The sequence below is a fragment of the Camellia sinensis genome, chromosome 13 (assembly GCF_055761805.1).
Source record: "Camellia sinensis isolate YWXY chromosome 13, ASM5576180v1, whole genome shotgun sequence".
In the NCBI taxonomy this organism is placed as follows: domain Eukaryota; kingdom Viridiplantae; phylum Streptophyta; class Magnoliopsida; order Ericales; family Theaceae; genus Camellia; species Camellia sinensis.
Genome location: NC_138973.1, coordinates 22184663 through 22328841, shown reverse-complemented (window position 1 = coordinate 22328841; position 144179 = coordinate 22184663). Strand labels below are relative to the sequence as shown.

The window sequence follows — 144179 nt, the reverse complement described above, 5'->3', positions numbered from 1 at the left end:
CCTACTCCTACTATGGGGGGATCCCACTATTTTGTTGTTTTTATTGATGATTTTTCCCGGTTTACTTGGCTTTTTCTCATGACAAATAGGTCTGAACTTAAACACATTTATTATCGATTTGCACAAATGGTCCACACCCAATTCTCCAAAGCCATCAAAATTTTTCGCTCTGACAATGCTATGGAATATCGGGATTCAGATTTCCTTTCCTTTCTTCAGCATCATGGTACACTGCCTCATCGTTCTTGTGCTGGCACGTCCCAGCAAAATGGCCGCGCTGAACGGAAACATAGGTATATTCATGACACTACTCGCGCTCTCCTTCTCTCTTCTTCCTGCCCTGAAAACTTTTGGGGGGAAGCTGCCCTCACTGCTGTTTACACTATCAACTGTGCTCCTACCCCTGTCATCCATAATCAAACTCCCTTTGAACGTCTGCATGGCACTCCCCCTCCTTATGCCAATCTCTGGGTTTTTGGCTCTGCCTGCTTTGTTCTACTTCAATCCCATGAACACACCAAGCTTGAACCTCGTTCTCGTCTTTGTTGCTTTCTTGGGTATGGAATTGAACATAAAGGCTTTCGCTATTGGGATCCTCTCTCTAAACGTCTTCGTATCTCCCGCCATGTCGTTTTCTGAGAGCACCAAATGTTTTCCTCGCTATCCTCCTTTCACTTACCCGCACTTTCCACTACTGTATTGTTTACTAATTCTTCCATAGATCTTTTCTCTACTGATTTTGATACAGGTTCCTCCTTCATTGAGACACCCTTGCTCACTCCTGATCCTGTCCAGCCTACTCTCCCTGACGGTCTACCTCTTATTGCCACATGTCCTTCTCCACCGGTTCTTCCTCCCACCAATCCTCCTACGGGTCGACCACGCCGGGTAACTCAACCTCCTATCCATCTTCGTGATTATATTGTTGGATCTGCTGCCTTCTCTACTTATGAACCTACCTCCTATCGTGAGGCTTGTACTAATCCTCTTTGGCAGCAAGCTATGACTGATGAACTCCAAGCCTTGGACAAAGCTCATACTTGGGATCTTGTTAATCTTCCTCCTAGCAAGACTGTGATTGGCTGCAAATGGATTTACAAAATCAAAACACATTCTGATGGCTCTATTGAACGCTACAAAGCTCGTCTTGTTGCCAAGGGTTTCAACCAGGAATATGGTATTGATTATGAGGAGACATTCTCTCTTGTTGCTCGGCTTACCTCTATTCGCAGTTTATTTGTTGTTGCTGCTGCTCACCACTGGGGGCTCTTTCAGATGGATGTCAAAAATGCTTTCCTCAATGGTCATCTTCTTGAGGAGGTCTACATGCAACCTCCACCTGGGTCCACTTTTCCACCTCATCAGGTTTGCAAACTACAACGTGCTCTCTATGGCCTCAAGCAAGCGCCTCGTGCTTGGTTTGCTGCGTTCAGTTCTACCATTCATGACTTCGGGTTCACCTCTAGCTCCTATGACTCTGCACTTTTTATACGGACTACTTCTCATGGTACCACTCTTCTTCTTCTGTATGTGGATGCTATGATTATCACTGGTAATGATGAAGCTGGTATTCTCCACCTCAAACAGTTTCTCCACCGACAGTTTGAGATGAAGGACCTTGGTACTCTTAACTACTTCATAGGCCTTGAAGTCTCTCATGATTCTACTGGTTCCTATTTGTCCCAGGCCAAATATGCATCCGATCTTCTGGCTCGTGCTGGTCTTACTGATTGCAAAACTACCTCTACTCCAGTTGATCCTCAGCTTCGTCTCACTCCTCTCGATGGGACTCTTCTCTCTGATGCTACTCTTTATCGCCAGCTCGTCGACAGTCTTTTCTATCTCATCGTAACTCGTCCTGACATTGCCTATGCTGTTCACATTGTCAGTCAGTACATGTCGGCTCCTCGCACTCCCCATTATACTGCTCTACTCCGCATCCTTCGCTACCTCAAAGGCACTCTGTTCCATGGCCTTCACTTCTCTGCTTTCTCCTCTCTTGAACTGCGTGCCTTTTTCGATGCTGATTGGGCTGGGGATCCTACAGATCGACGTTCCACCACAGGCTTCTGCTTCTTCTTAGGGGATTCTCTTCTTGCTTGGCATAGCAAAAAACAATCCCTCACTGCCCGCTCTAGCACCGAAGCTGAATACCGAGCTCTTGCTGATACTACTCAGGAACTTCTCTGGCTTCGCTGGCTCTTTGCTGATATGGGTGTTTCTTCTTCTGATCCTACCCCTCTCTATTGTGACAATCAGAGTGCCATTCAGATTACTCACAATGATGTTTTTCATGATCGCACCAAACATATTGAGATTGATTGTAATTTCATTCGCCAGCATGTTATCTGTGGGACTGTTCATCATCTTCCTATTGCTTCAGTCGATCAACCCGCTGATATCTTCACTAAGGCTCATCCTCCTGGCCGCTTCAATGATCTTGTTTCCAAACTCAACTTGGTCGATGCTTTCCCTCCTTGAGTTTGCGGGGGGATGTTAGTGTATAATTGTTAATGGTGTTAGATGTTAGTGTATAATTGTTAATAGCTTTCATTATTAATACTTTAGCACTTTATTCTTTATGCTTTCGGTGGGCATCCAATGCCTCACATTCTCTCTATAAAGAGAGTGCCTTCTCTTTGTAATACATACATACATTTACAGACAAACAATTCATTGTGTCTCTCTCTCTCTCTATCCTCTCTCACTTTCTCAAAATATTATTTCAATAACAAAGCAGTGATCTATTTGTGTGTCTCAAAGGACGACCCTCCTTGGGATTGTGCTCCTATCATCGAAGACATTTAGAGCATGGCTTTTCAGTGTAATTTTTCCTTGATATGGACTCCACGTGAGGCTAATTAGGGATGTTCGCGGTTCGGATTTGGACGATTTGCGGATTAGTTTGGACCCACCCACATTTATGCAGTTTGGGAAAAAGACAACCCGCAACCGCCTATAGTGCGATTTGCAGTTTGTGCGGATAGGGTTCGCGGATGTGCAGGCGGTTTGCGGATTAGACTTTTTTCTTCAAAAATTTATTTTTGAGCCTTATTTTTTTCCCATTTTGTAAATATTTATTTTGGGCCATTTTCTAAATGCTCCAACATTAATAATTAATACATTAAAACTTATAAAATTAAAAATACAACAAAATCAATTCGTAACACAAATAAATTATTCAAAATCTTAAATCAAATCATAAATTAACACAAGCACATATTTCAAAATCCTAAACTAGAACTCCATATTCATTAAGGAATTTAAAATTCCAAATCACACTTCATTCAGGACAAGTTCAGTTATGTAATAATAATAATATGATCAGTATTTATTCAGTTTCAGTTGATATAATACTATTAGCAAATGTAATGCTAGAGTAAGTTCAAAGAATAAAAGATGTTTTGTTTTGGGCAAAAATATCTAGGTAAGACATAGGAATGAAATCAACGGTTAAGATAAAAATAAATAAATAAATAAATAAAAATGTGAGCGGGTTTTGCGGGTGCAGGTTAAAGCCACAACTCGCCTGCATTGTATTTGCGAAACCGCCCATTTGTATGCGAGTTGGATTGTTTTTGCAGATCGGATAAACCATTACCCAACCCTAAGGCTAATAGTGCAGCCTATTGGGCAACGAGGGCCTTTCTTAATGGAGTTCTACCACCCAATTGGGTTTGTAATCCCCCTGTTGGTTTGTGTAAGGCTTTATCCTTGATCTAGCAATACAATTTCCGCCATTCAAAAAAATAATAATAATACATAAAAGGGGTTTGGGTGTACCATGAGAACAAATTTATTTTATTTTAAGGTTTAACGTGTATTGTCCTTATTATTAAATTTACATTAGAATATAATAGGAATTAAAATTTTAAAATTTTAATTGGTATACTAAATTATTATTTGGGTTTAAATAGAATTACCTGCAATTTGTTCATACTCCACTTGAGGCTAATTTGATATTTTTTAAGAGTTGAACAACAAATTTTTGAATTTAATTTGGAGAAATTCAGAAATCGAATTAAATTATTATAATTCAGTTATTATATTGTTGTCATTGGAATCCAACATAATAGTGAAATTACACTTGAATGATTACTCCTTGTTTTAAGATTGAAAGCTCACTTGTATTTTTTTTTTTTTTTTTTTAAAGCATAAAAGAGAACTTCATTTCATGTAGAATATATATTATGAAGTTAACTAAAAGTTTTTCCCAAACCAACCGTTAATTAAAGTGAGAAAAAAGATAAAAGAACTAAAAGGCAAAAGAACGACCATTTTCCATTAGTAAAAATATTATGATATCAGAGAAAATATTATGGTAAAATCATATTATAATCATATTTCTCATTAATGATAAAGGATCATATTATGGTAAAATCGCACAAAGAAAAAACATAATTACATAAAGTTTATTTGGGCAATTGGAAAGTGAAAGGAGACTTGAAAGTCATAAAGAGTCACCCAATTTTATTTTATTTTAAACGAAAAGGCAAAATATATATATATATATATATATATATGGTTTATTTGCATACTTGCATAATCAATGAATGGAACACTGATCCAAGACATGTTGATGTAGTAAATATGTTTTCTGCCTTGGGGAATTTTGATCACCCAAATTTTGTTGGTCAATAAAGCAAGAGCTCCATTCTCTTGTTGGGACAGGCAAAAACAAATCAGAAGAGAAATGGGAATTATTGATATAGAATGTGAGGTTCACTAATGCTATATTTGGTTGGGAGATTTGAAAAAGGAAAGAGAAAATGTGTGTAAAATTAGGTGAAATGCAGGTATGTTTTATATATTCACATTTTTTACCTAACTTTTTCATTTCTCTTTCTAAATCCATTCTCAAATCCTCCAACCAAATACAGTATAAGTAAATCTACACTAATAATATATTTGATAGTGTTCAAAATTTTGACCATAACATTAATATTTAGCAAAACAAGAAACAGGGAAAAGAGAAGAAATATGTGGTGGGCTGCTAGGAGAAGAAATACGTGCATTAGTGTAAAATAAAGAACAGATCATAATAGAAATCAGTGATATTTCCATTTCAACATTTGTAATATATTTAGACAAAAATATTAGAGATCAAAACAAATTATAAAAATTTTACACATTGTAAATTTTTTAGAATTTTTTGTAATTTTTTTTTTTTTGGTTGAGATTCCTAACATTGTTCGCATTTAAATAGCCAGTAGATTAGCAGATGGAAAATCTTCTAAGTTGTATTTGGAATTTTAGATTTAAAATGAAGAGATCACTTCATGGAGTATGTTAGGTCCTTGTAGCCTGACTTTCTGCGCTTCTTTCGGCAGGCGAATAGCCCTACAGTTCGGACTCCACTTGTGGTTCTGAATCTGATTTCACAAGTGCAATATGAAATAGTGAAAACAAGAGTCCAAATCCGGCAATTCTTTTGGAAAATCAATGTTTGAATCAAATGTCAAAAATGGACTGCTTTGTCAGATTACAAAGTCGTCACTTAAATATTTTTGAGAAATTTAGGAAACCCGAGACTTATGCCAAAAGCCATTAGTCCGTTATCACCAAAATGTCTCAGCTCGGGAACTTAGGTACGAGAGGGAAAGGTCATGAATTGAGCACCCTACTAGCCCGATCAAAGATCGGCCTCTACTAATCATGATGTGTTCTTTATTTACATTATATGCTCTTGTTCCAGTTTTATTAGACTAACATTACTATTACATGCACATAAATATAGACTAATTTGCAAGAATTTGAACACTTGATCTCATGTTTTGCTTCGAAATTGTTTTGTGAATTTGCCACTTGAAAAAGCAGGCCAAAAAAACGGACATTAATCAAGCCATCCCAGTTCAAGCAACTAGCCTTCATCCACAGGCATTCAAATAATTATATCATTTAAACAATTAGCCTCATGGTATTCATGTTTTGACATTGCAACACAAACATTCAATGTAAGATGCTAAGACATAAAAGCTCACCTAGTACTCCGAGCCAAAACAGGTGAAAGAATTAGAAAAATATGCATGTTCCTAACTTATGCAATATGACTAATACAACGCACACATTATGTATTTTATAGGCTCAGTTATGAGCATGGCATATGATTGCTTTCAAGACATGTGAAAGAGCACATATTCAAGTAATGAGTTTGAACATTTGATATGGGATTAGCATGATGAGCCAAGCTTTGGATGCATGTAAGACAATGGATGCAAAGCATAATAATACTATTGAAACGTGATGTCCTATACTAACCATCATAAGCAAGTAAGTAAAAAGAAGGAAGATGTGGGGTTGGAAGACATACAATGTAATACCCCTGTTCCGTAATATGTTAATTGGTCCTTAATATGAGTATGATTATGTGTTTAATATGATTTTGTGTGCCATTATGTGGTTTTGGATTTCTATCTGTTCACCGTAGGAATATCTGTTTGATTTATCTGCTTTGGAAATTTAATTGGAGGTCTTATCGGCCACAGAACCCGAAATTGATTACGCCATTGGGATTGGCATAATTTTTGGAACCTATGGTGAAATTTAATTAAAAATTGATTCGGGTCAGATTAAATCGATTAAATCGGTGAATTAGAGCCCAATTATCTTATTAATATTATATTGGCCTTAGTGGGTTTTGTTGTGAAGTCACTACAGTCTCTATTCTCTCTTTTTCACTTTATTTTGGCTGAATTTGGGACTCAAAATAGAGAGAACCGGCTGTAGAGAGAGAGAATGAGAGAATTGTGTGATTTTTGGCTCAAGCTTGGGAATTTGAAGATTAAGCTCAAGATTTGGCTAGAACTTGAGTGTTTAAGGCTCCTAGGTGAGTAATTAACCCTTGAATCATGGGTTTTTGTTTGCTATTTGTAAATTTAGAGCTGAATAAGAATAAAGAACATGAATTTAATTGAGTATGATGAAATTGAATTGGTTTTGTTGAATTGAAGGCTAAATTGTGCATGCATGTAAGAAATTGTCTTAAATTTGCATGTTTGAGCTTGAAATACATGATTCATGCTGAGTTTTGGTTAAAGCTCATGATGTAATCACCAATTTTATTATCTAAGTTGAGAATCATCACATGCATGTACAAATTATAAGGTTGAATGCATGACATTGTTATGTTGGTAATGAGTTTGGTGGAAAATGAGTCATGCAAGTGTTTGATTCATGAGATTAAGCTCCATGTTGACGTATTCTAGTGTTAGTACAAATATATGTGAGATTGGAGCCATTGTATGCAAGAAAAATTGGTTAAAAGTCAATTTGGAGCTCAAGAACTCATTCTGAAAAACCCAGAATTTTGGTGTCCGCTCGAGCGAGGGGGGAACTACCGCTCGAGCGAGAAATACGTGCTCCCAGCACTTTTTGCAGACATGGTGTCCGCTCGAGCGGGAAAGTTGGTGCTCGAGCGGGGAGCTATGTAGACAGGCCTTCCGCTCGAGCGGCCGAGTTCACGCTCGAGCAGGGATTTGATGTAACCAGTACTTTTGCAGGCCCTAAGGGTCCGCTCGAGCAGGGAAGTCCACGCTCGAGCGAGGACCCTATTTTTTGAAATTCTGAAAATGCATTCTGTGTTCTGTTTTCCGTTCCCTTTCATTTCTAAGCACTATTAGGCATACTTTGAGCATTGTAGTTGAATTAAAGAGATAAGAATGAAGCCTAAAGAGGAATGTGTGAATTAAAGAACGGATTGAGTTATTTGTGACCCATATATGTTATGTGATGTGTAGGGTCAAGCTCCAGGGCAAATCCACAAGCCAATCACTGTGAGTAATATCTTAACAAAAGATGTTTGAATATGTTGTTGTCCTATTGCTTACCTCTATGTAAATCTGTAAGTTCATTAATTTGAATGGTGGACAATGTCTGATGTGAAAGTTTGCAATGGGCCAGAGGCCGTTTTGACAAGAAATAATGAATGGGCCAGAGGCCGTTTTGACAAACATGAATGAATGGGCTAGAGGCCGTTTCGATATGAATGATTGGGCCAAAGGCCAGTTTGACACGAAAGTGTGAATGGGCCAAAGGCCGTTTTGACATAAACGAATAGACCGAAAGTCGTTTTGACATGAACGAATGAATGGACCGAAGGTCGCTTTGAGATAAATGAATGGACCGAAGGTCGTTTTGACATGAACGAATGGACCGAAAGTTGTTTTTAGATAAATGAATGGACCGAAGATCGTTTTGAGATAAATGAATGGACCGAAGGTCGCTTTGAGATAAATGAATGGACCGAAGGTCGTTTTGACATAAACGAAAGGACCGAAGGTCGTTTTGACATGAATGAATGGGCTAGAGGCCGTTTTGACACGAATGGATGGGCCAGAGGCCGTTCTGACATAAATGAAAGTATAAATGGGCCGAAGGCCAGCCTGATACGAACCACGGTCACTTGACTTAAATTGTGTATATATATATATGTTAAATAGAAGTATGAATTGGGCCCAAGGCCGTTTGGAGTATGTTGTTCTACATATCGTTTGTATGATGTAGACACCCCATTTTTTGACCGACCTTAAGACTCAAACGTCACCGATTGAGCGCTCGGTGATGTTGCATAATGTGCTCGTTCAGAAGTTTCAGAGTCGCGGCCGTGAGCCCTGCCTCCGGACTTCCGAACCCTTTTCTGTGCCTTGTCTCGGTTTGCGAACCAGACTCGGTTTTCTCTGTTTCTTTTCCTGAGGGGAGGGAGAGGTCCCATAGACCATCTCTCAATGTCCGTAGGCTACATTTGGTGGCCGTAGGCCATTTTTCCCATTTCGGAGTCCGGTTCCCGGTTTTCAGGACCGTAGGCCGTGTGCCTCGGTTCGGGACCGCTTAACCATCTCCTATTGCTCTAATTTTTGGCATACTTCCTATTTGCTCCCTTTTGAGGGACACTGGGGCCTGAGAAACCCACTTCGTGGCCAAACGCCACTTTCGGTGCTTAGCAGCCCATTTTCGGGACCCCGAACTGCGCGTTTTGGTCCCCGAGCATTCGTTTTGCAACGGTTTTCGTTCATTTTTGGCAGGTACCTCTGTTTTATCACCGGGGAGGTCACTGAAGGGTGGGAGGCCAGCAATTGTTGCAACAACCAGTTATACATCCTCCGACGCCCTCCGACGCCCGTTTTTCGCACTTCCAGGCTAATGTTGAATACCTTGGGCCCATTTTCTCGAACTTTGAACCACATATTCGTGATGTACACACATGAGAGGCCCCTAAAAGTTCATGGCCGGCCATTAATTCAACTTGACCCTTTTGACCCCCTCCTTCCGGGCTAATGTTGAACCCCTTGGACCTTTTTTCTCGAACTTTGAACCACATATCTGTGATGTACACACATGAGAGGCCCCTAAAAGTTCATGGCCGGCCAGTAATTCAAATTGACCCTTTTGAACCCCTCTTTCCGAGCTAATGTTGAACCCCTTGGACACACTTTCTTGGACTTTTAACCACATGGTTGTGTTGTACATACATAGGGGGACCTCACCAACTGGTGGCCGGCCAGAAAATGTGATTGAACCTTTTGACCCCTAGCCGGCCGGCTAGGGGGTGTGGCCAGCCGGCCACCTGCAACAAAAGTACCAGGCCGGCCTGCTTCCTTGCACTGTGCACTTTACAGTTGTGGGGCAATATCCCCCAGACAAGATCTTTATCCGGGGGATATTTTGTGGGGGAATTTTGCTATCCTTTTCCCCCACCTTTACACCCCCTTGTTGGCCTATATAGCAAGCAAGCCTTGTAGTATTTTGGGGTTAGAAAAATTCTCCTTCAAGCTTCCATAGCCAACTCCATTTCCATAGCTCTCAATTCTTTGAAAAATCCTAAGTCCCTAACCATCATTCCTTCTACACCACCAAGCTCTACCACCACCACCTCATTTCCAGCAACAAGGAAGGTTTCTCAAAGGCCAAAGAAGTTGCAAATTCATCCTTGAAGCAACAAAAGTTTGAGTCTTCAAGGGTGAGTAACACTTTTACCCTTTTGACCCTTTTTCTTGATCTATTTGTAAGTCTTCTATGCTTTTTGTTTCAAGCTCCGGCCCTAACTGAAAAGGGGCCTCTTTTGAGCTCATCTTCACTTTTCATTAAGGGCTCAACCCTGTTTGAGCCCTCCATGATACACTTGCTTCATTGATCCTCTTGTATGTCATAGTTTTGCATGCTATTTTTGGCCCATGAGCAATCTGTTTTCGAGCATGTTGTAAACTGATATTAGGCTTATTTTGAGCCCCTCTTCAACATTGAAGAAGGGCTCAACACCATTTGGGACTTCCATGTTATACCTCCCTTTATACTCCTCTTTTCTTCCCCATTCTTGCATGCAATGGCAGCCTACCATGCTTTTGTTTTTGGACATTTTACAGTTCTGAAAAAGTCCTTATTTTGGTCCATACTTCATGTTTCATTTAGGTCCTTTCATGGTTTGGGGCCTCCATAGGTCACTTCATGTTTTATCTCTCTTTTATTCCCCATTCTTGCATGTTTAGTTAGCCTACCATGCTTTTGTTTTTGGCCATTTTACAGTTCTGGAAAAGTGCTTATTTTGGCCCATTCTACATGTTTTATCAAGGGTCTTTGGCTATTTGGTGATTATTTTGCATACCTCATGTTATAGCCATTTTTGAGCCTCATTTTGCATCACATTTCTACCATGTTTGTATACTGATTTTGGGGCTGCCATATACTGTAAATGTTCATATTTTTGGTCCCTCTTCAGTGTTGTAGAAGGAATTTTTTCAGTTTGGGTTTTGCTTATATCACTTGCTTCATTACCCCTCTTTTGGCCCCTATTCTTGCATGCTATTTTTGCCATACCTATGCTTGCTGTTTGGCCATGTTTATAACTGTGAAAGTGCCTTTCTTGGGACTGTCTAGCTTCTGTCTTTGCATTGCATGTCCATGATGTGCATGTTTAGCATAGCTATAGGCCATTTCGGGTACCTAAATTCGCATTTCGGGACAATTTCATGCATTTCATGTCATTTCGCCTCATTTCGGGACTATTTTACCCCATATTTTGTTGCTGAAATTCTGTTAGAATGATTGCCATCCATTCCATGTCATTACATCGCATTTTGCCATTGCCTCGGTTTGCGTGCCCGTGTGCACGTATTTCGAGGCACTTCATTTTTATCCGACGGCATCCTATGTGAGTGTGGCTGAGGCTCACTCATGTTGGTATAAGTCCATATCATGTTTTCATGTCATTTCATCACATTCCGTCATCGCCTCGGTTTGCGTGCCCGTGTGCACGTATTTCGAGGCACCTCATTTTCATCCACCGGCATCCTATGTGAGTGTGGCTGAGGCTCACTCATGTTGGTATAAGTCCATATCATGTTTTCATATCATTTCATATCATTCTGTCATCGCCTCGGTTTGCGTGCCTGTGTGCACGCATTTCGAGGCACCTCATTTTCATCCACCGGCATCCTATGTGAGTGTGGCTGAGGCTCACTCATGTTGGTATAAGTCCATATCATGTTTTCATATCATTTCATCACATTCCGTCATCGCCTCGGTTTGCGTGCCTGTGTGCACGCATTTCGAGGCAACTCATTTTCATCCACCGGCATCCTATGTGAGTGTGGCTGAGGCTCACTCATGTTGGTATAAGTCCATATCATGTTTTCATGTCATTTCATCACATTCCGTCATCGCCTCGGTTTGCGTGCCCGTGTGTACGCATTTCGAGGCACTTCATTTTTATCCGCCGGCATCCTATGTGAGTGTGGCTGAGGCTCACTCATGTTGGTATAAGTCCATATCATGTTTTCATGTCATTTCATCACATTCCGTCATCGCCTCGGTTTGCATGCCCGTGTGTACGCATTTCGAGGCACTTCATTTTTATCCGCCGGCATCCTATGTGAGTGTGGCTGAGGCTCACTCATGTTGGTATAAGTCCATATCATGTTTTCATGTCATTTCATCACATTCCGTCATCGCCTCGGTTTGCGTGCCCGTGTGCACGCATTTCGAGGCACTTCATTTTCATCAACCGGCTTCTTAGGTGAGTGTGGCTGAGGCTCTCTCATGTTAGTATAAGTCCATGTTACCTTTTTTATGCCATTTTTAGCTATATTGCATTGCATATACCATCGCCTCGGTTTGCGCGCCTGAGTGCACGCATTTCGAGGCAGATCATTTTCATAGCATAGTGCATGCTAGGTTGTATCTTAGATTGCATTCTGTCATTTTCTCGGTTTGCGTGCCCGTGCGCACGCATTTCGAGGCATCTCATTTCGTAGCATTGTGCATGCTAAACTGTATCTTAGTTGCATTTCATGCATACCATGCATATTGCATCGTGTCCGGAATAGGAGTTAGCCCAGGCACGGGAAACGAGGTACATTTCGTACTCCGAGTGACGGAATGTGTCTCAATTCCCAGTCACCGACACTCCGGATTATCCATGATGGAGTTAGGTTTTAGCTGTAGTTTCATGCGCATTCATCCTATATTGAGTTGTGCATTTCGACTCCTCGGCCATCATGCCTCGGTATGCGTGATTGGTGGCACGAGGATCGAGACATGCATATATCTGTGCAAATACATTGCTATGCCCCTTTTCTGCTCTCTGTTGCAGCAAAACGAGGAATCAGCAACTTTTTGGAACTTGGCACGCATTTCAAGAACAGGTGTAAACAGAGGCTAATTGGGGCATTCCGGTGGATTTCCGCGCAAGACGACCCGGACATGCATCATCCATCAGAAGCAAGGCGGTCCCTGGCTTGCACGCCAGTTTTATTTACTTTCGTAGTTAATTTGTTAATTAATTAGAATTTTGTAATATTTCGGACTGTAATATTCTTTTATTCGGGACTGTAATATTTGGACTGTATATTTATTCGGACCCTCTGCGCGAGGGCATAACTGTAATAAGTGTGGGTGAGTGTGATGTATGTCTTCCAACCCCACGTCTTTCTTCCCTTTTATTTATCCGCTTATGATGGTTAGATTAGGGCATATTTAAATTAGCATACAGTATGACAACATGTTTGCATCATTCATCTGTATTGCATGCACCGGGCTCGACGCATCATACTAACTGCATTTGTATTTCAATTCCAAGTTGAATACATGATAGTTGTAGCATTTCATATGCCATCTTAGAATAGCCGAGCCTGCTATAGTTGCATTTTGCATGTGTTGCATTAAGCATTTCTGTATACTTAGGATTCATGCATGTTTTCTAATGAAGTTTCTATTTTGGCTTGGAGTACTCGGTGAGTTTTATGCTTTAGCATCCTTGCATGCGTGTGAGCGCTGCCATGAATAGCATGCTTACCATGAGGCTATGTGCTTATCTGATATAATTGCCTGAATGCCTGTGGGTGAAGGCTGGGTTGCTTAAATTGGAATAAATCATCAAATGTTTTAAAGCCTACCTGCGGGTAGCAAAACCTCTTTCAAAAAAAGGCAAACATGAGATATTTTGTTCCAATTCGAGCGACCCGGTCTATACTTATATGCTGTGAGCATCACATAGTAACCTAGGCTAATAAACCGGAATAAGAACTCGCAATGTTTTCAAAAATCGATAGCATGGTTAGTAGAGGCCGGTCTATGACCGGGCGAGCGGGGGTGCTCACGAAGTGACCTTCCCCAATCGTACCCAAGTTCCCGAGCCGAGGCAACTTTGGTGATGACGGACACATGGCCTTTCGGCACTGAGTCAGGGTTTCCTAAATTTCCCAAAATAAAATATTTAGGTGGCGACTCTGTATCTGGCAAAGCAGTCCATGTTTGGCACTACTTTTTCAAAAATCAGTTTCTCAAAACGATTTGCCGGATTTGGACTCTTTGGTTCAGATTAGGAACCGTGACATTTTAAGAGTCCGAGCTGTAGTGACCCCAAATGAACGGAACGGGAGCTAAACCCTCCCGGGGCGTTCGGGGGACGTCCACATATGACTTCTTTATTTGATATTATTCACTGGGCTATCGCTCACGCTCATTCATGTGTTTGTAGATGAGCCAAGAGAGGTCCAAACCCAGCCTCAGTGATGTTTGTGTGGAACAATCAAGGTTTTGAAGAGTCAGCCCTCGCGTCTCACGAACGAGACACGTCTTCGCCCTTTTGCTATCTTGTATCATTTTGTCATGTTGGCGAGGACTTTGGTTTACGTCTGTATATAGTTTTGCTTGGCTAACTTAGATTCGAATGATCCTGTATGTACAGAGGTTGTGTTAGTACATATTTTGATGTGAGTTATTAATATGTATCTGTATGATTGTTATGATGTGCCATGTAAGCACAGCTCTGTGGACAAAATTTTAAATTGCTTCCGTTTGGCCCCCATTAACTCTGTTAAAATACGTTTGGTTTGGTTTGAGGCCGTAGGTAATCTCATGATTACTGGCCGGTTACGTCCTTAACCCATGGGGGCGGGTTCGGGTCGTAACAGAGTGGTATTAGAGCACGAGTTAATAACTCACACACTTGTCCAAATGAGCAATAAGCGTCTAGAAAAGATCTAGGATGCATTCATATGATAAATGTGAACTTAGAAGCATCAAGAATATGCTTAATTGTTTTGATATGAACAGTTATGTGTTATAAATTCGTGAATTGCTTGCATTGTAAACCATTAGAATATGTATGCACTCTAGTATATGCATACTTGTGAATCTTTTGTATAAAGTATAATGCAAGTTTAATCAAATGGTGAACTTTAATTATTTTCTAATGATATGAAATGACAAGTTCCCTGAAATGCTATGTTTTGCATGAGTGAATGACTGTCTAAATTTTCTTCGAATGTAATTGTGGTATCCTTAGCAGAAGCTCTCGCCCGGGGGAAACAATACCGTGGCTTATGAATGAGATATGTTACCCGATACCGAAGGTTCCATTATGGAACTTGTTATGCTTGACCAACATGATATGTTACGCTAAAGGAAATACCACACATGATTTGAATATGAGATATGAATTGTTACACTACTGTGTACAATAAAATTTGTTTTGTTATAGTGCACATACATGAACATATGAACCATGAAAAGTTGCTTATGTGCATTCGATTCTGCCAATGGGTGCCTATGTGAAACATGAACATGATTTGAGTATATAATTACTTAGTAAATGTTCAGCATGCGATATTTGATAAGTATGCAATTATCTGTTACGTATGTGATTTATTGCGTACGATATGTGAAATGAGAATATAACAATGTGCCTATGTGCGAATGTACCCATGTGTATCTGTGTTTATTTTTGTATTGGACATCCTAGTAATTGGCAAGGTTTAATGAGAGCTTGTGTAGAGGGTGGTTAAATTAAGGGCATACGAACTGGAAAGCTCTTCCACAGCCCGACTTGATAGACTGGGAAGAATAGTACAAGAAATGACAGAGATCTTAAGACAACAACGTCAGTTGCTGCTATGGCAAGAACTTTTGCCACCACCAGTGTAAGAAACGCCGAGGGGTCGTTGTCGAATTTCGGGGGCTTGTTATAGGTGTGGTAAAATGGACCATATGGTAAGGGATTGTTCCCGAACTGAGCAATGTGAATAAATGTTTTGGCTCAGCTAAATTTGTACCAGTGGTAGCAATTGCTACTCAGGATAGAGTAATTACACTCATCCCAGAAAGCACTCAGAATACTGTGATTGTTATCCCAGGTATCTATATTGTTTACAAACGAATGCTTATGTGTTAATTGATTTTGAATTAGTACATGTGTACATCTTTACTTGGGATATTATTTGATTCGAATCGGCATATCCTTTCGTATCTGCTGCATGTGTATTTAGATTGGTTGGACCCACAAGATTGAGACCGTATTCATTGTATGTTCCACTCACAATACCACTTTCATCATCGAGTGTATCGGACAAAGCGCTCGAGCCTTGCGAGAGGTCAAAAATGGAGTGTCCACAATTGTCCCTCTTTGACAGAGTTCGAAATCATAAAGTGACGTGAGTGAATGTCAAAGCCCAGAGACGACCCATTTGACAAGGCCACAAGGCTCGGGCAAGAAATCAAGACATAAATGCAAAAATTGAACTCGAGGGCAAAATGCAACAACGAAATACAGCAAATAACTTATGATCATGCAATGAAGCAATGCAATGAAACATAATGTAAATGAAGTAATGAAACAATGCTACAATCTAGACCAGAATGCAACGTTTGAAGGAAAATGCAAATCAAAGCAAACTAAACCTCGTCGTGTTTCACACAGAAAGAAATGAATAAACAGTCACGCCTCGTGTGAAAAACACAAAGAAAGGACTAACCAACCTACGTCTCACGTAGAAAGGATGTAAGAAAACGCAAATCTAACTACACCTCGCGTAGAAAAGGGAAAGGAAGACGTAACCATCGAGCGTACCCGAGGTCTCAACCGAGATCCTAACGCGTCTCATGCGGTAGGAGGAAGGGCGGTGTGAACAAACAGGCACACCTGATGTTTTTAACCAAGTTAAACAATCCTCACGCGTCACATGCGAGAGGAGGAAAGATAGTGTGAACAAACAGGCGCACATGCTGTTTTTAACCGGGGGTACAATCCTAACGCGTCACACACGAGAGGAGGAAATGTGGTGTGAACAAATAGGCGCACCTGCTATTTTTAACCGGGAGTACAATCCTAACGCGTCACACGCGAGAGGAGGCAAGGTGGTGTGAACACCGGGCGCACCCAATGTTTTTAACCGAAGGTACAATCCTAACGCGTTGCATACGAGAGGAGGCAAGGTGGTGTGAACACCAGGCGCACCCGTTGTTTTTAACCGAAGGTACAATCCTAACGCATCACACGCGAGAAGAGGCAAGGTAGTGTGAACACCGAGCGCACCCAATGTTTTTAACCGAAGGTACAATCCTAATGCGTTGAGCGCGAGAGGAGGAAAGATGGATGAACAAATCGCATAAGTAAATTCAAAACAATCAAAGCGGTGTAGTAAAGTGGAAGCCAATTTACCCACGTGTTAAAACAATGAACACAGCGCACCGTGTTTCAATTTGGTTATAAAATGGACGATGATTTTACTGTGGCACAAATGATTTTATCTGGAACTCCTCTGAATGAACCATACATACAATATTGTTTAGTTACGATAGAACATAATAACAAAATGAACTATGATTCAGACCAGGCAAATTATAAACTACTCGGAATAGTTTAAACAAATTAAAAGTTTTAAACAAATGAGTTTAAACAAGCAAGCTTAAATAAAACAAATGTGCTCACACAACAATAAAAAAAGAAAATGACAAAAAACCTTTCTTTTCTTTTCCACTCTCTTTATATTTTCTTTATTTTTATTTTTGGTTTTCTCCTTTCTTTTTTAACTCTCTTATTTTTTGGTTTTTCTTCTTTCTTCCTTTTTTTTTTACTATCCCCTTTTTTTAACTCTCTTTTTTTCAACTCCATAATACAAGAAACAAAATAAAGCAAAGAAAAAAAAAACTGGACTGGGTTTACACTGAGAGCCGATAGGGCCTCAATGAAGCACGACCGGACATAGAGACAATCAGCTGGGCTTTGATAGCGGCAAGGGCAGTTTCAACCTTTCCTCATGATTTGTTTGTTTAAAACAAACCCAAACCCTATTTCCTCACACCCTTTCATCCGAAATCCCTTCCTCTCTCTCTCTCTAGCTTTCCTCTCTCTAGATTTCATCTTTTCCTTGGGATACCCAACGAACCTTGCCATTTTTTCTTCAAAACCTTTCCCCCCTCTACATTTTGAACCGATTGGATTTTGATTTAGTTAATTTTTTGGGTTTTGCATTGTTTTTGCCTTGTTTCTCACGGCGTTTTCTTGGTTTATGGGAACTCACTCTCGTGTTTTCTCTTTTCCCTCTCGTTTTCTCTCTCTTGGGGTTTAGCCCCTTACATTTTTCTTGATTTCTCTTCATTTCCTCCACTCTTCTCCATGGCTAGTGATAAAGTTCCCATCCTGGACCCCGCAGACATAGAGGCCGAGGACCCTCCCGCATGGCCTCCCCTTCTTGATAGGCTATTTGATGCGGCCACATACCGACCACACACACATACTCCACCCCCAGGTGGCATTTTGAGATTCGAGGGCCTCATCCCCGGGATAGACGAGGATATCTTGCTACAAGAGCCCATGGAGCACTTGTCCACTGATGCCTCTATGATAAGCAACTTCCTTTGTTTTGATGTATTGTTAAATCTCACAAGTAGACTACTAGTTAAATGCCATATATTTCCCATTTGCAGGTGATAACCAAGAGGCTAGGCAGCTACGGATCCATATATGGCCCCCGGCGATGGTATGAGAGACTGCCCACGGAGGTCCACGCATTAGCTGATACAGTCGGCTTTGGGCCCTTCTGCTAAGGGCTTATACAGATGAGAGCCGAGTCACTGTTGTACAAGGCCCTGGTCGAGAGATGGTGGGACACCACAGACACATTCCACTTCTCGTCGATCGAGGAGATGACTTTGACCCCGTACGACTTTTCGATGCTTACCGGCCTGCATGTTGGAGTTGGCAGCCCGATCCCATACGATCCCGACATGATGCAGTGGAAAGCCACACAGCTTCAGTTTCTTGGAGAAATCCCGGACATCACCAGTCACGGAATGGTGAGGTGCAGCTGGTTCTACGGTCATTTCTCCGAGTCCCAGCCCGTTACTCCAGGTGAGGTTGCCCAGTACACCCACGGCGTCCTCATGTATCACCTCGGTACTACCCTGTTTACAAACAGGGAAAATATCGTGGGGTTACATCTTTTAGGGCCACTGGTGCACCTCCTCCAGGTGGTAGAGTATGATTGGGGTGGCGCCGGCCTAGTGACCTTATATTGCTAGATGAGCTCCATCTCCCGCCACAAGGCGGATTCACTCGGCGGCTACTGGAGGGTTTGGGAGGTATACCTTACACTCATCTTTTCTCCGCATTCTGTTCATTTTGCCTTTTCTGTTCATTTGCATTTCATTTTCTGCTCATTTACTTCATCCATCTTTTGCTGTTTGCGGCTCTAGGTTTATACATACATCACCTCTCTAGCTCTGATCCCGGTGAGGTCGATAGAGTTGTCAGTACCTCGCTCACGATACTACAACTCCCGATTTGAGCATCGTCGCAGCGTAAACCAAGATTTCCCCTACTTTCGTCGCTTCTTTGACATGATCATTACAGACCAGGTAACAAAATACCAACCTTTAACTGTTACATACTGTAAGCAAACTACACTGTTTCCCACACTACACGGTCATTCTCATACTGTTGCTTCTATACCATACTGTCATTCTCATACTGCACTGATTTCTTACACTGCATTGATTTCTCACACTGCACTAATTTCTCACACTGCACTGATTTCTCACACTGCACTGATTTCTGACATTGCACTGATTTCTTACACTGCACAGATTTCTCATAGCTGACACTTTTATAGGTTGACTGGCATCCCTGGACGGGCATTCCCCAAGTGTCGAGGACGACCTATGTCGCTACATGGCATGTCTCCACCATACGGATTTTATTCGAGGGCCCCTTTGGCCGAGCTTACTACCTGGGGGAGAGGTTCGTCCACCAGACACGAGGCGTCGCTACTCCCGACATTCCACATCCTCCTCCGCCAGTTATGAGGGTAGTTGATGAGCAGCAGGACGGTCCTCAGATCGACCTCCTGATGTTGGGTAAGGACAGCGATCATCATTATGAGCCTGGTGACTTCACTACCTTTTTACGCACCCAGGTGATGGCGCCTCTTACCCCGAGCGCGGCTCGAGCTGTGCCAGAGGTTGCTGCTATTGCTGCTGCGGCTGGTGATGTCCCTGCTGGAGGTGCCCTTGTCATTGCTTCCATTCCTGGGTTTCCTGTGATCCCTACTGAGATCATGTACATGCATCCAGATGGAGTGATTGAGCAGATACCGCTTGAGCACATTGAGGAAAGGGACCGCAGGCTAGTGTTCGCTCCTCGCATCGAGTATGTATACATTTCTTTATGCTTCTCCTCACTGCACTTTGTCTTATTTTGTTTTTTTACCATTTCTATTCACTGTTCTCTATTACTTCTGTCTACCTTTCTCAAATTTTATTCCTTTTGCAGGTACCCTGAATATATGCTGATGACCTCCTTCGTACAATCAGTCGACTACTCTTTATGGTACAGAGGAGGTAGACCGCCTTAGTCACTCATGGGATTGAGGTACATTTTGTTTATAGTTCACTGTTGACATACTATTTATACTCATGTTAGTCCATATTGATACATGTCCTCTTTTCAGCTTGAGCCAGCACCAGCAGTGCATGTAGGACCTCTTGTAGCCAGTAGAAAGGAATAGAGCCCAGTGAGGGGCTAAAAGGGAGCAGATCGAGGGAGAGGCTGAGCAAGGTAGCGCTCACCTTCTGAGGAATCTTTTTATGGGGTCTACGACCCTTGAGGACGAGGGAGAAGAGGTTGACTTGCAGTCCAGTAGCCCTAGCGACGATAGTGATGCACCTCTTCCACAGCCGAAAAGGAAGAAGGCGAGGATGGGCATTGATGAGGACAACGATTTCGTTTTTGTTTTCGTTGTTTTTGTTTTGTACTTAAAGACTAGCTCCAGATAGACCCTTTTGTTTGGTTTAAAAGATTTTCTTTTGTTTTATTGCTCTATAAAACGATGATTGGGATTGGACCTGCCAGTTATAAAAGATAAGTTTTTTTCTGAATGATTTCCTTGCACAATGTGATGAATGGCATAACCTTTGCATGGTAACTTCGCATAAGACTTGAAACAGCGAATATCTGCTCTTACATTCATTCTTGAATCAGATAACTACCCACAACCGGACAAAATGTGAAATACAACTCGATAACAAGAAAACAAAACAAAAAAAACAACTCAAAAAAACCAAAAAAAAAAAAACACTTGGTACAAACAAAACAAGACTCAAAATACAACTGTGGTATGTCAAGGCAAAGGTTACCATTTCCTGCAATTGCACTGATTCTGAAACATCATTTAGACCCAGCCGGGCCTAAATATGCACGGTCGGGCTTCACTAAGGAACGACAGAGCCTCAATGTGAGGTCGGTCTGTGCGGCCCAGTTGTCATGCACTGCTCCTTCTCATCCTCTATAAATAATACTCCTTTTCTGGTAGAATAGCAAGTCTTTGATGTTTTGCTCTCAAAATGGAGACATTGTGCAGCAATAGGCTCTAAGACTTGATAGCCACTTTAGACGGCTCGAAAAAGGTGAATTTTTGTGGTTTTGGCTTAAATGCCCTTTTTCCTCTGAGTTGCACTTCTCTTTGCTTTCCATTCCTTCATGCTATTGTTCGATGTTGGAATCCGATCACACATGTGTTTCAATTCGGAGCACAAGAGGTGTGTCCGACACTCGAGGAATTTCAAGTTTTGATAGAGTCCTGACGCGACAAAGAAATCATATCGTCACCCCATTTTGGCCATGCCCAAGCTTTGGGACAGATATGTGGGTTAACATTACATAAGGCTCGGTCTTTGGCACATAATGGGGAGCTAGACATCCCCGGTTTAGTTCATCAATTTTCCATTATTAGAGACAGGAGTGACCTTCTTTAGCGAAGCTGTCGGCAACTTGCTCTCTGTTTATGCCTTCTGGCACAATTCTTCCTTGCCCTTGGTTTCAGCGGAGCTAGCATCCGGTTGATCGAAGTAGCTCAATGTCTGAAAGAGGACAAGAGTTGCATGAGTTTGGTATTGGCCGAAACCTTGATGGGTTTAGATACTTTCCACCGAGAAGAGACCACCCGGTTGGCATGGTGTCCGCTACTCCTCCAGGGATTATTTTCTACCCTTCTAATTTATGATTCTTACATCACCCAACACTTATTCTCTGTTTTTTCTCTTAAATCCCCTTTTCCTTACTTTTCTTTTATTGTACACCTCTCTATTCTTTAATCTCTCTTATTTTTCATCCTTCACCAGGTATGGCTCATGAATAAACTACAAGTAGGGGACCCTTGCCCCAAGTACTCGGCCTGAGCTTACTTCTTTCGTCAACGGCTAGTGGATTTCCTCTCAGAAGGATTGTGGTGTGATTGGATGTGTAGCCGGTCCATATCTAACATAACTTGGCGTTGCTCCTAGCTTAATTTAGCTGGGATAAGCTACAACATGTCCTGACAGTTGGGTGTAGAGTTGATTGGCCTCACACATTGCATATTCTATTTTCCTCTCCGATTCAGACGCCAGTTCAGGCATGATCAGATACGACCAGATGAGGGAGTGGAATACACTGTTTCATTTCTGGTTCACGCCTCGCACTTGCCTTGGTATCTTGTGGCCTAGAGGACGAGAGAGATTCTGACCCCTGCCATTAGTTTCAGTTACACCTTGTCTGAGGAGTGTTTGGCTTGGCTTGAAGAGGAGGCAGAGGTTGGGCCATCTTTGGCATAGAGCCACTTGACTTAGTTGTGCCCCTAGTTTTACTGCTTTGATCTTTCTTTTCAAGTTTAAGATGTAAAAAGCAACTTTGATCTAAATCAAAAAGGGAGAATATATTTGTATTGAAATCAATAAAATTAAAGTTGTGAGTACTGAAAATATTTCTTTCGGTCCCAAAAATGGTCCAAGTTGTAAAAGGGTAAAATTTTGAATAAAATCAATTTTTATTAAATCTTTTCAAAACAATTTTCGGAAACGATCACCACTTGACATGCACAGAATCGATTCTCAAGATGTACAGTCCCAAATCAAAAGAAATCATAACTGCCCTTGGTTGCATATCATTGTCATTCTACACTGTAATCAGCTTTTCTTCCCAAGATAAAGAACGCAACTGAACTAATAGATGATGAACGAAGATGACCTGATCAAGAAAACAGATAGGACAATTGAATTGAATATAGTTATGGCTGAACTTCATAATGAAGTTGCCTACGTATCCCAAAAATGGAAATCAGGCCTTACGTAGTTCGGTTCAGGTCCACTTGAGTATTAGCTCTCTCCTTTTACGCTCTAACTTTTGCCTAGGTCTAATTTTTCATACTCTAACTTTTGCCTAGGTCTCCCTTTTGGGTTTTCGGCCTAGCGAGCCTCTCAAGGGTAATATTTCTTCAACTTGTCCATGTTGATTGGCGTGATAACCCTCACCACTGTTTATTGATAATACCACTGATTACTGCTAAACTGTGACTGAACATGATAGTAATTGATTGATTGAAATTTTGACTGATTAATTGAGTGTATTAGTTTAAATGCATTTCTATCTGTTTGTCATTGATTTACCTGTTCATGTTTTAAGTTTCGAACTGTAAATTGAAGGCCTTATCACCGGCCGAATCTGAAATTGATTAGTGTTTTGTGTTAATTAGAATTAATGTGATTTTATGGTAAATTTAGTTGAAATTTGATTTGGTATGATTAAATTAGATTAAATGAAGTTAAAATGTATCAACTTGAGTTATTTACCAAAATGCCACTTAGTGGACTTTCATGAGCCTTTTATTTGATTTATACATGTTAGCTTTATCATCAAATTTCCTCAGCCATTTGAGAGCCTAACCGACTAGAGAGAGAGAGATAGGAGATAGTTTGAATTTATCAAGAATTGCTTGGAAATTTTGAGGAATTGAAGTGTAGATTGCACATTTGAGCTTCCATCCTTGAACTTGGAGACTTAAGGTAGAGCTTTTACCTTCTTGTTTATGAATTGAGTTGGTTCTTGCATGGTTTAGAAGAATGTTGAAGTCTAGAGCCAAGTTATGGCTTAAAATGTGGAATAATAAGCTTGAATCATGCATGCATGTTTACATTCTTGTATTTTGAGGTTGTTTTCTTAGAATCCTCACATGCATGTCCATATTTGAGTTATAGTCCATGAATTCAGCATGTTTTGGAGTGAATTGACTCATTTGATCATGTATTGGAAGCTTTGATTTCATTTAAACACATGCATATTGCATGTTCATCATGTTCTTGAAGTTTTGTTTGAAAATGGGTTCAATTGAACTACCTTTGGGCTTTGATTTTGCAAATTGATCGTTGAAACATGTCATATTATGAGTTTTAAAGTGTTTTTCAGAAAATTAGCCCAAAATGATCGAATTTGATGCTTTAAATGTTGATTTTGAGCTTAGAGGTTCAATCTGGAAATTCCAGAATTTGGACCCACGCTCGAGCGAGGAACTCCACGCTCGAGCGTAGACTTTGAGTTCATGCAGTCCACTCGAGTGAGTAAAGTGACGCTCGAGCGTGAAATGTGTGTATCCAGTACTTTGCATGTGTTTACAGTCCGCTCGAGCAAGGGAATGCACGCTCGAGCGAGGACTTGTGGCTCACGCTCGAGCGGGGGTCGAGCGCCCGTCGAGCGTGAATTTCATACATCCAGTACTTTTGCAGTCCGCTCGAGCGAGGAAAGTCGCGCTCAAGCGGAGATCCTTTTTCTGCATGTGCGCTCGAGCGTAGAAAGCCACGCTCGAGCGAGACCCCTGTTTTCTGAAAATTCTGAAAAGTGTTTTAAAGTGCATCTTTGCATCCTCATTCCATCCTAGGCATTCCTAGGCCTAGTTTAAGGCATCTTAATGAGGATAATGCTATAGAACCACACCAAGTCAAGATAGGGACTAAGTTATTGTTTCCCAAACATGCAACTTAGTGTGTGTTCATTCTATAACTGTGTAGGGTTGGCATCCGATGACGCTCACTAGCCTATCTGTAACCCAGAACTCTGTGAGTAACAATGTTGTAAAGATATATTCAATCATGAATATTTTTTGAATGACCAACTATACTGCTTTCTAAAATGATATTTCTTACTGAATGAATGCTTGTCCTATTTGCGAACTGTATTCGTGGCATCCATAGCAATTTACTATTACTGTATTGTACTGCTACTGTCACAGAGATCTCTATTGGTTCCCATGTTTGGAACCCCTACTGTTTACTGATATGATGGCCATCAACTGACTGTTCAGTCTGTTAAGACCTACTGTACTGTTTGTTATTGGATGTACCACTTATGACTGCTATGATCGAATAACTGTTAAACTGTTCAAATGACTGTTTTAAATACTGAAAGGACATTCATTCCTAACCTCTTTACACAACTATTATTCACTGGGCTTTAGCTTACTGTTTATATATATATGTAGGTGTCCAGGCACCGGATCGGAGCTAGGAGCGTGGGGTTTAAGCTCCCTTTTTGTCAAGCCAACCAACGTGCCTCACTGTGAGGTTCCAAGTACTGCCAAGCTAAGGCTGCTTGGGGGTGTTTTAGATTTTCCCCTTTCTGTTTCTGTTTTGTATAGACTGTATGAGACTTATACTGTACTGTTATGGTAGGGATTTGGTCCCTAACCTGAATGCCTGTATATAATGTATGTATATACCGTTATGGTTTTGAATGTGAATACGTTATGAAAAATCTTTTTGCATACAGACTGTCATAGCTCATTGAACATCTTTTATTTATTGTTTTGGCTTCCGCCAGCCCCTGTACTCTGTATTACTGTTATTACTGTTAAGCAGGCCTTCGGTAATCATGGATTACTGGCCGGTTACGGTGCTAAACCCATAGGGGTGGGTTTGGGTCGTGACAATTGGTTACGAGAACTCCAGGCATCCAAGTCCATAAAAATAACCGCCCCTCCTGACCAGATTTACTTGATAATGTAAGGACCAGTCCAGTTAGGTTTGAACTTGCTCCTAAGGTCATGGATGGGAACTCGGTTGTCTGTCAACACCATGTCCCCTTCTTGAAGATTTCTAGACTTTACTTTCTTGTTAAAAGCCTTGATAATTCGACGTTGGTAGCCCTGGACATGATACGATGCTCTTAGTCTTCTCTCATCAAACAACATCAACTCCTCGAACCTACTTTGCTTCCAATCTGCCTCTCTTATTTGACACTCGGCCATAACTCGTAGCGAGGGCACTTCAATTTTGATCGGCAAAACAACCTCCATCCCATAGACAAGAAAATAGGGGGTTGCCCTTGTAAATGTTCGAATTGAAGTTCTGTAGCCCTAGAGCGCAAATGGCAATTTATCTGGCCAGCCCCTGTAGGTTTCCACCATCTTCTGCAGAATTCTCTTGATATTTTTGTTCGCAGCTTCGACAGCTCCATTGGTTTGTGGCCTGTAGGTCGATTACTTATGGAAAGCCACATTACATTTCTCAAGCAAGTCTATCACCTCTTTCTTGAAGTGCGTCCCATTATCGGAGATAATCTCATTGGGCACTCCATACCTACAGATAATGTTGTTTTTGATGAACTTAGCCACATGCTATGCTTTCAACACGGAGTAGGACTGGGCCTCTACCCATTTTGTGAAGTAGTCAATTGCTACCAGGATGAATTCATGCCCGTTTGACCTTTTTGGCGTAACTGCACCAATAACATCTATTCCCCAAACAGAGAATAGCCATGGTGAAGTCATGTTGTAGAGTTTCGACGACGGAATGTTCATGCAATTGGCATGAATCTGGCATTTGTAGCAGCGCTGAACAAAGCCAATACAATCCTCTTCCATGATTAACCAGCAGTAGCCTTGTTCAAGGATTTTTCAGGCGAGCATCACACCATTCATGTGAGCCCCACACTCTCCTCCGTAGATGGCCTCCATAAGGTGCTTTGATTCCTCTTCCTCAACACATAGCTTGTGCATTCCCAGATGGCCTATTTGTACAACTTGCCTCCGCAGATGATAAATTGAACGGTCAGACGCCGTATTCCCCTTTTATCCTTGGCATTTGTTCCTGGTGGATATGCCTCCTTTTCCAGGAAATTTTAGATATCATAGTACCAAGGGTTCTTGTCTGAAGCCTCATCTATCGTGCCAATGATTTCATAGGTCGGCGTGTACTTCTGTTCAATAATGATCGGACGTATCCTAAGTCCTAATGGAATGTCTACCATACAAGATAGAGTTACTAGTGCATCAGCAAACCGGTTGTTCTCCCTTAGCAGATGGGTGAACGTTAACTTTTCAAACCTCGGAATTAGCATATCCAAGACCTGATGGTAAACCTTCATTTTCTCTTCTTTAACCCACCAGTCTCCGTTGGCTTGAGACACAACCAAGTTTGAATCCCCGATGGCGTCCAACCTTTTTGCCCCTAGTTCCAGGGCAACTTTTGAACCAGCAATACACGCCTCATATTCTGCTTTGTTGTTGGATACTTTGAACCGGAGTTTGAAGGCTAAAGGTATATGGGAGTCATCAGGTGCTATCAGCAATACACTGATCCCATAATTGTACTGAATGGCTGCTCCATCAAAGTACATCATCCACGTTTTCTCCTCTATTTGTAGATTATTTTCATCTGGGAAAAGGTACTCCACCGCTTCATCCCCCTCTACTGGGTGATCTGCCAAGAATTCCACTACAGCTCTCCCTTTAACAGACTTGTGTATAACATATATAAGATCAAATTCGGAGAGAAGAAACAACCAACAGGCTAGCCTATCCATAAGCATTGGTTTCTTAAAGAGATATTTGATGGGATCTAATCTCCAAACCAAGATTACAGAGTGAGCTAATAGGTAGTGCCTCAACTTCCGAGTAGCCCATTGTAGACACTCAATTTTTGACCGTCCTCAAGACTTGGACGTCATCGTTTGAACACTCGATGATCAGCCATGCTCGTGTTTGTTTTGAGTTCCTGAAGGTCTCGGCTGTGCGCCTTGCCTTGGAGCCTCTCAACTTGTCTGTTTTGTGCTTGGTTGTGGACCAAAAGCTTGTGGCTTTGTTTCTGAGGGAAGAAGGTGGCCTGCTGGCCAGCCCTACAACCCGTCGGCCAAGCCCCGTGCCCATCGGCCATCAATGGTGGTTGGTCGGCCCCTTTAATGGCCGGTCGGCCATAATTTTGGCTGAGGCCCTTTTTTTTTCTTTTGCAGATATTTTTAGTGCCAACTGTGCCAACTGTTGGGCACAGAAGGCATCCTCCATACACGTGTATGAAGGGATTGTAACAAGTTTCTAGTTTGTCAAACAAGCTTGAGGCTTGTGATTCTATATAAGGGGAGGCTGCTCTCCCTTTCTAGAGGTTCAGAAAATTTAGGAGCTGAAAATATCTCTCTCTCTCTCTAGGATTCTCACTTTCTCTCTATATTTATGCTATATTGAGCCTTAAAGTGTGTTTTCTCTTCACTTTTGCACTACAACACCTAGTAAAGCACCATCACTTTGTTGCTGAGGTACTTGAGGGTCTTGTTTGGACTCAAAAGGCTGGTTTGGCTCAGAGGAAGGCCTGTTTTGCTTCTATTCTTCAAGGGTGAGTGTATTCCCCTTTTAAGCTTATCTTTGTATGCCATTTTAGCCACCTTTGCATGCTGTTTTAGGCTTGGCTTTCAACTACAAAAAGCTTTATTTTTAAGTGTTTAAAATGATTGTTTGAGGCCTTGTGGGAGTTGGGGGTGTTTCACCCCCTTGTATGCCTTATTTGTTAAGCTTTGGAGCCATTCCTTGAAGCTTTTGTAGTGACCTTTGCATGGACTTTCTACCACTGAAACTCTGAGGAATTTTAGTGGTGGAAAGGTGTTTTTCAAGTCCAAAATGAGAGGGGGTGGTCCTCTCTCCTCTTGTCTTGCTTACTTGCCTTGTTGGCTTCATACTTGAGTATGCTTTTCTACTTCTTTTAAACTGAGTCCAAGCATGTTTTTGTGACTTTTTGGACCTTCCATAACTCCATTTTTGGTTAATTTGGTCATTGGTTGCTTGCTTTTAATACTTGTAGTGCAATCATGCTCTTTGGCCTAACATGCTTCATGCTTTAGTTCATCATTCTAGCATGTGTTAGCTTTGCTCCAGCACATTTTTGCCACTGATTTAACATGCTTTAGGTCTAATTTAAGTGGTCTTGATCATATATGCCTTGCCTTGCATAGTTGTAGTGTAAAAGCCCTTCACTAGCTTTATGTTTCGAGCTTCTTGACATGCTTTGCTTGGGCTATTTGCATGATATATCATCATTTGAAATATGATTTCAAAGCATATAACCTTGTCATACTCTCATGTTTATCACTCTTTAATTGTGTTTAAGAGTTGTGCCTTTATGCCTTGCTTGTGAGCCATGAGTTAAGTATGCATTCCTTGCTTTTTGTGCGTAAGTTTTGTTGAGTTTTGGGCCACTATTTTGAAGTATCTTAGGTCTATCCATGTATGGTTTGACCATTCAAGATTGATAGTGCATGCCTCATGTGTAATATACTTCACTAGCTTTGATGCCTCAGCTCCTTAACATGTCTTGCATGCATTACTTACATGATAGAGCCCTGTGTATGCCACTTTAGCATTGATAGATAAACATGTTGTTTGCATGTGTGTTGCATTGCATGTGTTTGGATCGGACGTTAATCCAAACACGAGGAACGATGGACGTTTCATACTCAAAGTGATGAAGCGTGCCTCATTCCTTAGGTCACCGACACCTTTGATCATGCATGATAAGGTAGAGGTTCATCGAGTCTTGTTTATGCATTAATCAACATTGTGCAAGCTTTACTCTTTAGCTATCATGCATTGAGATGCGTGATTGGTGGCTTGAGAGCCGAGCACTACATTTCTTTGAGAATGAGACATGATAAAGAGTGTGGTTGCACACACATTCCCTTGCAAATATACTGCCATGCCTCTGTTAGTGCTCTGTTGCAGCAAAAGGAGAAATTGCAGAAAGAAGTGGTCGACCAGCCACCAGAGCAGCCGACCGGCCATCATTACTGGCCAATGGCCACCATCTCTAGCCGATCATCCCTCAGCATGTTCCTGAGATCAGTCAGAAGCAATTTGAAAGTTGGCACAATTTTTAGAGGTCTAAAGGTGTGCAAACAAAGGCATCTTGAGGCAAGGCAGTAGATTTCCGAGAAGACGCGACTGAGCATGCATGCCTCCCTCGCCCGCGAGGCCATTTTACCGCTTTACTAGCTAGTTATAGTTAATTACATGTGTTGTAATTAATTAGTTTACTCTGTGTTATAATATTTAATTAGCTTAAATTAGCTGGTTATTCAATTCAATTTGGTTTGTAATAATTAATTACCTAAGTTAGTTAATTAGTTAGTTTGATTAGCTTAGCTTAATTATTCGGACCCTCTTGCGAGAGGGCGTATTGTTGTAATAAGAGTGCGTGCATGTGTGCATGTCTTCCAACCCCCATTTCTTTCTCCCTTTTATTTACCCGCCTTCAGTGGTTAGATTAGGGCATGTTTCAATCAGCATACTTATGCTCTGCATGCATGCATCATTCATTTGTCTTGCATGCACCGGGCTCGGCGCATCATTCAAACTGCATTGTATTTCAATACCAACTTGAATACGTGTTTCAAAGCATGTTATCGAGTGTTGCATTCATATGCCATCTTAGATAGCTGAGCCTATTTAGTTGCATTTTGCATGTGTTGCATCATGCATCGATTACTAACTAGCTTCTGTTTTGGCTTGGAGTACACTTTGAGTATTTATGCTTTAGCATCCTTGCAAGTGTGTAAGTGACTGCCATGATAGCATGCTTGCCATGAGGCTATTTGCTTAACTACTATAACTGCATGAATGCCTGTGGATGAAGGCTTCATTACTTGGATTGGAACAATTCATCGAAATGTGAGTTTTAAACCCACTTGAGGTGGCAAAATCATGTTTTAAGCCCACTTGAGGGTGGCAAATCCGCGCTTTAGCCTACTTGCAAGTAGCACTTTCAAACCATTTTCACAAACAAACATGAGATGTTTTGTTCCAAATCTAGTGATTTAGTCTATACTTGCGTGATTTGCATATCACATAGTAAGTTAGCTAAATAACCGGAATAAGAACACATGTGTTTATAAAAACAACATCTCATGTTAGTAGAGGCCAATCTTTGATTAGGCGAGCGAGGGTGCTCATTTCAAGACCTTCCACTCTTGTACCCAAGTTCCCGAGCCGAGGCAACTTTGGTGATGACGGGCACCTAGCCTTAGGCACGAGTCAGGGTTTCCTAAATTTTTCAAAATAAAATATTTAGGTGGCGACTCTGAAATCTGGCAAAGCAGTCCATGTTTGGCGCTTTTTGATTAAAATCGATTTTCCAAAACGATTTGTCGGATTTGGACTCTTTGGTGATTTATCAATCTCACATTGCACTTTGTGAGATTAGATTCAGAATCGTGATAGGAGTCTGAACTATAGTAGCTATGAACCCAATTCGCGCCTTGCACGCGGAAGGAGTTCGGGGCGGTCTACACCCATACCAAGGCTAGACAAGATTTTTCAAGAGGAGTGTAACGGGTCTCGTAATCCAGCATTTTCTTGCTCAAGTAGTAAACGACTTTCTTCACCTTGGCCTCCAACTCTTAAGCTAACATACACCCCATGGTTGAGTTTGTCATTGACATGTACAAGATCAGCGGTTTTCCCGGTTCTGGTGGTGATAACACAAGCGGATTCTGTAGGTATTGCTTGACCTGTTCAAAAGCGAACTGACAGCAATCGTCCCATTGAAACTTCTTTCCTTTCTTCAGGAGACCAAATAGGGGTTCACAAGTCAAGGTTAGTTTTGAAATAAATCGCCTTATGAATTGCACTTTACCTAGAAAGTCGCGCACCTCCTTTTCAGTCCTTGGTGGTGGCATTTCTAAGATGGCCTTGATTTTGGAAGAATCTACCTTAATTCCTCTCTGTGTGATTAAGAATCCCAGTATTTTTCTTGTTGTTACAGTAAAAGTGCATTTTTGCGGGTTTAATCTTAATCTATACTCTCTGATCCGCTAAAAGAATTTCTCCAAGGCGGTGTAGTGGCCCTCTAGATCTTTGGACTTGACAAGCATATCGTCCACATACACCTCAACCTCTTTACAGATCATGTCATGTAGAATGGTAGTTGCAGCCCTTTGATAAGTTGCCCTGGCATTCTTCAACCCAAACAGCATGACTCGATAGCAATAGGCGCCCCACAGAGTAGTGAAAGTTGTCTTCTCTCTATCCTCGAGTGCCATCAGAATCTAGTTGTACTCGGAAAATCCGTCCATAAACGAGAGCAATGCATAGCCCACGGTAAAGTCTACCAGCTCATCAATATGCAGCAATGGAAAATCATCCTTTGGACTAGCCTTATTCAGATCCCTGAAGTCAACACAGACTCTGATTCTGCCATCCTTCTCTGGGACTAGAACAATATTGGCCAACCACACCGGGTACTCAGATACAAGCAAGAGCCCCGCCTCAATCTGTTTGGTAACTTCTTCATTGATCTTCAAAGCCCAATCTGGGTGAACTCTACGCAATTTTTGCTTAACTGGTCGAGCCTCAAGATCGAGAGAGATTCCGTACTGTACAATCTCAAGGTCGATTCCAGGCATGTCTTCGTAAAACCATGCGAAAACATCTTTGAAATTTTTTAATAAAGTGATTAAATGCTCGCATTCCTCTGAAGATAGTGTGGAACCGATCTGGATCGAGCGAGGATCTTCCTCAGTACCCACGTTAATTGATACAATTTCATCTATACAAGGCTTAACACGCCTCTCCTCCTCATGATCAACCAAATTTTTCAAAACCCAAGGAATTTCTTCCTCATCGTTTATGTCAAAATTTTGAAAATTAAGATCAGTACAACAAACCAAAGGCACAGAGAAAAAGGCAACATTCATAGCATTCCCATTCAAAAAGTATGGATCTTCGGTTACAGTGGACTCAAAACAAAAGCTAAAAGACGACCTGGATAGGACTTTGGTATTCGAGACTCAGAAGGACTCAAATCTGACTTTGACTCCACAAACTCAGTGGAATCATATCCGAACTCACTATCCGATTCAAAACTGTTGATGACACCTTGCTCGAACTTCCAGACTAGGTGTGGAGCCTCAGACATATCCATGATAAGATTGGAGAAATCCGCCGCTAGAGTACCCCCGATCATTGAGATAGTAAAACTATCCCTCAAGTTGGTGGTCTTAGCTCCAACAGTAGAACTCATCAGTAAATCAGCTAGTGTCTTTCCCAACAGCTCCTCTTCTTTGATGTCCAGGTTTATAGTCTTTCCCTGATCCGTACCAATTCTTAGATCTGCTTGTTCATCTTCCTCTTCTGTTAATTGGTGCCCGAAAAAGATTTCGAACCCTGGATACCTTGTTTTTGTTTCCCAATCATACCAGGGCTCTAGGAATCCATGAAAGGGAAACTTTTCCCCTTGGTGGACAAAGCGTCCGTTCAAGGTTCTCTGTATTAGTTAGTGGACTAACTCATACTGCTTTCCCAGTCCTTTTTACTTTCGGCCTTTCTCTCAGCTCTTACCCTTTCCTTTGCCAATCTACAGCGGTTGGTTTGTATGCCAGCCCTAAGGCGGGGAGATTATGACCCATCTTCTTAGCAGTAGTACCTCCCTGCCTGCCACTTCAGCCTAGTCCAGACCCGGGCATATGCCTCTGTTTGTTTATCATATATATGAATTGCGCACTCACATAATCTCCATCGCCCTCTGCCATGATGGTTTGGACCAACCAGACTTCTACTAAGGAGAAGCCAGAAAAGAACACGTCTTCTTCCCCATGTATGATTCCAATAATGGTGCGGGGGTTCCCTGGGGAGGATGGATCATAGAGTTTCTGTACACAGTGGCAATCCCGTCTTTGAAAGGGTATTTCACTAACTGATAGACTGTTGATGATACAACCTTCATCTGATGTAGCCAGGGCCTTCCCAGTAGTAAGTTGAATGTGGCCGGAACATCCATGACATGGAATTCCACCTCATGTTCGAACGGGCCGATTAGGATATGGCTCTTAAACATTCCCATGATATCCCAGCTTGTATTGTCGTAAGCCCGGACAGCTTGAGTCGTGGGTGTAAAGTCAATCAGCCTCAAATCAATGGCTTAGGCAGTTCTCACTGGACACACATTGATCGCCGATCCGGTATCTACTAACACCACCGGAATCCACTTTTTTCGACTTTCCAAGGTTACATATAATGGACGGTTGTGGTTGGCACCCTCATGTGGTAATTCTTTATCTGTAAAAGATATCACCAGCGTAACGTCCCCAGATATTACCAACGATACCAATTGGTCAGTAGTGGTATCAATAGGCAGTTTAGTCTGGTTCATTGCCTCTAACAGTGCTTGCCTATGCTCCCGAGACGCCATTATCAGTCCCTAAATGGATATGTCTACCTGGATCTTCTTGAGCTATTTTAAGACCATGTTTTCCTCGGTATCCTTTTTTTTTTGCTCTCTCAGCCTCCTTGTTAGAGGTCTCTTGCTGGTCTACCGTTGTGGGTTTGAAGTACCGACCGCTCCGGGTCATATGATTAATCTAATCGGTATGCCGAGTCTTATCCGAGTTATCAGCTTTCCAACCTTCGTCAGTGTATGCATGACTTAGGTCGCTGTCTTCCCACCACTCTCCCGAAGTCATGACTGGACTGGCATTGAGTTCTATCCGGAGCATATTAACATCACGCGCCCCCATCATCATACCATTCTTCTTCCACCATAGCTCGGGTTTCAATATCCCGGTACTTTATGAGTTTCCTTAACATCCTCTTTCGGTCATTGGGATCCCATTCAAATTTTCTGGTTATCTAGGCATCACCTGCCATTGCTTTGGGTTCTTCTTTCCCTTTCCTTTGCTTTGTTCTAGAGTTATTTTCACTTGGATCTCCTCTATCCTTTCCTTTTCAAATTGTTTTAGTGCCTATTCCTTGTTAGTAGGAGGTGCAGTCTCAGTCTTACCCTTAACAGCAATTTTCTCTTCTGTCCTAGCCTCTCCTGTTTGTTCCTCCACATCTGAATCTTCCTCACTCAACCATCCATTACTTTGTTTCTGGCTAGCTTGGATCCCATCATCCCATCTGTACACAGCTTGTATCTTTTTCCTCGAAGAAGTAAAAATCCTCCAGATCTTCTTCCAATTCCTCCAGATCCTCCTCTAGGTTTGCTAAGTCATTCAGACCTTGCTCGGGCCACTCATTCTGATTCTACATCATTTGGTCTTTCCCTATAGCATTGATGTTGAGAAAGTCCGGCAGTATGACTACTGCTTTGACTGATCAATGACAACAATGTATAGACTAGAATCGTACTCCTCTGCAAGCGAGACCTCCTTCTTTATGACATAGGGTATCAGACGACCCTGTCTTCAGTGCATTCTTCTCTTTCTCTGTTTCTACTGCCACGGGCCTGGGTTGGATTTGTGGTGTTAGATCCATCATGCACATGTCTGTGCCTTCTGGAATGACCACCTCCGATTTTGGTAGGTGGGATGAGGTAATGTATGTGCTAGGGTTGAAGGTGGGCGGTAGTGTATGGATGTGGTTAATATTTCTAGGGGAGCTTGGTTATGTGCAGAAAGTGGGTTGGTTATTACATTTGGTTTGGAAGATGGGGTGATGACTTTGTTGTCAATGAGATCTTGGATCTCATGATGCAGACGGTAGCACATGTCCGTGGGATGATCATGTTGTTAGTGGAAGATACAATACTGGGTAGGGTCATGTTTGGGTGGCAATGGGTCTGGAAGTGGACGAGGATCGAGAGACTTGATATGCCCCTTTTGCATTAACAGCTTGAGGGCGTGGGTTGGTCGCATATGGAGGGGAGTAAAAACTCTTTGATTTTGGGGTGGACCGGTATTTTGTGAAGGTTATGAGGTTGTGGCAGTAGCAAAAGGATTAGTCATCTTGGTCGTCGAAACAACAGTACTGACATCCGCAGGCCGTGGAATAGTGCTACTGCTAACATTGGTATTATGAGAGAACGTCATTTTTGCAGGTTCACTTGTTCTATGGATGATACCCTTTTTTAATACACTCTCAATCTGGGTCCCCAGCTCATGTAAAGAAGCAAACGTGGACAACGGTGCCACTATCATTCTCTGCAGCATGTCCGGCTCAAGCTTCTGGACCACTAGTCGAACTTGTTCTCTTTCGGCAGGCCTATTTGTCATTCGGGCTGCCTTGGCTCTCCACTGGACGACAAAATCAATGAATGATTCTTTGGGGTTCTGGGTAGTAGCCTCCAGCTCACTAATGGTTACCTCTATATGGGTGTTATATGAGTACTGATTGACGAACGCCTCAGATAGCTCCTCCCAATTCCATTTTGTAGAGTCCTCCAACTTAGCGTACCATATGGCCGCCACATTAGACAGGGTTCTCCCAAACAATGAAAGCTTTTGTGCCCGAGACAAACCCATAGGCCTCAATACATCCGAAAACAACCGGACATGCACAATTAGATCCCCACTCTCATCAAATCTGTCGATGTGGGGCATCTTAAATTTCTCCGGTAATCTGACTGAAGCCTCAGTGTACCCACCTTCGATATCTGGAATGGAGTTAAAGCCCTGGGATTTCTTCAATGCTTTCTCCAATCTAGCAACCTTGACCAAGGCCAGATCAATTTCATTGATATCGAAAGGAAAAATCCCTAGAGGAGGTTGAACCAGAGGCCGATAAGCTAGAGCCGGGGGAAACATGTCCTGAGGATCTGGGACTGGTAGATTTTCTACTGGTGGGGGTAGATCCGGTTTTGGCTGAGCAGTAGGGATCGGGTGCACGATTGATGCTGATGTCCCAGATGTACACCATACATCAACAATGAATTCATCTTGTGCAGCCATCCTCTAGTTTACAGTGTCTATAGTCCTTTCGAAGGCAGTCATCATGGCCGCGAATTCCTCTGCATTCTGTGTTGTGTTCTGTGCCATTGCTAATCTAGGTGAACTAGATGCTGGTGAATTGATTGATTGAGAACAGGTAGTTGTTTGTGGAAAGCTTTGTACTGATGCTACTGATCGTCTATTTCTTCTCCGTCGAGTGACTGGAGGAAGCGAGACTAACACAGGCTGACCACAAACAAGGTCTTGAGCTTTACATAACCCACCGAAACAAGTCCACGAAACTTGGGAAATATCGGGTCTTTCTGAAGCTATGATGGTAAACTGCCTAGCAAAAAGAAAAAAACAAAAACAAAATCAAGATCGGACAGCACTTCGGCCCCAATTCACAACAGTCATAACAAATAGCTGAACTGGTAATCCCTATTGAACTCTGTTTTCAAACTTTATACTGATATGAACCATCATGTACAGTCTCACTGTAAAAGCACATATCAAGTAAAAAGAACCAAAACACCCTATGAGGGGGTAGGGTTACCCTGTCCTAGATTTTTAGCATGATCTAGGCTGTACTAATTCAAACAATGAGTTTCACAACATCCTGCAAATGGGTGGCATCCTGTCCTAAGTTGGAATAGTCACTATAGCTTCACTATATATAACTACGTCGAATGGTCAAAAAGGTACCTCAGTAAGAATACCTAATATACCTCTCGCACTTAACACCGAGAAGTGAAAGGTGGATCAAGCGGTACAGTGATAATCCAGATCTAAAGGTTGTGTTTCCAACATGGCAGAGCCCATGACCAGTCAGCCTTTTGGGCGAGCCTCTGGCAAACCGTCAAGGAATAGCAGATGGAAAACAAAGTGACTTAAAGTAACCATGCAAATGCAATGCAAAGAACATATAAGTGTAGATAAAAATTCACATCATGAGTTTCAAGTCAAGTTCTCTAAGTCCCCAGCGGAGTTGCCAGAAACTGTAGCCCGACTTTCCACACTCCTTTCGAAAGGCGAATAGCCCTACAGTTTGGACTCCACTTGTGGTTCTGAATCTGATTTCACAAGTGCAATGTGAAATAGTGAAAACACAAAAAGAGTCCAAATACGGCAATTCTTTTTGGAAAATCAATGTATGAATCAAATGCCAAAAATAGACTGCTTTGCCAAATTACAAAGTCACCACCTAAATATTTTTAGAAAATTTAAGAAACCTGAGACTCGTGCCAAAGGCCATTAGTCCGTCATCACCAAAGTGTCTCGGCTCGGGAACTTAGGTACGAAAGGGGAAGGTCATGAATTGAGCACCCCAGTCGCTCGATCAAAGATCGGCCTCTGCTAATTATGATGTGTTTTTTATTTACATTATATGCTCTTGTTCCGATTTTATTAGACTAACATTACTATGTGACGCACATAAGTATAGACTAATTTGCAAAAATTGGAACACTTGATCTCATGTTTTGCTTCGAAATCGTTTTGTGAATTTGCCATTTGAAAAAGCGGGCTAAAAAAATGGACACTAATCAAGCCATCTCAATTCAAGCAACTAGCCTTTATCCATAGGCATTCATACAATTATATCATTTAAGCAATTAGCCTCATGGTATTCATGTTTTAACATGGCAACACAAACATTCGATGCAAGATGCTAAGATATAAAAGCTTACCTAGTATTCCGAGCCAAAATAGATGAAAGAATTAGAAAAATATGCATCTTCCTAACTTATGCAATATGACTAATGCAACGCACACATTATGTATTTTATAGGCTCGGCTATGAGCATGGCATATGATTGCTTTCAAGACATACGAGAGAGAACATATTCAAGTAATGAGTTTGAACATTTGATATTGAATTAGCATGATGAGCCGAGCCTTGGATGCATGCAAGACAATGGATGCAACGCATAAGAATGCTAATGAAATGTGATGTCCTATACTGCCCATCATAAGCAAGTAAGTAAAAAGGAGAAAGACGTGGGGTTCGAAGCCATACAACTTATTACATAATTGCCCACGTGTAAGATTATGCGAATCAAAGTCCGAAAGTCCGAAAGTCCGAATTAAACTAATTATTACAAAACCGGATGAATAAATAAGCGATGCTAATTAACTAGCTAACCATGCTATTACAACAAGAATAACCACGATAAATAAACTCGCTATTTAAACTAATTAACTACAATAATTACATAAGGACAATAATAATAATAATTACAACATTAATAATTAATAAGACTAATTATAATAAACAATCTTGAATAAATTAATTACAATGATGATCATGATGTAAGCGATGATGCGCAAGGATTGCATGCATGCACAAGCACAATGTTCAAGAACAGCTCTGTCTGCCCCCCAGGCTTGCTCTGTTTCACCTTAGCCACTGCCCTCTGTTTTCTACAAAAATACACTGCTGACCAAACATTAAGGATCGTCCGGCCCTCAATAAAGCCCGGCCGAGCCTAAAGAAGGTCGGTCGTGCCTTTATTTTGTGCAAAACTCTATTTTGTGTATTTAAATGAAAATAGTGCAGACAGAGTAATCTGGACTCTGTTTGTCCCTCTCACACTTCTCTGTCATGGGAAAGCCTCGAGAGAAGGTTGGAATTGTTTCCAAAACCATCAATGAGCAAATTGATTGCTTGATGATTTCGATGTACAATTTGGACAAAAAATCAATAAATAGAATGAATAACAACCACCCCTCCCTCTTGTCATAGACTGAACTCAAAGAGGGAGGTGGAGACGCTTCAAGATCCATCAAAACATCATGAATCGATGTAAGACAACTCTTGACACAACGAATTCGGCATAACATCCGGCCGAACCCCAAGCAATAAAACTCATTTTCTTTATGTGAGTTGGTTCATTTTAAGTCAAATTAATTAGTCTTTGTCATCCTTTAATCCGTTAAGTCCAGGGTGATTGTTACGTCCACTAAAGGTTACGTCCACATATAGAGAAATATGTCAAACGGGAGGTAATTCTCAACATGAAAAAGAGACTACACCGTTGGCAATGAACCTCTGTAGAGATTAAGCCATTAAACGTAAGTCGCTAGTTCACATTTTGAACAACCATCAACTGACTGAAACAACTCTCAAATGAAAAAGATGAATGGTAAGTTGATTATTAAAATGAGTTTCTTAAACATGGAAATGAATTGAAGAAAAGCTTAGAACAATGGACAACAAGCTATGTATGTAAACTTATGAGACAACAACCAAGCTAATCAATGCATGACTATTAAAACAACTTAGAACAGCCCTAAAATAGCCTTAAATAGATAAAAATTAGTGGCTAAAAATGCATGAAAACAGCCTAAAAAAACTAAACAACGAAGAGAGGAAACAAGGCTAATAAACAAGAACAAGGAGAGGTGGCTAACTCCTTGTAGACACCCCATTTTTTACCGTCCTCAAGACTTGGGCGTCACTGATAGCTTACTTGGTGGTGAAAGTTGTGCAGTGCCAAAGGGTCGATTTCTTCAGTAAGGAGAGTGTCAAATCCCAATCTCACACCCCATTTTTGGACCAAAAGATTTTAGATCTTGAAATCCTCTCTTTCAAAACACTTTTGAAAAAGTTCCTACGATGTTCCGACGCTTGCATTTTGTTAAATGTTGCGCTTTTCAGTAAACCGAGCAAGGACAAAGTGGAAATGAATGAAAGAGAGATGAAATCTTTGAAAAACCTTTCAAAACACCTTGTTTAGGGGTTTGGTGTTGACGAAAAGAGGAGATAAGAGAAGAAACCCAGTTGGGGAGAGGAGTTGGGCATGAATTGTTAAGAAAGAGTCGAGCAGCCCTCGCTAAATCAGGCCTATCCTTTTGTATGCTTGGATTTAAGCATTAGGCCACCACTGTTGGAAAGAAGACTTCTGGGGCTTCATTTTACACTCAAGAATCTCCTAAATCCGAGTTCGGATGGGGGAGATATGGTTGGTTGAAGTTAGGCATCAATCCGATTGAGCAGAAAATGAGTAGTCTTCACTAAAAGAAGGATATCTCTTAGCACACTTGGAATTTTGAGGTGAGGCTTCCACCATTGGAAAGCTTACTTCTGAGGCTTCATTTTAGACAGAAGAATGACCTGCAAAGGAGTCTATATGAAGGAGTTATGCCCATTTGAAGTCGGACCTACAGAGCAGAATTTGTAGCCGGCCACTAAAAGTGGCCGATCGGCCAACAAAGTAGCAGATCGGCCAAAAAGATGGCCGGTCGGCTAGAAATGCCCAGAAAACTCAGAATTTGCAGATCTTTTCCCTCCAGCTATTCCATACAAGCTCCAGCTGTCCCAATTCAGATATTTTCGACCCAAGCACTTGTTTTTGCTATATATAGAAGCCATATCTCTTGTTTTGAAGGGTTAGAACATGTTGAAGAGTTAGAAAATTTGGGAGCTTCTCACTCTAGAATCCTCTCTCTCTAGAAGATTTGTGAGCAAATTCTCCTCTCTCTCTAGAATTCTCTCTTTCTCCTCTTGTTTTAGGCTTAGAAGTGAGAATTTCCTACACTTTTGCAAAGAGACCCTTAACCAAAGTTGATCATCTTTGGGTTGAGGTAGCTTGGGACTTTGTTTAAGCTCCAAAAGGCTAATTTTGACTCTGATTTTGGCTGGTTTTGCTGCTGTTCTTCAAGGTGCTTCAAGGGTAAGCATTTCTCCCTTTCAAGCTTGTTTTTGCACATTTGTTTTACCATCCTTTTTCCATTGTTTTGGACTATTTTGAGGCTGGTTTTGAACTATAAAAAACTCTGATTTTGAGGTTCTAGAATGATGGTTTAAGCCTTGTTTGGCTAGGGGGTGTTTCCTCACTTTTGCTCCTTGGCTTGTAAGGCCTTTTGATCTATCTTCCAAGCTTTTCAAACAATCTTTTTTTGGCCTTAAAACCACTAAATTCCAAAGGAATTTTAGTGGTGGAAAACTTGTTTTGAGGTCCCAAATAGGAGGGGGTGGCCTCCCTTCCTTGTCTCTCTATGCCATGCCTTGTTAGCACTATAAAGTAGCATCTTTTTGTGGCTTATGTTAGCTCTTTTCAAGTATGTTTTTGTGACTTTTAGGACCTTATATAACTCTTTTTGGGCTGGTTTGGTCACCTCTTGCATGCTTCATGTGCTTGTAGTGCAATCTCACTCATTAGCCTAGTGTACTTGGTGTTTTGGCCTTTCATTCTAGCTTGTCTTGGCTATACTCCATGCATGTTTTTGGCATTATTTTGACATGATTTAGGATTGTTTGAGTGTTCTTGGCCTTTTGGGGCTTGCTTTGTATAGCTATAGTGTAAATGGCTTCATTAGTCTTGAGTTTTGAGACCACTAGCATGCTATATTTGTGATGTGTGCATGATATGGCATCACTTGGCATGTAATTTCAGAGCATATGTCATTTCCACACTCTCACATTTTCCACTCCTTCAATGTGTTTGAGAGTTGTGTCTTCATGCCTTGTTTGCGAGCCATCAAATGTGCATATTTTCCTTGTGTTATATGCCTTGATCTTAGTATATTTCAGCCACTGTTTTGGCATATTTAACCTCTGTCCAGGGTTGGTTTGGTCATTTAGGCTTAGTATTGTATGCCTATAGTGCTATGCTTTTTGCTAGTTTCAATACTTTCGACTCCAAGTATGCCTTGCATGCATCATTTTCGTGTTTTAATGTCATTTAGCATACTATTTCAGTGTTGGAATATATGTCATTGCATCCCATTCTTCATTTGTTATGTCACTTTGAAAGAGGTTTTAAGCCCTTTGTTGGTTTGAGCACAAAATTGAGGCGTTCATGCCTAATGGTTTTAGCCTTCTCTTGAGGGTTTCTACTAACCAACGGCATGATGCTTCTTTCATGCTCAAGATGCTTGTGGCTTAGTCCGTCTTTCCATTTGGAGGACTTCTCACTTTTGGACTTAACCGGTTAAAGGATTAATTGGTAATCTAAAATGAGTAAACAAATTGAATTGAACTAAGACATGCCAAAATAACATGTTTGTGTTGCATTGAATGTGTTTGGATCGGACGTTAATCCAAATACAAGAAACGAGGGACGTTTCATACTCAAAACAATGAAACGTGCCTCATTTCTTAGTCACTGACACCCTTGATCGTGCATGATAGGGTGGAGGCTCATCGAGTCTATTTGTGCATTCATTGACTTGTAAAAACTTGGCTTCTCGGCCATCGTGCATTGCGATGCTCGGTTGATGGCCTAAGAGTCGAGTACCATACTCCTTTGAGCTTGAGGCATGATAAGGAGTGTGGTGGCACACACATTCCCTTACAAATACACTGCCATGCCTCTATTTGTACTCTGTTACAGCAAAAGGAGGAAATTCAGGGAAGCAGTGGCCGACCGGCCACATCTCCCAGCCGACCGGCCACCAAATCCAGCCGACCGACCATCATTACTGGCCGATGGCCACCATCTCTAACCGATGAGCTCTCAGAGTGTTCTTGAGATCAGATAAAAGCATTCTGGAAGTTGGCATAATGTTCAAAAGTCCAAAATAGTGCAAAGAGAGGCATTTAGAGACAGGGTAGTGGATTTCCGTGAGGACGCGACCGAGCATGCATATCTCCCTCGCCCGCGAGGCCATTTATCGCTTTGTTAGCTGGATGTAGTTAATTACCTGTGTTGTAATTAATTAGTTTAAAATGTTGTAATATTCTAAATTAGCTTAGCATAGCTAGTTTTTAATTCGGTTTGTAATTAATTAGCTAGAATAGTTAATTAGTTGGTTTGTAATAAGTAGCTTAGCTTAGCCTAATTATTCGGACCCTCCGTCGAGAGGCAAATGTTGTAATAAGGGTGCGTGCGTGTGTGAATGTTTTCCAACCCCATTTCTTTCTCCCTTTTATTTACCCACTTTCGATGGTTAGATTAGGGCATATTTCGATTAGCATTCCTTATGCTTTGCATGCGTGCATCATTCATTTGTCTTGCATGCATCGGGCTCAGCGCATCATTCAAATTACATTATATTTCAGTACATCTACTTGAATACGTGTTTCAAAGCATGTTACCAAGTGTTACATTCATATGCCATCTTAGAATAGCCGAGCCTATTTAGCTGCATTTTGTATGTGTTGCATTAGGCATCTTAACATAGCTAGGATCATGCATTGATTACTAACTAGCTTCTGTTTTGGCTCAAAGTACACTGTAAGTGTTTATGCTTTAGCATCCTTGTATGAGTGTGAGTGTTGCCATGACAGCATGCTTACCATGAGGCTATATGCTTATTTGTTATAACTGCATAAATGCCTGTGGATGAAGGCTTAATTGCTTGAATTGGAACAATTCATCAAAATGTGAGTTTTAAGCCCACTTGAAGTGGCAAATCATCATGTTTTAAGCCCACTTGAGGGTGGCAAATCCGTACTTTAGCCTACTTGAGGGTAGCAACTTCAAACCATTTAAAAAAAAAAAACAAACATGAGATGTTTTGTTCCAAATTGAGCGATTGAGTCTATACTTGTATGCTACGCGCATCACATAGTAAATTAGATTAATAATCAGAATAAGAACACATGTGTTTTCAAAAACAACATATCATGTTAGTAGAGGCCGACCTTTGATCGGGCGAGCGGGGGTGCTCATTTCAGGACCTTCCCCTCTTGTACCCAAGTTCCTGAGCCGAGACAGCTTTGGTGATGACGGACACGTGGCCTTAGGCACGAGTCAGGGTTTCCTAAATTTTCCCAAAATAAAAGATTTAGGTGCCGACTCTGAAATCTAGCAAAGCAGTCCATGTTTGGCACTTTTTGATTAAAATTGATTTTCCAAAACGATTTGTCGGATTTGGACTCTTTGGTGATTTATCAGTCTTACATCGCACTTTGTGAGATTAGATTTAGAACCATAACAGGAGTCCAAACTATAGTAGCTAGAACACAATTCGCGCCCCCTTCGAAAGAGGGGCGCACGGAGCGAGTTCGGGCAGTCTACACCTCTCCACTTTTTAAACCTCAAAGCATGGTTTTTAGCCTTTTTTAAACTCTGAAAATCAGTGTAGATATCAAAGAAAAAGAGTGTAAGAGTAAAGGTTTGAGCTATAGGTAAGAGTGTAGAAAGAGCAAACTCTCTCTACTCTTTTGGTAGCTTTTCAAACCCAAACTTAAACACTTAAAATAGGATCAAAACAACACAAACTAGGTAACAAATGAAAGAAATGAAAGCAATAGAGAAGATAGCAAGCTTATACCTCTCAAGGGCGTAAGTTTTTTGTTTGTGATCAAACTAAGCTCCAACACACTCTCAAGCTTGAATTATGATGTTCAAAGCTCAACCAAGGTTACTAGACTAAGGTATGAAGGTGTGTATGATGCATGGATATGAGTTCAAAGTGGTATGTTAACTCAAAGTGTTGCTTGTACAAGAAGAATGAGAAAAATGAGCTCTCAAGGTAATAAAATAGCTTTCTTGAAATTCTTCAACCTTCAAAACAGAGGTATATGGTCATTTTTATAGAATTTGAGCCAGAAATATCAAAAATTTCTTCAAAAATGGACAGTTGGCGACCTCCTGCCCAGAATAGTGTTTCTCGCCACCGAGGTTCGGTCAGCCCTCAATAGCCATGGCCGGCCCTCAATGAATTTCCCTATTTTTCTGTTTCAGTCTTAGCAAAGGGTGGCACAAGGTGTACAAATGAATTTCTTGGGTATAATCAATGGGACTATGGGAGGTTTGGGGTTGTTTCGAAGCTTAAACAAGGCCCCTTCGTTGAGACCTAGAACCACGCACAATACCACTTTCATCATCGAGTGTACTGGACAAAGCGTTTGAGCCTTGCAGGCGGTCAAAAATGGGGTGTCCACAGTCCCTTAGTTTTGTTAATCCCACGAACAAACATTGTTTATCAAGTTGTAAGTTTCCATATTGTTTTGCCTTGCTTGCTCGAGTGAAGAAGTACTGGCTCTAGCGAAGATGTTGTGCTCCTAGAAGTTTTCTCTATCTGCAAAAATACTGGGAAGAAAGTTTGTGCACTCAAGCGAAGGAAGCTTGGCTCGAGCGAAGACACTTAAGCAATACACGCGTAGTTGGTTCATCGCTTAAGCGAGAGATCCTTCGCTTGAGCGACCTTCGCGGCCCTATTTTCTATAAATATGTGTTTTAGTCTATTTTTAGGGCACGGCTTCCAGATCTTCTTTGAGGGTTCTAGGGTTTTCTTCTTGGGCTATTTTTCTAGTTTTCTTTGATGTTTAATTGAGTGTTATACTCATGGTTTGATGAGTATACATCAAAGAGTTGTTTGATTATTAGACTTCAAGAGTGTTCTTTTTTAGTAGAATCCGGAGATTCAAGCGTGGAGTGTTCGAAGGAGTTTGATGTTGTGCGCAATCGTTGATTCGACAATGGATGTTGTGGATTCAACATCAATCTGATCAATTCCGAGACAAAGGTTGCGGTGAAAAAGATACAGATTGTTGAAGACAAATTGACAGCGTTTGGATAATTTGTTTGGTATATTTGTACTCTGTCTTCCTTTTATAGTGTATTGATTTGTGGCATTTTGCCTATAGGTTTTTAATCACAATTGGAGGTGCTCCAATTGTAGTTTTTTCACGTAAAAATTATTTGTGTCAATTTATTATTGTTGAAGCGACAATCTAAATCACTTTTGTATGTACTAGATGATTTAGGTTGTTAGTTTTAATCGTTTGGGAATTGGTAAAATTAAATCTTGATCTAATCACGAATCACTTTTTTTCAATTGGTATCAGAGCAGGTCACTCTTTGTTTTTATCAAAACTATAAGAGTGTGATTTTGTGTGATTGGTGATATGGATTCAATTCGCGAAGGTAACTCGACCCATAGATCTCCGTTACTTGATGGTACAAACTATTCTTATTGGAAAGCTCATATGAGAGTGTTTTTAAAATCTATCGATGAGAAAGTTTGGCACTATGTGATCTATGGGTGGAGTGAATCTGTTGTCACCATTGATAGTGTTGATATCCCCAAACCTCTTGATAAATGAGACGCATTTGACTATCAAAACTTAAGTTGGAACAATATGGCTCTCAATTCCCTTTTTTGCTCCATCACACCTAAAGAGTTTCATTGTATTTGCACGTGTGAGGTAGCAAAAGAGGCTTGGGACATTCTCGAAACTATTCACAAGGGTACTACTTCTGTTAAAAAGTCAAAACTTCAACGTCTCACCTCCTCTTTTGAAACTCTTTTTATGCGTGATGATGAGACGTTTAATAATTTTTATGCTAAACTTAGTGACATCGTGAATTCTTGTTTCACACTCGGTGAAAAATTCCCTGAAGCTAAGGTTGTTGGAAAAATTTTGAGGTCTTTAAGGTTCCAATCAAAAGTTATAACTATTGAGGAGGCTCAGGATGTTGATACCCTCAAGCTTGGTTAGTTGGTTGGAAACTTGCAAACTTATGAAGCCCACCAAATTTCTAAGAAAAAAACAAAAAGATAATGTGGCTTTTACTAGTACTCATGAGACTGTTAAGACCCCTGAGATTGAGTTTGATCTAGAGTCTAAAATGACGGCTATGTTTACCAAACAGTTCAAAAAAAAATTTAAAAAAAAAAAGCCTAATTTCAAGGACCCTAGTTCAAATGATAAGGGTAATGAAAAACCCAAAACTTTTCCATCAAAAGTTGCTTCAAAAACTGAAAAGAAGACTGTGAAGGGGGAAAATGTCAAGTGTTATGAATGTCAAGGGTTTGGTCATATTGCTCTTAAATGTCCATCGAAAAAGAACCGGAATAAAGTCTATACAGTGACTTGGGATGATGAAAGTGGGTCAGAGCAAGAATCCGAAGAAACCGAATCTGGTGAAGATGGAGATAGTACCTACAGGACATTCTGGTCTACCATTACTCAACCTTCTCCAAAGCCAGTTGAGTTTGCTCGTGATCAGAATCTGCACCGTGCTCCTACCTTTGATGAGAGTAACTACTTATTTTGGAAGATCCGAATGAAGATGTTTCTTAGAGCTCATGACCCTGAAAGTTGGCAAGCCATTGAAGAGGATGTTGAAAGTGCTGATAATCCAATCAATCAAAGAGTTCTAACTGTCATCCGTGGAGCAATTTCTGAAGAAGAACAACAACGGATTGCTCATTCCACAAAGGCCAAAGATGCATGGGACATTCTGAGTCAATTCCATGAAAGAGGCGAGTCATCATCACCACCATCCACCAACTTTCATACCTTGGTTGCTCGATTGGATGAGGTCAAGGAGAAAGAGAAGCAAAAACAAGATGAAGATGATGAAACCTCGAAAGACAATGATGAGATCGATGGTGATGATCTACAACAAGCTTATGAAAAGCTTTACAATGAATCTCTAAACTTGTCCAAGATCAATAACAAATTGACTTTCAAGCTCAAAGCATGTGAAAGCGAGAATGTCAAGCTAAATGGAGAAATTACAATAGCAAAGCAAGATGTCATCAAGATCTCTAATGACAGGCAAGACCTATGTAAAAAACTTTTATCTTGTGAGACCGAAAAGAATGAACTTCTGAAAATATATGCCACATATGAAGAAAAAAATTAAAATTTTTGAGATGTCACAAGCTGCATTGGAAGAGATGGTCGGTCAGAAAGAAGAAGAACTCTAAGATGCTAGAGCCACGATTGATATATGAAACAAAAGGTCAAAGACACTGGAAGACATCCTCGAGTCTCAACATATGAGTTATGACAAAAGTGGGCTATGCTATGGTAATACATCAGTTCAAAAGGGAGAGCCCTCCACATCACATAACATCAAGACTCAAATAAAGGGAAAGTTGAAGGTTCAACAGGGTAATCCCTCTCTTTATCAACCTAACAGGGGTAAGATCAACAAAAGGGAGGTAAAACCTGTTTTTGTTTGTCATCATTGTGGTAGATATGGCCACATTCGTCCGTATTGTTTTGAGTTGTTTGGTAAGGTGTCTCAAAATGGTAGAAATTCTAATACTTTTTGGGTTAGGAGACAACCTTACATGTCTAGGCGGAACACTAAGATTAAGCGTGTTCACAATGCTACGACTTTTACCAAGACTGCCAGTCCTGTTTCTGCTAAAACCACAAAGATATGGGTGAAAAGGAGTGACTTAACTTGTTTTGTTGTTCACACTGCACTAAAAGCACGTGACTCATACATGTGGTATCTTGATAGTGGGTGCCCTCAGCACATGTCCGGTGACAAATCCTACTTCACATTTCTTGAAAAATATGAAGGATGAATTATTACCTTTGGAGATGGTGGCACTTCTAAAGTCATTGGTAAGGGCTCTATAAGTGTGGCTGGTCTTCCTAAGCTCGAAAATGCCCTTCTTGTTGATGGCCTTAAAGAAAATATTTTAAGCATTAGTCAAATGTGTGATTCCCATCATGAAGTATTGTTTTCAAAAATTAAATGTGAAATTTTGGATAAAAAGGGAAATACTGTCATGCATGGGGTTCGCACATCTGATAATTGCTATGGGATTGTTACCATTAATGATCTTAATTGTCACTCGATCGTCATAAGTAATCTTGACTTGTGGCATCAAAGATTAGGTCACATTAAGTTCAAGGACCTAACCAAGATAGCCAACAAAGAGCTTGTGAGAGGAGTACCCAAAATGGGTAAGAATGTGAACCATGTGTGTGGACCATGTCAACTTGGGAAGCAAACTCGTACCCCTCATAAAAAGATGAACAGCTTCACAACGAAACGTCCTCTTGAACTGGTACATATAGATCTTATGGGACCTACTCGCACTAAAAGCATTGGAGGTAAAAGATACATTTTTTTAACTGTGGATGATTACACTCGTTTTTCATGGGTTAATTTTTTAAGAGAAAAATCTGATACGTTTGATGCTTTCTTAGTCCTTAAAATCCAAAATGAACAAGGTGTCTCTATTGGGCATATCATAAGAATCTGAACTGATCATGGTCGTGAATTTGAAAATAGTTCATTTTCGGATTTCTGTGATATGCATGGTATTAAGCATGAGTTTTCTGCACCTATTACTCCACGGCAAAATGGAGTTGTTGAGAGGAAAAACAAGATTATTCAAGAGATGGCTAGGGTTATACTCCTTAGCAAGAAAGTTCCTCCAAAGTTTTGGGTTAAAGCCTTAAATACCGTTGTTTATGTGGTGAATCGTGTGTATTTAAGGCCCGACACTTTACAAACTCCATATGAATTGTGAAAAGGTTTGAAACCTAATGTAAAATACTTCAAAACTTTTCAGAGTAAATGTTATATTTTCAAAGATAGAGAGCCCTTAGGAAAATTTGACTCCCGAAGTAATAAAGGTATTTTTCTAGGGTATTCAACCACTAGTAGAGCTTTTTGTGTCCATAACCTGCGTACTTTATCTCTAATGAAATCAATCAATGTGGTTATAGATGACATAGGTTCTCCTACTCTGGCGATACACGAGGAAGAAAATGGTGAGTCTTCAATCTTGGATACTGAACCACAAAGTCAAGGAGTAGTACCCTCAAGAAGGTGAGCCAACACCAACTTCAAGGGCAAGTCCGAGTCCAAAGAGTGCACAAAGAGACATCACCACTGATGCTTCCGTCACTACCAGTCCAAAGTTAAAACCATCAGCAAGGGTAAAACTGAACCATCCGATTCAACAGGTAATTGGCAGTGTTTTGAACCGAATGAAAACTCAAAAACAAGTTCGGGAAAGGGTAACTCACATGTGCTATGTTTCGTTAATTGAACCTAAGAATGTAAAAAAGGCATTACTAGATGATAGTTGGGTTAATGCAACGCATGATGAATTAGGTCAATTTGAACGTAACAAAGTTTGGACTCTTGTTCCCAGACCTAGAGACATGAATGTGATAGGTACCAAGTGGATCTTTAAAAATAAATCTGATGAGAATGGTACTATGGTTAGAAATAAAGCTAGGTTGATTGCTCAAGGCTATACACAAGTAGAGAGTGTTGACTATGATGAGACGTTTGCCCCAGTTACTCGTATTTTACTTGGTGTTGTATGCTTTCTTGGGTTCAAACTGTTTCAAATGGATGTGAAAAGTGCCTTTCTGATTGGGTACTTGAAAGAAGAGGCTTATGTTGAGCAACCAAAAGGGTTTGAGGACCCAAAATGTCCACACCATGTCTACAAGTTAGACAAGGCATTATATGGGTTGAAACAAGCCCCTCGAGCTTGGTATGATAGACTTCTTACCTTTCTGCTTGATAATGATTTTCAAATGAGTAGTGTGGACAAGACCTTATTTGTGAAACATACTAAGTCTCATATACTTGTTGCTCAAATTTATGTTGATAATATTGTGTTTGGATCCACTACTGATTTTCTTGTGAAATATTTCTCAAATTGCATGACACATGAATTTGAAATGAGCATGATGGGGGAGTTGTCTTACTTCTTGGGTCTTCAAATTAAACAGTCTCCTTCGGGTATGTTTGTTTCTCAAACCAAGTATGCCAAAAACCTTGTGTCTAAGTTCGATCTAAAGTCAACCAAACATTCTCGCACTCCTATGAGCACTAGCCTTCACCTTTTTAAAGATTCCTCTGGTACTGATGTTGATCCTACCCTTTATAGGAGTATGATAAGGAGTCTCTTGTACCTCACAGCCAGTTGTCCTGACATTGCATTTAGTGTAGGTGGTTGTGCCCGTTACCAAGCCTGTCCTAAAGAGACTCATCTACTTGCAGTTAAACGCATCATTAAGTATGTAAATGGGACATTGGGGTATGGAATTTAGTTCACGACCGACACTACCGCCGAAATCACTGGTTTTTCTGATGCCGACTAGGCAGGGTGTGCTGATGATCGTAAGAGCACATCTGGAGGGTGTTTTTATCTTGGGAATAATTTGGTTACTTGGCATAACAAAAAGCAAAATACCATATCTCTTTCGACTGTTGAGGCTAAGTACATTGTAGCAGGGAGTTGTTGTGCACAAATGTTATAGATGAAGCAAGTGCTTCATGACTATGGTATAGACCAGAAAACTCTCACCCTTTTCTGTGATAACACAAGTGCCATTAACATTTTTAAAAATCATGTCCAACATTCTCGTACCAAACACATTGACATTCGTCATCATTTCATTCAAGAGTTAGTGAAAGAGGGCCTTGTTGTTCTTGAATATGTACCCACTGAGCATCAAAATGCTGATATTTTTACAAAATCCCTTGATCTTCTTAGGTTTGAGTTCCTTAGAAAGACCTTGGGTGTAAAGGTGTGACCTGTTACTTGACTGGGTGAGAGTGATTGGCTTTATGTGTACTTGGATGCTATAATCTCATTGTCATTGATTCCTGTCATCTCTGCATTTAGACTCATATGAACACTTCTCATGCTACTTGCAAGATTTCATGTTTCTTTGTTCATAGCTCATTCTGAATGCTCATCCCCATTGACTTCATGATCTCATTCTATACACATCCTTGAGATAAACTGTTGTAGGGGTTTCCGCACAAGTGATCAAAGTTCTCTATGGACTTCTAATAGTGTCTCATATACATTTTTAGAGGAATTGACCTATACTAGCAGATTATGGGTGATGTTGAGTCTCTTAACCATCTACCATCATTTTTCACTTTCACGGTTCCTCCCTGAGTTCATTGACATCCGGGCATTAGGAAAATTCTACCTTAAAGGCACCAACCAGACCATCCTTATTGTTTTCATGCTTCTCTAGTTTGATCTCCATACTCTTGAGCATGCATGCCACCCGTGAGTACCCATAAGTGAGAAAAATCAAAACTCTAATAAATAAATAAATAAAAAAAGGACTCATTGATTGAGGGGGAGCTTCTACTTTTACTCAACAAACACCTCTTGATTTCTAGTGGTTTGACTTTTCTCAGTTATGTTTAGTTTCTCTTGTCGGAGGTCCAGCCATCCGATCACTACGAGGATTAACTCTAGCTCTATGGCCTCTTAAGGATTGCACACACACACATTCATTATGTGAGCTCTCATTTTGTCTTTGAGTTGTGCATTCCCATGTAACTTATGCTCATTGATCATTCTTTATCTAATTTTTTTTTGGGTAAATATTCTTTATCTGATTTGTTCATGATACTGTGGTTCATACTGTCAAAACTGCGAGTTAACTAGGCTTATGGTTGTAGAATATCTCATCTTAGTGTCACATGCTGGCTATTGTACTAAACCCCTCTTGTTTCAAGTCTCTCTTGACAGTGTAAGTGTTTTTATTCTGCTTAGAAGGGTTATTTAAGGGTGTTTTGGTTCTTCTACTTCACTCGAGCGAGAGAGTTTGCACTCGAACGAACTTTTTCTCAATCCAGTATTTTTGTAGTTGGTTGTGTGGTTTTTGGCTTAAGGGACAGTGAGCGACCTCTTGCACATAAGTGTCTTAGCTCAAGCGACAAAATTTCTCGCTCGAGCAATCTGTCTTGGTTTAAATTCTGCTACTCCGTCCCTTCAATCCACTTTTTTCCTATTTTCTTTCAATTGTTCTCTCTCCTAGGGCGATTTCGTCTCGTGCAAGCTCGTCTCTTGGTTTTCACCAGTTTTGGGTGTTTCTCTCTTCCCTTAGCCTCTCCATCTTTGGTTTGTGGAAAGTTTCTCTCTCTCTTACCATTTGTGTGCGACTTCATCTATCCTCTTCTAAGGTTTGTTTATTTTTTTATTTCGTTTCATTTTATTTTTGTTTTTTCTCTTATTTCTTTATCAATTGCTCTGTCGTGCATTCTATCTAGGGTTTTTGTATCCTTTCCGACCTATGTGATTGTTAGGGTTTTAATTTTAGGGTTTTAATTTTGAATTATCCTTGTTTTCCTATGAGTTCTCTTGTTAAATTGCTGCTTTATGATGGTCTTTGACTGGATTTTTGTTGGGTTTGCTCAACCTAATATTGTTGCCCTTATGTCTCTCATACTACTACATTTATTTTGTTTTGGAAGTGACTTTTACACTTGACCTAGAACTGCATCTCCATTTTCCCTGCTATTCCAGTAATTGATATAATGCTGATGTTCTATTTTGTGAATTTTGGCTGCTCTAACCCTATTGCTCTAATGGTTTGTGCTTTGTTCTTATATTTGCTTTTGGGGGTTGTTATTGGGCATTGGGTGTTCCTTGGTTCTATCTTGTTGGGTTGTTTTTAGGGTTATATGGGGGTGCACTTTTGTCTTGGTGGTTTGGGGTTTGTTTTGTGGTGGTCTCTCCTTTGTGTCTGTCAGTCATGGCTGAGTCCTCAAAACACCGTAAAACCACTATGTCTCGCCAACCTTCAATAAAGACAAATTCCAATCTCGGGAAAAATCTAACCTTTATCGGGGTTTCTATGTTTCTCGGACTGTTCACTTAAAACGACATGTCCATCCCAGTGCTTTCGAGCCTATCCCTATCCGATCTTTGTTTGATGCTTTAGGGGGTGACCAGGTTCTCCGTTTCTCCGGTCCACAAAACCTCAGTTGTGTCCGGGAGTTTTACTACAATATGCACTCCATTTGCAAAGGGATAGCCCCGTCTTTTCGTACTTGGGTTCGCAATAAACCCCTGGTCATTGATGCCGAGGTCATTAGGAGGTTTCTTAGTCTTCCAGAAGTTCAAAATTGTCACTACCCGTTTCTTGCTACCCGTAACATTGCGGATTTTGACCCAGTCACCACTAAATTATGTGGCACTCCTTGGACTTAGATCCACGAAGCGCTCATTCAGCAAAATGAGCTTCTTCCTCAGTTCTGCCTCCTAAATCTCATCATCTGTGCGAACATCCATGTTAACACACATTCCTCTCACATTACCCAAGATCAGGGTTATGTGTTGTATTGCATTGACCATCGTCTTCCCATCGACCTGTCTGAAATGATCGTGTCCAAAATGATTAGTGTATTTGAGGGTCGCAAGTCTTTGGGTCTCCCTTATGGATGTTTACTAAATCGGTTTCTTACATCTCTTGATGTCCCCACCTTTGATGATGACGAGTTTGCATCTCCCATTAAACCTGTCACCAAACTAACCGTCTCACAAAGTCAAGCCCATGTCAAGGAGGATTCGTCAGGAGTCAGGGTTTCTGTTGCAGGTGATAATCCACTTGCTAAGGAGGCCGAGTTTGATGCAGCCACTGCCGATGCACCCAAGATGCGTCCTTGTTCGTTTCGTGGACAGCTACAGCAATTCGAGCAATCTGTCACCCATCGTCTTGATCAGCTGGATGCTCGCTTAGATATGTTTGATGGCCGCCTCGATCAGTAGACCGCGATGCTTGCTCAGATCCTTTCTCTGCTCCAGATGCTGCAGCAGCCTCCGCCATCCTCACAGTGATGTTTTCTCTTCTTTTTGGATTGTTTTTTGTTTTTTGGGCAGTTTTTGTTGCTAGTATCTTTTCTATTGGTACTGTTTTTGTTTCCTCTTCCCTTTGTCTCTCCCCGATCAGAAAATGGGAGTAGAGTTTCACAATTTTGGGTTAACAAATGTGGCTATTAGGATGTTGTTTTTTTATATGTATTGGGTTCACAGTTTTGGGTTAACAGATGTGGATATTGGGATGTTGGTTTTTGCATATATATTGGGATCTCTTTTTGATAGTAGACTATCTGTTTCTCTTGATTAAGTCTTGATATCTCTTATTTGTTTTGAGAATAATTACTTTCTCTTTTCCCAGTGGTTTGGTTTTTATTTTATTTTTTTGCAGGATATTTCGTCAAGGCTGTTGTTTTAGATTAGTTGGCTTCGATTCGTTTAGTTTAGTGCGTGTGTTTGCTAGGAAACTATGTTAGAATATTTTTTCCAGGAATTGACAAAGGGGGAGATTGTTAGGTCCCTTAGTTTTGTCAATCCCACGAACAAACATCGTTTATCGAGTTGTAAGCTTCCTTGTTGTTTTGCCTTGCTCGCTTGAGCGAAGGAGTACTGGCTCGAGCGAAGATGTTGTGCTCCAAGAAGTTTTCTTTTTCTGCAAAAATACTGGGAAGAAAGTTTGTGCACTCGAGCGAAGACACTTAAGCAATACACGCGTAGTTGGTTCATCGCTCGAGCGAGAGATCCTTCGCTTGAGCGACCTTCGCGGTCCTATTTTCTATAAATATGTGTTTTAGTCTATTTTTAGGGCACGTCTTCCAGATCTTCTTTGAGGGTTCTAGGGTTTTCTTCTTGGGCTATTTTGCTAGTTTTCTTTGATATTTGATTAAGTATTATACTCATGGTTTGACGAGTATACATCAAAGAGTTGTTTGATTATTAGACTTCAAGAGTGTTCTTCTTTGGTGGAATCCGAAGATTCAAGCATGGAGTGTTCAAAGGAGTTTGATGTTGTGCGCAGTCGTTGATTCGACAATGGATGTTGTGGATTCAACATCAATCTGATCAATTCCGAGACAAAGGTTGCGGTGAAAGAGATACAGATTGTTGAAGACAAATTGACAGCGTTTGAGTAATTTGTTTGGTATATTTGTACTCTGTCTTCCTTTTATAGTGTATTGATTTGTGGCATCTTGCCTATAGTTTTTTAATCACAATTGAAGGTGCTCCAATTGTGGTTTTTCTACATAAAAATTGTTTGTCTCGATTTATTATTTTTGAAGCGACAATCTAAATCACTTCTGTATGTGCTAGATGATTTAGATTGTTAGTTTTAATTGTTTGGGAATTGGTACAGTTAAATTTTAATCTAATCATGAATCACTTAGGTTTTTCAGAATATAATCTTAATTCAATATAGAACTTTACATCTACATTTTAACAATGGATTTGAGAGTTTTAAATTGATGAATTTGAAATAAATTGGAGAATTTAATTATTTGAAATCTTTCCATGAATGATTTTACTTGTATAAAGAATTTTCTTAAAAAAATGCATTATTCTGTCATCTATTTAATACTCTACTTTAGAATTTTTAATCTACCTCTCATGACAGACCGATAAATTTTGCAAAGGAGCCAAGTTAAAATTTGACATGAAACTCAACATTTAGCTCTGCAATGGGTAGCTAGAAGCCCTGCAAAATTTTAATATTGATAAATACTGTATCAAATTTGTGAAAATAAAAATAAAAATAAAGGTAATGTTTGTTGTTTAGAGGGGGTGGATTACTCACTAACCCACACAGGAGTCAAATGAGGCTTGATAAACCCTCCATTCCAAGTTTTTGTTGATAGGCTATTCAATTATTTCCAATGTAATCATATTTTTCATTATAAGAATCATATTATGGTAAAATTTCACATAAAAAAAAATAATTTCATAATCTTTATTTGACGAATTGAATCTGCTTAAATAATTTCCCATTAGAATTTTGGGATTTACAAACACAATTATTCCTAACTACATCTTCTTAAATTTGTAATTATTGATCTCACTTATCACTAAATTTTAATTTTCTTAAAATTATAATATGGCTTTTACGAGCTTGTCTTCAATGAATGACATTTTAGTTGACTTTAGAAAAAAGCTTAGTGGCTTAAGAACGTACTTCACGTCTTTTGAAAAAATGAAAATTGACAATAGAAAATAAAAATACAACTAAATAAACAAATCTTTTAATGGAAAATCTTAACAGCAACTCTTCTCTACAATTTTTGTAGGTTATCGTCAATAGAGTAAACAACTCTTTGATTCACGTTTATATTTAAAATTTTAATTAAATATAGTTAAGACCAGAGAACGACTGGACTTAGATAAATAAATGAATCCAAACAACTTGAAAACAAGTCATACTCTTCCATATCACATTTTCACATAGGAAAACAAAACGCACTAACATGGACAATGACTAGGAATGGCAACGGGGCGGGGCGGGGCGAAGCCAGGGATCACCCTCCCCGTCCTCGATCCCCGATGGCAGAACTTCCTCTCGTCCCCGTCCCCGTCCCCATCCCCGACGGGGAGCCCACTACCGCCCCCACCCCTGCCCCTTAACAGGGATCGGGTTTCCCCGACCTCGAAAATCCCCGGCCAAAAAAACAACATCAACATCTCAACAACATCAAGAACATCAAAAAAACAAAAAAAAAATCTGTCTAATGGATGACAGAACAATCTGTTCAACACACCCACACAACAACAATCATCAACAACAACATATATATATATATAACAATCATCAAAAAAAAAAATTAATCATAGATATATATATACACAACAATCATCAAAAAAAAATTTCAAATCTGAGGGAGGGCTCACGGACGGAGGGAGGGCTTCACGAATCACAATCTGACAAAGGGCTTCTTGGACGGAGGGCTTCTTCTTCTTCAGACGGAGGGTTCGCGATCTGACGGAGGGCTTCATGATCTAACGACGACGGACGGAGGGCTTCACGAACAGAGGGATCTAACGGACGGAATGCTTCATGGACGGAGGGAGAGTGGGAGAGGGAGATGAAGAGGAGAGGAAGGAAGAGAGATGAGACTGAGATTTGAGTCAGTGAGTAAGGGAGAGAGAGATGAGGGCCACGGTGAGAGAGAGACACACACAGAGGAAGTGAAATGGGAAAATAGGTGTGGTTTATATATATATATGAGGGGTAAAAGAGTATTTTCACTTCGGGGATAATTCGGGGACGGGGCCGTGGCCGGGGACAGGGACGGGCCGGGGCTTGAATATTGATCACCGTCCCCGGCCCAAAACTAGTCAGGGATTTAATTTCGAATACCATCCTCGTCCCCACGGGGATATTTTTCGGGAAAAAACCATCTTAATCGGGGTCGGGGAATCGGGTCTCCGTCGGGCCGGGTTCAAATTGTCATCCCTAACAATGACACAAGTAGTGCATTTATGAACCACATATTTTAATGTGCAAATTACAAACACTCCCCTCGAGGTTTGGTGAAAATACAGATTCTCCCTGAGTTTTGAGAAATTACATCTCACCCCCTGAGGTTTATATTTCCATAACAAATTGCCCCCTGAGGTTTTTATTTTCATACAGATTCTCCTCTAATTTGTTATGCAAATTTGACCTTCAGGGGACAATTTGTAATTTTTCAAACCTCAGGAGAGAATCTGTATTTTCACCAAATCTCGAGAGGGTGTTTGTAATTTGTCCTATTTAATTAGAATGGAATTGAGGTACGATAGGAGAGGACAGATGTCTAAGTAAATAAGAATCATTTAATCCAATAATTAAGAAATCCAAACAAATTAAAAACATGCCCCATACTTTCTATTCCATGTTTGCATAGACACAAACTTGATTGATGACGAACTTGATATGGGCTAAAATATACAATCAAAATGACAGTTTTTAATATAGGCAACCGGAAAAATTATTTGAAAACAAAATTAGGTGCGTCAACTGTTGCAACTTCCAAAAATCCATTGGTATTGACCCTGTCAAATTGTTCACTGACAAGTCCAATTCAGTCAATTTCAGTGACTCAATTGGAATTGAAATTTCACCTGACAATTGATTTTTGTTCAAGTACACAAAACTCAAGTTCTCCAATTGAAAAAGTTCTCGAGGAATTGAACCTGTGAAATTGTTCTCTGACAAGTCCAATCTAAACAAGTTCGATGATTTAATTGGAGTTGGAATTTCACCCAACAAATGATTTTTGGTTAAACTCACAAAAGTCAAATTCTTCAATTGAAACAGCTCCAGAGGAATTGAACCTGTCAAATTGTTGATTGCAAGATCCAAGATTTGAAGATTGTATAGACTCGCAAAACTTTCCGGTATTTTGCCAATCAAGTTAGTCGTACGCATCGACAAGAATACCAAATTGTTCAACTTGCCGAACTCCGGCGGTATTCTCGCCGGCAAAAACAGAGAGTTTTCAGCCATATCTAGTTCCACCAGGTTCGACAGGTTTCCGATTTCTGCTGGAAACGTGCCGTTGAACTGGTTTCGGTAGAGGTAGAAAATCTGTAGCTCCGGCAACCGGCATATGGCCGGCGGAATGTCGCCGGAGAAATTGCTGTAGGCGATGTGGATGACTTGGAGAGACGACATCCGGTCGATGTCGGAGGGGATTGGGCCGATGAAGTAGTTACCGGAGAGGTCTAGGGATTGGAGACCGGAGCAATTGTAGAGAACAGTAGGAAAGTTGCCGGTGATGTAATTGTAGGAAAGGTCAAGGACGGTGAGGTTCTTGAGGTCACAGATCGACAGCGGGATTGAATTCGTGATGTTTTTGTTATGGAGATGCAATCCGGTGACAGAGCCGCCGGTGCACTGAATCTCCGGCCAGCCACACGGCGAGGACGTAGAGTTCCAGGACTGTGTCCATGGAGGATTCCCCCAATGCTGTTTAAGGTTGAGTAGGATAGTTCGGTCGTCGGAAATTACCAGAAAGGGCATTAGAGTGAGGAATAAGTAAAAGAAAAATAGAAAAACTTTTGAGAATGGTGAGGGCATTTTGGTAAACCAGCTCCAATTATAAGACAGATGCTCTAACCTGTCCTCTTCTTTGTTATTGCTTGGTTTATAGCATTATTAGTTTATAGTCATGGATCATCTCTCTTTTAAAAGTTTTTCATCCTATTATTTGTTTCTATACATTCCACTACAATTATTACTACGCGCGATTTACGGATCGAATTTGACATGAAACTCAAGATTGAACTCTTCAAAGGGTAGCTAGAACCCCTGTTAACTTTTAATAATGCTAAATAAATATTATATCAAATTTTTGAGAAAAAAAGAAAGGTAAAGTTTCTTGTTTGGAAGGGGTGGATTACCCACTAATCCATATAGAATTCAAATAAGGCTTGGTGAGTGTAATTTGTATAGGTAAATTGGACTGAGCTAAGTAAAATTGTCTTCAGAGTTTGGGTCGCACGTTGGACAGAGATAAGAGCTCGAATGGCTCGACTCTAGTTGAATGGATACTAGGCCGGATAATGGAATTGGGTCTAGCTACCTATGTTCAGGCCATAAACAAACTGAGATGGCTTCGGTGAAGAAGGCCGAGCTAAATTTAGCTTGGCAGATCATCATTTGGCTATTTGCATGGTTCGGCTAGATAAAGAGCAAAACAAAGTAGCTCGGTTGAGTATCAATAGTCAAACAGGGGGTTGCCATCTCATTTGGCTTGCTGTGAGGAGGGTGTTCCAAGGATAAGCATTATCCTTTAGGAACGTGATTCCTAGAAGGACTCTGCTGGGAGAGGTAGAGTCCTACTAAGATCGTACCACACGAAATCTATAAAACCTTATGACAGAACCTATTCCCAGATATGGTAATTCTTACTCTTGAATACACAAAGTTTTTTTTTGTTTATTGTCTAATTACTAGCTTAGGCATCGGATGGGTTACCGGCACACACCCGCCGGCAACCTTACGTTTGTGTTTTTAGATGATTGGATGATGATGTTTAGAGGAGTGCAAACTTGATCAATAGAATTATATGAGAAGAATTATTGTGTGCTCGTACACATGGTATACCCTTCATTCCATGTTTTTATTAGTAGGGTATTCAGTTATTTCTATTGTAATCATATTTCCCATTAAAGAATTGCATTATAGTAAAATTACACATAGAAAAAATAATTTCATATAATTTATTTGACCAATTGAAAAGTGAAATAAATCAAGAGCTCCATTTCCTTGTTGGGAAAGGCAAAAATAAATTAGAAGAGAGATGGGAATTATTGATATAAAATGTGGGGTTAAATGTATATTGGTAATATACTTAATAGTGTCCAAAATTTGGTAGTCAGTTTTGATGACCATAGCATTATTGTTTAACAAAATAAGAAATAGGAAAAAAGGAAGAAGAAAGATGTGGTGGCTTGTAAGGAGAAAAAATATGTGCATTAGTGTAAAATATGAAAAAGATCATAATAGAAATTAGGCGTGATCACGAATCAGGTTGGGTTGGGTGTCATCCAATCTGCTATCCGTTCAAAATTAAGTGTATTGAAAAAAAAATCAATTCGTCTCCATCCACCGGTTTGGCGGATGCCAATTGAGCGAGCTAAGCGGGTTGGCGGATGAATGCGATCGATTTGGCTATTTGAACCTTACAAATTTTGAGCATTTTTTTTGAATTGTTATAATTCATAACTTTTACAATCTCAATAATAATCTAAAAAAATATGTATTATTTATCTATAATAGGCGACGACACCACACATGCATATTTTTTAAGTATTGTTTTCCATTTTCACAAAAATATATATTTTGTTATTTATACTCTATGTTGTTACTTGTTAGCAATTTCCTTTTCTCTTTTTTTTTTTTTTTTTTTTTGAACTTCATCTACAGGCGGATTGGGTTCATGCGAGTGCAGGATAGTTGATCCACTGTCCAAACTGTATTCACAGATTTTAATATTTCATTTGCATCCATCCGGCAAAAGGCATCCATCCGCCCAAAATCAATCGATTTGGGTAGGTTCAGTCGAGTTGGCCGGATCCATGATCACCCTTAATAGAAACTAGTGATATCTTCGTTTCAGCACTTGTAATGTATTTAAACACAAATGTTAGAGATTTACAAATACTATAAACTTTTTTACACAATTGTAGAATTTTTTAAAAAAATTATAATATTTTTAGTATTCCTTACATTAGCCAATAGATTAGCAGATGGACAATCTTTTGGGTTGCATTTGGAATCATTGATTTAGAATGATGAGAACACTCCTTCATGGAGTGCAACCTTAATTCAATATAGGCCTCGTTTGGGAAGTGGCTATTTTAGTAGACTTTTTGATTTTTTGACTATTTTAGTAGGCTATTTTAGTTTGTGTGTTTAGAAAATTGGATTAAATTTTTGGGTTGATTGTTGTATTGAAAAATGTGTTTGAAATGATGTTTAAATTGAAATGACAAATTTACCCTTGACTTTATTTTTTCCAAAATTGATATCTAGGGGTAATATTGTAATTTAACAAACCTGCAGCCTACACTGTTGGTGGCAGTGTAGGCTGCGCTGCTGCAACAGCCGGGCAAAAGTCTTTTTTTTTTTTTTTTTTTTTTTGAAAATTAATGGTAGGTGTGGCTTTTTGGCTATTTTTCCATTTGAGGCTAAAATAGCCTCTGTCAAGGCTTCCCAAACACCCCCATAGAATCTTACATCTCGATTTTAAGAATGGATTTGAGAGATTTGAATTGATAAATTTGAAATAAAATGATGAATTTAATTATTTGAAATATTTCTATGAATGATTTTATTTGTAAAAAGAAATTGAAAAAAAAAAAAAAAGAGTAAACATCATTTCCCCCAAACTATCACACGTTTTTCACGTTGACTCCCATACTTTGATTTATTTCAATTTAGTACCTGAACTTTTCACAAATTAGTCAATTAGACCTCTACCGTCACCTTCCGTCCACAATTGGACGGAATGTGCTAATGTGGGGGCAAATTTATTTTTAAAGTATAGTTTAGGGGGCAAATTGATTTTTAATTTGGGAGTAAATTGATTTTTAAGGTATAGTTTGGGGGTAAAATGAAATTTTAAATGTCACGTCAGCGCATTCTGTCCAATTGTAGATGAAATGTGACGGTAGGGGTCTAATTGATCAATTTGTAGAAAGTTCAGGTACTAAATTGAAATAAATCGAAGTATGAGGGTCAACGTGAAAAACGAGTGATTGTTTGGGAGGCAAAATGATATTTCCTCAACAACAAAAAAAAAAACACATTTCTTTTCTCTATTCAACCCTCTACTTTAAAATTTTTAATCTACCTCCAATGATAGACCCATAAATTTTGCAAAGTAGATCATTTAAATTTTGGAAGGCCAAAGTAAAAAGAAATGGATTTTTTGTGCCCATATAGCTATTTATAAATACACAATATTATATGGGAGCTAATGAGATTTTTTATAAGTTTGTAAAATGGCTCCATTGAGTCATGTATCGGTCATAGAACCAATTCTTATGAAACCCATATTTATCAGAGGAATATGTTATTCTTTTCTTTTCTTTTTTAAATTACGTTGATCAGGAGACGTTGAAACTGCATAGATTATTTACATTGTGCCTTAAAAATATTGAGATTTAAATTTTGGAAGTACCAAATACGATTATGCAGATTTATAAGAAAGAGGTCTTCCTCTTCCATATCACATTTCCACATAAGAAAAAACACACACGAACATGGAGATTGACACAAGTTCATTTATGAACCACACTTTAATCAGGTACACAAGACTTTATAGATGACGAACTTGATATAGGCTCATACATATCCATTTATCCGAAGAACTTTTGACATTAAACTATAAAACATACAATCAGAATGACAACGTAATCAGATTAAATTCCTACAATAAGCAACCGGAAAAGTTATTTCAAAACAGAAGAAGGTGTGTCAATTGTTTCAGTTTCTAAAAATCCATTGGTATCGAACCTGTCAAATTGTTCTCTGACAAGTCCAATTCGTTCAAATTCAGTGACTCAATTGAAGTTAGAATTTCACCTGACCATTGATTTTTGTTTAGAAACACAAAAATCAAGTTCTTCAATTGAAAGAGTCATTGAGGAATTGAACCTGTTAAATTGTTCTCCGACAAGTCCAATCCAATTAAGTTTGGTGACTCAATTGCAATTGGAATTTCACCCGACAATTGATTTCTAAATAACCACACAAAACTCAAGTTCTTCAATTGAAACAGTCTTTGAGGAATTGAACCAGTCAATTTGTTCTGTAACAAGTTCAATTTGATCAAGTTCAATGACTCAATTGGAGTTGGAATTTCACCTGACAATTGATTTGTGAATACTTCACAATAGTCAAGTTCTTCAATTGAAACAGTCCTTGAGGAATTGCAGCTGTCAAATTATTCTCTGACAAATCCAATTCAATCAATTTCAATGACTCAATGGAAGTTGGAATTTCACCGGACAATTGATTTTTGTATATAAGTATAAAAAAATCAAGTTCTTCAATTGAAACAGTCCTTGAGGAATTGAACCTGTCAAATTGTTCTCTTCCAAATACAGTTCGATCAAGTTTGGTGACTCAATTAGAATTGGAATTTCACCCTATAATTGATTTTTGTCTATGTACACGATGTTGGAAAAATGGTTTAATATAGGCATATTTTTTAGCTCAAATTTGAGTGGCCCCAAACGTTGTTTGGGGTGGGTCCGAAGAGGTGAAGACAGAACGTCAAAACCATTTATGAGTGAATGGAAAGTTGACGTCGTTTTTCGAGTCTAACATTAATTTTTTAGATAAAATTCATTTAAATTTTTTCAATAAAAATTATTATGGGAATTTAATTTAATTCTAAATTCAAATTTTGGATTCCTAAGTAGTTTCCTAAAGTTCCTCTCTAAAAAAAAAAAAAAAAAGTAGTTTCCTAAAGTTTGTAATTGTGAGAACTTAATTTAATTCTAAATTCAAATTTTTAGGTTCCTAAGTGGTTTCCTAAAATTTGTACCTCTTCCTTTATTTATTAAACTATTCAAATAGTTTAATATATATATTCAATTAGTTTAATATATATATATATATATTTCAATTGGCTTATATTACAAAGGTCCAACAATTTTGAAATTTGTTTGGCAACGGCTTCTTTTTCCAAGATATGTGAAAAAGTTCTTCCGCAACGAACAGATTCGGTTTTTTTAACTGATCTGAATCTGTTTGAATTTCTAACAACATCTGTTGGCACCTGTTGCACCTGTTCAGGCTAAGGATTTTTGCCTATATATACTGCGTTGATTCCAGCAGTCTAGGATGGGAAAATCAGTCAGAAATTCTTCCATTTTGCTGTCCAAATTTTTCTATCTGCATTATTCTTCATATTAGATTTAGAATAAATTAAAGAGAGTATAAGAACACAAGGTTCTAGTTTGCCGTACAAATTTGTGTGGAGTGCTACTACAAGTTTGTGAAGATCATTGTATCTTGGGAGATAGACGCCACTCAACCGTAAGCACCGTAGCGGGGCGAATCTGTCTTAAGGACAGAGTGTCACACACTCGACTTGGTCTTTAATTATTTATTTGGTTCAACAATATAAATTCTGTAAGTTTTATTTTATTTTGTTTGAATTATTTCTAGTTATTTTATTTTACACAGAAGATTGTTCCAACACACAATAGTTAAGTTCTTCAATTGAAACAGTCACTACTAGAAAAAGTACTTTTTGCGACCTTTATAAGCCGTCGCAAATAATAAAAATACAATCGCAAAAGACTTTTTGCGACGGCTTATGCAACCGCAAATGTGGAGATGGCAAAGACTTTTTGCGATAGCTTAAACTACTTATGACGGTCGCTATTTTTCCGTCGCAAAAAACAAAGAAAAATACCAACATGTTTTTTGGCGGCCATTTTGTCATCGTCACAGATAGTTTTCAATGGCATTTTATAAATAGTACAATAATAGCTTTTTAGCAACGAATTTTTTGTTGTAGCTAATAATTTTTTTATTATGAACATCACACATCATTTCTTACAAGTACAAGCACCTAACAAAATTCTTTAAAAAATCTAGATAATGTAACCAGATTTACATAATATGCCTTTCATAAGCTATGATAATTGAGGAATTAAACCTGACGAATTGTTCTCTGCCAAGTGCAATTCGTTCAAGTTCAGTGACTCAATTAAAATTAGAATTTTTCATGACAATTGATTTTCGTATAAATATAAATAACTCAAATTCTTCAATTGAAACAGCCCACGAGGAATCAAATTGTTGAGACTTATATCCACTAATTGAAGATTCAATAGATTGGCAAAACATTCCGGTATTTTGCCAATCAAGTTACTCGTACTCATCCACAAAAATTCTAACTTGTTCAACTTGCCCAACTCCGGCAGTATTCTCGCCGGTGTAAACAAAGAGTTAGTCGTACCTAGATTCACCAGATTCGATAGGTTTCCGATTTGGGCTGGAAACGTACCGTTCCAGGTCCCTGTCCATGAAAGATTCTCCCAATGCTGTTTAAGGTTGAGTAGGATTGTCCGGTCAGTGGCTGAAATTACCAGAAAGGGCATTGTTAGAGTGAGGAACAAGTAAAAGAAAGATGCTATAACCCGTCCTCTTCTTTGTTATTGCTAGGTTTATAGTATGATTAGTTTAATGTTTGGATCATCTCTCTTTCTAAAGTTTTTCATCCTATTGTGTGTTTCTTCTATACATTGTCAACTACAATTATTACTACGTGCGATTTACGGATTGAATTTGACATGAAACTCAAGATTGAGCTCTTAACTTTTAATATTGCTAAATATTATATCAAATTTGTGGGGAAAAAATTAAGGCAAAGTTTGTTGTTTGGAAGGGGTGGACAGGACTACCCACTGACCTATAGGATTCAAATGAGGCTTCCACGTTTTTATTGGTAAGGTATTCAGTTATCTCTATTGTAATCATATTTCTCATTAAAGCATCGCATTATGATAAAATTACTCATAGAAAAAATAATTTCTCATTGTTTATTTGACCAATTGGAAGGGTTGGATTACCCACTAAGCCATGTAAAATTCAAATGTTATCTCTAATGTAATCATATTTTGGTAAAATTGCACATAGTCAGAATAATTACAGTAGTTTATTTGAGCAATTGGAATGAAAGAATACTGAGTGAAACAATAATTTGAGAGAGTGATAGAGAATTGAGAGAGAGAGAAAGAGCTACTGAATTATTCAGTTGTTGTGTGTATTAACAAGGAGATTTACACTCTCTTTTATAGAGAGGAAAAGCTACATAGGGTGCCACCAATTTGCACCGAAAGAAGAAAGTAAATGGGAACATTCATTATGACTAACACTAAGAATAAAATAAACTATCATATTCTAATAGCACTAACCGGCACTAACCTGTATACAATAATAAACTAACACTATACAATAATAAACTAACACTAACATGATACAATAATAAACTAACACCCCCCCGCAAACTCAAGGAGGGAAAGCATCAACCAAGTTGAGTTTGGAAACAAGATCATGAAAGCGGCCAGGAGGATGAGCTTTAGTGAAGATATCAGCAGGTTGATCGACTGAGGCAATAGGAAGAAGATGAACAGTTCCACAGGTGACATGCTGGCGAATAAAATGACAATCAATCTCAATATGTTTGGTGCGATCATGAAAAACATCATTGTGAGCAATCTGAATGGCACTCTGATTGTCACAGTAGAGAGGGGTAGGAGCAGAGGAAGAAACACCCATATCAGCAAGGAGCCAGCGAAGCCAGAGAAGTTCCTGAGTAGTATCAGCAAGAGCTCGGTATTCAGCTTCGGTGCTAGAGCGGGCAGTGAGGGATTGTTTTTTGCTACGCCAAGCAAGAAGAGAATCCCCTAAGAAGAAACAGAATCCCGTGGTGGAGCGTCGATCCGTAGGATCCCCAGCCCAATCAGCATCGGAAAAGGCACGTAGGTCAAGAGAGGAAGAAGCCGAGAAGTGAAGACCATGGAACATAGTGCCTTTGAGGTAGCGAAGGATACGGAGTAGAGCAGTATAGTGGGGAGTGCGAGGAGCCGACATGTACTGACTGACAATGTGAACAGCATAGGCAATGTCAGGACGAGTGACTGTGAGATAGACAAGACTGCCGACGAGCTGGCGATAAAGAGTAGCATCAGAGAGAAGAGTCCCATCGAGAGGAGTGAGACGAATCTGAGGATCAACCGGAGTAGAGGCAGTTTTGCAATCAGTAAGACCAGCTCGAGCCAGAAGATCGGATGCATATTTGGCCTGGGACAAATAGGAACCAGTAGAATCATGAGAGACTTCAAGGCCTAAGAAGTAGTTAAGAGTACCAAGGTCCTTCATCTCAAACTGTTGGTGGAGAAATTGTTTGAGGTGGAGAATACCAGCTTTATCATCACCAGTGATAATCATATCATCCACATACAGAAGAAGAAGAGTAGTACCATGAGAAGTAGTCCGTATAAAAAGAGCAGAGTCATAGGAGCTAGAGTTGAATCCGAAGTCATGAATGGTAGAACTGAATTTAGCAAACCAAGCACGAGGCGCTTGCTTGAGGCCATAAAGAGCACGCTGTAGTTTGCAAACCTGATGAGGTTGAAAAGTGGACCCAGGTGGAGGTTGCATGTAGACCTCTTCAAGAAGATGACCATTGAGGAAAGCATTTTTGACATCCATCTGAAAGAGCCCCCAGTGGCGAGCAGTAGCAACAGCAAGTAAACTGCGAACAGAGGTAAGCCGAGCAACAGGAGAGAATGTCTCCTCATAATCAATGCCATATTCTTGGTTGAAACCCTTGGCAACAAGACGAGCTTTGTAGCGTTCAATAGAGCCATCAGAATGTGTTTTGATTTTGTAAACCCATTTGCAGCCAATCGCAGTCTTGCCAGGAGGAAGATCAACTAGATCCCAAGTATGAGCTTTGTCCAAGGCATGGAGTTCATCAGTCATAGCTTGCTGCCAAAGAGGATTAGTACAAGCCTCACGATAGGAGGTAGGTTCATAAGTAGAGAAGGCAGCAGATCCAACAATATAATCACGAAGATGGATAGGAGGTTGAGTTACCCGGCGTGGTCGACCCGTAGGAGGATCGGTGGGAGGAAGAGTCGGTGGAGAAGGAGGTGTGGCAACAAGAGGTAGACCTTCAGGTAGAGCAGGCTGGACAGGATCAGGGGTGAGCAAGGGCGTCTCGATGGAGGAGGAACCTGTATCAAAATCAGCAGAGAAAAGATCGATGGAAGGATTAGTAAATAGTGCAGTAGTGGAAAGTCCGGGTAAGTGAAAGGAGGATAGCGAGGAAAACATTTGGTGTTCCCAGAAAACGACATGGCGGGAGATACGAAGACGTTTAGAGAGAGGATCCCAACAGCGAAAGCCTTTATGTTCAATGCCATACCCAAGAAAGCAACAAAGACGAGAGCGAGGTTCAAGCTTGGTGTGTTCATGGGATTGAAGTAGAACAAAACAAGCAGAGCCAAAAACCCGGAGATTGGCGTAAGGAGGGGGAGTGCCATGCAGACGTTCAAAGGGAGTTTGATTATGGATGACAGGGGTAGGAGCACAGTTGATAGTGTAAACAGCAGTGAGGGCAGCTTCTCCCCAAAAGTTTTCAAGATAGGAAGAAGAGAGAAGGAGAGCGCGAGTAGTGTCAAGAATATGCCTATGTTTCCGTTCAGCGCGGCCATTTTACTGGGACGTGCCAGCACAGGAACGATGAGGCAGTGTACCATGATGCTGAAGAAAGGAAAGGAAATCTGAATCCCGATATTCCATAGCATTGTCAGAGCGAAAAATTTTGATGGTTTTGGAGAATTGGGTGTGAACCATTTGTGCAAATCGATAATAAATGTGTTTAAGTTCAGACCTATTTTTCATGAGAAAAAGCCAAGTAAACCGGGAAAAATCATCAATAAAAACAACAAAATAGCGGGATCCCCCCATAGTAGTAGTAGGGGAGGGCCCCCAAATATCCGAATGTATAAGATCAAAAGGGGCAAGAGAAACAGAAGTACTCTTATTAAATGATAAAGCAGGTTGTTTGGCAAGTTGACAGGGTATACAATCGAAATTATCGGGAATTACATGACCCAACTGTCCACTAGAAACCAAAGACCTTAAACGAGTAACAGAAATATGCCCTAAGCGACAATGCCAAAGATGAAAGGGAGATAATAAGGAAGTAGATGCAGGGGCAGCAATCTGAGGAGAGGCAGGAACATGAAGGTGAATGAGTTCATAGAGACGTCCACGCTTACGGCCGATCCCAATAGTCTGCCCCGTCTGAGGGTCCTGTACCAAACAATCAGTAGCAGAAAAGGTGACAGTTAGACCAAGTTCACATAATTGACCAATGGAAAGAAGGTTTAAGGTAAGAGCAGGGATATGATAAACGTGAGGTAGAGATAAAGAAGAGGTGGAAACAGTACCAACATGACGAACAGACATGAGGGAACCATCAGCAGTATGTATTGAGGGAATATGAGGAGATGAAGATAAGGAAGAAAAGATAGTAGAACTGGAGGTCATATGATTACAACAGGCAGAGTCAAAATACCAAGAGGAGTTACCTGGGATTACAGACAAAGCAGTAGGAGGAGGTGTACCAGATGAGGAGAGAAGTTGTTTGAGCATGGCTTCGACATCCGTTAGAGAAAAGTGAAGGGTAGATGGAGCAGGTGACTCAGAGAACCCTGCAGAGGGGGCAGTGTCAGTGTGATGAGACTGATTCCCGGAAGCAGCAGCAGCAGTGTGATAAGACTGATTCCCGGAAGCAGAAGTAGCAGTGTGATGAGACTGGTTGCCGGAACGATGAAAACTTCCCCGGGAAGAGCCACCGCGAGAGGAGTGGCTATTGGAGGATGAGCGGGATGGATTGCGAAAACAATCCTGTTGCAGATGACCAGGACCAAGTTTGTTGCAGTAGCGGCAGGATCTGACGGGGCAATTGACCAGAAGATGGGTTGAAGGAAGGCCCCGATTCTGACAATAGAGGCAAGCAGTTGTCCGCTGGGTAAATGATGGCCGGGACGGAGGAGTGGCAAGAACAGAGTCCACATGATGAGTTTGAAGAGTACCTAGACGAGTCTCCTCTGATAGCAACTCAGAAATGGCTTGTTCAAGAGTGGGCAAGGGATGGCGATGAAGCAGAGAGGCACGTACGGGCTCAAAAGAGGGGGTAAGAGCCATGAGAAATTGCACCAACCTTTGCTGGTTGCGATGGTTAGTAAATAAAACTGCATCTTCGGGGTCATGCCAGGTTGGTTCTGAAAGAGCAAGCTGATCCCAAACAGAGTATATTTGAGAAAGGAAGTCATTAATGGACTGAGTGGATTCTTGGCGCATGCGGTGAAGTTGGTTCTGAAGTTGATATTGATGGGCAAGACCAGTAGTCTGGTATCGGTCTTTCAAAAAATCCCAGATGTCTTTCGCAGGAGTAGTTACAGAGTCAAGCTGAAAGCGGCCAAATTGAAGACTGATAGAGGTAACAGAGGTATTACGAAACCAGGTAATGATTTGGTAATTCTTACTGTCCCATTCCTCAAGTCGGTCTTCATATGTAGCAGTATGAACAGGAGTTTCAGTAGTGGCACTGTCTTTGACTGGTTTAGTCACATCCCCGGTGACAATTCGCCAGAGCTTCTTGCCTTTAAGAAAGGAAGACATGGCTTGGGCCCACAGAACATAGTTTGAACCATTCAAAATAACGGAAATGGGATGGGAGGTATCAAGACGATCCATAATACTAGTTAAGGAGGATTAAAGCAACAGGAAGAGACCTGTAGGAGCAAAATTTGGTAAAACAGAGTGTACCAGTGAGTCCGGAAGGTCGAAAATAGTCAGAAAAGGCTGCTGGACAGAGATGATGTCAGCGATGATGTCAGCGGCGCACAATAGCCGTTTTGGCGCACGCGGGTGCAATGTAGTGAAGCGGCGCACGAAAGGCGCACAATAGCCGGCGCGGCGTACGGGAGTGGCAGGGCTGACGTCAGCCGCGGTTGTGTGGGCGCGTGGAGGCGCGTGGCGGAGGTGAGTAGCAACAGATGGCGCGTGCGGGCGCGTGTGAGAGTGGTGGCGGAGCTGGTGACGCGCAGAAGGTAAAGGCGGCGCGTGTGGGCGCGTGGAGGGTGTTCTGAGAACGGGCTAGGTGCCGTTGGAATCGTGAGAAAATTCCGAGCGATTTGATGTATGCCACTGTGTACGGGACTAAACACCAAAATCGAAAATTGCCAGAAATGTAACTCTGGGCTCTGATACCATGAAACAATAATTTGAGAGAGTGATAGAGAATTGAGAGAAAGAGAAAGAGCTACTGAATTATTCAGTTGTTGTGTGTATTAACAAGGAGATTTACACTCTCTTTTATAGAGAGGAAAAGCTACATAGGGTGCCACCAATTTGCACCGAAAGAAGAAAGTAAATGGGAACATTCATTATGACTAACACTAAGAATAAAATAAACTATCATATTCTAATAGCACTAACCGGCACTAACCTGTATACAATAATAAACTAACACTATACAATAATAAACTAACACTAACATGATACAATAATAAACTAACACTGAGAAATCATAAAGAGTCACCCAATTCATTGTTTTTCTTTTTCATAATCAATGAATGGGGCACTGGTCCAAGGCATGTCAACGTTGGAGACATGTTTTCTGCCTATATTGGAATTTTGATAGGGAGCAACTTTCCTCTATATTTTATTTTTTCATAAATTTTCGGATTTTATTTTTTAGGTTTTATGAAGTTTATAATGATGATCTGAATTGTTTTTCTCCTAAATCTCGAAAAGAATTATACATATATATATATATATATATATATATATATATATATATATATGTGTGTGTAAAAAATTAATTTAATTAGATATCAATGACTATATTATCTAATTTTATAAATATTTTTTCCTTTGATACCTATTCGGATCACCATTATGAGGCCACACGAGACCTACAAACAGTAATAATTCAGACTCCTACAAAACATCACCCCCACAACCTCCACTCACTTGTGATTGTGATTGGTCCAAGTAAGAAAAAGAAAGAAAAAAAAAACAATACTAACATATTATTGGTCCACATCACTGTGGAGGTCTCCCCAAAAATGGGTCCCAAGCATTTTCCAACCTACAAAATAGAGTCTTGAGGGATATGTAAACAGAATCATACAAGTTACGAAAAAAATAAAATCTTGAGGGAACTACTCCCGTATCACCCAAAAGTTCGGTGGGGAAAGGCCAAAAACAATTAGAAGAGAGGTGTGATTGATATAAAATGTGGGGTTCACTAAATGAATGTATATTGGTAATATATTTGATAGTGTCCAAAACTTGGTAGTTAATTTTGATGACCACAGCATTATTATTTAAAAATAAGAAAATGAGAAGAAAAAAAAAAGTAGGAAGAAAGATGTGGTAGATTGTTAGGAGAAGAATATGTCCATTAGTGTAAAACATGGAAACGATCATAATACAAACCAGTGATGTCTCTATTGCAGCATTGGTAATGTATTTAAATAAAAATGTCGACCTTAAAAAATATAATTTTTTTTACACAATTGTGTTATGAATATTCCTGTCATGTTCATTAAAATAAATATTATTTTTCATTTATATTTTTATCGTTGGCATCATTTTCATATTATAAATTATTTTCTTATTGGTCTTTTTAATTTATCCTTACAGTTGTATTAGTCGTAAGTATCAAATAATATAAAAATTCCACTAAATGAAAAAAAACAAAAACAAAAACTTGATATGAAAGGTGGAGGCATGAATTTATTGGAAATGGTTTAATTGATTAAAAAAATTATAAATTACCAATTGGGTTTCCAAGCTATACAAATAATAGTTTATAATTATTATTTTTTTAATAAAAAAATATTTATTAAAATATTTTAAAATTTGTGTTAGACCGTAACAAAATATTTTTCATTTATAAGTACTTAAAATTATTTAGGGCAAAAAATTGGGGCTCATGTAGTAGTAGTAGTAGTAGTGAGTTGCTTAGAATTGCATAGTAGATTCATAATTGTTTAGTACAAAACCAAGTCTCAGACCTTTTGACTCAACTAATAAAAAAAACTTTTACACACATTTCTCAAACACTTACAAAATATAATCTTAACTAATTCACATAATGCTTGCACAGACACAAACACAAACACAATGAGACATAATACTAGTTTATCAGATTGTATTATTTGAAGTGCTTGTTATTTTAGTCTTTGACCTGGAAGGGCTTGTAGGCACTGAGAGCCTTACTCAGACTGGATTGACCCACAGGCTGCAGCCAATGCAAGAAGAAATCACACCACATCTATGAGTTAGAGTCCGAGCCACCAGCTAGTCCACTGCCCAATTATCCTCTTCTTGAGGTACACCTCCACAAGGGTAAAAAACTGTCAGAGGGTAGTACCCGATGGTGCCCAGAAGGGAAACCACGTGGTTGAAAAAGGGCAATCAATGCCATTGCCAGAGTGGTCACTAGTATGACAAATACGGTTCTCTAGATAGTCTAACGCTGCGTTTGGTTGAGAAATTTGAAAAAAAAAAAAGAAAAAATAAGTGAAATGTGAATAAAATATACTTGCATTTCACATTTTTCCTTCTCTTTTCAAATTCATTCTCAAATCCCCAACCAAACACAACAGAAAAAAATTTGACATTGGACTTGTACTTGTTGCCAATGGCTATCGGGTACTCCCCCGTTAAACGTAGAGTTGGACAACCACTTGCTAGCCCACAACTCAAGTGCGCTAAATAGGGGTTGTGAAAATACCTATCCAAAGGCCTTGGTCCAAAGCAATCAATTCTGATTCGTAGCTCGAATTTTCCGTGGCTCGAGTAGCTCGAAATCCCAAAACGACGTCGTTTTAGGATGTTTTTTTATTCTCTTACCGGTAAGATAATATTTTCCGTACCATTCAGGCCATTCGAGCCTCACTTTCTCAAGCTACGGAGCATTTTCCCAAAGCAATAGACACCAAGAGTGGAATTTGGATGAAGTTAACCTAAGTCTAACTAGAAATTTTTTTAGGACTGAATAACAAATTTTTAGAATTAAATTATTATAATTCAGTTATTATATTATAGTAATTTGAATCCAACATAAAAGTGAAATTACGCTTGAATCAGTGCTCCCTGTTTTGAGATTGAAAGCTCACCTGTACTGTATCGGTTTGTTCATTTAAGCATAAAGGAGAACTTCATTTAATATAGAAATATATTACATGAATCAACTGAAGGTTTTGCCCAAACCAATAGTTAATTAAAGTTGGAAAAAGATAAAAGAGCTAAAAGGCAAAAGAACAACCATTTGATTTTAGTATATTCTCTTGCCATATTTCCAATCATTTGATTTGTTTAACCAGCCTTTGCTAATACAATTATCACTTCTAATTACACCTTAAATTTGTTATTACTATCTCACATATTACTTATTTGTAATTCCCTCAAAATTCTAATATGATTTTTGACATTTCAAGAGGTCCAAACGCATTATTATTAGTTTAAAAAAAAAAAAAAAAAAAAGAAGTAATTATTCGTAAATCTCTCTTCACCTACTTATATGTATCACTTAATCCAAATTATTTTCTTATGTTTCAAAAATTCTTATAAGTAACATAGTTACCAAAATACCCCTAATAATAATATTCACATTGACATTGTGACACTACAACATATAAAAGTTTTAGAAACCAAATTTATTGGTCTCTAAAAATGAAAATTTTGTTGCAAAAGACATTTATGGACTAATTTCTATTGTCGTGAGGATAGTCGTTAAAAGGTCATCTCGAAAAGTAAAAAATAAGGCTTTTAGTGACAAAATTTTAAAAATGTCACTAATAAATACACTTTTAGAGACAAAATAAATTGGTCTCAAAATGATTTATTTTTTGAGACAAAAAATTTGGTCTCAAAAAGATAATAATTCATCACTAATGTCCAATTTTTGTTGCTAAAAATATAATAACGACACTTTTGTAACAAAAATATTTAGTCCCTACAAAATAATTTTTTCTCTAAATTTGGGTCTCTAAAACCTTAATTTTTTGTAGTGCGAATGTTCCGTGATGTGAACATTCATACTGTAAAATATAAATGTTCATATTACTAAATTGCTGAGCGTTCAAAAAATATTTGTAAGGATAAAATTATCTATAAAATACTTTAAATATGATAGATAAGGTGAATCAAATGTTTAAATTATAAGACTTATTAAAATATACGTTATAAAATAATTGAGATAGAGTAGTTAAAAGAGAATTTCCTAATAAATCTCCCTTAAAAAAATTTAAAAAAAAAAAAAAAGTTTTTAGACATATAATCTTTGAAAACTTGGAAGTCGTAAAGAGTCACCGAATTAAATTTTTTATTTTTATCTTTTATAAAGCTGTAAATTTCTATGCTTTCAAGTTTCATGTTCTACTAATGTTTTCTGTCTTGTGGAATTTTGAACACCCAAATTTTGGGGTCAACAAAGCAAAAAAGTTCTATCTTCTCAGATATAAAATGTTGGGAAAGGCAAAACCAATTAGAAAAAGATGAGATTTACTGGTATAAGATATAAAATGTGGAGTCCTTAAACGAATACATTGTAAAATGTCAGATATTATCAAAATTTGATAGTCAATTTTATAAGACCAAAAAAAAATGTGGTTGGATGTTAGGGGAAATATGTGCATTAATGTAAAACATGGAAAAAATCATGGGTGTTTGGAGTTTGTTTTTTTGATAAAAATTTTCAAAAATTATTAAATTTCTAAATTCTACTCAATATGACAAATTGAAAATTTTTAACTTTTGATAAAAAAAAAAAATCCCGAAAAGACAAAAAAAAAAAAGTTGAAAATAGTGGACTTTTGGCATTTTTTTTTTTTTTTTTGAAATTTTTCAAAAATAAATACACTCATTAGATTCATCAACATAAAACTGACGGGAAAATTTTTTTAAAAAAATTGTACACAATTTTGAAACAATGTCACAAAAGACAAATAAATAAATAAATAAAATGTGACTTATTTGAAAGTTTCCAAACATGTAAAAAGCCAATAGATTAGCAGATAAAATTTTCTAGGTTGCATTTCGGTTTATGGTTTTAGAATGAAAAAATCACTTGCTTATGGAGTAAAACTTTAATTCAATGAAGTATTTTACGTTCAGATTTTAAGAATGACTTTTTTTTTTTTTTTGGTTAGGATTTTGAAGAATGAGTTTGAGAGATTTGAATTGATAAATTTGAAATAAGTTGGTGAATTTAATTATTTAAAATCCTTACATGAATGATTCAACTTGTAAAAAGATTTAAACAAAACGTATTTTTCCCATCTCTATTCAATTATCTACTTTAGAATTATCAATCTACTTCCCATTCAAAACTCATAAATTTTGCAAAGGAGTCCAGGAAAATTTATTTAGATTTTGGAGGGCTAAAATAAAACTAAATAAATTTTAGCTAGATTTTTTTATATATATAAATACTCAAAATTGTATGGAGGAGCTAATGAGATTTTTATAAGTTTGGGGGGCTAATATAAAAATGTTTAAATTGTAGAAGGCTAATATAAATATTTAAATATTTAGATTTTACTTGGTTGTCTTAGTAAACAATTGTCACATAAGATTTTACTTGGTCTCTCCTTCGTACAAGTTTTGTTCAAGTCTTTTTTGGAGTTTACATTCCGTTTGTTTGAATGAATTTTCTTGTAACTTTCAGAGAGAGGGACATTTGTATTTTCTAGCATTTGATATAACAAAAAAGCGAAAGTTAACATATTTTGAAAAATAGTTTCGGGACTAAAGTTTTACCAATAGCACTCTATTACCGCACTGCCACCACCATCACATCCACCATTACCTTACCGCTGCCACCACACCACCACTGCAAAAACTAAAATATTTAGCGATGGCAAGTATGCCCTGATAAATTGGGCTTCATGTAGTTGTATTAGTGAGTTGCTTAGAAATTAGAGTTGCATAGTAGATTTATAATTGTTTAATACAAAGCCAAGTCACGGATTCAACTAATAAAACAACGTTCACAGACATTTCTCAAACACTTGCAAAATAGATTCTAATTAATTAGCAGAGCATCACATAATGCTTGCATGGACACAAACTCAATGACCGATAATACTAGCTCATATGATTATATATTATTTAAAGAGCTTGTTATTTTACTCTTTGGCCTGAAAGGGCTTGTTGGCATTGAAAGCCTTACTCAGACCTTGGATTGAGCCACAGGTTGCAGCCAATGCAACAAGGAAGCACACCACATTTATGAGCTGGAGCCCGAGCCACTGGTTAGTCCACCTCCCGATTCTCCTCTTCGCGATGTACATCTCCACCGGGAAAAAAACTGTGAGCGGCCAGTACCCGATGGCGCCCAGAAGGGCAAGTATGTCATTGAAGAAGGGTAACGCCATTGCCAGAGTGGTTGCCAGTATGACAAATATGGTTCTCCAGGTTAGCCTGAAGAAATTGGCATTGAACTTGAACTTGTTGCCAATGGCCATCGGGTACTCCCCCATTACGAATGTGGACTTGGACCACCTCATGTTAGCCCACGACTCGACCGCGCTAAACACGGGTTGTGAAAATACCTGCCCAAAACCATTTCAGAATTGTAATCATCTTAAATATTGTGGAGCTAGGAAAGGACTAAGCTTGTGTTCGGTCCAAAAATTGGATTAGAAGGTTTTTAGTTTGGATTGTTGTGAGCCTATCCTGAACTTAATTCGGTGATCCACACCATTCAAACTGTAAATCTCGCCAAACAGATTATTTATGTAAAAAATAGATAGGCCTAATTGTGAATCCAAACCATACAAGTTAAACGGTTTAAATCACTGAGATAGGCCTGTGGTAGCCCACAACCACACAAACAAGACCCTCCAGGAAAAATATAATGGACTGGAGATAAGCTTCCTCTTTCTGGAAAATGTCGTGTCCCCTCATCTCATGCCTCTCTTAGCGTCACATTGTAGCGGGTTGAGAGAAGTTGGGATAAGAGGATACAAGATTTCCAAACAGAATCATGTGACTTATCAATTTAGATAAGTTTTTGGTAATATTTTGAACCTGATATGCTCCCACGAGGTGCACCACAATGAAAATGTTGGCCATGTCGACTAACCAAAATGGCTCGTAAAATCCAAAGCCGGTTAGCAAATTGCCTGGTGCACGATCCCCAAATGCTGCGTAGCCAAAACAACCGCACATCATATAGAATGTTGTAGTTGTCAACAACGCCATCACGTTAGCCTTTTTCATCACTTTGTTTTCAGGTTTTGATGATTTCAATGTGTCCTAAACCATCACAGCAAATACATTATGACACTTTTTCTTTTTCTTTTTTTATATCCTTGACCTGATTTTCTGTTGATAAAATGACACAATTTGAATTTGATTAATAACCCAATATTTAAAGTTCTTGATCATTGATTTTTTCTCACTTGGATTTCAATAAGAAGTTGAGAATATGAGAAAGCGAATGCGATGTCGCCAAATGCTTGAAACATTCTCCAGGTTTTCTCAGCCGCAGATATGTCTATCCCAACTTCGACTCCTGTCATGGTAGTCCTCTGTCCTCCCCCTGTTTCAAAATCCCATTATTTGTTAATAATTCTCAGCCATTCTTGCCCAATTGCTAGGCCTAGAATAAAATATGTTTTCTATGTTTTGGTTTTAGATTTGTCGAGAGAAAGAAAATGGAAGGAAAATTAAATTACTTATATGTTATTGGTGACCAAAAGAAATGTGTCAACTTGATATGAGAAACATCAATGTTACATACATAGCTTAGAATTTGAATAATGCGACTAGATTTATTTTGGGTGTAACCAACATCATATGGTTCTTTTAGCATCAATCAACTTATAAATTGGGATGCAATGTTTTGAAAACCGAATCAGTGAGCAAACCGAAAAAGGGATTGGGTGGACGGGTCACCGGTTCAACCGTCGGGTCAAAGTGGTTGAATCGTGACGTCATAATTAATATTATATAATTATAAATTATAAATAAATAAAAATATATATATAAATACTCAAATAAAAATAAAAATTATTGCATAGTATTTATTAATAATATTTAATAAAGTCATAATTGATAAAAAAAAAAAAAGTCACTTGTTTTAAAGAAATTAAATTTTTTTAACATTTCTTCCAAACAAATTGATTGAATGCTAGCTTTAATTTTGGAGGGAAATGAAATTTTCAACTCTTCCTCCAATTAATATGATTCAAATAATTTGATTGAACCTCACATAGAATTTTGTAGGTTCTCTTTAAAAAATCTTTTTTTATAAATAGCAATAGACTTTCATAATCTCTTCAAACTTCAATGAGACTCCTCCTCATGAGAGGAGACTCTTAAAGTAAGATTTTTTAGTTAAAATTTTGAAATATATTTATAATATAAATATATATATATATATAAAAAAGAAAGAAAAGAAAAATAAAAATAAAAAATAAAAAGATTTTTTTCGATACATGGGATTTTAGTACGAGAAACATTATAACAATATGCTTGTTCTTTATATTTTTTGTTGCATTCAAAATGATGAGAGAGGTGAAAGAGATTTACCTGAGACAACCTTTGCGAAGGCAAGTCCCATTCCAATGAAGGAATAACCAAAGGACATGAATGCTGCAACAATGGAGAGCATTGAAAGCTTGTGGAAGTCTGGGATTTGAGAAAGAAAAATCTCAAGAATTCCCAACCCAATCATGTATGGGTTATTGGAAAAACTGCATTGAGCTTCACGACCTCTATTGTGATAGCAATTTGACTTTTTTATGGCCCTGAAAAACCATCACATTTCATAGTTATATATTATGTGGACATTTCATTTCTTTTTTTTTATATATATAGATAAATTACACTGTTGGCCTAAACTATGCTTACTTGTTTCGTTTCATCCCTCGGGTACTTACATTTTGTCTCAATATACCCTTCAATTATAGAAGTGCTTCAATGTCAACTTTCTGTCCATTTTTGTTAGGGCATTTAAAAAAAAACATAATTTCTCAACTGCCCATTTTTTTTTATCGTGGATCAAGCTTTTAATCGGACTGGATGGTTCATTTGAGAGTCCTTGGGTATTCAATTTGGTGATCCAAATCATTCATCTTATATAACCCACCGAACAGATCTTCTATACAAAAATTAGATTGATCAAACATTTATAGTGACATGATCAGAACTTATTTGTCTTGAAATAATTAACAACAAATATGATTTCAAAAATAAACCATCTATTTTTTTTAAGATAAATGTGACTCAATCATGTGGCTACCATAATCCGATATCAACTTCATTTTTTGAATGAACAGTCTACTTGGTAAACCCTACAAAATGAACTGTTCAAATTATCAAAATAAGACCAAGGTAGGCTCACAACCCCCTCAACTGGCTCTTTTTATCCTTTCAGCCATTTGTCTCCAGAAAAATATGTCAACAGGTAGTGCCAAAAAAGCCAAAATATATAAGAAAATAATTTAGTTCAAGGGATAACAGTGTCATTTACTTTTTTTTTTTAAATTAATTTAAATCTTTTGAAGTAGCTTACACCATGCTTATTGAGGCAGTGATTGTATAGCCAATAACCATCCCACAGAGGTTGGCATATTGAACAATTCCACATGCCACATACATTGCTCCCCCTGATACATTCAAATTTCAAAGAAATTAAAACTTAGGCGTAGTAGTGAACATTCATTCATGAAATGTGTTGTGTGCAATGAAATATATATATATAGGGTAATTCCATTGGAAAATTTCCAAGTGCACATATACGAAATTTACAAAATGGGACACAGATATGAGAAACAAAGGGTGCTCATGCATGTGTCCCATTTTGTCAATTTTATCTATGTTTCTAGCACTGCTGTTTATATTACCTAAGTTTGTTTTGACAGCATCGGTGTAGGTGTAGTTTCTTTTGCCGGTGGCTGGATCGGGAGATCGGTAACAATCTGCTAGGAGATTGGAAGTATAGAGTGTGATGAGGGAGAAGATGAGCAGTGTGGCGACTCCAACGACCCATCCGAGTTGAGCCACACACCAGGCCAGGGACAGAACTCCTGAACCTATTATGGCTGTTATTATGTGTGCGCTTGTAGTCCACAAATTCCCTTTAATGCAACACAACAACACACATTTAGGACTCTTGGATTGAATTTGATTGGACGAATTATAGTATTGGATTGGTATTATTAACTCATAGGACTCATATTTCACTGTTTGGTTATAATTTTTGTTATTTGGATGAGATTGCAATGGACATTCTATTCAACAAAATGAGCGATTTTTTTAATCTTACAGTTAATAGTGTAAAATAAACATACATTTGAGATTATATATTTTTATATTTATTGCAAAACAAATATGAACAAGAGTGAGTTATTTATTCTACTAATCCAGCTAGATAACTAATCTTACTCTAATTCTATAAGGGGTAATATTAGGGATACTAATTTTTTTACCAAATGAATAACCAAATATCTCACATCCCCACACCCATATCAGACTTTTGGTCACTTATTTAGTAAAAATTCGGAACGTATATCATTTTTCATTTTATAAATTAATAACAGCCTCATTATTAGTCAAACAGGGCCTTTGTGTGGTAAAGTGATAAGCTCATTAATTGAAGTCTAAATAATGCATTTTGCATACTAACATAGCAATATTAGGAAATACATAAAATTATTTTGCACTTTGGGTTTCCCAATGATTTTGTAATCACCCTAAGTGGTGAGAGAAAAGTGAAGAGTTTGAGTTACTAACAAATTAATATCCTACCCCCCCCCAAAAAAAAATAAATAAATATATAAATAAAAATAACTATACTTATTTTAAGAAAAATATTATACCAAATGTCTCACATGTATAGAATAATATGAGACATTTGGTCAAACTTTTGAGATATCTGTATTGCTCTTTTTAAGTGTGACTAAATTAAGAAAAAAAACTTGAGACACCTAATTTATTATCTCTAAAAGTCACTCCTAATGATATGTCTGACAAGTGTCAAATTTTGATTTGTTAAATATTTAATCATGTAGGGCCTAACCTCAATGTCACATCATGAAGGGTGATTTAGGGATCCTAAATGAGAAATTTAGTTAAAACCCTCTCATAATAAAATTTTAATGCATTAAGGACAATACAAAAAAAAAATCTTAAAAAGTTCACAACATACTACTATTATCAAAATATCTTTAATGAGTAATTTAATATTTTAAACTTTAAAATAATATAACTTTTGATCTAGTTACTAATTTTTAATAAAATTAATATTTTTATAATACTCTCTTCAAAATCTATCAAATAAAATCCATGTTAACTATAAAAATCTTTAAAAAAAAAAAAATTTACCGTCGAATCAACAAACATCGATTCATATTAGAAACAATTTAACAACAAATCAACATATTTGAAGAAAACTCTACAAATAACAATCAAGAAGCTTTACGTCTTCTACATCCCCCTCACTCTCTTCATTTCCATGTATATATCATTTTGTCACAACTTGAGTATCACTACAATAGCAAACTTCGTCGGTCCTCTCTCTATCTCTCTCTCTCTCTCTTAGTGACTCTCTACAACGAACTTGTCTCAATCTCAAATCAATTTCAAGGCCTCATTGCTCTGATAGATTTGATTCCAATCTCTAAGACATATATCTAGGATAAGATTGTCTGAAAAAAAGAGAAAAAAATATTAATCTATCTTTCATAAAAAAATACATTTCTTATTAGGGAGCTTAAAAAATAAAATATTTTAAATTATCCTTTGCACACTAATATATTGAACTTAGAGGATTTTAAAATTTCTTATGATAAATTAAGAGATATACCTTATTGCAAAAGTAAATTACATTTTACATTTGCATACACTTTTTGCCAAGCATGGCTGCTGGAATAGATCACATATGTGGTCCGATCTTTTGACTTTTAAAATAATGCGTGCCTCAGGGCATGCACCAAAGAATGTCTACGGAAATTATTTAAATCACGCCATATTTTATCATTTGTCTAATAAATATTTTTTTATAATCAATCATTTATTTAGCCCCATGTTATTAATTCGACACATCATCGGCATAAAATTTTTGAAAAACATAATTATTACTCGTGGTTTAGGTCAAAATATGGCTCAAGTTAATTTTGAGAAAAGTTTTATTTTTATTTTTATTTTTTTTTTTTTTTTGGTTGTACCTAGGTCTCTCACGTTTGACTTTTATATTGTGTTTGAGTGGGAGATTTGAGGATGAATTTAAAAAAGGAAATAAAAAAGTATGTAAAATGTGAATAAAATATACCTACATTTCACCTAGTTTCACATAGTTTTTTCCTTTCTCTTTCAAAATCTCTTCACAAATCTCTCAACTAAACACATCGTCAAAAAATGGAGATTCCTATAATCATTATGGGAAAGGATTCTCTCATGAGAGTTCTGATATGAATATTAATTCTTTTTTACCATTTTTATTATGTCAATGTTTATATATTCAGTTAAATTAAAAAGAAGAGATTTCTCTCCAATTTATTGTGTAGATTGAAATATACTGTTAGGTCTGTGAAGTCTGCTACAGATCTCGTTTCGATAATCCAAACTATTCAATGTATAGAGCTCGTCGAGTACTTTATGCCTACAAAAAATTACATTAATAGGATATCAACAGTCCCTTGATCGGAATATATTTTTGTCATTAGTAAATATGATTTTAAAAATAAATTGTTAACAAAAATGTGTTTCAATTAAGAGACTACCGATATCCAATCAATTTGATTTTTTACAGACATAAAGTAATCAACTAGTTCTAAACATTGACAGTTTGAATTATCAAACCGAGACTCATATTGGGCCTCACAAGACCAACAGTGCGCTCCAATCCACACAGTAGACTGGATAGAAACATCTCCCAAATTAAAAGAAGTCTCATAAAATTCTCCTCACATTATTTGGGAGAAAAAAGAATACTATATTTATTAGAAATATTTCCTCCATAGAACTCTGTTAAAGAATTAAACACAAACATCTGAGCAGCTATTCTTTTCCTTTCAAACCAAAAAAAAAAAAAACCATGAGCATTAAATTTGGACAATGAACTTGGAATGACTCTAAGAACGTCACATATCTGCAAAAGCTTCATGTAGATAACCCCCACATGGTTATTCATGAGCTTTTTTTAGCCAGGAGAGAGAGAGAGAGTGTGTGTGAGAGAGAGAAAAAGAGTACTACCAGTTCTTGAGGGCTTTCCATCATCATCAAACTCTCCATTTGCAACTTTATGAGGATTTAAACCAGATTCATGAACCTCCAGCTGAAAATGCTGCTCTGCCATGCTCTAGTTGAACAAGCAAATTGGTAAAAACAAAAACAATAGAGAGAGAGAGAGAGAAGGCCTATGGAGTGCTTTGGTTAACTAAATAGTCTAAAATTTCTTGCGGAGAGAGAGAGAAGCAAAAAGAAACAAAAAGAAATAAAAAGAAATTGTTGGGTATGCACCTGATTGGTGAATAATTATGAGTCCGTGACCATATAGTGTGAGAACAATTTTTCTGAGTCAGCTGTTGCTACTCCTTCACTCTCGTTTATAGTCATACCGCCTCTCTCACTCGGGAAATTATTCAAAGTTTATGGAGCTTGTCATATTTTTATTTACAGGTTAGACACACATTACTTGTCTCCTATAACTTAAAAGTGATAGGTTCCATAATTTAGATTAATAATTACTATTTTAGAGTATTGAATAATTTTTCCTTTCTCTTGTTGGTTGGGTATGAAAGCATCTTGTATTAATCAGAAATGTAAAAAATACTAATTAGTGTATCAATTAATACATTAATTAAGACACAACACATACATATGCGTCCAATCACTTAATATGAGTTTCACCTAACATTATGTCTATTTTTTTTATTATTATTAATAAACATTATATCCAGTTGGTATATTAATATTGTGTATTAATTCAACAGATAATGCCTCATCCAATCGAGTGATTATTTGGTAGTCCGGGGTATGGTCACGTGGTATTTCATGATAGTATCATTACTGAAAAAATGTAGAATATTAACTATTTGTATTGGGTGATTAAGAAACCTGAGAAATATAATGAATAGTGAATAGTGATTATTGAAAGAGTATGACCACCCAGTATTACGAAATTATTGTATAATTTTCCCATCCAATCACAACATTTCATGTATCAGCACTAGCAGTGCTACCATCACCGAAAAATTCAGTCAGTGAAATAACTGACACTTCAATATTTTGCTTGCATTTACAGATGTAAATAAAATGTGAGAGACCGGTGATTTTGGTGATTTTTTTTTTTTTTTTTTTTCTGATGCACATATCGTTTTCTATATACCCGCTAACTAATTTTGCTAAATTGTTTTACTCAAGTTTGTATAAATTAACAAGTTTCATAAACTTTACATGCTTATTATATCATTAAAGTAGTAAAAGTTAAGAATTTATTAATTTATATAATATAGTTTTTTTTAACTCAAATGATGAAAAACATATGATTGGTTATTTACTCTGCCTTATGTTGATGTTGTGTAATGTGATTGCTAGCATTAGAAGATTTTAATTGTTACTTTTCTTTTACCTCTATAGAATCTGAACACCTAAGCATATACAATTCTCTTAAAAGTGGTAATCTGATCATCAAATCAGACACCATCCTCTCTTATGAGATAATTTGATTATAAAATTTGTAATTGAATTTTGTAGTCGTAAAAAAAATTTAATATAAATGTTAGAGATTTCAAATTTTCTATTAAAATTTCTATCAAAAACACTCACATGTGTGAGATCCACCCCATTTGGCAAGTTAATATTTTAGTCAAAAAGTCAAAAAAGTTACTAAAAAAGCCTATAATTTATACCAAAAAGTCAAAAATTCTCTTTTCTCTCTACTTTTTACACATCTTTTCGTAAAAAGTCAAAAAGCCACCCCAAATAAACTAGTTTTTTTTACTTCATATTTTAGCTAAAAAGCCAAAAAGTTACTAAAATAGCATGTTCCCAAACGAGGCCTTTGAATTTCTAGTTGTTATGTACTGTACGGGGAGCAGATATTCCGGCAAGCCCGTACTCCTTTCTTCCGAGCTCCGTCGATGTCCAATCACCTGCGAGCAAGCAACGGTGAGCTACCCGGCGGTGTGTGGCCGGAAAAACCCTCCGACGGTCAAGTTAGCGCACACCTTAGGATGGATAGAGAGAAGGGAGAGAGTGTTTGAGTGTAAGAATTTCTTACAGAGATGTTCGTGTGTCGCGTATGGGGGGCGCAGACGTGCTTATATACCTTCTGAGCCCCATATCCACTCTCAGTCATCTCCTGACACGTGGCTCTGCTATCCCATCTGTCAGCATAGATCTTGCTTAACATCACCTAATCTCAACTGCCTGACTTCACAGCTGGAGCTCGGCAGCCGAGCTGCTTTACCACGGCCATGCCATGCCTCATACCCCAGCATTTCCCTAGCAAAGTCCAAGGGGGGACCGGGCTAAGCGGCATCTCGGCAAAGCCTAGCCCGAAGCACCCCGTGGTCAGCTTTCATGCCGGTCAAACGGTAACCTCGGCCAACCGCGCCTTTCCGGGCGCCGGTCACTCGGCTTGTCTGGCTTCGGCTAACCTCGGACCGAGCATCCTGGTCCGACCGAGCACTGCCTTACCGAGCTGCTCCTTTACGATCTGGGGCGGGACGCACTCGGCCCAAGTTCTGCCCGGCCCAAGTTCTGGCAGCCCTTCTCTAGGCGAACAGTCGATCATCTCGGCCCAACGCGCTGCTGGGCTCTCAATTTGCTCAGTCGCTACCTCGGCCCAACTCCAGATCATAAATCACCCTCTCAATTGCCGCTTAATTCCATCCGCGAAAGCGTGACTGGGATTACTCACTTCAACCGAGATAACATTTCTCCGGTCTTCAAGACGCCGAACCTCGACCGGGCTAGTTAACATAATTGTCTGCAAACTTGCCCGGTCATATTCCTTGGCTGACATCCTCTTCGTCAAAAGTAGCTCAGTTGGCTCTTCGTATTTGCAACCCGTCGCTTCAGTCCTGTTGTAGCCATAAATGGGGACACGTGGCGGGCTGCCATTGGTCATCGGGCAACCAACCCGCCGTTTTTGCCAGAATTTGAATTTGGGCGGTCTCCTTCGCCTATACATACATGTCCTTCTCAAACTCCAAATCTTCCTACTGTCACTTCGATATTCGACCTCAGAGCTCTCGCATCGTCATCCAGACTTCCTGCCATTCTTCGTGCTTGAAGGATTAGGTCCTGCCCTTCACTGGTAAGTTATTCCACCCTCACTTTGTTGCTATTTTCTTTCATATTACACACATTAGGGCACAAAAACATAGCTATTAGGGCATAGGTCGTAGAATCCGCACCCAATCTCCCATTGTTCTTGGTGTTCTTCATCTTCATGAAGAACACTGAAAAACTGGGGTGAACCGGGCTCCTGGTCCTCTTTTGATCCAAAAAACCAGTCCAACTGAGCAAATAACAAGTTTGTCTCAACCCCAGCAAAAACCGAGATAACAAAAGGACTTGGTCGCTCAACCGAGCTAACATCTGGACTGCTTGGGGGACCGGGCTCCTTAGATAAACAACCGAGGCGGTTTGGCACCCTTAATGACCGAGCTAAAATCCAACTCCTTTTGCGCGACCGCGCTAACACTTAACACTTGCTATCCTTTTCCTGCAGAGTCCAAGGGGACCACTGTCATTCCTGAGGCTCTCAGGACCGAGCAGCATCCAATAACCAGTGCCAAACCCCTCAGCCGGGATACACTAAGCCGGCCACAAATGGGGAAATTCCGCTTCTTAGTGGATACTCCGGCCGCGCTAGCCGCTTTCAGAGAGGATTACGGCATCCCGGCCGATGTTCATCTCGAACTGGCTGAAGAGGAGACCACACCTTGGGGCAGACTTGACCAATGCCCCTTCACCGTGCTCTCTATTGTCGAAGGGGGCCTCCGTTTTCCGCTCAACCCTCTTATAACCGAGTTCTTTCGCCGCACCGGGCTGGCACCCACACAAGTGTCCACCAACACTTACAGAATAATCAACGGCGTTCACGAATTGAATAATCGGCTAGGCACCAACTTAGGCCTAGCCGAGATACTGAGGCAATACACAATGGGCCACACCGGGGACGGCCTAGCTTATTACCTGAAGATAAGGCCGGGCAAGGAAAAAATTGTAACCGGCACCCCGGATAAAGATCTTCACGACGACGATTTTTTCTGGGTGTCGGGCAACTATGAAACAGCCGAGGTGCCGGGCTGGTTTATAAACAAGGACTTCGGTTCTTCGTGTAAGCCACTCAAACTTGCTCGGTCAGTTTAACTCTTTACTCTGTAACTAATGGTTTTCCTGTTTCTTTTGCAGCAATCCAAGCCTTGCAAGCCAATTACCAATTTCCCAACGTTGAGGCTATTCGGACCGTGCTTCGGTATTCCCACCGAGATTGCAACGACTTACTCGGCTACACGCCGACTTACAGATATTCTGCTCCGAGCCGGAGTAGAGTAACCGACTTCCTCAGAGCTCCTTCGCCACCGCCAGATCCAACCTTACCCAACGTCCCGTTAATCCGGTTAACAGACGAGCAAGAAATGGCCAAAAGAAGTCGAATCAAGAACCTGCTCACCGCCACATCCGCCGAGGTGCCGAGCGTGGTAACCCGGTCGCCAGCCGCCGGTCAATCCAATGGCGCCGTGGTCGCCCTTGCCACTCAATCCGCCGACCAATCCAGCCGAGAACCCTCTGCACGTCGTGCCGGAAAAAGAGCTCAGGCTGACCCGTCCGCCGAGCTAGTCACCAAACTTACCACCGAGCACCCAACAGACGCCCCCAACCCAGTGCCGGCCTGGCGCCCACATTTGAAGCACCGGGGTCAAGATATCCCGGCGACGGCTTCGATCAAGGCGGATAAAGAGCATCTGCTCGCCTTCGATCTGTCCAAAGCCCTGCTACTACCGAGCGACGTGGTCGGCAGCGACCATGTCCCCGACACTCGGTTGGTCAAATCGTCGGTGAAGTCTATGGCCAGGGTAAGTCGATGTTCCTTTGAAAGTTTCACAAGTGTTTGCTCGGTTCCCTTTCTGATCAACTTTGCTTCTTTGTGCAGGCCATTCAAAAACAACACTTGGTTTTGGAGCGCATCCACCGGCTTAGGCAGAAAGCCAACGACACAGCCAGCCAGGTTGAAAGCCTTCAAGCCGAGCTCGGCCGGGCTAAGTCTTCGCTTGAAATGGCCAATTCCGACAATAACAGACTGCTCGGCCAGCTGGATGCGGCCGAGAAAAAACGAGATGAGCTCCAAGCCGAGGTGGACACTCTGAAGAAGTCGAAGAAGAAAGCTTGACGGGCTGCCAACAATGCCGGTTTTAACGAGGCCGAGCAAAACTACAAAAAGCAAGTCTTTGCAACACAAGACATCTACTTCAAGGCCGGCTGGAAGTCTGCCTGCGAGCACCTCGGCCAGGGCTCTAACACCGACGTATTTGCCAACCCTCCTCCAGCTTCGCTACCGGTCTACCTCGTGCCTTATGCAAACGATGTTTTCAGCGCTCTGCAAGCTGAGGCCGAGGAAGGACTTGAAGATGGAGACGGTGAGACAGATTCTGAGGAAGAGGAGGCCGAGGTGCAAGAGCAGCCTGGCAATGCTGAGCCCGGCGCCCAGAACGCGAGTCCAACCATCAACCTCGATGCTGGCGAGGACGAGTTCACCAATCTCTCCCCCCTAGTTTAGTTCTCTTTTTCCTTGTTTTTGTATTTTTGCTTCCAACTCTTTTGATGTAACCGGGCTCTGTCCCCACCTTTTGTAATGATTTTCTTTTCAATGAGAAACTCACATTTTTCCAAGTGTTTGCACGGTAGTAATCAATTCCATCTTCAGCAAAATATCTCGGTATAACTCATCGTTTGAACAACACTTTGTCGACCGGAATCCATAACACGGTCGAAGCATTTCATCATAACAAAACAAATTCATGAACCGAAATAACCATCTCGGTTGTAACAAAGTTGAACAAATCAACACTTCCAACTGGATTAGATCATCTCGGTTGGGAATCCTAAGTTGGACACAACACCAACTCTTTCAACCGAAGTACATCATCTCGGTTGGGAATGCGAAGTTGGACAAGACACCAACTCTTCCAACCGGAGTACATCATCTCGGTTGGGAATGCGAAGTTGGACAAAACACCAACTCTTCCAACCGGAGTACATCATCTCGGTTGGGAATGCGAAGTTGGACAAGACACCAACTCTTCCAACCGGAGTACATCATCTCGGTTGGGAATGCGAAGTTGGACAAAACACCAACTCTTCCAACCGGAGTACATCATCTCGGTCCGTAACATTAAAACAACAGTCCAAGTGCTAAAGCAAAATTACTTCTATAAATTGACAAAAAGAATTACATGCTGTGGTGCAAGCCAAAAAATTTCTTTGCACAAGAAAAGAAAGCAGAAGCTTTAAAAATAATACAGTTTCAAGTTGGCCGCATTCCATGGCCGCGGTATTGCTCTTCCCTCTAAATCCTCCAAGTGGTAAGCCCCCTTGCCCGCCAGACCAGTGATCTTGTAGGGTCCTTCCCAATTTGCCCCTAGTTTGCCTTCTCCTGGCACCAGGGTGTTGCCCATAATCTTCCTCAAAACCCAATCACCAACTTTGAACGGTCTGGGGTGCACCGTCTTGTTATACTTCTTTGAGAGCTCTTGTTGGTAGGCGGCCACATGGATGAGGGCCTTCTCCCGACGCTCGTCCACTAGGTCCAGCTCCAAGGCAATAGCCTCAGTGTTCAGCTCGGGCTCAAAACTCTCGCTTCTGAGGGTGGGCATTTCAACTTCCAAGGGTATGACCGCCTCCATTTGCCCTTGGCCAAAACAAATGGAGTTTCCCCGGTAGAACGTCGCGGGGTTGTTCGATATGCCCAAAGGACGCTAGGTAATTCCTCAGCCCATTTGCCCTTGGCCTTTTCCAGCCGTTTCTTCAACCCATCCAGTATAGTCTTGTTCGATGCTTCGGCTTGACCATTGGACTGCGGGTAAGCCGGGGTGGAGTTGTAGAATTCTATCTTCAAATCCTCACAAAATCCTCTGAATAGGCGACCGTCAAATTGGGTGCCGTTGTCAGAGATCAAAATCTTGGGGACGCCAAACCGCGTGACCACGTTCTGCCAGACAAACCGCTTCACGTCCTTTTCTTTAATGGTTGCCAAGGGCTCAGCTTCAACCCACTTTGTGAAGTAATCTATGGCCGCGATAAAGAATTTCCGGTTGCCCGGTGCTGTTGACAGTGGCCTCACTATATCTAGCCCCCACATGGCGAAGGGCCAAGGACTGGTAAGGGGAAGAAGTTCCCTAGCAGGCTGATGGATCTGATGGGCGAACTTCTGGCATTTTTCACACTTGCGGTCGTATTTTTGTGCGTCGGCTTGCATGCACGGCCACCAGTATCCCTGCAAAATAGCTCGGTAGGCCAGGGACCTGCCCCCTATGTGGCTGCCACAAATGCCTTCGTGAATTTCATACAAGAGGGCCTCCACGCTATTCGGGTGCACGCACTTTAGATAAGGGCCAGTGAAGGACTTTTTGTACAGCGCACCAGATGGAGAGAGCCAAAACCGCTCTGACTTCACCCGAATTTTGTGGGCTTCTTTCTTGTCGGTAGGTAGAGTCCGGTCTCGAAGGAACAAGATCAAGGGGTCCATCCAGGAAGGACCTAGCGCGGCGCAGAGTACATCCGTCTGCCCGGCGTCTTCAATGCTTGGCCGCGGAAGAAAGTCAATTAACAAGGGATTTGGAGACGTACTATCTACCATGGAGGCGAGGCCGGCCAGCTCATCAGCTCGGCTATTTTCTTCACAACCAATTTGTTGGACTCTGATTGCCTCAAACTGCTTGATATACTCCCTGACCAGAGCTTGGTACTTCGTCATTCTGTCGTCTTTTGCTTCGTAAATCCCAGAGACTTGGTTAACCACAAGTTGGGAATCACTGTACACCAGGAGCTCGGCAGCCTTCATTTGAATTGCGCTTTTTAGCCCGGCAAGAAGGGCCTCGTACTCAGCCTCGTTGTTAGATGCCGGGAAGCCAAGCGTGATAGAATGTTCAATAGTCAGGCCATCTAGGGAGATAAGAACGATATCTAGGCCGGCACCATGACGGTTGGACGCTCCATCAACAAAAAACTTCCACATTTCCCCCACAAAAAGCTTCCAGCAGTCTGATGGATCCTGTGAGTGGCGAAGGGCAATGGGATCACAACTGCTCGGCTGGGCGGCTTCAAGTTCTGTGACGACCGGTTCCAATTCAGCCCCATTGGGGATTCGGCATCGGACTCAGCAAGTTGATCTGTAATGCTCAAGTCCGTAGGCGAATCACCAAGTTGCGGTGTTAAGCCGGTCGCAGGTTCTGAGCTGTGTGGTTCAATTTCTTCCTCCCTTGGTGATGCGAGACCGGACAGAGCAGACGGGTCGATGATACTTAACTCCGCCATCGCATCACCTGGTGGTGAAACCGTGCAAACTAATGGTGCTTCAATGGTGCGCGCAATCTCCGCGTCGCTACCTCTTCTGACTGATTGTACCTCGGTTGGTGTTGCGTGCATCTCATCATCTGCCTCGGTAATATCGACCGGGCATACCGGATGAGTGCCAGGTGAGAACTCGGCGACGAAATCTGCCAAGGTCTGGGCTTTGATAGCGGTGCGCGGCTGGAACTTCACATCAAACTGCCCCAGCTCGACCGCCCACTTAAGAACTCGGCCTGAAAAATCTGCTCGCTCAAACAAGGCTTTGAGGGGGAACTCGGTCAGTACAACGATGGTATGGGCGTGAAAATAATGTGCCAACTTCCTTGAAGCCATCATCAATGCCAACACAAGCTTTTCCAGCGACAAGTACCTTGTCTCAGCCGGCAGCAAGGTCTTACTGACATAAAAAATTGGGAGGTGCTTGATTCCTTCAGCGCGGACTAGCACCGCACTGACTGCGTGCAGGGAGACGGCGAGGTAAAGGTAGAGTTCCTCGCCCGGCTCTGGTGTAACCAACAGTGGCGGAGAAGACAGATACTCCTTGAGCTCAGCCAAAGCTCGGTCACATTCTTCGTCCCATGAAAACTTCGACTTCAATGCTTGAAAGAAAGGGCGGCAGCGATCTGATGACCGGCTTATAAATCGATTAAGCGCGGCGGCCATCCCGGCCAGATGCTGCACGTCCTTAGCCGAGCTAGGCTGCTTCAAATCTTACACGGCTCGGATCTGAGTAGGGTCTGCTTCGATGCCTCGGTTCGTGACTAAGAATCCCAAAAAATTCCCGGATCCCACGCCGAAGGCACATTTTGACGCATTCAAGCGCAACTTGTGCTTTTTTAGAATGGCAAACATCTCGGCTAAGTCGGGCAAATGGTTTGTTTCAAGTCGGCTTTTTACCACCATATCATCGATGTAAGCTTCCATCGTCCGGCCAAGCAAAGGAGCGAACATTTTGGTCACCATCCTCTGAAAGGTTGCCCCGGCGTTCGTCAAACCAGAAGGCATCACTCGGTAGCAGAAGAGTCCCCTTGGAGTTGTGAAAGAGGTGATCTCTCGGTCAGGCCCATGCATGGCAATCTGATGGTAGCCACGGTAGGCACCCAAAAAACTGAGCCTGTTGTGTCCAGCCGTCAAGTCCACAAGCTGGTCAATTCGTGGTAAAGGGAAGCTATCTTTGGGACAAGCTCGGTTGACCGTCTTATAGTCGACGCAAACTCGCCACTTTCCATTCTTCTTGGGCACCACTACCGTGTTGGAGATCCACCGAGGGTAGTGAACTTCCTGAATTGCTCGTGCCTCAAGCAGATTCTTCACCTCCTCTGCAACTACCTCGGCGTGATGTAGTGCCGATCTCCTTGTTCACTGGATGACTGGCTTTGCCCCAGGGAAGACGTTGAGGTGATGACAGATAAAACTTGGATCGAGGCCAGGCATGTCGTAAGGCGACCATGCAAAGACTTCGATGTTGGCCATCAAGAAGTCAACCATCTCGGTCCTCTCTATGGCCGTGAGACTTGAGCCAAGCAAGAAGAACTTGTCCGGTCGGTCTGTATCGATTCGAACTTCCACCAATTCCTCAACGGCCTTGTCTTCAGCCTTGGTACCCACATCATCCAAAACACCCTGGTCCTCCGGTCCCTCAATCATTTGAACGAATCCTTTGGCAGCCCGGCTTCCGTTGACCGCCATGAAGCACTGCTTTGACATGACCTGATCGCCCCAAATCTCCTCGATTGCCCCCATAGCCGAGGGGAATCTCATTACTTGGTGAAAAGTTGATGCCACGGCTTGCATGGCGTGTAACCATCCCCTTCCAAGGATAAGGTTGTACGTCGAAGGCACTTGCAGCACCCAAAACTCAACTTGTTTGACCACGGATCCCGCTTTGACCGGCAGGATAATCTTTCCCAAAGGCCACTCTGGTTGCGAGTTGAATCCAACTAGTGGCGAAGTTGCCGGAGCCAAGTCTGTCTCCTGGAGTTTAAGCTGCTTGAACGCATCATAATACATGATCTCAACCGAGCTTCCCTGATCGATCAAAATCCGTTTAACATCAAATTCCTTGACGCGTAGCGTTACCACTAGGGCATCGTTGTGCGGCGTCTGGATACACTCTAGATCCCTTGAGGTGAAACTAATCACTTCTCTTTCTTCTGTCTTCCCCCTTTTGATGGCCGGTTGTACCGACAAAACTTCCCTCATATGTTCTGCCTTTTTTATCATGCCCCGCAGTTCGCAAACACGCTCCGGCTCCACGATGCCGTGGATGACATTGATAACTCCCTGCGGAGGCGCGTCTCGGTCATCCTGGGCCCTGGGATCGACCGGGGCCTGATTCGGCTTCACCCCGCCATCAATGTAGAGGTCTAGATGTCCGGCCACAACCAGTTCTTCCAAGTGTTGCCGCAAAGGCAAACAATCCTCAGTCCGGTGGCCCCTCTCGCGGTGGAACGTGCAACGATACCGCGGATTATACCCCTTTTGTCCATCACCCAACTTAGCAGGAAACCGGACATACTCCTCGTCTCGGATTTCACTAAGTATGCGTAGATTGGGATTTTGAAGACCGTGGTTATGCCAGTCCTTGCCTTCAACCTTCGGTTTGCGTCCGCTACGTCATCTCGGGGGTAGTCATCCCGGTCATTCCGACGTCCTCTACCCCGGTTTTTGCGGTTCGAGCCGCGGTCTGATTCCTCTGCTTGGTCACCTGAGCGGCTGGACTCTTGCCCAACTGCGTGCACTTTGCCTGCTGTCTTCTTGTCTGTTGCCACCGGAGTAACCTTCACGGCAGAAGCGGACGCGTCATCCTCAACTCGGATGTGTTCATTGATGCGCTGCATGAGTTGGCCCATGGAGGTCAGCTGGTGCATGGTAAGCGAGTCCCGCAGTCTATGTCCGACCGGGAGACCTCGCTTGTACTGTGTGATTGCAAGGTTGACCGGGCAGTCCAAGATTTCGTTGAAGGTTTCCCAGTACCTTGAGTTGTATGCCTTCAGTGTGTCACACGGTTCCATCTTGACACTTAGCAAATGATCGACTTCCTTTGGTGTCTTTGTGTTAGTTTTGAAGCGTGTAACAAATGCCTCGGCCAACTGATGCCACCGTTGTATGCTCCCTTCCGGCAACCTCTCGAACCACTTCAAGCCCAGCTCGCCTAAACTGGACGGGAAGATAAGGCACATAAGCCCGTCATTGCGCCTATGTCCGGCCATGACCTGTCGGAAATGGCTCACATGCATGTACGGATCGGTCTTTCCGTCGTAAAGTGTGAACTTAGGCTGGTGGAAGCCTGCCGGAAGTGGTGTTGTTTCTATATCCAGGGAAAAGGGGGTGGCACTCAGCCTGGCCAAGTCCGTATCTTCAAAGAGTGGCACTGCTTGGCGGGGTAGAGGCATTCCGACCTCCTCGCTGGCATGAACCCCATAAGATAACCGTTGGAACGCCGGTATTCTCTGAGCTTCACGCCGGCGAGCCCGCTCCTTTAGGACTGCCCGCAAATCCTCAGAATGAGCGGAGTAAGAGTACCTCGACGTCGTCTCCGGACGTGAGGGTTTGTAGGTGCTGTCTTGCGCACTTGACTTCTCTGCACCCGCGTCGGAATCACCAACCTGGTAACTTCTGGTAATAGATATGGACTGAGTACGTCGCTGACTCTGTCCGCCTGAACGGCGGGAGAGGGCGCGCTCACTGTGGTCTCCCACTCCAGCTACACATTTCCCTTTGACATGCCGCTTGAGATCTTCCATCTCCGCCGCCATTCGCCGGATGACAGCATCTTGATCCCTCAACTTGCTTTCCAGTCGCCTGGCGTGCGAGTCTCTCCTCCGCCGGTGACCGTCTGGACTCCGTGAATGTCCGTGACTTCGTCCGCGCTTGTCCCGCGCGTCTCCAGACTGTCCGCCAGTGGGCGTTCCCAAGTCAACCATTGGGTGGACAGCAGGAGGTCCCTCTCTCCTTCGGGTATACTCCGGGGTGGCTCCGTCGATGGCGGACAACGGAAACTCGTCGTTGTTTGCCATGGACGGCGATCAGATGAACCTGGAAGACAAGGTTTTGTCTGTCAAGAATTCCCACAGACGGCGCCAATTGTACGGGGAGCAGATATTCCGGCAAGCCCGTACTCCTTTCTTCCGAGCTTCGTCGATGTCCGATCACCTGCGAGCAAGCAACGGTGAGCTACCCGGCGGTGTGTGGCCGGAAAAACCCTCCGACGGTCAAGTTAGCACACACCTTAGGATGGATAGAGAGAAGGGAGAGAGTGTTTGAGTGTAAGAATTTCTTACAGAGATGTTCGTGTGTCGCGTATGGGGGGGGCAGACGTGCTTATATACCTTCTGAGCCTCATATCCACTCCCAGTCATCTCCTGACACGTGGCTCTGCTATCCCATCTGTCAGCATAGATCTTGCTGAACATCACCTAATCTCAACTGCCTGACTTCACAGCTGAAGCTCGGCAGCCGAGCTGCTTTACCACGGCCATGCCATGCCTCATACCCCAGCATTTCCCTGGCAAAGTCCAAGGGGGGACCGGGCTAGGCGGCATCTCGGCAAAGCCTAGCCCGAAGCACCCCGTGGTCAGCTTTCATGCCGGTCAAACGGTAACCTCGGCCGACCGCGCCTTTCCGGGCGCCGGTCACTCGGCTTGTCTGGCTTCGGCTAACCTCGGACCGAGCATCCTGGTCCGACCGAGCACTGCCTTACCGAGCTGCTCCTTTACGGTCTGGGGCGGGACGCACTCGGCCCAAGTTCTGCCCGGCCCAAGTTCTGGCAGCCCTTCTCTGGGCGAACAGTCGATCATCTCGGCCCAACGCGCTGCTGGGCTCTCAATTTGCTCGGTCGCTACCTCGGCCCAACTCCAGATCATAAATCACCCTCTCATGTACCTAATAATGTTACCATATTCAAATCAAGGAATTATTCTACCAGAGTACACTTGTTTGGAAAGTTCCTGCAGTTTCTTGGTTTGCCGAACAAAATGACGTGCCACTTAGCAGCAAAGTGGACTTGTTTGTTTGGTTATGTTTTTGTTTTTGTATTTTATTTTATTTTAATTTAAAAAAATATATATAGAAAACTTGTTTAGTAAACTACTTTAGAAAATTGTTTTGGGGGGAATTTTTTTTCTTTAAAAAAAAAAAAAAAAAAAAAAAAACAACCTTGTTCAAGGAAACATCAAAGTGGTATTTTCGAATTTTCAGAAAATATTTGTACACAAAAATAAAATAAAATAAAATAAAACATCTTAAATTGATAGGTGTTTCTGAATTTTTTTTATTGTTTTTGTCTTTGAAATACACGCGCTCGCACGCTCACACAAAAAAAAAAAAATGCAAAAGCAAAGAAAGCAAAAATACAATCAAACATGTAATTTTGGAGTGGGGATTGATTGGGAAAATGTAACCTTGGATCAAGATTAAAAGGAAGTATCGAAACATTTGTTATGTGTACAAAAAAATATGACCAACTGCTCTATAACATGTTGGAATATTTATGCTCTGTTTTAGTTCAAAAAACAGAGGACTTTTGTTTTTAGTGAAATCATAATACTTTGAGATCAATTTTTGTTAGCCGTGTAAAATGGAAACTTAAATTTTATAAATCATGTAAAATATTCAAATTTAAGGATGGATTGGTTTGGTTCTTGAATTTTGTTTTCTTTTAAAAAAAACGGAAGGACTACACACTTAGAATTTTTTATTTACAGGTAGCAATTTATGATTCAAACTCATTTCATATATGAACTACGTTACAATAATTTAATTATCCACGCAAATTCTAGGTAAAAATTTACGACATGATTTTGGATTAATAGAATTACTGTTTAGAAAAAAATTCTCAAAACAACGCACCTTTTAAAAATACCAAAAACTTATTTTTGAGATTTTCAAAAAATATTTTCGTTCAGGAATGAAAACTGTTTTGTGGGTGATTTCAAACTTTACATTGTTTTATTTCCAAATACAAAAAACGAAAACAAAGAAAACTAAAAACATAATCAAAAGGCACCCAATTTTCTTGTGGGTTCAGTCATGTGTTGATTTCTTGCCCATGCTTTTGCATTATATTCAAACTTCGTTACTGCTTTATTATTCTATTCTATTATATAAAGCTAACATAGGACTTGGTCCGAAGTGTCACATTTTTTTATTTTTTTTTTTTTTGGGGGATAATTCTCAAGTGTATAAGTGTATATCATATGTATTTACGTAAATTCTAACAAATATACGTAAATTACCTTACAAAATCGTATAAGTTTTCACAAACATACAAAAATTAACTCATAAACATTTGAAAAATCACAGCTTACGTATATTTGTGAAAATTGACGTTATTTTATAAGGTAACTTATATATACTTGTGAGAACTTACGCAAGTGTATATAGTATGCACCTTATGCACCCAAATACTTTTTTATTACCAAATTTGTTCCCACAAACATCATATTTGGTTTCATGAAATTTGGGGTAAACATGAAAACTAATTTTTTTGCATTTATTGCAAAATTTAAAAATAAGTAATACTACAAATCCACCCTTGTCATCTCAAAAATTATCCAGAATCTTCATCTTGTGGTTCAGATTTATTTTACACATAAACCCGACACTACACAAATTTAATCTCAACTACACAATACTCATTCAAGGTAAATTCAAAATACTTAAGTTGAGATTCATAGGAATTTTCTTTAAAAATTGTTTCAATCTTCAAATTCAATCATATGCGAGTGCCACCACTTCTCTTGCTAATGGCAATGCTATATGTAATTTCATCTTTTACTTTATGTTCTCACTCTTAGAGACATCACAATAAATAATTTTTTTTTTGAGAAATTACAACAAAAAATAAATAAAAATAAAAACCATAGTTTGACTCTGGTAGCAAAATAAGAAGAATTTAGTAATCTTGAAATTACATAATATATCTATTTCCAAGACATGTTCAGTAGGATAATAATTATACAATTCAACCACTTGCCTCCTTTCACCTAAATTCTCACTTCAAACACTATAAGAGCAAAAATCATCCTAATCATCCTGGCAAGGTCATAATATCAAACAACTTTAAGGAGCTCAATCTATCAAAGGCATACAAGGAGATTTTTTTCCTCCTAAAGGAGGAAATTTAATAATTTATTGTATAGATTTCATTATCTCATTCACCTTTTCCCTTCATAAAAGGGGATTCTTCAAGCTTTATGCAATTTGGAAACAAAACAATTAAACCATGAGTTGACCAATCCATCCACTAGATAGGCACAAAAACAATATTAAATAGTTCATAAACTCCTGAGTAGATCAGAAGATATGCACAAAAACAAAAGCAAGCAATGAGGTTTAGATTAGTGTCCCTAAAAAGCATTCTTTGAGCTTTATTCCATTCTTGTCTCACACTTCTTCCTTAAAACAACTTCGGGGACACACCACACTGATAATGTTTTCCCTCTACATCATGCAAACAATAGGGGCTATAATGAATTTCAGAAGTCCAAAACCAAGAATCCACTGATATTTAGGCACTAGTCATTTCCCGAATAATAAAACGAATTTGGTTTCCATGTCATAAACATATTTCAAAAAAAAAAATTATGGAAACACGATATTACATTTCGCTTGTCTGTTAAAAAAAAGCATATTTTCTGTCCCAAGAAAAAATGGAGTTGGAAATTCAATGATGTTAAGAAAGGTGCCCAGTCCTCCAGTAAAGCTCATTCACATAACAAAAACTACAAGAAACTTCTTCACGCCACTTTATATAAAAATGTAAATAGGTGGCACATAAATGGTTCACAAAATAGTTTATGAAATAGGAGGTTTGACTTGCATATTGCATGCTGAAGTACACCCAGTAACAAAAGGCCACAATCTATTCAGGTTTCAAACAGAAAAAGAAAGAGAGAAGGGAAGAAGGGAATTAATAAGAACGAAACCATTACAGTGAAGCCGTCCACTTTGATGCGACCTACTAGCTATAATCCAATCAACCATATGCTACCATCAAAAACTTGTGGATGAGCAACTCATGGCATGATCCAATCACCCATATGCTCCCTACACAATTAGCAAGGATAGATCAATTCACATCTCAGCCTGAATCAGAATTTTGCTATATAAAAAAGAAAATTAAAAAAAAAAAATCTTCATGACCAAAAAAAGAACCTTGTGAAGGAATTCAACGACAAGTAAGCATCAAAACACGAAACAAATCTATAGACATCGAACAGAGATGGATCTAAGTCTTGAGTAATTGCAGCCGTCTTACCCATCTTTATTGGTTGGGTGCTTTTCTACCTTCTGACTTGGGAGAAGACAACTAACATATGAAAATGGAACCTTGTCAAACTTTACATGATTATATGTTTAGGCCAGACATTGTATAGGTACTCTATTGCTTAGCATCAACTCATCTCAGTGTTGGGATTTGGAATCCCACCCACACTAGCGAAAACATAAGTAAAAACACAGAAAAATAAGACACCGATATTTACGTGGTTCTGCACCAATTGCCTACATCCACGGTTATGATAAATCCACTAAAATATGGGATAAACTACCAATAGGTCGTAATAGTTAGACTTAATTCTCATCAAGTCCTATTGAAAATAAGTTCTACTAAAATCGTCGCTAAAAAATAATTTTTTGTGATGATTTTTTGCATGTTGCTAAAATGACTTTTTTTGTCACGATTTTTGTAAATTGTTGCTAAAACTTACAATTAGCGATATTTTTCTGTGACAAATTTTTTAAACTGTAGCTAAAAATTGAAAATTTGTGACATCTTGTTGTGGCGATTTTTTTAAACCGTCGATAAAAGTTATAATTAGTGACATTTTTTATGACAATTTTCAAACTGTCGCTAAAAATTAATAATTAGTGACGGCTTTTAATAGTGTTTGATGAAAAACACCATTAATTCTCGCAAGACCTGTCAGACAATAAATCCACTTATTAGGACCTACACATAAGTGCCCCTAAAATGAGTGATTACAAATATAAGATTAAAAACACCCAAACCCAAAGCCCTTGCTTGTTTGTATTTTTTCTCCCACCTCCCTGTCACTCCCTTATTCTCAGCACATAAATCCATAGCCCCCATTTAGTTATTTATAAGCAAACCCAAGGAATCTTAATCCCATAACCAAATCCTAGACATATTGGATTCCCAGTAGATTTCGAACCCTACCATCCCACACCAAATACATGTGTAAACCAAATAAATAACTAATAGGACTCTACTATCCCACTACGATGGACCAATCCTAACTCTAACTTACATCTTCAGTCAATCTTAAGAAAACCTTTACGAATCTTAAACTAGACAGTAGAAATAAAAGGGTTAAGATCAAACTGGTCTATTAAACCACTGATTTACACCTCTGACGCATTCAAATTGTCTGGGACCTAGATAGTAGATTTAACCCAACTCGCTCACTGATACATTGCTCGTTGTGCAGTTGAAATTTCCAGTAACTTCTGTTTGCATACAATGTGATTTGGTGTGGAATCAGATGTCGGAGACTCAATCCACTAACAGTGGAGTGAGTGAGAATAATATGGAAATTGGTGATTGGCATCGAAGCACCACAACTGAGAAGCACCACAACTGAGATCCTCCGAGACATGAAACTTCACTTGCATCTCAAGATGAGTTAACCCACTTGTACTGCAAACATCTATACTATTATCTATACTATTATATTATATTAAGTGAAGGCTGGACTTGGTGTCCAAACCTTGGTTTGCTTCTCCTTATGCCATGTGTCCCTCATTTTTCTACTTAAACCCAAAAAAAAAAAAGATAGACGGGAAGAGCTCTTTTATCAGAATCTTACGATTCGCGATTCGATTCGCAATTTTTGCAAAATCGAAACGAATCTATGGGTGAATCTATTTTGGAAGTGAATCTCTAGTGAATCGCACGATTCACAATCGATTCACGATTCGATTCACTTTTTACGATTCATGCAATTTTTGAAATTATTGTGTCCGACGTATTTTCGACTCTTTTTTTCTCCATCTTTTTAGTGAAAATGGCATAATACAACTTTTAATAGCGTTTAATACCAAAATAACTAACATATATAAATGATGTATTATTATTTTAATGATCATGGAGTTTTTAATAGGATCCAATCAGATTCCATCAGACCCAACATATTTTTAACATTTCTTCTCATTTTTTTTCCTTTTAAAAAATCATAATATATCTTCTAAAGATGTTTAAGATTAAAGTTACACTATGAATTATCTATTACTATTTTATTAAATTGAATATTACATGTGTGAGGTCAATTATACTTTTTAAAATGCTTTAGGTTTTAAAATAAAATATTCTAAATAATTCATTCTTATTATTTGGTCACTGTTACTTAGAAAAGTATATTTGCTTATTGTCCAAATATCAACATTGTTGTTAATTATTGTTATTTTGAAAATTAATAGTTTGTCTATTTAGTTACTATCTTTATTAAGAATGGCTGATAAGAAATATCTAAAAAAGAAAAAAGGCAAGATGGTGATATTACATCTTTATTAAGAATGGTCGATAAGAAATACTCCCTCTGTCCCAAAATAATGGTCCCTTTTGGGGAATCCAACTTTTTTTGGTAGTACAATTATTGCATTTGAAAAAAGTTAATTTACCAAAATTACCCTTTTGATAGTACATTTTTTGAGAATATCAATGTCATAATTGTATTTTTTATATTGTTTATTAATTTAAAAGAAGGGCAAAATAGGAATTTTACATTATTTTTGTACTTGATTTTTTAAGAGGGACTAATATTTTGGGACAATGAAAAATGGAATAAGGGACTAATATTTTGGGACGGAGGGAGTATCTAAAAAAGAAAAAAGGTAATATGGTAATCTTACATAGGAACCTTTGTTAACTTCTTACCTATTAAACTACGTGATTATTATTCAAAATAACATTTTTATTGATTTAAGTCTAAATATTTTATATTCATAAGATATATTTAACATCTAAATGTGTATATATATGTTTTTAAGTAATTTAGAAAAAGTGACCAAATCTTTACGATTCATGATTCGATTCGATTCGTGATTCGGTACAAGGCCATTTCGATTCACGATATGAACCCCGATTTGACAACTATGGGGAAGCGTGAGACTTGAACTTTGGACTTTAGATCTAAGGAAGAAGACTCTTACCACTTCAATGGCACACAATATATAGTAAATATTATGTTTTATTTTCACTTATATTTTTGCACACACATCACATGTGCCAACCGCTAGTGAATATTTAAATTAAGAATCTTAACTCAGTTTAGCACACATACTAATTTGAACAGATAGGGAAGAGTACTTGCTCAACTCGAGCAATCTAATAAAACCCAAAAATATGATCAAATTTTGCTTATTCATGATGATCCCCTGAATGATTTCATGTGGTAAGAGCAAAAAGGTCCCGAACTTAACAACGAGCTCCAGACATCCACACTCAAAAAATTCAAGGCACAAACCTAAGTTATCTAGAACGTAGATCGTTCTGGCACATGGAATGAGAACGGGAACACGATATGCTACATGCTCTAAAATGTGGTACGATAAGAGTAGACTTGTATATATTATACTTAAAATTTAAGGTACTTCTAAAGTTTTTTTTTTTTTATTTAACTATTAGGCTGTAAGTTTTCTGAATGAATCTCCATATTCAATTGTCTCATAATACAGAAAATACATCTGATTATATAGTAATCCTAACCCTAAGACTAAAAAAGAAAAGGAAACACTGCCACTACCATATAAGAAAAGGAAACACTGTCATATATATACACAATATATACCACCATATATATAAACTTAACCTAATATTCTCACACTCCCGCTCAAACTCAAAGTGTTTTAACAGAAAACACTAAGAGTTTTGCCAAGAAGAAACTAAAACCAAGCAATGGTGTGAGTCTTAGTAAAGAAGTCAACAAGTTACATAGCCGAAGAGACGAAAGGAAGCGAGACAAAACTAGATTGCAGATGCTGACAGACAAAGTGACAATCAATCTCAATGTGCTTTGTTCGCTCATGGAAGATAGTGTTATGGGCAATCTAAATAGTACTACGGTTATCACAATAGAAGGAGGTCGGAGAAGACTGAGGGACGCCCAAGTCAAAGAGAAGACAACGAAGCCAGACAACTTCAACAGTAGCATGAGTCATAGCACAATACTCAGTTTCGGCAATAAAATAGGCAACAACAATTTGTTTCTTACTTTTCCAAAAAATAAAGAAATCGCCAGCATCCAATAAAATGTAATGTTTTCTATGAGCATTATAACCCATTTTTTGATATATTTATCTTATCAAAGCTTATCTCACTTTAAATTTTAGTTCATTATATTTGATCTTTTTCCTCCTAAGGTAACATTTAAGGACATACATTGAAAAAAAAAACTTTTGGAATTGCTTTGGATCATTAAATTTACCGTTTTGGAACAGAAATGAACCATGTTTCTAAATGTGCGTATCAATACATAATTCATTAGAGTATTAGCATTTTCTGGTAACACAAGCACAAACTAAAATTCAAGTCTCAAACAACTAGTAAAAGAGAATTTCTTGCTCACCACAGCCAATATTTGCTGCCAATCTCACTTGTACTCAAATGTAGGTGGGCTTGGGGAATCAAAGCTCTCCAAAACCTGTGTCTTGCTTCCGCCATCTGAACCTGTTTCCTGCTTCTTTCCACCACCAAAAAGTCCTCCAAACCATGAAGAAGAAGACGAAGAAGCAGAGGGAGAAGAAGTTGATGACGATGAGGGAGATCCATCTCCCAAGCCCCCAATGGTCACTGGAGCTTGACCGGGTAATTGTCCCATCGGATATCCAGGGACACCGGGCATATTGGGCATTTGCTCTTCCATTGGTGGAAAATTCTGCTGTGCACTCATTACTTTATTCAACATGATCCCAGCTCCTTCAATCAAAGCAAGCAACACCCCACCAAATGCTGCAGATCTTGAAGCAGCACCCAAACCCTGACGCATCGAAAGGAAACCACCAGTGGCAGCACCTGCAATGATTGAATTCCACGGATCCTCTTTCTGGCGGACGTAAACCATTGTGCAATCAAATGTGGAGAAAAGACCACCCCACACAGCAAAACTACCACCAACACGAGGTGCATTCATTCGTACTGCTTGAGTGCCTCCAATTAAGCGTTCACCCTTTGGTGAATTATAGATGCCTTTGATAAAGTGGAAAGCTGAACCTCCAACAGCACCCATGCCAAATGCACCACCAACATCATCAAGGATACGATCTGGGCAAGGTTCCCGAGAGGTCTCTGGGGTACCCATTGATCAAAAATGGTAAGAAACTCTAGGATTATTTCTGTAATATATGATCAAGAAGGAGAAGCTAGAAAGTTTTGGAGAGGGCGGAATCGTATAAGGAACTGGGAGAGAGTTTAGAGAGACAAGAAACAAATTTTATTATTTCATGAAGGGTGGCCGGTGCAGCTAACTTCTCCACAATTACTCTTCAGAATTACGAATCTCAACTAATAAGAATCGAGATACATTCCCAGCAATGAAATAAGAGGTAGACCTACAGAGAGACAAAATAAAATTAGTGTCATATGCCTTGCATTCTCCTTGTGCATTTCTATAATACCATCTTATGGCAACAATATCATGATTAAGCCAATAGAATCATACAAAAAAAAAAAAAAAAAAAAGCCAGTTGCATGAAATTAAAGGATAGATATTCACTAATACCAAAGAAGCCAAGTTTCATAGGTTATTCCATAGGTATCATATTCCTTATCAACATTTGAGATGAGATGCTCTGTATAGCCCATTTAAACAACAGTTTTTATGCATAATTGTGAAAATATCATTTGTAGGTATGTTCTAACTTGACTGAAAAAACAGAGTTTCTCCTCACACGTTAGAACCTTTCTCAAGAAAAATTCACCAAAAGGAGCATGAACTATTTGTTGCTAAAAGCTCAAGCTATTTAATCTTCTCTTCTGTATACTTCATGATTAAATACTAGACCCTGTTACATGACAAGTTTATAGTGACGCCACCACTAATCTGCCCAACAACCAAGTTTACCTGTATCATCTTGATTGCCTAACAATGACCTAAGTTCGATGTTAAATATTTCACATATTTCTGGTCTATCTGATTTGAACACTTCCTGCAATAATTCTTTTTCTTTCTAATGTAAATTTCAGTTTAATTCTCTTAATGTGGACTACTTGGTATTCCACATGCATGCAATATATTTGAATCTCTTGGCATATAAAAACATATAGAAGTTAGCTAGCATAGCAGCAAAAAGGAAGGCAAGGTGCATTTTATGGCTCATTTAGAGGAAGGCAAGCAGAAAAACCTCACAGGCATTCAGAAAATAACAAACAGAAAACAGATCTACAAAATGGATACATCCTTTATGTTTCCGATGTTACATTTCTGCATGTGAAAAGCTAACACCTATATGAAGTTTGAAGAGGCTAACACCTAACAAAATGAGGCCCAAAATTTTTACACTTCTCTATGCCACAACTTGTGGGGCTTACACCACCACACAAGGCCATCACTGCAAGCTTCTATGATGCCATAATGCAGTTAAAACACCTCATTGTAAATTCTGAATATATATATATATATATATATTAAATGGAGAGAGAAAAATCACTTTTATATTGCAGACAAAAATGCTATAAAAGGTGACAGAACTAGAGCACACATATCAAGCAAACCCACGTTCACCACAAACAGGAAAATAAGGGAACCTTAAAGCACGCAGACCATGTAAAACACGCATGCAAATGCCATGGCTTAGTAATTTCTAAATAATCAACAACTTGCATAATCTGATATATGAATAGTTGGTAGCATAAATTTATAATTTCCGTCCCTTATTCTGATCTAAGAAGCTAGAATTCCTAAATGGTATTGGAAATTCTTCCTCAAACTTCAATCAAGCTTCCAAAAAGAGAACAGCTCAAAAGTTCAAAAACTTAGGGCTTGTTTTGTTGAGTTTTCATTTTCTGGGAAACACGAAAAACTTGTTTGGCAAATTGTTTTTGGAAAAATTTTCTGAGAACAACCCACTATTTAGGAAAACCAAAAAAGTCATTTTCAAATTTACAAAAATGAAAAAAAAAATGGATGTCTAACAAATTTTCATTTTTTGTTTTGAAAACAAGAAAAACAAAAACAAAAACAAAAAATGAAAATGAAAATGATGGGAAAAAAAAGCCACAACCAAGCCAACCCCTGAAATTTCACCAAACAACATAAAGAAATTCACTATGCATCAATTGACTAGAAGTTAGAAGCTTCAAGAGAAACTGCAAGGTATAATTAGTCAGAATTCACTATCCCCATGACAAAATGTCATATCCCAACTACTTGTGTTATGTGTGAAAATTTTTCACTCATTTCAATATAGTCCCGTATCATTATTAGATCACAAGTCATCTCGCCTTGTTCCACCATATCCACCAACATTCATTTTGGCATCAATCTAGTACTAGTAGCACGCAAAGTGACTAAGGGCTGGTTTGGAGTGTCCTAAAAAAGTGCACTTTTTGTCTTTTTGGACTAAAAAAGTTGAAAAAAAAATATGGAGGTTTGGGTTAACTTTTTGACTTTTTATGGAAAAATGTGTATTAAAAAATTGTATAAAAAAAGTGTGTAAGAGAAGATTAGAGAGAAGTGGGCCCAGCCGTACAACCTGCGTGTGTGAATTGGAGTAGGAAATTATTGGCTAATTTTTGGGCATTGTACTAGACGGTTTTGTTTGGCCCGTGGGGGTCATAACGGGTCCTATTTTAATAATCTGAACCGTTCAATGTGTGTAATGCGTCGAACACTATGTACCTATAAAAAATCACGTTAATCGGATATCGATAGCTATCTGATCAGATTTATTTATTTTTCAATCATAAATTATAACACCATCCATTAGTTGTACATAACTGACTTGATCATATAGTTATCGATATCTGATCAATGTGATTTTTTGCAAATATATAGTACCTGACGATTTCTACACATTGAATGGTTCATATTGTCAAAATGGGACCCGTGATAGCCCCCATGAAACGAACAACGGTGTGTATAAAAAGCACACCCAATCATTTCTTGTTTTCCCCACTGCCACACAGCAGCTGCACGGGTCATCAATTCCGTGTGTACTTTTGTTGAAAGAATTGATTTTTTTTTTTTTTTTTTTTTTTGATGAATAGTGATATCTTTTTGGATTTTGAAGTAACTTTTTGGCTTTTTGACTTATACAGTAGATGCCAAACAAGCCCTAAACATCTCCCACTTATAGTAATCCACAATCGTTCCAGTTGATGAAACCACCTTATAAACTTCAAACTCACCTTCAATCCCACACCAAATCTACCTTCTTACACACCCATCTCAGCAAAACATTCTTATCCCAGTGAACCAATTCATCTAAGATCACCCAACATTTCAATATCCAAAACATAGCCAACCCACTACTTGTTCTATTTATAAAATTAACTACAACAATAATCCATACATATCATGCAGTCACTACCAGACACAAAATTTCCACATAAAACACTTAAAACATCAAAAAAACAGGTATCAGGAAAGGAGGAGAAAAGGAAACAAAACCCAATTCATGAGAATTTCATTATCAAAAACTATAAATTTACCCCAATTCACTGCCTTTCACATGACACAATAAAAACACTCCATTTCATCATCAAAACATCAAAAACGTTTTTTACTTTTGTCTGTTGGAACTAAAAGCTTGCCACCATGTTTAGTCAATCTAAGAATCTGAAATACATATAGACATGTGTGGTCTGTGTTAAAAATCGTACCTGAAGAAATCTATGACTCTGCCTGGCGGAAATCTGGAATGCGATGAAACTAGGGCAGAGTGATCGAGAGTCGACTTGTCTAGGGTTTCTCTCCAACGCTATGTTTGATGCGCCCGTGCCATGCCTGTGAATTTCTTTATACACCACCACCATTTAATAAATTTTTGCGTAAATAAACCTGACACCGCTAATATTTTTTTTAGAACAATTTTAATAATTGTCACAAGTTTAGGGTGATTGAAAAAATATATATATTTTTATAACGGGGTATTAGAAGTCAATTTACACGTGTCCTGGTTAATTATTTCAAGGGAAACTTAGCTATAAACTTCTTTTACTTTCTTTTTATTGTTAAAAGAATTAAAAAAAAAATTATACTTTCTAAACCCCCTTATAATTATAGAGTCTTGCATAAAGGACAAAATTTATTATTTAAATATTTTATATGACTATTATACCCTCAGTTTCTGCATATATAATCAGTTTCGTCATCAACTGTATCATAATCACTATAGTCGTGTCTTCGGAGCTTCAGCAGAAGGTCGGTGGCACCATAGTCGCGTCTTCCAAGCTTCAGCAGATCAAATTCATTGAAACAATAACACTAACAGATCATCAGAATCAATCAGACAAAGAATATAACAGTTTCGATTACCAGAAATAGTTCGACATTGAAGGACCTAATCCTCATCTTCCAAGCAATTGTGAGGCAACAGATCACAAGAAGTATCGCGTTTTCTTCTTCATTTGACGAGATAACTTCCTGAATCTCTTTTGGCTTCGCTACTTGATACAAATGAAATTCGTAAAAAACGTAAGAGACGTGATCCATAAGTTTTCGTTATAATGTTATATAATATTTTCCTCAATTTTCTCAGCACACAAACGGAATCGATCTATAATATTTGTGTGTATGAGTGTTGTAATGTTATATATATTTTTGTGTGTATGAGTGTTGTTGAACACATGTATTCTTTTCATTGAGATTTGTGATTGTTGATCGAGTTTTAGAAGTTTTTCTTCTCAATTAGATATGTTGATTGTTGATTAATTTGTTTTGTTTTTGTTTGTTTGTTTGTTTTTTTGTTTTTTTATTTTTGTTGTTTTTTATTTAATTTCATTTGATAGAACCAGAATAAAATTTTACTCTGGTTTTATTGCTCTGTTTTTTGTTTCAGATAATGAGAGTAAAATTTTACTCTGATTCTATTGCTCTGTTTTTTGTTTGAGAGAATTAGAGTAAAATTTTACTCTGGTGTTAGAATGACAGTAAAATTTTACTGTCAAGAGGTGGTCATCACCAAACACTTCAGCCATCACAAACACTGCCTTCGCTTTTTTACTTTTGTACAGAGTAACATTTTACTTTTAGCTTCAGAGTCTCACAGTTTACTTGTTTTTCAGAGTAAAATTTTACTTTTATACAGAGTAAAATTTTACTTTTAGCTTCAGAGTCTCACAGTTTACTCATTTTTCAGAGTAAAATTTTACTTTTATACAGAATAAAATTTTACTTTTAGCTTCAGAGTCTCACAGTTTACTCGTTTTTCAGAGTAAAATTTTACTTTTATACAGAGTAAAATTTTACTTTTGTGTAGAGTCTAACATTTTACTAGTTTTTCAGAGTAAAATTTTACTTTTATACAGAGTAAAATTTTATTTTTAGTTTCAGAGTGTAACATTTTACTCTTATTCAGAGTAAAATTTTACTGTTATACAGAATAAAATTTTACTTTAAAATACACAGTGAAGATGGCTTAATAGGAGAGCTGATAGATATGAGAGTAATATAGTAAAAGAAACAAGTTTTAAAATATTATGGGGTTTTGAAAGTACTTATATAATTCTTATCCTTTTGAAAGACAAATTAGATAGTGAGGGAGCTATCACCAAATCTCCCTAATTTCAAGACTCACGTAAAGTATCATCTTCACATTAATTGGGTAAATCTCAAGCAAACCTCACAAACGTACTCCAATAAGTTGATAGCACCTAATGAGAGTTAAATTTGAAACTTGGAAGAAGTTTACCTATAAGTCCCTAACTGCACATGTTAGGCCAACCATTTGGGATTTGATTGAAAGTAATTTTGATGCTATATAGACATAGATGAACAATAATGCTTTGCAACTTTCAAAATTTGTGACTCCCACAATCTCCAATTAATTTGTGACCATTCATTATTTTATTTTTTTGTTTTTTTGTTTTCCTCTCTCTCACAAAACGTGTGGGAGGTGTGGGGGTCTTGGGGGTAATGCAAGGTAACCTATACATATTTAGCATATTTTAGCGTAAAAGATACAATAATATTATTTTTATATTTATATAACTAACTATTACTAATAAAAATTATTGAATATTTAATATATATTTTTCTTTTGTTTTACCATGGCAACTTAGTTTTGTAGTTATTTTGTTTTTGTCTCTTTCTTTTTGTTTTATCAAAGAAATAAAAATTATTTAACGTGAATTAGAATTTTGAGATTATCTAATATAATTATATCAAATTTAAATTTATAAATGTATTTTTTCTAAACACAATATAATTATATCAAATTTAAATTTATAAATGTATTTTTTCTAAACACAATATAATTATATCAAATTTAAATTTATAAATGTATTTTTTCTAAACACTAAGGAGTGTAATTTACCCAAATTTTTGTAAACGTATTTGCATGTGATGGTTGAAAATTAAATGATAAAATACACTAATCTTTTTCAATGTTTGAAAAAAATATGTCGAGTCTAAGAAGTTTGACATAATTATATTGGACCTTTTTGAGATTTTAATTCATATAATATATTTTTTTCATGTTTTTATCAGTAATTCGTTAGTCTTATGAAGAAAAAAAAATTATATTTTCATATCTTTTATATTTAAGTGTATATTTTTTCATTGTTTATTTATATCTACATACTATTAACATTACTATTAAAAAGAAGTATAATTATATCAAATTTGTGAGTACTATTACATTTTTTAAAACCCAAAAGTGGTCAATCAAATTTACTCAAAAATAAATTATGGTGTATTTAGAAGTTTTGGTTTAGATTTTTTTTTTTTTTTGGGTTAAATTATAATAAAACTATTCTTATTTTCTAATAAATGCATAAGCAGTTATTGAGTTTATGAAATGGTATATAACTATGGGACAACATTTAACAAATATCAATAAAATTGTTATTTTGGTGGTATTATATGCACTAATTAGGGGTGCCTCTATTTACACACCACATATAGTCTCAAGGCACACCATTAATTGGTTATTTTTTATTACAATAATGACCTTACATAAAATGACCAAAATAACTACAAAAGAATATCAATGCACCCCCCACACACCACCACTCTCCGCCGCCTGATTCCTGACAGTGAAAGAATTTAATTGGTTTTTTTATTTTGAATCAATTCACCAACACCCTTGATAAAAACCTCGGTCAGAATTTCAATTTAGACTCACATAACCTTAGATCGCATAGAATTTTATTTCAAATCTTCATTTTTTTAGCTAGTATTGGGATGATTGTCAGATCGTATCACTCAAATAAAAAATAAATAAATAAATTTCCGACTGTATTTGATATGATCTATTATGTGTGGTATGGGTCATTTTATATTTGGATTTCATGTGGAGGTCTGTGTTTGACCCATTTGGTTGCAACTTTTAATATTTTGATGATGTATAGTTTTTTTTTTTTTTTTTGGGGCATATTGTGCTGAGGGTGACTAGTTTTGTTTTTGTGCTTTGTATCCCTTGTTAGTTTCTTGCTTTTTCTTTTGGTTCATAAAGGGTGGATATCATTTTATGGCATTGCAAAACTTCACAGTTCTGAACAAATTTCCAGCTATATATTCTATGTTTAAGCTCCCGTTACTAGCAAGTTAATGAAGAGTTTCAAATTATTTATTTTAGAATATAAAAAGAAAGTTCTCGTGTCTGTTTTACATATGTTGTTGTGTATATGTGGGCTGATATTAAATATCTTGCTATGCACCCTTGTTATGGTGGGGAGGTAGTTGAGCCGATGGTGGAGGGAAGAAGCATGTGGAAGGGTTTGGGACTGTGGTTGGAAGTGGTAAGGCAGGGAAAGTGATGGATGGAGGAGTGAGGAAGAGATTCGCCAAAGAAAAATAAGGGAGAGGCGACGGCCGGCGGCAGTGGCTAGGGTTAAGGTTAGGGTTAGGGTTAGGGTTAGGGTTGGAGTTGGTGGGATGGTTAAAGAAGATGAGGATATTTTAGGTATATTTGAAAATGGATTGTGTGTATTAAGCAAAAATAATAAAGTTAAAATTGTGTTTGGTGTGCATTAAGTAAGTGATGTGCCTTGAGACCAAATGTGGTGTGTAAATAGAGACACCCACTAATTAGTGTACCAACCAGTTATGACATTATTATTGACCTCACCCATTATACAAATTACAAATAGCTAAAGAATAATGTTATATGTACTAATTAATGTATTAACTAGTGTACTAACAGATGATGTGGCATAATTTTAAAGGTTTTGAGTATTTGTAATTTGTATAATAAATTTGGTCAATAATAATGGCATAACACTAGTTGATCCACTAATGTGTACACTAATTGGTGTATGTAACACCACCGATATTTAAAACTTTTAAATTTATATCACATCATCTATTATTACACTAATTGATATATTATTTAGTGTATATAGCACTATTCTTATTGTTTTATTCTTGGACTTTTATTGGTATTCCAACATTTGACCATTTAATGATATATATCGTTGACTTAAATCAGTCATATTAACTTGCCTAACCACTCGTGGAATTTGTGCACTCATATTGTTAATTGTTATTTTGCAAAGTACTTGCTCTAAAATTATAGTGTAAACGTTATTATTTATGAAAAACAATTAAATTTTAAATATTGTCCAAACAACTAACTTTTTGACTCTCTTCATCGAGAAATTTGGGCTGTGTTTGGTACAGTTTTGAAAACTTAATTATACCCCTCTATTTGCATGCATTGTTTGTATTTAGAATTGTGATTCCACCACACATTTCAAAACATATTTCTCTTTCTTGTTTGGCTGCTCTCTCTCTCTTTAGCGTTCTCTATTTGAAAAACAAAGGATTTTTGAATTTTGGTCTACCCAGTCATCCTCCCAGATGTCCGGCCAGTCGTCTGCTCGGTTGACCGGAACAATGTTCCTTTTTTTTTTTTTGGCACCTATTATTTTTATATTTTAAATAAAAAATATTTTGTAAATTTTTTAAAATTTTTTTATGAGTTTTGAATAGAATTTTGGGTTGTATATTTGGTTATGAGTTATAAATTTTTTAATCAAATATCATATGTCACATCACTCAATTCAAACTTAATTCAAAATTCTTTTCAAAACTCATGACCAAACAAATTTTTTACACTCAAATCATAATTCCAAAACTCACAAACTCAAAATACAACTCTATTCTCAAATCATAATTCTAAAACTCTACCAAACGCAACCTTGAGTTTTTCAAGGAAAGAATGAAAATAAATTTTTATTTAGTTTGAGAATGTAAATTATGATAAAAATAAGTAATTAAAAATTATTTTTTATTTTGAATTGATTTAAACGTTATAATCATGAAAATTTAAAATCGCATTCTCATTTATCTATGCTTCATTTGTCTAAAATGAAAATAATAAAAAGCGAAGGAAAAGAGAAAAAAATATAATTTTTATAAATTTGTTTAACATCAAAGTATTATAAAGTAAAAGAAAATTAATTTTCTTATAGAACTTATATTAGCATATAATTAACTTTCTAATTTGTTACAAATTACATAAGAAAATACAAGTAAATGTGAATGTGTCTATATAAGGAATTACGTATAATTAAAATTTTAATTTTTCTATTTATTTTCTTTCACTTAATTTTTTATCACTTTTACTTTGTATCAAATATTTTTTTTCTTATCGAACATAGCCTAATTTGTAAAAATGGCCTGCGGCTCGTGGTAGGTCCAGCCCGGTTAGGCCCGGGCCCAAGCCCAGCCTGAGACCTTGGGCTTGGACCTAAGCCGTCATTTTAAAGCTTGACTTGACCCATGAGCATGGCCCACCTGGCCCGGCCTAGCCCGTGGGTCAGCCCATCGACCGGCTCAAAAGCCCACTCAAAGCCCGACTTAAAACCCAGCTTGCCTAAGGCCTAGTGTCATTTTTTATGGAAAAAATAGAAGAAAAAAAGTGTTGAGACTTGTCCAGACCTGACCCAAACCCGAGCCCAAGCCCAGGCCCGTCAGCCTGCCCAAAGCCTGAATACTCCCTGGGCCTAGGTCTGGGCCTAATTTCCTAACCTGTGGCCCAGCCCAAATTTTGGCGGGAGCCCGCAAGGTCCATCACGAGTTGGCTCAAGCCTGGGCCTAGGTGGGCTGGGTCAAGCCATTATTACACCCCTACCTAAGAATTGTCATTAATTGTGATATACGAATAAAAAAATATATATTAAATTTTATAATAATATTTAAAATATATAAAAAATATACGACAAATTTCACTTTACTCGCTTGTGCTATGTATGAATTATCCCATCTCATTTAGAAATAACAACATAAATTTTTTTGGTTTGTACATTGAAGTGCACTATTAAATATTTCGTTCAATTTAACAAGAAGTGCGAAACACTTGCTAGATATAAAAGGATTATATGTTAATTTTTAAATTTTAATAGGATAAATCACACATAAAATAAAGCACATAAGATTAAGTGCATTTTTTTTTCCCAAATAAATGACGAAAATATTCGTAATTCACATAATTAAGTTACTTATATATAGAACTATTCTACAATGCACCTTAGTATACAAACTACAAGGAGATCCAAAACCCATCCAAATGAAAAACTATCATATATAGTGGCCTTATATCTTACATGAATGTCTTATAATTCTATTGGTTACATATTTACTATTTTTTTTCTATGTATTATATAAAATAATTAATAAAATTGAAAACACATCCAACCTAATTAAAATTGGGATTATTGGTGAAAAGCCCCTTTCATTGGGCCTTTTTTATGTGCAGCCCACGGAATAAAATAATGGCCCCAAAAGTCCCTCTAATTAAAAAATATGATGAAAGGACTGAAATACCATTCCATATAAATGGGGGAATATGAAACAATTGCATTGTTTCTCTTCCCTCACTCTGTTTCATCACTTGGAAACCCTCATCTCTCCTCTGAACACCTTCATTCAAAAACCCTAGCATCCGATTCTCATTATTGTCTCTCTCTAGAGCTACTTTGTTTTTCTACCCCTGCAACGTTATAGGTTCGTCGCTTGCGCTCGAATGTCGAACTCCGCATTGCGCTTTCTCTCTCTCTTGGGCAGACCTTGTGAGTTGTGATTTCTATACTTCCACACTTCTCTCATATTTTGTAGGTGATTTTTCCCCTTTTTGTTCTATTTTTTCTGTGAATCTGTTGAATGTTAAACCCTTTTTTTTTATCTTTTGACTATTCTTTGTACTAGACAACTACTTCGGAACGGTGTTTATAGTTTTGCTTCAATTTGGTTGCTTTGATTGTCCTACAACTTCGTTGCTTTCAATTTCACTTACTTCATGAATTTTGGCTGTAGTTGATTTTAACATTTATGCATTTATATATTTGAAATTTTAACATTTATGCATTTATTAAAAATATATTTGAAATATACACATATATTTTATTTTATATTTGTTTATTCTAGTGTATATTGTTCAGAGTAAAATTTTACTTCCAATCAGAGTAAAATTTTACTTGCAATGAGAGTAAAGTTTTACTTCTAAACAGAGTAAAATTTTACTTCAAAACTTTGCTGTTTCATTATAATGTTTTGTGCATTTTTATGCTTTCATCAATACCTCTTGATTTCTTGCTGTATGTGTTCTCTAGCCTTTGCTCATTACATAAATGTGTATATCAATTTGTATATGAATATATATCTATATATATATATATATATACATATTTATATATGTGAATGTGATTGTAGTTTCGTCATTTCTCTGATTTCGGTTTGAATGTGAATTGTACATGTTAATTTTAGAATTGTGTTGCGTATAGTCAAAATTGAGACAAGGTTTTCTTGATTCTTGGTTCTAGAAATGTTGTAGGTGTTTTTTGTTTATTTCCTAGGGTATATTGTTTAGAGTAAAATTTTACTTCCAATCAGAGTAAAATTTTACTTTCAATGAAAGTAAAATTTTCTTTAGTTTGTCACTTTGTTGTTTAAAGTAAAATGTTACATTGTTGATATAGGGAAACTTTTTAGTGTTATAAAATGGTTGTTACTAAAAACAAATGTGGAGATAGTGGTGATGATGATTTTAAAGTTCCACCTATAACTATACAAAAGAAGAAAGTGTCTGGAAAAAAAAAAAGAAACAAAAGTAGTAAAAAATCCACAAGCAACGTGGATAATGCACCTGATGATAATTTTGTGCTTCCATCAACAAGACTGAGGAAGGGCTCCGCTAGTGATGACGAAGGCTCTAATGAAAGCAATCCAATGCCTTCAACAACAAAACCTTCGAAGTCAAATATTGTATATGGAGTACAGGAGAGGGAGAACTATGTGAAACAATATAGGTCAAATGTTGTTTTATTGATAAACCTAATGCAAGACACAAGGTTCACTGAAAGACACATTACTACCCTCGAGAAAACACTTTTTGAAATGTTATTCAAATCTTTTTAGAAGAAAAAAGATGTGGTGTTGAAAAAGTTCAAGAAGGTTGATGATAATGTCATGGATGTGACCAAGTCTTATGACTTTCATGGAAAGGGATTCAAGCTTGGAGGGAAAATGTGTGACATACGGGACAGTGACGTTACTTTGATTTTTGGGATAAAATCGGGAACGAAAAAAGTAGACGTCTCCTATGGGAAGAAACAAGAATTAGCTTTTGTGAAGAGAAGGTGTAGACGCGCCCGAACGTCCCGGGAAAAATCCCGTTTTGTTCATTGGGCTCACTACAGTTCGAACTCGATGTCACGGTTCTGAATCTAATCTCGCAAAGTGCAATGCAAAATCGTTAAATCACCAAAGAGTCCAAATCTGGCAAATCGTTTTGAAAAATTGATTTTTAGAAAGAAGTGCCAAACATGGACTGCTTTATCAAATACAGAGTCGCCACCTAAATATTTTATTTTGGGAAAATTTAGGAAACCCTGACTCGTGCCTAAGGCCACGTGTCCGTCATCACCAAAGTTGCCTCGGCTCGGGAACTTGGGTACGATTAGGGAAGGTCATGCAATGAGCACCCCCGCTCGCCCGATCAAAGATCGGCCTTTACTAAACATGATGTCTAGTTTTGAAAACATATGTTCTCTTATTCCGGTTATTAGTCTAGAATTACTATGTGATGCGCATAGCATACAAGTATAGACTCGGTCGCCTGAATTGGAACAAAACATCTCATGTTCGTTTTGAAAAACGGTTTGAAGGTGCTACTCACAAGTAGGCTAAGACGTGAATTTTGCCATCCTCGGGTGGGCTTAGAAAACATGATTTTGCCACTCTCAAGTGGGCTTAAAACTCTCATTCAATACATTGTTCCAATTCAAATAACCCAACCTCCACCCACAGGCATTCAGGCAGTTATATCACATAAACAAATAGCCTTATGGTAAGCATGCTATCATGGCAGTCACTCACACGCATGCAAGGATGCTAAAGCATAAACACTCACCGAGTACTCCAAACCAAAACAGAAACTAGTTAATAATCAATGCATGATCCTAGTTCATGTTAAGATGGCTAATCCAACACATGCAAAATGCAACTAAGATAGGCTCGGCTATTCTAAACATGACATATGAAATGCAACAGATAACATGTATTCAACTTGGAATTGAAATACAATGCAGTTAGTATGATGCGCCGAGCCCGGTGCATATAAGACAGATGAATGGATGCAAACATGCGAGCATAAGGATGCTAATTGAAACGTGCCCTAAAACTAACCATCGAAAGTAAGTAAGTAAAAGGGAGAAAGACGTGGGGTTGGAAGACATACATCATACACACGCACACTTATTACAACATTGCCCTCCTCAGAGGGTCCGAATAAATAATACAAATCAAATAATTAACTAACTAACGAGCTAACTAATTATTACACAACACTTAACTAATTAAGCAAATTAATTAAGCTACTGAAAGCAGTAAAGGAGCCTCGGAAACAGGGACGAATGCATGCATGCTTGGCTTCGCTCAGAAATCCATCGCCATGTCATGTTGCCTCTATTTACACTGCTCTACACCTCTGAAAACTTTGAAAGTCTCAAGGATACTTCTGAACCACCTTGGGGACATTCTGAGAGTCCACCGACCAAGAGACAAGGCTATCGGCCAAGGAGAACTGGTCATCGACCATATATGAGGCTCTCGGCCAACAATTTGTAGCCGACCAGCACTTCAGATGGCCGACCGGCCATCTATTCCCGCAGAATGTTGTTTTGCCTTGTAGCTCAGCAAAACCAGCAGCTTCTGTAGCCCAAAACCAACTCTTCAACCTCTAAAAATACCCTTCAAGGACCTTAGATGAATGGTGGAGATGTGTGGCTATGACGCGTGGTGTAATAGGCCAAGAACAAGACCCTTTTGAACCCAAAATATAGAGATATAAAGAGAGATATATCTTAGAGCCTTAGACAATTTTTTTTCAACCTCTCTAAAGGAGAGGGAAGCCCTCTCTTATAGAGAAACAAGAGGGTTCAAGATTCTTGGAGAAGCTAGAGCAAAAGGTTCAAGCTTCTTGGAGAAGCTAGAGCAAAAGTTCAAGAGGTTCAAACTTCCTCAAGAAACTAAAACAAGGGTTCAAAAGGTTCAAGTTTCCTCAAGAAGCTAAAACAAAGGTTCAAAAGGTCCAAACTTCCTCAAGAAGCTAAAACAAGGGTTCAAAAGGTTCAAGCTTCCTCAAGAAGCTAAAATAAGGGTGCAAATCCTCCATACTCATGCATGGAGGGTAGGGTCTGTGCTTACCAGCTGGCACAGCTGGTATGCATAATGCCTGAAAAAGGCAAAAAAAAGGTCTCGGCCAGAAAAAGTGGCCGATCGACCAAAACAATGGTCGACCGACCAAAAACATTGCCAACCGGCCAACACCTTTGGCCGGTAGCAAGAAAACAGGGCCGGTGGCCGCAAGCCATGGCCGGTGAGGTGTGGGGATGGCCAATAAGCCATTCCCTGCCCTTAGAAGCAAAAACACAAGTGTTTGGTCCACAACCAAGCACAAATCAAACAAGTCGAGAGGTCTTGAGGCAAGGCGTGCAACCGAGACCTTGAGAACTCAAAACGAACACAAACATGGATGATCATCGAGTGTTCAAACGATGACGTCCAAGTCTTGAGGACGGTCAAAAATGGGATGTCTACAGTTGCCCCTCTTTGACAGAACTCGAAAGTCATAACAATGACGGGAGTGAACGTCAAAGCCCAGAGACGACCCATTTTTGACAAGGCCGAAGACGTAGACGAAGCATACAAGCTATAGATAAAAAATATGCGCCTGAGGGCAGGGGGCAAAATACAAGAACAATGCACTAAGCCGAGCTTAACTTATGATCATGCAAAGAAAGCTGTGATGAAGCAATTATGCAAAATAAATACAACATTTTAAGCGAATGCTATACAAGCAAATAAACACGAACCAAACTACATCTCATACAGAAAGGATGTAAGAAAATTATACAATTCTCACTGCGTCTCATGCGGAGAAGACTAAGAGCGACCGTTGGGGACACCCGAGGTCTCAAACAAGATCCCGACGCATTGCATGCGAAAGGAAAGAGAGTGGTACAAGCATAGGAACATGTTCCAAATGTTTTAAAAAAAGAGGGAAACATAGGGACATATCCCGGTGTTTCGGAAAGGTATAAGCATTGGAACGTATTCCAAATGCTCTTAGCCAAAGAGGGAGAAACATAGGAACATACCCCGGTGTTTCGGAAAGGGAGAAGAAACATAGGGACATATCCCGGTGTTTCGGAAAGGTATAAGCATTGGAACGTATTCCAAATGCTCTTAACCAAAGAGGGAGAAACATATAGACATATCCCAGTGTTTCGGAAAGGTATAAGCATTGGAACGTATTCCAAATGCTCTTAGCCAAAGAGGGAGAAACATAGGGACATATCCCGGTGTTTCGAAAAGGGAGAAGAAAGATAGGGACGTATCCCGGTGTTTCGAAAAAGGGGAAGAAACATAGGGACGTATCCCGGTGTTTCAGAAAAGGAGAAGAAACAAAGGAACGTATCCTGGTGTTTCGGAAGAAGAAGAAACATAGGGACATATCCCGGTGTTTTCGAAAAAGAAGAAACATAGGGACGTATCCCGGTGTTTTGGAAGAAGAAGAAACATAGGGACGTATCCCGGTGTTTCGAAAAATGGGAAGAAACATAGGGACGTATCCCGGTGTTTCGGAAGAAGAAGAAACATAGGGACGTGTCCCGGTGTTTCAAAAAAAGAAAAAGAAACATAGGGACGTGTCCCGGTGTTTTGGAATAAGAAGAAACATAGGGACGTATCCCGGTGTTTTGGAAGAAGAAGAAACATAGGGACGTATCCCGGTGTTTTGAAAGAAGAAGAAACATAAGGACATGTCCCAGTGTTTTAGAAAAAGAAAAAGAAACATAGGGACGTGTCCCGGTGTTTCAGAAAAATGAGAAACATAGGGACGTATCCCGGTGTTTTGGAAGAAAAAGAAACATAGGGACGTATTCCGGTGTTTCGAAAAAGGGAAAAAAACATAGGGACGTATCCTGGTGTTTTGGAAAAAGAAGAAACATAGGGACGTGTCCCGGTGTTTCAGAAAAAGAAAAAGAAACATAGGGACGTGTCCCGGTGTTTCAGAAAAAGGAGAAACACAGGAGCGTGTCCCAGTGTTTCGGAGAAGGAGCATGCAAAACAATGCAAGTGGAATGTGCGTGACAACGCAAGTGAAGAGGTGTGCATAACAATGCAGGTATAGTGCGTGACAGCGCAAGATAGATGTGCAAAACAATGCAAGTAACGGTGCATGACAATACAGGCAAGACGGTGCATAACAATGCAAGGGAAAAGTGCATAACAATGCAAGTGAAAAGGTGCATAACAATGCAACTGGAACGTGCATAACGATGCAGGTGGAGTATGCATAACAATGGAACTGAAAGAGTGCATAGCAATGCAGGCAAAGTGTGCATAACAATGCAAAGAGAACGGTGCATAACAATGCATTTTCAGTGCAACAACGACAGCATGTTTGAAGTAAACTACTGAATAAGGAAATACACTCCTTAACAAGACCAATTCAAACACAACCTCCGATTTACCTCTCGGAGGACTTGGCAACACGCTCAGCTCAAAATGGTATACCCTGTTCATATTGGCGAGAGGTAACATCTGCACGTGAAACCCTCAGGTGCTGCCTGAACTGCCATTCTAGCTTGAAGCAAGCTTACACTTGGGGTCGAGATACACTCGTACTCTAGAGAAACAGCGTGGCTTGAGAAGGTGCACCTGAAATGCAGTCTCAGAATTCGCTGGAGTTAAAACACACTAAGATGCTCCACATTTTCCCTCTTTTCTTTTGCTTTGCAGTCTGGAACCCACATAGCTTCAGATAGGTCCTTGCTCTACTGTTCCCATGTGACCTGGGTTGAACCCTGCAGTTTTATGAAAGAACAAATCCTGTTTTGCACAAATGTGGAGAATAGCATAGTACTCTGCACATAAAATGATTTTTTTTGAAATTAAGAGATAAGTTCTTAACCGGGTATTGAGCCTACGACTGAATACAGCGCACCACGACTCAACAAAGGAAAACAAAAGGTGAACAACCTAAACACATCAAGAAACACTCGAAACGACTCACAACAAGAATCGAGACAAACAAAACAATGGACACGACACTCAGACGTGTTCCAAAGACAAGGGACCTCTCAGATCATGAGGAGCCAGTTTCTCTGGGTATTATTTCCCACCCTTTCTCATTTATGATTCTCACATCACTCTGGCATTCAATCTCTATTTTTCTAAAAAGCTATTTTCTCACTTTTTCTCTCATCGCACATCTCTCTATTCTTCAATCTCTCATTTTTCATCCCTCCCCTGGGTGGTTGATAGATGAACAGGAAGTTGCGGGTTCATGCCCCTAGCATTCTGCTAGATTCTCTTTCTTCTCCTCATAACAGTGAACTTTCTCACAGTGGGGTTGTGCTACAACTAGGTGTGTAGCAAATCCGCAGCTGACATCAGTTAACAATGCTCTGCTGGGGCATTGTGGACGTGATCGAATCTGTCCAGAAGAGGGAGTGGAATATCTTGATCCATTCCGATTCATGCTTCGCACTTGGCTCGATACCTCGCTGCTTAGAGGATGTAAGAGCTTTCTGCCCTTTTGCAGTTAGCTTCAGTGGTACCCTTTTCCGGCAGGTATGAGTGCCCTTCTTGGCGAGAATGTTGGCAATGGGGAAAAGACAGAAAACCTAGCTCAACTGTGCCCCTAGTTCATCATTTTAACCATTTTTTGTTTTTGGCTTTCTACTAAAACAATTTTGACCAAAATGAGAGTTAGATTAATATGCTTATTCGATTTTCTGATTTGAAATCATGCAAGTCAGGTTATGAGCACTGAAAAATTCCTTTTTTGGGTCCAAGAAATGGTCTAGTTTTGGAAAAATTGAGTAATTTTCGAGAAAATTAATCAGCTTCATTAAAAATTCTCAAAACTATTTTTACAAATGGCCACTGCTCAACGAGCGCATAATTTACTCTTGAGATGCACAATCTCAGATCCAAAATAATGGAAAATTGCCCCTTGTTTGAACGACACTATATGGCAATGGAAAATTGCCTCTTGTTTGAACGGCACTGTATGGCAATGGAAAATTGCCCCTTTGTTTGAATAGCACCGCAACACACTATATGGCAACGGAAAGTTGCCCCTTGTTTGGATAGCGCCGCAGCACACTGTAATCAGTCCTCAAAGTGACGATCGCAACCGAATTCTTGAATACAGCAAAGACAAAGATGACCAGAACCATCACATGGACACAATCGAATTTGAAGTGTTTATGGCTGGACTTCAAAACGAAGTTACCTACATATCCCAGACATGGGAATCAAGCCTTATGTAGTTCGGGGGTTAAGGTACACTCGAGTATTAACCTCTCCTTTTGCGCTCTAACTTTTGCCAAGGCTGCCTTTTTTGGGTTTTCAACCTTGCGAGCTTTGTTCTTCTTTTCTTTTTAATTCTTTTCATTTCTCTTTTTTTTTTTTTTTTCATATTTTCTTTTATTTTCTTCATTTTTCTTCTTTTCTTTTTTTTATTCTTTGCATTTTTATTTTTTTATTTTTTTTCTTGCTCTAACTTTTGCCTGGGTCGCCCTTCCGGGTTTTCGGCCCAGCGAGCCTCTCAAGGGTAAAAGTGTAGCTTTGTCCATATCGAATGGTTTTGAGATCCTGAAGTCATCTGAATCTAGGAGAATGGCTGATGTTCACTGATGATGCAGGAGTCCATCTAATGGAGGGCTGAATTTGCCCCTAGTGTTGTAGATAGGAACTCGGTTATCCTTCAGCAATACTTTCTTCTTTCCTCCCCTCTGGGATTTGGCATTCTTGCCGATCTTCATTGATTTGTGGAATGATCCATCTTCGGCTCTTCGAGCGCAATGGACATTTTTGCCCTTAGTTCAAGGGCTGCTTTTGATCTAGCTTCGCAAGCTTCCTTTGATCACATCTGATATTCTCGCCCCTAGTTCATGGGCTGCTTCTGATCCGACCACACGGGCCTTACATTGTGGTTGACCGTTGAACATTCTGAATTAAGGTTTAAGGTTTGGAAGTAAAGGGGTTGAGTCTCGAGGCTGAGAGCGATCCTAAGCTGCACAATCTGAAGAGTGATTCCACACAGGTCTTCGTAGAACCACGCAAAACATTTTTTTTTTGAAATCTTTTAAGAAAATGACTAAGCGCTCGCGTCGAAGACAATGTAGAACCAATCTGGATCAAACCAGGATCCTTCTCAGTACTCACATTAACAAACATGATATCAATCATTAAGGGCTTTGCATGCCTCTCTTTCTCTCAATTGATCAAATTTTTTTACAAATCCCAAAGAATTCCTTCCTTTTTGTTTTCATCACAATGTTCAAAAAGTTTAGAAAAACTCAGGTCAATGTAATGATTTCACAGCACAGAAAAGACACAGTTTTTAGTCAAATACTGTCATCTCATTCAGAACTTCTGGCACAACTAGCACAGCACAGAAGCAAACACAAGAGTGTGAAAATCACTGCTGTTCATTCAAATCTGTTGGCATTACTGGCTCCAAAGCAGAAACAGACTCAAAAGAAAATGAAAAGACAAACACAAAACAAGCAAGTGATGTCCGAGGTAACACTCCTGAAATCACCCGACTCTAACAAAACAGGACTGACTCGGTACAACAAGACAAACCCAACTTACTCAGTAAGAAAAGACTGACTCTGTACAACACAACAAGACTGACCCAATACCCAAGTCAGAAAGTACAAAAATTAGTATTCGCAAATGCTCAAAATAGTGCGTGTCATCCCCACAGCTGGAGTGAACTGAGTGCCATCAGCAGGTGGTTCATCCCCCGATCACATGGTCACATTATCCCCCAAGAGTTTACGGATCAAATGCCGATAGACTTTGCAGGACCCGATGCGACGATGACCTTGTTGTTAATCAAATTTTGTATCTCGTGGCAAAGACGGACGTAACTGTCAGTGTCATAACCGGTTTGTTGATGGAAAGCACAGTACTTAGCCGGGTCATGCTTTGGAGGGAGAGGATCGGGCAGAGGCCGTTGTTCTAACGGTTTCAGATGTCCTTTCCTGAGTAGGACCCTGTAGACACCCCATTTTTGACCGACCTTGAGACTCAGACGTCACCAGTTGAGCACTTGGTGATATTGCATGTTGTGCTTGTTCAGAAGTCTCAGAGTCGCGGCTGCGAGCCTTGCCTCCGGACTTCCGAACCCTCTTCTGTGCCTTGCCTCGGTTTGCGAACCAGACTCGGTTTTCTTTGTTTCTTTTCCTGAGGGGAAGGAGAGGTCCCGTAGACCATCTCTCAGTGGCCGTGGGCTACATTTGTGGCCGCAGGCCATTTTGCCCATTTCGGAGTCCGGTTTTCGGTTTTTCGGGATCGTTAGCCATGTGCCCCGATTCAGGACCGCTTAACCATCCCCATTTGCTCTGATTTTTGGCATACATCTTATTTTCTCCCTTTTGAGGGACGCTGGGGTCTGAGAAACCCACTTTGTGGCCGAACGCCACTTTCGGTGTTTAACGGGCAGTTTCCGGGGCCCCGAACTGCGTGTTTTGGCCCCCGAACATTCGTTTTGCATCGGTTTTCATTCGTTTTTGGAAAGTACCTCTGTTTCATCACTAGGAAGGTCATGGAAGGGTGGGAGGCCAGAAATTGTTTCAACAACCAGTTCTTTACTCCTCCGGCGCCCTCCGACACCCGTTTTTCGCACTTCCGGGCCAATGTTGAACACCTTGGAGCCATTTTCTTCAAACCCAAACCACATATTTGTGATGTACACACATGGGAGGACCCTAAAAGTTCATGGCCGGCCACTAATGCTTCTTGACCCTTTTGAACCCCTCATTCCGAGCCAATGTTGAACACTCTTGGGCCACTTTCTTGAACTTTGAACCACATATTTGTGATGTACACACATGGGAGGACCCTAAAAGTTCATGGCCGGCCACTAATGCTTCTTGACCCTTTTGAACCCCTCCTTCCGAGCCAATGTTGAACACCCTTGGGCCACTTTCTTGAACTTTGAACCACATATTTGTGATGTACACACATGGGAGGACCCTAAAAGTTCATGGCCGGCCACTAATGCTTCTTGACCCTTTTGAACCCCTCCTTCCGAGCCAATGTTGAACACCCTTGGGCCACTTTCTTGAACTTTGAACCACATATTTGTGTTGTACACACATGGGAGGACCCTAAAAGTTTATGGCCGGCCATTAATTCCATTTGACCCTTTTGAACCCCTCCTAAAATTGGCTTGTTCTCTCTCCTGTTTTAGAATTTCCAAATTCGAACCACAGGGTTGTGAAGAGGAGACCTGGGAGGCCACCAATATGTGGTGGCTGGCCACTATTTCAAGTTGACCTTTTTGACCCCTAGCTGGCCGGCTAGGGGGGGTGGCCGGCCGGCCACCTGCAGCAAAAGTAAGGCGCGCGGCCATGTTCCTCATGCTTGGTACTTTACAGCTGTGCAGCTGTTTCCCCCAGAAAATATCCCAATCCGGGGGATATTTTGTGAGGGAAAGCTTACCTCCTTTTTGCCCCACCTTTACACCCTCCTTTTGGTCCTTATAACCAGTTGCCATTGTTTATTTTGGGGGTTAGAAAATTTGTTCTTCAAGCCTCAAGATCCATATCTCCCTCCATCCTTCTCATTTCCCTAAAAAACCTTAAGTCCTACACCTTGTTTTCTTCATCACCACCAAGCTCTACCATCACCACTTCATTTCCAGCAACAAGGAGGGCTTCTCAAAGGCTAAAGGAGCTGCAAATTGGTCCAAGAAGCGACAAAAGCTTTAGTCTTCAAGGGTGAGTGACATTTCTCCTCTTTTGACCCTTTTTCTTGATCCATTTATAAGCCCTATATGATTTTTGTTTCAAGCTCCGGCCCTAACTGAAAGTGGCTCTCTTTTGAGCTCATTTTCACTTTTCATTAAGGACTCAACCCTGTTTGAGTCCTCCATGATGCACTTGCTTTATTGATCCTCTATATGCCATAATCTTGCATGCTATTTTTGGCCCATGAGTAATCTGTTTTTGAGCATGATGTAATCTGTGAATGTGCTTATTTTGGGCCCTTCTTCAACATTGTTGAAGGGCCCCTCACCATTTGATGCCTCCATGTGCCACTTGTAGTTATATCCCTTATTTGGCCCCCATTTTTGCATAAATTGGCAGCCTACCATGCTTTCGTTTTTGGCCATTTTACAGTTCTGAAAATAGTATTATTTTGGTCCATTCTTCATGTTTCATTTAGGTCCTTTCATGGTTTGGGACCTCCATATGCCACTTCATGTTGTATCTCTCTTTTGGTCCCCATTCTTGCATGTTTTGTTAGCCTATCATGCTTTTGTTTTTGGCCATTTTACAGTTCTGAAAATAGTCTTATTTTGGCCCATTCTTCATGTTTCATTAAGGGTCTTTGGCCATTTGTGGAATATTTTGCATACCTCATGTTATAGCCTCTTTTGAGCCTTATTTTGCATTGCATTTCTAGCATGTTTGTATACTGTTTTTAGGTTTTTATAGTTCTGGAAATATGCTTATTTTTGGCCCCTCTTCAATGTTGTTGAAGGGCCCTAACCTGTTTGGAATTAGCAGCTGTGAGTTGCTTCATAATTTCATGTTTAGGGCCATTTTTGCATGCCATTGTTGCCCTATCTTTGCTTGCTGTTTGGCCATGATTTGTACTGGAAAAATGCTTATTTGGGGGCTTTCTTGCTTCTGTCTTTTCATTCCATGTGCCAATTGTACATGTTTGGTATAGCTATAGGCCATTTCGGGGTGCCAAAATTCATGTTTTGGGACTTCCCTGCATCGGGTGTGTTTTCGCCTCATTTCGGGGCTGTTTTCCCCCACATTTCAGTGCTTAAATTCTATTACCATGTTTGCATATCATTTCCCATGCCATAGTTCGCATTTTTGCATTGCCTCGGTTTGCGTGCCCGTGTGCACGCATTTCGAGGCACTTCATTTTCATCTATCGGCATCCTATGTGAGTGTGGCTGAGGCTCTCTCATGTTGGTATAAGCCCATATCATGTTCCCATGTCATTTGCATTGCGTATGCCCTTGCCTCGATTTGCGTGCCCGTGTGCACGCACTTCGAGGCACTTCATTTTCATCTATCGGCATCCTATGTGAGTGTGGCTGAGGCTCTCTCATTTTGGTATAAGCCCATATCATGTTTCCATGTCATTGCATTGCATATGCCATTGCCTCGATTTGCGTGCCCGTGTGCACGCATTTCGAGGCACTTCATTTTCATCTATCGGCATCCTATGTGAGTGTGGCTGAGGCTCTCTCATGTTGGTATAAGCCCATATCATGTTCCCATGTCATTTGCATTGCGTATGCCCCTGCCTCGATTTGCGTGCCCGTGTGCACGCACTTCGAGGCACTTCATTTTCATCTATCGGCATCCTATGTGAGTGTGGCTGAGGCTCTCTCATGTTGGTATAAGCCCATATCATGTTCCCATGTCATTGCATTGCATATGCCATTACCTCGGTTTGCGTGCCCGTGTGCACGCATTTCGAGGCACTTCTTTTTCATCCATCGACCTCTTATATGAGTGTGGCTGAGGCTCTCTCATGTTAGTATAAGTCCATGTTGCGTTCTATATGCCATTTCCATGCCATTGCATTGCATATGCCATTGCCTCGGTTTGCATGCCCGCGTGCACGCACTTCGAGGCACTTCATTTTCATCCACCGGCCTCTTATGTGAGTGTGGCTGAGGCTCTCTCATGTTAGTGTAAGCCCATATCCTATTTCCATATCATTTGCATTGCGTATGCATTTTCTCGGTTTGCGTGCCTGTGTGCACGCATTTCGAGACATCTCATTTTCATAGCATTGTGCATGCTAGGCTGTATCTTAGTTGCATTCATGCATATCATGCATATTGCATCGTGTTCGGGATAGGAGTTAGCCCGGGCACGGGAAACGAGGTGCATTTCGTACTCCGAGTGACGGAACATGTCTCAATTCCAAGTCACCGACACTCCGGATTACCCATGATGGAGTTAGGTTTTAGCTGTGTTTTCATGTGTATTCATCCTATATTGAATTGCACATTTCGACCCCTCTGCCATCATGCATCGATATGCGTGATTGGTGGCACGAGGATCGAGGCATGCATATATCTGTGAAAATACATTGCTATGCCCCTTTCCTGCTCTCTGTTGCAGCAAAATAAAGAATCAGCAACTTTTCGGAGCTTGGCACGCTTTCCAAGAATAACTGCTAAACAGAGGCTAATTGGGGCATCCCGGTGGATTTCCGCGCAAGACAACCCGGACATGCATCATCCATCAGAAGCAAGGCAGTCCCTGGCTTGCATGCCAGTTTTATTTATTTTCTTAATTAATTTGTTAATTAATTAGGAATTTGTATATTATTTGGACTGTAATATTTGGACTGTAATATTCTTTTATTCGGGACTGTATTATTTATTCGGACCGTCTGCGCGAGGGCACAACTGTAATAAGTGTGCGTGAGTGTGATGTATATCTTCCAACCCCACGTCTTTCTTCCCTTTTATTTATCTGCTTATGATGGTTAGATTAGGGCATATTTAAATTAGCATACAGTATGACAGCATGTTTGCATCATTCATCTGTATTGCATGCACCGGGCTCGGCGCATCATACTAACTGCATTGTACTTTCAATTCCAAACTGAATACATGATAGTTGTAGCATTTCATATACCATGTTTAGAATAGCCGAGCCTGCTATAGTTTGCATTTTTGCATGTGTTGCATTAAGCATTTTTGTATACTTAGGATCATGCATGATTTCTAATGTAATTCCTATTTTGGCTTGGAGTACTCGGTAAGTTCTATGCTTTAGCATCCTCGCATGCGTGTGAGTGACTGCCATGAATAGCATGCTTACCATGAGGCTATATGCTTATGTGATATAACTGCCTGAATGCCTGTGGGTAAAGGTTGGGTTATTTGAATTGGAATAATTCATCAAATGTGTGTTTTAAGCCCACTAGATAGTGGCAAAATCATGTTTTCTAAGCCCACCCGAGGGTGGCAAATCCACGTCTTAGCCTACTTGCGGGTAGCACCATCAAACCACTTTCAAATAAACAAACATGAAATGTTTTGTTCCAATTCGGGCGACCTAGTCTATGCTTATATGTTGTGTGCATCACATAGTAACCTAGGCTAATAACCGGAGTAAGGACACACAAAGTTTTCAAAAATTGATATCATGGTTAGTAGAGGCCGATCTTTGATCGGGCGAGCGGGGGTGCTCACGAAGTGACCTTCCCCAATCGTACCCAAGTTCCCGAGCCGAGGCAACTTTGGTGATGACGGACACGTGGCCTTTGGCACCGAGTCAGGGTTTCCTAAATTTCCCATTAAAAAAACATTTAGGTGACGACTCTCTATCTGGCAAAGCAAGCCATGTTTGGCACTTCTTTTCAAAAATCTGTTTCTCAAAACGATTTGTCGGATTTGGACTATTTGGTTCAGACTTAGAACCGTGACAAATTTGAGAGTCCTGAGCTGTAGTGACCCCAAAATGAACAGAACGGGAGCTCGTTCCTCCCGGGGCGTTCGGGGACGTCTACAGACCCCTAGAGCTTTAGACAGAGGCATATAAAGTGGGGTGAAAACCCTCTTGCCTCGAGGTAGATAGTCTGAAGTTCGGGGGTTTAGATGGGATGTGCCAACAAAGGGGGTGACTGTTTTTAGAGTAATGGTGGTCATTCCAACTTCAGAAGATCTTGTAGCTGCGTCACCACTGGTGGTCGCATTCGAACTGCATGTAAACGCCCTCCTAGGCTGCTCCTTCTCCTGGTCAATAAGGCCCTGCCTCATAGCATCCTCAATCTGCACCCTAATCTCGTGTAGGTCCGCAAAGGTGGGAAGGGGTATGACGACCATCTTTTGCATTAGCCTGGGTTGGAGGTTGCGCACAACTATCCTTATCTGGTCTTTGTCAGAAGGCCTTGTAGTCATCATCGAGGCCTTTGCTCTCCATCTCGTTATAAACTCTGAAAAACCCTCATTTGGCTCTTGGCGGGTGACTTCAAGATCACGAGTTGTGACCTCGATCTGTGTGTTGTAGGAGTATTGAGCAACGAAGGCCTCAGCCATCTCTTCCCAGTTCTGTTTCACAGAGTTCTTCAATTTTGCATACCAGATTGCGATTATCCCAGACAAGGTTCGGCCGAATAGTGACAGCTTCTAGGCCGTGGTCAAACCCATTGGCCTCAAGACATCAGAAAGCAGGTGGAGGTGCACCATTAGGTCTCCAGAGCCATTGAAGCAGTCGATGTGTGGCATCTTGAACCGGTCCGGCAGAGTTACGGCCGAATCGGTGTATCCATCCTCTGTATCCGGAATGGATTTCACGCCTTGAGTCTTCTTGACCAGCTTTTCTAACTTGCTCACTTTTAGCGCTGTAGGGTCCACCTCGAACCCAAAGGGAGAATCCGGTAGATTGGTGGGCGTGGGTGCCTTGGACAGCTGGGGTAAGATTGGGGGCGGAGCCGACCCCGTTGGGATGTCCGTATCTTCCTGGACATTTGTTGTCTCCTCGAGTATTGGGACTCTTGGTGGGGGAGGAGCTTGGTGTGAAGCGGATGCTCCGATTTGCTGTTGTAGCCTGGCAATTAACTCTGTCTGTTGAGCCATGACCTCGGCCTGTTGTTTGGCAAATTCTGCTTGACGAGCAGCGTCCTACTGCATGGTTCTCATACTCTCCTAGAGCTGACGCATAATCTCTTCCATTCTAATTGAAAACTGCTGATCAAACTAAAAAAGTGTGTATATCTTTTCTGAGGTGGAAATAAATATCTCAACCCAACTGCGCACAAGTGAGGTGGATAATGATCGCTGAACTGGGGACTGTTGAACGGATGATCTGTGCCTGATCGGCCATTTTCTTGCCTTACCACTGGCAAAGGAAACACTGGTTGCTCTGAACTGAATCTCTAACCTAACAAAGTCTATCAGCACGAATCCAATGTACCCGGGGGATATTGGAGCCCTCTGAAGCTATAGTTCCATGACTACCTTGCAAAAGAGAAAACAGACAGCATCTCAGCTTGATTTCACCAGAACAGGTATAAACATAGTTGAACGACTGTGTTCTCTACTGAATTATGCCCAAAATTCTGCCTGTAAACTGATACCTTCGGGTAAAACTGATCCCCTCCAAAATACTGATGCCCTCAGGCCTGATACCCAGACTTGCAAACCGATACATGCATTCCTTGTAGAGGCACACTGTAAAAGCACATAACAAGCAAATGAAAGCCAAAACACCCCTATGGTGGGGTAGGGTTTCCCTGTCCTATTTTGTCAGGAGCTAGGGTTTCACTACGCACACAGTAGTTTCAAACAACCTATAATTGGGTAAACAACCTGTCCTAGTTTGGAATGGTCACTATAGATTCCGAATATGTACTAGGTCGAATGGTCAAAAGGGTGTCCCGGTAAAAACTGGGGTTTGTATTCCTATCGTGGCAGAGACCGTAACTGGTCAGCCTTATGGCACGCTTCTCAAAGCGAGCCTCCGGTAAACTGTTCAGGAATAGCAGATGGCAAACACGGTGTCTTAGGCACACCAATGCAAATGCAATGTAAAGAAACACATAAGTGTAATCAAAACAAGATATCATGGGTTCGAGTCAAGTTCCCTAAATCCTCAGCAGAGTCGCCAGAAACTGTAGACGCGCCCAAATGTCCCGGGAAAAATCCCATTTTGTTCATTGGGCTCACTACAATTCGGACTCGGTGTCACGGTTCTGAATCTAACCTCGCAAAGTGCAATGCAAAATCGATAAATCACTAAAGAGTCTAAATCCGGCAAATCATTTTGAAAAACTGATTTTTAGAAAGAAGTGCCAAACATGGACTGCTTTGCCAGATACAGAGTCGCCATCTAAATATTTTATTTTGGGGGAATTTAGGAAACCCTGCCTCGTGCCTAAGGTCACGTGGTTGTCATCACCAGAGTTGCCTCGACTCGGGAACTTGGGTACGATTGGGAAAGGTCATGCAATGAGCACCCCCGCTCGCCCGATCAAAGATCAGCCTTTACTAAACATGATATCTAGTTTTGAAAACATATGTGCTCTTATTCCGGTTATTAGCCTTGAATTACTATGTGATGCGCACATCATACAAGTATAGATTGGGTCGCCTGAATTGGAATAAAACATCTCATGTTCGTTTTGAAAAACGGTTTAAAGGTGCTACTCGCAAGAAGGCTAAGACGTGGATTTTGCCACTCTCAGGTGGGCTTAGAAAACATGATTTTGCCACTCTCAAGTGGGCTTAAAACTCTTATTCAATGCATTGTTCCAATTCAAATAACCCAACCTCCACCCACAGGCATTCAGGCAGTTATATCACATAAGCAAATAGCCTCATGGTAAGCATGCTATCATGGCAATCACTCACACGCATGCAAGGATGCTAAAGCGTAAGCACTCACCGAGTACTCCAAGCCAAAACAGAAACTAATTAGTAATCAATTCATGATCCTAGTTCATGTTAAGATGGCTAACGCAACACATGCAAAATGCAACTAAGATAGGCTCGACTATTCTAAACATGACATATGAAATGCAACAGATAACATGTATTCAACTTGGAATTGAAATACAATGCAGTTAGTATGATAAGCCGAGCCCGGTGCATGCAAAACAGATGAATGGATGCAAACATGCGACCATAAGGATGCTAATTGAAACGTGTCCTAAAACTAACCATCGAAAGTAAGTAAGTAAAAGGGAGAAAGATGTGGGGTTGGAAGACATACATCATACACACGCACACTTATTATAACATTGCCCTCCTTAGAGGGTCCAAATAAATAATACAAATCAAATAATTAACTAGCTGACGAGCTAACTAATTATTACACAACACTTAACTAATTAAGTAAATTAATTAAGCTACTGAAAGCAGTAAAGAAGCCTCAGGAAGAGGGACGAATGCATGCATGCTCGGCTTCGCTCGGAAATCCATCGCCATGTCATGTTGCCTCTGTTTACACTGCTCCACACCTCTGAAAACTTTGAAAGTCTCCAGGATACTTCTGAACCACCTTGGGGACATTCTGAGAGTCCACCGACCAAGGGACAAGGCCATCAGCCAAGAAGAACTGGTCATTGACCATATATGAGGCTCTCGGCCAACAATTTGTAGCCAACCGGCACTTCAGATGGCCGACCGGCTATCTATTCCTGCAGAATGCTGTTTTGCCTTGTAGCTCAGCAAAACCAACAACTTCTCCAGCCCAAAACCAACTCTTCAACCTCTGAAAATACCCTCCAAGGGCCTTAGATGAATGGTGGAGGTGCGTGGCTATGAGGTGTAGTATAATAGGCCAAGAACAAGACCCTTTTGAACCTAAAATATAGAGATATAAAGAGAGATATATCTTGGAGCCTTGGACAATTTTTTTTTAACCTCTTTAAATGAGAGGGAGGCCCTCTCTTATAGAGAAACAAGAGGGTTCAAGCTTCTTGGAGAAGCTAGAGCAAAAGTTCAAGAGGTTCAAACTTTCTCAAGAAGCTAAAACAAGGGTTCAAAAGGTTCAAACTTCCTCAAGAAGTTAAAATAAAGGTTCAAAAGGTCCAAACTTCCTTAAGAAGCTAAAATAAGGGTTCAAAAGGTTCAAGCTTCCTCAAGAAACTAAAACAAGGGTGCAAATCCTCCATACATGAGTATGGAGGGTAGGGTCTGTGTTTACCAGCTGGCACAGCTGGTATGCATAATGCCTGAAAAAGGCAAAGAAAATGTCTCGGCCAGAAAAAGTGGCCGATCGACCAAAACAATGGTCGGCCGACCAAAAACATTACCGACTGGCCAATACCTTTGGCCGGTAGTAAGAAAACAGGGCCAGTGGCCTCAAGCTATTGTCGGTGAGGTGTGGGGATAGCCAACAAGCCATTCCCTGCCCTTAGAAGCAAAAACACAAGTGTTTGGTCCACAACCAAGCACAAATCAAACAAGTCGAGAGATCTTGAGGCAAGGCGTGCAACTGAGACCTCCAAGAACTCAAAACGAACCCAAACATGGATGATCATCGAGTGTTCAAACGATGACGTTCAAGTCTTGAGGAGGGGCAAAAATGGGGTGTCTACAGAAGGTTTCATAATATGTCAAGAATATCCGTAAGGAGTTTGCAAGAGGCATTAGAAGATGCATTGGAAGCACAACGACAGTTGATGTTGAGGATGTTGCACGAATAATGTGTTTATTTGTTGTAGCAACTTTGCTATTACCAACAACCAGTCTTACAGTTGGATGGGCTTTTGTCGCCCTTGTAGAAGATTTGGAAATGATGAATTCATATGCATGGTCGACTGTAGTTGTATCCACCTTAACTACTTTAATTCAGTCTTCATTAGGAAGTCCTAAAAATCTAACTGGATGTGTACTTCTTCTTTTGGTAAGTAAATTGAACTACTTGAAATATTACGCAATCTATCTTTAGAGAATTAACTAATTTTGATTTTTTATTTTATAGTACTGGTTATGCGAGTACACTACCCTCATTCAACCTGAAAGAAAAAATTTGTGTCCAAGACTCCTTCGATGAGACTTATCAGCGTTGAGGAAAAGCTGATGAAGAGGTCATTGCAAACACTAAAGCCCGAAGAGGTATCATATTTCCAATCTCAGCCTTACTGGTTCACTTTGCTTAAAATTATACTTACATAATAAAATATTACTCTTGAACAGAGTAAAAGTTTACTTACAATCAGAGTAAACTTTTACTTTGAAACAGAGTAAACTTTTGCTTACTCTTGAACAGAAGAAAAGTTTACTTAAAATTAGAGTAAAAGTTTACTTACAATCAGAGTAAACTTTTACTTTAAAACAGAATAAAATTTTACTTACTCTTGAACATAATAAAAGTTCACTTAAAATCAAAGTAAAAGTTTACTTACAATCAGAGTAAACTTTTTACTTTGAAACAAAGTAAAATTTTACTCTGGTGGTTAAAGTTTGCTTCATTGCTGACTTCTTTTCTTTTTCAATTTTTCAAATGCAGGTGAATCACAATGAACTAAAGCCCATTTCCAAAGAAGAAATTAAACTCATTCGCAATAATGAGGAAGCAGATGCATTGGACATAAAGGAAAATTTAGAGACTAAGGAAGATGAAGATCATGTAGCTGAAGGTTTAAAAGATGATCAACCTTTGAAGGACTTCATTGATGTTGGGAAATTAGAACGAGTTCAAAAAGAAAACAAGAGGCTAAAAAGTGAGAATATGGCATTGGTTAAAGAACTGAAAAAAAAAATGAGGGAAACAATGCAAAAAAAACAAGAGGATCAAGAGGCAAAAACAAAAGAAATGATGGAAAAGATTAGCAACATAGAGAAAGAAATGAAGAAACTGAGAAAGGAGTTTGAAGTACTCAAATCTGAAAATAAACAGTTTGTTGAACAGATTGAAGAAAATGCAGTTCATATGGCTACCCAAGCTTTTGCTTCTAAAGAAATGTCACATGCTAAAGGAGTAGAACAAGAGCAAAACTTTACGATTCAAGCTACATTGAAAGAAACACCTGTAGTCATAGAGCCATTGCAAACATCCATGGTCAAGAAAATCAAAATCAATGCGAGGAAGAAAAAAGAGATGTCTGATTTTGAATGTGAGACAAGAGAGGCAAAGAAAAAAAAAACCACAAAACAAATAATTGAAGTGATATCAAATAAAGTGATTTGTGTTGACAACTTGCCTCTAAGCCAACCAAAGCTAGTTAAAAGGGTTTTGTTTCCAAATAAGGCTACAATATGAAAATTGCTTGATGAGAATGATAAGCGTCTACTGAGCAAGATTTACAATTTGGAAACCACAGAGTAAGACCATTTTAATTTTATCAAACAACAGATTTTTACTGTTATCAAACTGCAACGTGTTAATCAACATTTTTTTTTTACCTTATGACCAGTGCAATCATATGGTCAGACACAGGAAATGGAGTATATGTTACATTACATGATGTGGATGCAATTTTGAGAGATAGTGATACTGCAAATAATGTAAGTGGCCATACAATTTTCAATAACTAGTGTTCACTTCAATAACTAAAAATCATTTTATTAACATATATTTAATTGATTTTTGTTTTTGTAGGTCATTGACAACTTTGTAGAAATGCTTCAGGTTGAGCAACAAGCAAAGAAGCTAGAAAAAAATAGGTCATTCTTTTTCTCAAGCCTTTCTTGAATAAGCCATCAATTTGTGTTTAGTTTTAATTGATAAAATTTTACTGTGGTTTAGTGTATAACATTGTACTGTATTTTAGAGTTAATTTTTACTATTTGGTTTGCCAAAGATTGACAACTCATACAGTGTGTCACCAACACAACTTGACACATGACACTCTTATATGATTAAATGCAGTCGCTACTAAAATGGGGTTATGGAGATTTGAGAAATCATTTAATTGATGAAGTGTTTGAGCAAGATTTGAGTGGATACAGATTCATTCACTTTTGCATGAACTCCAATGGGAACAAGAAAAAAGAAAAACCCTATCACTAGACGCTGCTTGTATTGGACACTGAATTTGATAAGTGAAGGCATTAGAATTCTTTAAGGCCAAGAGACAACAGAAAAGATCCTTACCTTAAGGATGCAAAACAGATTGTAAGTGCTTTGCATCATATTAACAGTACTTTTTTACTGTGTTTTATTCTTGTATTTAATCGTGACTAAGCAATTATGCAATGATGTTAGATAACATATGTGGGGAACAAGTTGGCCAACAAAAAGAAGAGAGGTACAAGAAAGTTTGCAAACTTGGTTTCGATGAAAGATAGTCCACAACAACGGCCAACATCTTAAGTATTTCACGCTACTACTACATGTTTGAATTGGTAGTTTTCAAATTTAACTAAATCTAACAAGATCTTGATTTTTATTTACGGTGTTGATTGCGGCATTATTGTATGTTATATCATGTGCCAAATCATAAGAGATGAGCCTATTACAAATTCTATGGAAGATGATGAAATTAACAATTTTCGAGCATTAATGGTGTATCAATTTTTGAATGATTATCCAAAAGCATGGAGTGAAGAACAATTCAACCTCAAAAGAAAAATAAGCAAGAGATAAGACCTCAAGGAGGACAATGTGGATAACTTTTGGGGAACTACTGTGAATGATGTATGTAATTTCGGTTTTTGTAAATGAATGAATGGTGAAAAAGTAATTGTAAGTGAAAGAATAGTAAAAGAGTATTAGATAGTACATGCTATGTCTATTGTTCTAGTAAATTTTACTGCGATTTGGTGATTAATACATTATTATAGCAGGATATTATTTTGACTATAAATGAACGTTGTTATGGATAGAATACAATGATACAGGTTATACTTGTGTATCTTTGATGATATATGTAGTTGTGTTGTTAAATTATTTTTGCACAAAGATTGCATAATGAGCATAAGGAGAGTTTGTGTATTATGGTAAATTTTGGTACAGGATGGAAATGTTTTTCTAAGGGACTAACGTATTGTCTGAAATAAAGTAAAATTTTACTCTGAAATAAAGTAAAATTTTACTCTGCATGAAAGTAAAATTTTACTCTACTCTGAAATAAGAGTAAAATATTACACTTTGAATCTAAAAGTAAAATTTTATTCCGCATAAAAGTAAAATTTTACTCTGAAATAAGAGTAAAATGTTACACTATGAATCTAAAAGTAAAATGTTGCTCTGCATAAAAGTAAAATTTTACTCTGAAGTAAGAGTAAAATGTTACACTCTGAATCTAAAAGTAAAATGTTACACTTTGAATCTAAAAGTAAAATGTTACTCTTCATAAAAGTAAAATTTTACTCTGCCTAAAAGTTACACTCTGAATCTAAAAGTAAAATATTATTCTGCATAAAAGTAAAATTTTACTCTGAAATAAGGTAAAATTTTACTCTAAAAGTAACATTTTACTTTGAAATAAAGCAAAATTTTATTGTGAAACCACAAGCTCATCACAGCCATAGACAACCATTCAACAACATAGTAAATTTTTACTTTGAAAGGCAGTAAAGTTTTACTTTCATGTGAATGAAGGTAATGTTTTACTCTAGAAAAAGAAAAATTTTACTCTGCAATAAAATAAAAGTTTACTCTGAAATACCACAAAATTTTACTCTGAAAGCACAGGCTGAGCACATCCATTTCAAACCTTCACACCTACTGAACAAACTCCATTATAAGTTCATTTACATGAAACTTATTCAACCACTTTAAAAATATATATTAAAATGTCAAACTCAACCACAAAGCAAATCAAAAACTTAGATAGACAACCATTCAAGAATATAGTAAAAATGTCTTTTATTGCAATGTCTTCTTACAAATCTAGTCTAAAAGACTATACTATTATTGCTATGGACTATTTATTGCAGAAGAACTGCATTATTTTCATACTTTTATTACAAAAGCAATAATGTCTTTCATGGCAATGTCTCCTTGCAAGTCTTCCTATTATGACCGTACTTCTCGCATCTACCACACTGTGCTCGTCTTATCCTCTCACCCATAGATGGAATCTTATTCTTCCTTGGCCTACCAGGTGGCTTCTTACAAATTAGAGGAAGGACAATAAGATCATCTATAGCTACAAGAGGTTTCTCAACAGTGGATATTGGATAAACAGACTCAGCATATCAAACTTTGAACTTGCTAGTGTAATAAAATGCGTTCCACATGTGCATGCAAATCACCTTCGCTCTTTTGGATAGCGGTCGCTGCGTGAGCACAAAGAAATCCATTCAATTGTCATTGGTAACATGAGCAAGTTCTATTCAAGAGGTCAACGCTAACCGATAGCCGGGATTGAACCTCAAAAACATGATCACTTGAACAACTAACCACCCTAGTTCTTTCTAGGGCTGAGCAAGGAATCCGTGAAATCCGTAATCCGATCCAGTCCAGTCCAATCTGATAGGTTTGGATTGATTTTTTGAATCCGCGGTTCGGTTCTGGATTGAAGAATTAAAAATCCGTAGTCCACGGATTGGTTCCGGATTGAACCCCACGGTTCCGGATTGGAACCGATCCGGACCGTATACAAATAGTCTATATTTTTATTATACATCCTCCCCCATAGTATCTTCTCTTATTCTATATAAAATCTAAACTCAAACAAAAAACCGTATAATATCTTCTTTTATTACTTTTGTTTGTTAGTTTTTAGTTTTAATTTGTAATGGTCTAAATACTTATGGTGAAACCAGTTTTCTTATGGTTATTTAAATTCTAAAACAGTATGTCGCTATTATAAAAAACATGTTGCTATTGTGGAACTAATATAGCGCTATGTTTATATTTTTATGAAATTAAAGTGTTATATATATATTTTTGTTATTTAATTATGTGAATCCGTGGTCCTAAACCGATCCAATCCGTATTTAAATGGATTGGTTCGGATTGGTTCCATGATTTAAACGGATTGGATTGGTTCCAATTTTTTAGAAACCGTAGATAACGGATTGGTCCTGGTTTTACCACAATCCGGTCCAATCCGGACCATGCTCACCCCTAGTTCTTTCACTTTTAAGAGCATTTACTAATGTTGAATCCATCTTTAGATAAAGAAAAGTATTCAATTTCTTATCTTGTTCTCTCCTTCTTGACATCAAATCCATGATCTTCAACCTAATTGAATCAATCATCTTCGTAGTGGGCAAATGACGAGCTTGACGGATCCATGAATTGAAAGACTCCGCCACATTCGAGTGCATTTCACCGTATTTTTGTCCTTTAAAATATGCATTAGTCCATTTGTCATAGGGCAAGTTGTATAGAAACCTACAAACAATCCATTTTCCCTTATCTTGTAATTCTTTCAAACACTTATTAAAACATCCCACTATCGGAGCTTAAGCACATGAAGAAAACAAAAAAAAATATTCTACTCTTGAAAGTATTGCTGAAACTTGGACCGGAGAACCTATCCCTCAAATTGGCCTTCAAGTGTTGGAGACAAAAATAGTGATAAGCAGTAGGTAAAATCTTGGGTAAAGCCTCCAAAAGTCCAGCGTTCCAATCAGATATGAAGGTAATTGGTCTTTCATCCAACAATATATTCGACAAATGCATAAAAAACCATTCCCAACTGTCTGTAGTCTCCATATCAACAATTGTCATTGCAAGAGGGAAAAACCTGATACAATTAGTAAGTATATTAAACGAAAATGACAAATATAGTAGATTTTTACTCTAAATAACAGTAACATGTTACTCTGAAAATAAGTAACATGTTACTCTAAGAATAAGTAACTTGTTACTTTTGAATAAATTACTGTTAACAAGGTGCCCTTATATTTTCCCTTTAGAAAAGTTCCATCGATAAACAATAGAGGATGACAATGCCTAAACCTTTGAATGGAAGCATTAAATGCAACAAAAAACCTCTTGAACCGTCCACTTTGATGGTTATAGTCAAGACGCAAATAGCTACCAGGATTTGTGCTCATCACAATAGCCATATACCATCGAATCTTATCATAAGACATAGAGAAATCCCTAAAAGTATTAGTCCTAGCTTTCTCAACTCCCAACCAAGCGTGATTGTACGTAATGGTGAGCCCGTATTGATCTATAAATTGACGCACAACATCAATTTGACGAGTTTAGGGATTCTCACAAACTTCATTAACAATCAAACTTGCAACCAAATTTGAACTCATCCTTGAGTTCTTAGAAGTACGAACTACAGCTCCACAACTATGATTATGATGTAGAGTCCTAATGTAGAAAAAATTATTAGCACTCTCTAGAGATATATGTACTCGCCATAAACAATCTTTGGACTTCCGTATTAAACATACAGCAGTGACCCGACACTTCTCATTCTTCATATACACAAACTCAAATCCTATTTCAATGGCATATTTACATAATGTAGTCTGGAAATCCTTTTCACCTCCAATAAATCTTTGACCTACATGAGTAATTCCATTCACCCATCCACAAGACAACAAAGTCCTTTTTTCATATTCACAAAACATAAGGAGTAAATCCATTCCATCATTAGTAATGTTGGATCCACTAGCGTCCTCTGATTCTCGAACTCGATGTTTTTCATTTGAAATGCCCATGTTAGTAATAGTTACATCAACCCGGTCAACACCAAGGGGATAAACAAGCAACAACAAATTTTGAAAATCAGAATCATCATCAATCATGCATTGCAAATGTCCAGGTAA

The 144179-nt window shown here is 39.2% G+C and overlaps 2 protein-coding genes across 4 annotated transcripts; both read right to left on the bottom strand.

Moving 5' to 3' along the window:
* Positions 1-77717: 77717 nt before the first annotated feature.
* Positions 77718-85539, bottom strand: LOC114258024 (amino acid permease 8). 3 transcript variants are annotated; one of them, XM_082901715.1, is made up of 8 exons: positions 85281-85539; positions 85014-85119; positions 81665-81898; positions 81334-81427; positions 80349-80566; positions 79217-79356; positions 78843-79070; positions 77718-78364 (listed from the first exon to the last, which is right to left on the bottom strand). In XM_082901715.1, the coding sequence occupies exons 2-8, from the start codon at positions 85114-85116 to the stop codon at positions 77939-77941; spliced, it is 1443 nt and encodes a 480-aa protein (XP_082757841.1). In that variant the 5' UTR covers positions 85117-85119; positions 85281-85539; the 3' UTR covers positions 77718-77938. The 3 variants fall into 3 exon arrangements, with proteins under 3 accessions (XP_082757841.1, XP_082757842.1, XP_082757843.1); XM_082901716.1 differs by lacking the exon at positions 85281-85539 and having other exon boundaries at positions 85014-85234; XM_082901717.1 differs by lacking the exons at positions 81334-81427; positions 85281-85539 and having other exon boundaries at positions 85014-85256.
* A 15530-nt stretch (positions 85540-101069) lies between these two features.
* LOC114280523 (mitochondrial import inner membrane translocase subunit TIM17-2) lies at positions 101070-110358 on the bottom strand. The gene is made up of 3 exons (XM_028222905.2): positions 110185-110358; positions 105932-106913; positions 101070-101393 (listed from the first exon to the last, which is right to left on the bottom strand). The coding sequence occupies exon 2, from the start codon at positions 106661-106663 to the stop codon at positions 105956-105958; it is 708 nt and encodes a 235-aa protein (XP_028078706.2). The 5' UTR covers positions 106664-106913; positions 110185-110358; the 3' UTR covers positions 101070-101393; positions 105932-105955.
* Positions 110359-144179: the final 33821 nt, after the last annotated feature.

Bases quoted from the DNA above. Each gene is read 5' to 3' on its own strand.
- LOC114258024 (XM_082901715.1), bottom strand. From the start codon at position 85,116: ATGGCAGAGCAGCATTTTCAGCTGGAGGTTCATGAATCTGGTTTAAAT. The intron at 81,899-85,013 runs GTAGTACTCTTT...GTTGCATTAAAG, and splicing joins TGGAAAGCCCTCAAGAACTG to GGAATTTGTGGACTACAAGC. The intron at 78,365-78,842 runs GTTCAAAATATT...GGTTTTGGGCAG, and splicing joins ACCTCGTGGGAGCATATCAG to GTATTTTCACAACCCGTGTT.
- LOC114280523 (XM_028222905.2), bottom strand. From the start codon at position 106,663: ATGGGTACCCCAGAGACCTCTCGGGAACCTTGCCCAGATCGTATCCTT.